This window comes from Bos taurus, chromosome 4, assembly GCF_002263795.3.
Source record: "Bos taurus isolate L1 Dominette 01449 registration number 42190680 breed Hereford chromosome 4, ARS-UCD2.0, whole genome shotgun sequence".
NCBI lineage: Eukaryota > Metazoa > Chordata > Mammalia > Artiodactyla > Bovidae > Bos > Bos taurus.
In genome coordinates this window covers 106,647,822-106,758,672 of record NC_037331.1, presented here as the reverse complement: position 1 = coordinate 106,758,672, position 110,851 = coordinate 106,647,822, and the positions used below count along the sequence as shown (strand labels likewise).

Here is a 110,851-nt window from a genome sequence, read left to right as displayed (position 1 = left end):
AGGTTCCTTAAAAAACTAAAAATACAGCTACTATATGACCCTACAATCCCACTCCTGGACATGTATCTGAAGAAAAACATGATCCGAAATGACATGTGCACCCCAGTGTTCATTGCAGCACTGTTTCCAATACCCAAGACATGGAAGCAGCCTAAATGTCTATCAACAGAGGAATGGATAAAGACGGGGCACATATATGCATGTGTGTGTGCTCAGTCCCTCCAGTCATGTCTGACTCTTTGCAACCCTGTGGACTGTAGCCCACCAGGCTCCTCCGTCTATGGGATTCTCCAGGCAAGAATACTGGAGTGGGTTGCCACATCCTCCTCCAGGGGATCTTCCTGACCCAGGGATTGAACTTGCGCCTCCTGTGGCTCCTGCATTGCAGGCAGATTCTTTACCACTGAGCCACTGGGAAATCCCTCTGGTACATATATGGAATGGAATATTGGTTGGCCATGAAAAAGAATGAAATAATGCCATTTGCAGCAACATGGACAGACCTAGAAAATGTCATCAGAGAAAAGAAATATCACATGATATCCTTTATATGTGGAATCTAAAAGAAATGATACGAATGAATACAAATTACTTATAAAACAATAGAGACTCATAGTCTTAGTGAGAACCACAAACTTACAGTTGCCAGGGAGAAGGGATAGTTAGTGGCTTTGGGAAGGTCATGTACACACTGCTATAGGTAAAATGGATAGCCAACAGGATATATTGTATAGCACATGGAACTCTGCGGAATGTTATGTGGCAACCTGGATAGGACAGGGGCGTTGAGAGAGAAAGGATACATGTATATGCATGGCTGAGTCCACTTGCTGTTCACCTGAAAGTTCCACAACATTGTGAATCAGTCATACCCCAATATAAAATCAAAAGCTTAAGGTTTTTAAAAAAATAAAAAAAGTCATATCGGGGGAAAAAAGTTCATTTATCCAACTGAATTGAATCCAGTCTTAGGTAATCCTGATATGCATAACTCTTTTCAGTATATATATGTATATTCTTTACCCAGTGTCTCACTGGGTATATATATTCTTCATATCTTCTTTTACTGAAAACACATATCTTAGGTTCCTTAAAGCTTTTTCCACATTGAATTACTTTTTTGTTGACAAATTTGTAACAGAATGAGGTCTTATTTGACCTCTTGTAAACTTACGTACAACAGAAATATCATACTTAGTATGGATAACTCTAGACATGTCTATATTATCAAACCAACACCCTTAAGCCACCTTCAATAGCAGATATCAATTCAGTACTGAATATTTCCCATATGATGGGTCCTAAAATTTATCTTGGCCAATTTTCTATATATTTAGATTTAATTTGTAAGCATGTACTTTCAAGTCCATTAAATCTCAACCAATTTTCCACCACAGGCAGAGCCTGAGGCAATAAGGAAGCATTCTCTGGTGTCACATGTGAGCTCTGTCCTGTTAGTTACCAAAGACATCTCCACTGTCAGTGTGAGTACCGACACATATACATCAACAAACATTAATACCAAGTGTCAATTTGATACTGAATATTTCCCAGTTCACATGAACCTGAAATCCAAATTTAGCTTAATTTCTCTTGCACTTAGAATTATTTGCTTTTAAGCGTCGACTTTTCTTTAAGCCAGTTAAATATAACTCATTTACGAATTAACCTCAGTAACAATATCCAAAATACAGACACATACTGAGACATGTTGTTCAGTCACCAAGTCACATCCAACTCTTCAAGACCCCATGGACTGTAGCACACTGGCTTCTCTGACCCTCACCATTTCCCAGAGTTTGCCCAAGTTCATGTCCAGTGAATTGGTGATGCCATCCAACTATCTCATCCTCTGTTGCCCTCTTCTCCTTCTGCCTTCAAATTTTCCCAGCATCAGGATCTTTTCCAACAAGTCAGCTATTCACATCAGGTGGCCAAAGTATTGAATCTTCAGCTTCAATATCAGTTTTTCCAGTGAATATTCAGAGTTGATTTCCTTTAAGATTGGTTTGATCTCCTTGCTTTCCAAGGGACTCTCAAGAGACTTCTCCAGCATCTCAGTTCAAAAGCATCAGTTCTTTGGCATTCTGCCTTCTTTACTGTCCAGCTCTCTTACATGACTACTGGAAAGACCAGAGTCTCAACTATACAGACGTTTGTCGGCAAAGTGACGTCTTTGCTTTTTAATACACTGTCTAGGTTTGTCATTGGCTTCTAATTTCATGGCTGCAGTCACCATCCACAGTGATTTTAGAGCCCAAGGAGAGGAAATGTATCACTGCTTCCACCTTAATTCCTTCTATTTGTCATGAAGTGATAGGACCAGATACCATGATCGTAGTTTTTTTAATATTGAGTTTTAAGCTAGCTTTTTCACTCTCCTCCTTCACCCTCATCAAGAGGTTTTTTAGTTCCTCTGCGTTTTCTGCCATTAGAGTGGTATCAAAAGCATATCTGAGGTTGTTGATATTTCTCCCACCATACATATATCCAAACAGAAACAACAAGAGATCTCATAGCTTTGTTTTCTAAACTTAGCCATGAATTAGATATCACAATACAAAGCTCACTAGTTTACAACAGTTGGAATAAGACAAATTTTTAAAGACTTCTTTTCCTTCTTTTTTCCCCTTCAGATTCAGGAATTAGAGATGGTCTAGATAAGTGTCCCTGAAAGTCAAGGTCTCAAGGCACAGGGAGAGAAAACCATCTTCTCCTAGTAGGACAACATCAAAAAAGTTTTAATCAACTTTCTCTGGAGCCTAAAGAATATTGTGACCACACTGTAAAAATTATCTTTATTTTTCTGTGGTCATAGTTTCATAGCCAAAATTTTAGACCAGATAGTGCTCAATAGGCCCTGATAACAAAGGCAGAGTGGTTCCAGCAGGGACTGTCCCTCTGGGGAGGTAGGAGTGTTAGTTTGATTAGCCCCAGACTTTTGATTACAGGAGAAGAGTCCTGGATATAAGGGAACTTCAGTCTATTTTCCCATACTGTGGCAATAGAGATCTAATATTTTCAAGCTATTTTTCTTTATCATTGGATCATAGCTATAGGTTGACCAGTCATTTAGAATTTTTCCCAAGAGGCTTCCAGGTGGGGTGTAGAATTTTAGAGGAAGCGCTTCCCATTTTTCATATAGTTTGGACCAGATGTCTGTGTGCGCAAACCAATCTGTGTGCTCAAATCAAAGTAACCAAACCAAACCAACCAAGCCAGATCCTTACCAGCTGGAAGTCTCACTCCAAATAAAACAAATGGCAAAGAGATGCCCAGAAATCAAAAGCCAAATGGCAAAAATCCCCCAAACACGACTTCCCAGTAAGTCCTCCTAGACCTGTGACCTGGCAGAGTCAGTGCTAGTGGCCATTTTTAGTTCTGATATATTTTCAAGCAACTTCTTGTTGGTTTCCTGCAAAGAAGTTACTCTATCATTTTCTCCTTTAGGATCTTCTAGATATCAAAGTAAGCATTCCGTTCAGTTGATCTTACCACCGGCTTTTTGTAACTGCATGCAAAAATATCCATTTTGGAATATCAAAAGGACCCCAAATTTGGATCCTTTAGGTTGCGATCTCCTTTAGTATAATTTCCTCAATGAAATAGGTACTTGCAAGTACTAATTTTGTACATACATAGCCCTGGCTGGAGTTAGTGGCTGCTTGCTAATGCCTCTTGCTTCTGTGTTTGCGGGCCGAACTGAGGAAAAGCATCCAATCAGCCTCTTACCTAACTACTCAGCACAGCCCACTCAGTCTCCTGCAACTGAGCACCGTGATATCTTTCAACCAAGCCCCACTCAGTATCTAGATCATGAGTAGGTATGCCCCAGTATCTTTCAACTGGAAGGTGGCACGTAACCTGCCCCACTGCCAAGTAAAACTCAGAATCATCAACCAAAACAGGAGATCTGAGAACCGGGAGACACTTATCCAAATTCATCTGGTCTCCCTCCCCGAGCAGGCAGATGGATGCAAGGGGCTGCTGCTCTGGGTCACTTCATCAGTCACCATAACTCTTGACCAAAAAAAGATACACAATGTGAGAGTTCTGAGTTAAGTTTTATCTAGGGCAAAATGAGGACTGCAGTCTGGGAGATAGCACCTCAAATAGTTCTAAGAAACTGTTTCAAAGAGGTACTGGGGGAAGGTCAATATATGTGATTTTGGGGAAGGGGGAGTTGACACAATCAAGCACATATGTTACAAAAGGTTTTCTACTAGTCACAAGAAGCTGATGTCACCATGAATGGATTTAGTGTTTTTCTAGATATAAGGAGATGTGAAGATTGGGATTATGAAATCAGTTCCTAAAATATCTAACTATCCAAAGACCTGTTCCACCAGTTTCCCTAGAGCACAGAGTGCTTCTTTCTCCACCCTGAACTCCCTTCAGGGCTGCAGCAGCATAGGACTCAGTCTCCACAGAGGCAGACAGCAAATGTCCTTGGCAAGCACCAGTTTGTAGTTGACAATCTCTTCAAGAAAACTGGAGACACCAAGGGAACATTTCATGCAAAGGCAGGCACAATAAAGAGCAGAAATAGCAAGGACGTAACAGAAGTAGAAGAGATTAAGAAGAGGTGGGAAGAATACACAGAAGAACAATACAAAGATGATCTTAATGACCTGGATAACTGTGATGTGTGGTCGCCCACCTACAGCCAGACATCCTGGAGTATGATGTCAAGTGGGCTTTAGGAAGCATTACTACAAACAGAGCTAGTGGAGGTATTGGAATTCCAGCTGAGTTATTTAAAATCCTAAAAGGTGATGCTGTGAAAGTGCTGCACTCAATATGCCAGCAAATTTGGAAAACTCAGCCATAGCCACAGGACTGGAAAAAAATCAGTTTTCATTCCATCTCAAAGAAAGGCAGTGCCAAAAAATGTTCAGATTATGGTACAATTGTGCTCATCTCACATGCTAGCAAAGTAATCCTCAAAATCCTTCAAGCTAGGCTTCTACAGTATATGAACCAAGAACTTCTATATGTGCAAGCTGGATTTAGAAAAGGCAGAGGATCCAGAGATCAAATTGACAACATTCGTTGGATCACAGAAAAAGCAAGGAAATTCCAGAAAAACATATACTTCTGCTTCATTAACTAAGCTAAAGCCTTTGATTGTGTGGATCACAACAAACTATGGAAAATTCTTAAAGAGATGGGAATACTAGACCACCTTGCCTATCTCCTGAGAAACCTGTATGCAGGTTAAGAAGCAACAGTTAAAACCGGAAATGGAACAACAAACTGGTTCAAAATTGGGAAAGGAGTGAGTCAAGGCTGTATACTGTCACCCTGCTTATTTAACTTATATGCAGAGTACATCATGCAAAATGCTGGGCTGGATGAATCACAAGCTGGAATCAAGATTGCCAGGAGAAACATCAACAACCTCAGTTATGCAGATGATACCACTCTAATGGCAGAAAGTGAAGAGAAAGCAAAAAGCCTCTTAATAGAGGTGAAAGAAGAGAGTGAAAAAGCTGGCTTAAAACTCAACATGCAAAAAACTAAGATCATGGCATCTGGTCCCATCACTTCAAGGCAAATAGATAGGGAAAGAGTAGAAGCAGGGACAGATTTTATTTTCTTGAATGCCAAAATCACTGCAGAAGGTGACTGCAGCCACAGAATTAAAAGATGCTTGCTTCTTGGAAGAAAAACTATGACAAACCTAGATACAGTATTAAAAAGCAGAGGTATCACTTTGCTAACATTTAGTCAAAGGTCTCTAAAGTCAAAGCTATGATTTTTCCAGTAGTCATATATGGATGTGAGAGTTAGACCATAAAGAAGGCTGAGCACTGATGAACTGATGCTTTTAAATTATGGTGGTAGAAAAGACCCTTAAGAGTCCCTTGGACTGCAAGGAGATCAAACCAGTCAATCCTAAAGGAAATCAACCTTGAATATTCATTGGAAGGACTGATGCTGAAGCTGAAGCTCCAATACTTTGGCCACCTTTGGCCAGCTGACTCATTGGAATAGACTCTGATGCTGGGAAAGATTGAAGGCAGGAGGAGAGGGGGGCAACAGAGGATTGAGATGGTTGGATGGCATTACCAATGCCATCCAATGGACATGAGTTTGAGCAAACTCCAGGAGACAGTGAAGGATGGGGAAGGTTGGTGTGCTGCAGTCCATGGGGTCACAAAAAAGTCAGACAGGACACAGCGACTGTGCCACAACATAGACACATCTGCACTTTTCACGGCTGATACAGACACAGTGCAGCACTTCTAATACTACCACGATTTGCTGCCTACAACCCTAACAAGCACAGAGAATTTCTATGACAAGTTAGTAAACATAACACCTTTTTTTCCCATCCAAGGTTATGGACTGTGGATTCTGCCCATGGATCCTGGGGCGAGAGTCCCCATTTTCAGCAGTACTGTCTCTAAAATTGGTTTGTTCCTTCCGTCCAAGTTCTGTCCACAAGAGATTAGGAGCACAAAGCAGCAACCACAGTGAAGACAGAAACATAACTTCACCTTGGGGTTGTGCCCCAAAGGGAACCAATAAGGACGTGCCAGCGCCTTACTGGGGCATTCTGCCAAAGTCCTATATTTTTAGACTTTGGAAATGGACTGATTAATATTGTAATTTCATTGAGAGTCAAACTGTAACTGATGAGTGGAATCGGACATTTGTAAAACATAGGCTTTCTTCAAGGAATCCCATAAATTATTCGGGATGGAAATCCTGACAAAAGGCAGGAGAAGAATCTGTGTGTGTATGTGTATGTGTGTGTGTGTGTGTGTGATTTTCAAACAAAAGTTGATATCCTGTCATTATTATAGCCTGCTTTTTTATAACATCACAATAGATCATGAGGAATTTTCAACAAATACAGTTATAAGATAGTATTAATGGCTGCATAATATTCTATTATAGGCATATAGCATGATTTATTTAATTCATCCCTACATTTCAACATGTGTGCTGTGTACAGTGTTTATAATTATTATGAAATTGTGCTCTGATGGGTGCTGTAAATCTTTGTCCACATTCTATTTTTATTTTCTTAGACTATTTCTATAAATGAAATTGCTGTGTCACAATTTAGTAAGAATAGTAATGCATATTTTAAAGATTTTTTTGATCTGCACTGTCAAATTGTCCTCCAGAAAGGTTGTTCCTGTTCATAACAGAACTAGAGTCTTTGACCTTGGCTCAGAAGATGGCAAAGAGACCGGGAAAATGTCTTTAAATGGTAAGAAGTAAGATGATTCAGTACAAGAAGAAGGAAGGAAGCGTATTAGTGTTGTGCCTCTGATAGATTCCTTTTCTCTGACGCTGGAAACACCTTTAAGACAGAATATAGGATGGGACTAAATCATCAAGACTTAGAGTTGACTTGATTTAAATAATCAACCCTGAATATTCATCGGAAGGACTGATGCTCAAGCTGAAGCTCCAGTACTTTGGCCACCTGCTGCAAAGAGCCAACTCATTGGAAAAGACCTTGATGCTGGGAAACATTGAAGGCAAAAAGAGAAGGGAGTGGCAGAGGACAAGATGGTTAGATAGCATCACCAACTCAATGTGCATGAGTTTGAGCAAACTCCAGGAGATAGTGAAGGACAGGGAAACCTGGCATGCTGCAGTCCATGAGGTTGGGAAGGGTCAAACACGACTTAGTGACTGAACAACAGCAACCTTATGCAATTGTGCTAAGGGCACCCAGGCTTGTATCCATGTTTGGACCAGAGGACTGATGAGAATAGTAGAATCAGAAAGCACTCAAAGGGAAGGACAGCTTCAGGTGAGAAGGCGAAAGCAGAGCTGGCCACCTGGTTCATGACTTCTGACCTGGAGAGTCAGTGCTTTCTTTGCTCAAACAACAGGGGTTTGCGAGCATTACTACAGTAATGGAGGCTGTTTCTTCATCTTTTTTTTTTTTTTAACCATCTTTCTATTTTCTTTCCTTTGCAGCTAGACATTATTCTTCAGGAGGGCAAAATCCACTTTGTCCTTCTTGTGTATAACCAACAAAAGCTGACCGGGGGGAAATACTTTCTAATTCCCTCCACTGTCAAACTAAGATAGCAAATCTTGCCACAAAACACACAAGGCGATTAAAATCTAAGCCTACTGACCACTGTTCTGTCTTCTCTTTTGTGGTTCTAGAGATGTAGATCTGGTTTATTTCTTCATGCACAGAGACCAAAGATCAGTTCCGTCTCCATCATCCTATTTCCCAGATCTGCAGTTATTAGTATCTTTCCCCCTCTCTCTCATCTGGGATTCCACAGAACGTAGTGGTTATCACACTAACGGTTCGCTTCTGATTCACAGTTAAAGCTTAAAAGGTTGTCCCCATGAGCCTTGGTCTCTCTCCCTGTCCCGTGCCCACACCAGAGTCCCCTGGTCCACTGCCCTGCTCCCTGTTCAACCTCAGGAGGCACATGAAAGCCGAGCCTGGGTTAGCATTTGCTTCTGACATTTGTGCTCGCCGAGCTGGGCTTACATAAACGGGTCTCTCCTTCCTTTCTCCTGTGACTTTTCTGGACTCCACTTCTTCCCTGCTGTAACTATAGTGCCCACTGACCCTTGTCACCCAGGAAGCCCTAAGTACCTACTTCACCCGACCCCACCAGCCAGACCTCAATCCTCCGGGCTCTTGACCGCCTCTGACACGGTTGTGCTCATCTGTCAGAGAAGACCATGGCTCAGAAAAGTTACATTGGATATAAAACTGTCTTCTAGCTAGCCTCGAGTCCTGACATTTTTATTTCCCTAGAGATGGGACTGAAGGATCTTCTATTTCCCCCTCCCCAATCAGACCTGGAGTTAGGTCATCTGCACAGTCCCCGCATGCCCGACTTTTCCCGCGAGCGCCGAGCCCTGGGAAGTCTAACACGCGATCCGCTTGCAAAGATTTCGCGATCTGTTCGGGCGCATAAAGCAGCGAACAGGAAGCTCCAACCGCGTCCAACCACGCTCCCATTTGTCCCCGAGGCCACCCCGGGAAGAAAACAAGTGTTTGCGGAATTTGGTGGCCAAGGCCCAATAAATCCAGGCTTTATTCTCATTCCACTTTCTCTCTAGGCATCCCCAAGCTCGACCCTCAAAATCAATCTCCCAGATCCGAAGGGTGGGCCCGGGGCTCTCCACCCGGCTCGTGAGACCCCGGGCGGGCATCCTCCGGGTTTCCACCAGCCTCCCCTCTCCACCCCGCCCCGAGCCCAGCGGGAACCCGGCGAGCAGTCCCTCGCGCGGGGCTGGAGAAGGGCGAGGGAGGGAAGCGGCGGCGAGGCTCCCCCAGGGAGCGCGGCGGGGAGTGCAGCGGCGGGGTCGGGGGAAGGGCCGGGAGGCGCCGGCGCAGCCAATCCCCGGGCCGCCCCCTCCCCGCCGCCGCGAGCCGAGCCGGGGCGGGGGAGCCAGGCGGCGGCGGCGGCGGCGGCGGCGGCGACGGAGGCTGCCGCGGGGAGGGATGGAGAGGGGAGGGGGGAGCGGAGCCGAGCGGAGACGGCCGCGGCGCTGCAGAGCGGCTGGGGCGGCGGCGCGGCTCCCGGTGCTCCCCCCGGCGCCCGCCCCGCGTCGGTGAGGGCCCGGCCTGGAGGCCCGGAGCCATGGGCTGCATCGGCTCCCGGACCGTGGGTGGGTACCGCGGCGGCGCGGGCGCGGGCGGAGGCAGGTCTCGGCCCGGCCCGGTCCTCCGGCCCCCTCCCCCACCGCGCCCCGCGCCCGTCCCCGGGATCCCTCTCTCCGCACCCGCCCGGTCCGGCCTCGCTTCCTCACTTTCCCTCCGAGCCCTCGCGGTCCTTGCCTTCATCTCTCCTCGCTCTCCTCGCGCGCGCCTCCTGGGCTTGCATCCCTCAGGGCTCTTTGCATCCGTCTCCCTCTAGCTTCCTTCCGTCGCCCTCCTCCAGGCGCGGTCCCTCTCCATCATACCCCCACCGGCATCCTCTCCGTGACTCTCCCCTACTCTCCCGTCCCCGCACCCTCCACCTCCAGGCCCTGCCTTCCCCAGCGCCTCCTCGCCCCACTCCGTGTCCGGAGCAGCCCCCCCTTGGAAGGACCCCCCAGCCTCAGTCTCAGCCCCGAGTCTCCTTCGCACTCGCCCCCCAACCCATCCACCCACCGCACCCCGCCTCCATCCGGCTTGGATGTTTTGCCCCCATCTCTTTCCTTCTCCGTTGCCTTTTTCTGTCGTCCCTGCCTCCCCCGATTTGCTTTGTTCACGTGCATTTTCCCTCCGGGGCGGGGGCGGGATGAGCCTGGTGCCTCCGGGAGGGCGACGGGTTCCACGCCCGGAGGGAATGGGGCCGCGCTGGGCTGGGGTAGAGGGGACGAGCCGGGGACATCGGAGGAGGCGGGGGGCTGTTAGAGGGCCGGAGAAGGGTCGGAAGCCGGCTCCCCGGAGGGTGGGGCCGGCGGCGGAGGGAACCGGGGACCCGACTGCACCTGTCGGCGGGGCTGGCGGGGCGGGGCCGGCTCTTTATTTACCTTTGGCTTGAGGAAGGAAGCGAGGCGCCTCCTAAGACTTCTCCCCTCTGCCTTGCTACCACCCCTTCTCCCCTACCCCGTGCACCCACTCCGCTCTCACAGCTCAACAGATTGATCCAACCCTGTCCCCAACCCCCTAATTTTTGCAACTCCCAATTTCTCCCGCCTGCATGCCCCAGTGATCTTAGGCTGAGAGAATAATTCGTATTATTATTGCAAACGAACTCACTCTCCAAAAGCCTGATTTCTCTGAGACCGGATATATTCCCATGGATTACCACCACCCCCCCGCCCCCCGCCCCGCTCTGCTTTCACCTCTGCTCGGGGTTCTTTCCCTCCCCCTCCCTGCCCCCCGCGGCTCTGACTCAGCTCTCCCTCTCTTGCAAAGGCCACCTCCCCCCACCCCTCTCTCCCACTCTGTCCTCCCCATCTCCCTTCCCCTCAGAGGTGGTTCCCTGCCTGCCCCATTCCCGCTCTGTTCGCCCAGACGTCCGTCTTTCCCGTTCCCTCCCAGCCACCTCCTGTGCTCTGACCCGTGGCACCATTCGCCTGTAGCCCCAGGGAGAAAATGCCCGCTTTGTAGGGGTCCTTCCTCTCTCAGACCTGTCAACCACAGTGCTTCGGCTTGCAGCATCTATGTCATCCTTACACGCCCAGTACCTCCTGCTGCCGCCCAAGATCACACTCAATTCCCCTCTTCTCAAGAGTGGACCCCTAATCCTAAACTCCGAATCAGAAAACTTTATGCTTGAATGCCCAGCATCTACCACCCCAGTGATTCTTCCCCAAGCCTTCCGGGCAGCACACCCTGCCCTCACACCAGCAGCCTCCCTGTACTAAGAGTCCTCAAACCCCATCCACTCCCTCCCATTGTCTTTTGTCTTCACTCGGACCTGAATTCCCGTTCCCTTAGTTTCTGTTTTTCAAAGTCCCCTGCTCTCTCTCCTCTTTCATTAGCCTGTGTCTCCCACAGTCAGGTAGAATGATCCCATCTCTTTGCTTCTCTGCTCTCATTGCTTCTAGGTGAACACACCCAGCTCTCACCTCTATCCCCACCAAATCTCCTTCCTCTCATACAAATCCACCAGCTCCCATTGAGGGTCCACCAGGAAAGATGCAGTCCTTCCACCTCACATGTAATAAAGCCAACACGGAGGGAAGCTTGGCCTCGGAAAAGTTCTGCCATTGTTTGTAGAGACCTAATAGAGGAAAAGTACAGAACCCAGGCACTCCCATAAAGAAACCCTCAGAGATCCCTTGGGACAGAATGGAGGACTGTTTTCCGGCTAAAACCTAGCCACTGGCCCTTCCATTTAAACAAGAGCAACAAATAAGCTCATGGGACACTTTTCCTAAGTGTGCTGTTCTTGACTGAGCTCAGCGTTGTTATCTCTCGTGCCAAAAACTGGGGGTGAGGGGAGATGTAGAGGGGACTAGGCAATCGGAAGAGAGAGTGGTTGTGGGAGGGGAGGAGGGGCTGGCCCCCCACTTGTGGCATCAGAATTCTGCAGGAAGAAAATAATGAGGGGCCATAGGGGTGGGCACAGGGGGTAAAAGGGACGCAAGTCACCATCTGGCCATCGCAGGAAATGAGGTGATTGCCGTGGATTGGAAGGGCCTGAAGGATGTGGACCAAATCAACATGGACAGCACCAGCTCGCTGCATGGTAGCAGCCTTCACCGGCCATCCACCGAGGTGAGCCTCCCCCAACTCCCGTGCTCAGCTGCCTTCCCGAAAGAGCTCACAAAGACCCCGGAACCACCACGCATAAACCCGGTCCTTCAGCCATCTTCCTGAATTCCAGGATAACATCCCAGACCCGCTCCCAGACTGACCCTTTCACAGAATGTTCCTCCTCTGTTCCTCAAGTACAAGCCCAATGCTCCATACTGAGACCCCAAGTTCCCGGTGTGACTCTCAGAAAAGCCCTGCCTACTTCACACACTTTCGGAAGGCCCTCTGAGGAAGTGCCCTGGGTACCCACCCCCTCTCCTCTTCTCCTTGCAGCAAACCCGGACAGACTTCTCCTGGGATGGCATCAATGTGAGTGCAGCTCCCTCCACCCCCGACCTCCTCCTCCCCCATAACTCCTCTCCCATAGGCCTGCCATAGAACACAGAGCTCCCTGGTTCCAATGGGCCCTGGAAGCCCTCACGTTCTTTACGAACCCCCAAACTTCCAAGAGCAGTTCGGAGGTGGGCTTCCTGGGTATCAGGGTTTCCTATCACCCGTCCTAGCTCAGATCCTTCCTCCTGAACATACAAGCATCCCATACTTTCTTATCCCTCTGCCCCATCTCCCACGTCCCCCTCCCAGCTCTCCATGGAGGACACCACTTCCATCCTTCCGAAGCTTAAGCGAAACTCGAACGCCTATGGCATTGGGGCCCTGGCCAAGTCATCGTTCTCAGGTGAGACTCCCCACCTGGGGATGCTTTCAGACAGAACACTACCTGTGGGCTCCTGGCCTCAGACTCCCTGCCGCTTCAGGCCTGGAAAACACACCCTTATCCCCATATTCCGGGCCTGTTTGCCTTTTCTGTCAAGCCCCTCCAACCCTCCAGACCCCCCCTCATATACGGTGTCCTAGGGCATAACCTCGGAGAAGGCAATGGCACTCCACTCCAGTACTCTTGCCTGGAAAATCCCATGGATGGAGGAGCCTGATAGGCGGCAGTCCATGGGGTCGCACAGAGTCGGACACGACTGAGCAACTTCACTTTCACTTTTCACTTTCATGCATTGGAGAAGGAAATGGCAACCCACTCCAGTGTTCTTGCCTGGAGACTCCCAGGGACGGGGAAGCCTGGTGGGCTGCTGTCTATGGGGTCGCACAGAGTCAGACACGACTGAAGTGACTTAGCAGTAGCAGGGCATAACCTGAGAAGGCAATGGCAACCCACTCCAATACTCTTGCCTGGAAAATCCCATGGATGGAGGAGCCTGGTAGGCTGCAGTCCATGGGGTCATGAAGAGTCGAACATGACTGAGTGACTTCACTTTCACTTTTCACTTTCATGCATTGGAGAAGGAAATGGCAACCCACTCCAGTGTTCTTGCCTGGAGAATCCCAGGGACGGGGGAGCCTGGTGGGCTGCCGTCTATGGGGTCACACAGAGTCGGACACGACTGAAGTGACTTAGCAGCAGTAGCAGCAGGGCATCACCTGCCCTTTTCATGAGACAGCATCCCATGGGGCTAGGGTGGGGATAACGGGGTTCGGAGGGAACCTGGTATGGCTATTGTGTGATGTTCTGGAGGACGTGGGGAATGTCTGGCCCCTCAGGGATTTCGAGAAGCATGAAGGACCACGTGACAAAGCCCACAGCCATGGGGCAGGGCCGGGTGGCCCACATGATTGAGTGGCAAGGCTGGGGGAAGACACCAGCCATTCAGCCGCAGCACAGCCACGAGGCCGTCCGCAGGGACACAGATGCCTACTCCGACCTCAGTGACGGCGAGAAGGAGGCCCGTTTCCTCGCAGGTACTTATTCTCCAGCCCCTCGAGAGACACATTTTCAGGATGGCCAAGACCCACTCTTCAACCTGGTCCCCTGTGGTAGGACTGACTCTGTCCATATGATGACCATCAGACTTCATTTCCCAGCTAGCTCGAATTTCAAGGACTCTGACTTGTTCATTCTGATAAGGGCTCTCAAACTTTTTCTTTAATATTTGTTTATTTATTTGGCTGCACTGGGTCTTAGGTTGTGGCATGTGGGATTTTAGTTCCCAGAGATTGAACCCCAGACCCTTGCATTGGGAGTGCGGAGTCTTAGCCACTGGACTACCAGGGAAGTCCCTCAAACTTATTTTTTATTATCATCTCAGAAGTTGAGGAAAATTAACATGAGATTGTGGGTCCACCTGATGCCATCTCTCCCACATGGTAGGACTATCCAATGTCTGGATTCCCTCTTACAGGGGAAAAATAAAGCAGGGGCCTTAGACTTCAATAGTCTCTGTGTCTACTTATGTTTTATGATGAAAAAGAAAGAAAAGCCTTGGGGTTCTCTTCTAGCCTTTGCCCATCAGCACTTTGCTGTCATGGATTCACTTACAGACAACTTACTTGTTCAACAACCAGAAGATCAAGGGACCTAGGTGAGGAGAGGGTGTGTACAGAAGAGCTTTTATTCAGGAGAGGTAGGAGGCAGGCATATGATGTACTTACAACACTCAGCAGGGGCATCCCTGGTGGCTCAGAGGTAAAGAATCCTGCCTTTTCAGGAGACATGGGTTCGATCGCTAGATGGGGAAGAGCCCCCCTAGAGGAGGAAATGGCAATCCACTCCAGTGTTTTTACCTGGGAAATCCCATGGACAGAGGAGCCTGGTGGGCTATAGTCCATGGGATCGCAAAAGAGTTGGACACAACTTAGCAACTAAATAACATCAATATTGGCCAAGCCTTGGTGGCAGATCTCAATGAGATACTTCAGGAAAAGCTCTGGTGGTGTGCATGGCAGATGAAATACCAGTGGGGAGGGGACATGAACAGGTAGAGGGTAATGCAGGGCAGCTAGCAAAGTAAGCTTCAACTTACTCATGGCTTTGACTAGCATGGGAACCCCAAGTCTATGCACCTTCATTACTCTGTTCCCGCTCCCTTGCCGTCCCAGACCTTAAACTTTCAGCCTGATACCACTGTAGACCTACAATCCCTCCCATTTAGATTCCTCTGGCCTTGACTACCTAGCACTAGCTACCATTCCTAAAAAATTCTGAGGATAAACTTCTGGAAATCCTCAATTTTAATCCCTTATGATACCTCACCAGAAGACCCCCCAACTCTTTCCCCTAGGAATTCTAAGTCTGACCTGGGAAGTCACCCATGATTTTGCCTTGTTTTAGGGCATATACAAAAACTGTGCTGTCCGATACAGTAGCTGCTGGCCATGTGTGGCTGAGAATTGAAATGCGGCTAGTCCAAACGGAGACGTGCCATAAGTGCAGAATATCGACTGGACTTCAAAGACTTTGTGTGAATAAAAGAACGTAAAATATCTCAATAATTTGTATACGGATTATACATTGAAATGACAGTTTTATATAGATTAGGTTAAAGATGTATTATTAAAATTCATTTTACCTGTTTCTCTTTCATTTTAACATGACTACTAGACAGTTTTAAGGGAGAAGGCAATGGCAACCCACTCCAGTACTCTTGCCTGGAAAATCCCTGGACAGAGGAGCCTGGTAGGCTTCAGTCCATGGGGTCACTAAGAGTTGGACACGACTGAGCATCTTTACTTTCACTTTTTACTTTCATGCATTGGAGAAGGAAATGGCAACCCACTCCAGTGTTCTTGCCTGGAGACTCCCAGGGACGGGGGAGCCTGGTGGGCTGCCGTCTATGGGGTCACACAGAGACGGACACAACTGAAGCGACTTAGCAGCAGCAGCAATTTTAAATTGCACAAATGACTCGTGTTAAATTCCTGTTGAACAGCACCGCACTGATGCTCCCTCCCCAGGCATGTGTCTAAGCTTCCTGGAGGTGTCTTGTGCTAACTACCTTTCTTCTCCCAGGTGTCATGGAACAGTTTGCTATCTCCGAGGCCACTCTCATGGCCTGGTCTTCCATGGATGGTGAGGACATGAGTGTCAACTCCACCCAGGAAACACTGGGCTGCAACTACAGTGACAACTACCAGGAGCTGATGGAGAGTCAGGGTGAGGACTGGTTCCAGAATCCAACCCCAGAAGCCACCTCCATTCATCTCTAAGGCTTTGTGTTCACATCAGCTTTCCTATTGCCTGCCACATCCCACCCCCATCTCAATTCTCTGTGCTGCTGTTGCTGCCTTTGATGATGTTCTGGGACCCCACCAACCTTCCTGATTCTCTTTCCAGATGCCCTCGCTCAAGCCCCGATGGATGGCTGGCCTCATTCCTATGTGTCCCAGGGCATGTACTGTCTGGGGTCATCGGATGCCTGGGAAGCCAGCGACCAGTCCCTCATTGCCTCTCCGGCCACAGGATCCTATCTCGGGCCTGCATTTGGTGACTCACAGCCTAGCCTGCATGAAATGGGACCTTCCCAACCTGCTTCGGGATACTCTGCTCAGGAGCCGTCGTCTTTGCTGGGGGGAGACACTGACTGGGCTCCAGGGGTGGGCGGGGTGGACCTGGCCGGGGGCCCCGCCGAGGAGGAGAAGAGGCCGCTGGCCCCTGAAGAGGAAGAAGATGCGGGGTGCCGGGACCTGGAGTCCCTCTCCCCACGCGAGGACCCCGAGATGTCCACCGCTCTCAGCCGGAAGGTGTCTGACGTCACATCCTCAGGCGTGCAGTCCTTTGATGAGGAGGAAGGCGAGGCCAACAACTAGCTTCCTCCCACTTCTCACCCAGCCGTCCACTCCCGCCTGAGGGGTCTGGCTGCAACCACACCTTCCTCCTTCCCCCAGCAGCGCGCCTGAAACCTGGGCAAGAAGACCCTGATGAGCCCAGGCGTCCTCGCCAGCAAAACGGAGGGCCGGGGTGGAATTTTATCCGGGCTTATGCTGTAGAGACCACAGGTCCAGGAATTGAGGCCCGGGCAACCGAGATGGCCCGGAACTTCGCTTGCCTGCGGGCTTCTGGGTCTGCGGCAGCGGAGCCCCCGTGTGCATCCCGAGCACAGGAGCACCGTGCCCTGGATTGCCGTTCTCTGCTCCCTGATCTCGTCTTCCAGAAGCCTCCACTGTGGCTGTCTGAAGGCCTCCTTTCTCCACGTCACTCTCGCTCTTCACGACTCTTTTCTCTGGCTGTGGCCCAGGCTCAGCCCTCCTATGAGGCACGGACCTGCGGGGCTGTTGGATGTGGTTCGATGGACCCGGGGCGGGGCGGGGGGGAAGCAACGTACAGACCACGTCTCCTTGGAGAGTGGAGAGTCTACCCTCAGAGGTAACTTGGCTTCAGAGATGAGGGGTCGCAGAGGCGGTGGACATGGCAGCTGGGACGCACAGGGGCCCGATGGTCATTGGTAAGACCAGGGACAAACACGGGCCACGTGCTTTGAGATCTTGAGTATATCCAGTAGGTGAACAGAGGACCCCACGGACCTGGGAAAGGACCCCCACCAGGGCTGGCTGCTCCAGCTCTTTTTCCCTTTTTCTGCCTTCTTCCATCCCCTGCTCTGGGAGCCCCGGCCCGCCCCCCACCCAAGGGGAGACGCGGAATGCTGGTGTCCTGGCCAGACAGGAAGCATGAAGCTGCCTCCCTCCATCCAGCCCTAATTCTCTGGAGCTGTTTACACTTTTCTCTTTGCCTTTTCTACATTTTTATAACTTCTTGGGGACTCAGGGTTGAGTGCGGGTGGAGGGAGGGGTCTGGTGCTGTCAGGCACCCCCCTGATTGGGGCGGGGGAGGGGGGTTGGTGTTAGCTGAGGAGCAGTGAGGGTGCTTGGCTCCCTTTGCCCCCCCTCACCTCCTCCCAGGACTCCCAGGAGGACCTCACAGGTGTCCCCCCTCCCTCCCCAGACCTGCGGAAGAAGAGAGGAGGACCAGGTATTCTTCCTTCCAGTATGGTTTACAATGAGGCATAAGCCCCTGAAACTGCTTGCCCTCCCACACTGACTCGCCATTCTGGGGTGGGGGTGGGGGTTGGGGGGGAACTTCTGGGCAGCCGGTGAAGCCCCAGGACTAATGTCACAGAGCCTGATGACAGGGGTTGGGTTGAAGGGTAGAGTGGAGAGTCCACCCCCGCCCCGGCTGCAGAGTGAGGCAGCTGAGCGCTGGGGTGGCTCCGTCCATGTATGACCCTGCCCCCCATCAAGCCCCTACTGTCATACACACGTGCCCCTGAAATGCAACCGAGGCCACGTCCCACGTCTTCTGGGGGAGGGGAGGATGGCCACCCTCCGAGGGCGTGGTTCCTGGAGGAAACGGGTGAGCAGGGTGAGCCCAGGTAGGTGATCACACCTCATCCAAAGCGGTTACGGGTTGTGTGTGATCATGTGACCGGACATTGCTGGCCCCACCCTGCACCCACTGTTGCAGGTCCTTGGGGTTTTGAGGGTCACGGTTTCCTCCTCTCAAGGGGTCCCTGTTTGCTCACCTTGTGCACCCTGCCCTCTCTCTAAGGCATCATCCTTTTCTCTTTACTCTGACCCGCTTCGTGCCCCATCTTCCACCCCCAGACCGCAGGGGACATCCAGTCCAGGGAGCGGGTTCATTCATCAACAGTTCCTTTTCCGCTCAGGGCCCTGTGGAGTCAGGAAAGGTCATCTAAAGCAGCGTTCTCTCCTTCCTCCTTCCCCGAGGAAGCCCAGCGGTCCCTGCCAGTCTTGCCAAAAGATGGCTAAAACTCTGAAGGACTCTAGTAGAGTTCAGATGTGAGCTCGAGCGGGGGTGGGGCTCAGCCTCTGCGGGGCGTTGGCAACACTGCAGACCAGAGGTCTCGTGGGGCGGGGTCTGCATTTGCAAGCAGCTCCCCCTCTGCTCTGAAGAGGGAGAAAACCCGAGGAGCCAGCCTGGGACCCTCTTAAGATTCTTCCAAGGGAGGGACTGCCTCTCTGGTGCTGGGGGCCAGGGTGCATGGGGTTTGCTTGTAGCCTATTTTAGGGGGAGGGGAGGGGCATGTGCCGGAAGAGGCTGCTGGGGGTGGGGGAGGGTTGCTTTTTCTTTGGGGTTAAAGGCTGTGCAGCACGTTTTAGAACAGCCCCCAGAATGGGGCTGTCTATATCATTGTGAATGAAACTGCTCTTGCTAAATTATTTTCTTCTGGTGGGGAGGGTGCACCTTCATTTTCAATTCACTTTATTAAAGGAAAATCGCAATCTTCCATTCCTCCCCTCCCCCCATCGCCCCCCACCCCACCCCCACACCTTCCTCTTAAGGAGGGAATCTTGGTGAATGAGTTATTACCTCTCCTCGCACCCCCACCTGTACATCCCATACTCCGTCTTCCAGGTCTGGGAAATATCCATTTTTATGGCCAGTCTTAGCATGTTTTCTTAATGTGACATTTTCACCCCAGGCCCAAGAGAGATTCTATGACATATATGACAGAGAGAATTATATATAAATATATATATAAATACTATAGATTATACACACAGGAGCAGGGGCTCCAGGGCCCACGGCTAGGCCCCTCCCCAGCTGCAGCCTCTCTCTCTCGGCCCTGGGGAGGCGGAAGGGGTGTCCTGCTGGAGATGGTTCCAGGCTGTGTTCAATGGCACTAAACACTGTGGTGGCATCTTCGGCTATGAGTGTCTTATTTGGGGGGTGGTGGAGGCTGGGCATGGGGCGGGAAGGAGGAGGATGCCAGGGATGGGCACAACTAAAGAATTAAAGGAGGCATAACAGTAGGCTCCGGGAGTTGGTGATGGACAGGGAAGCCTGGCATGCTGCATGCAGTCCATGGGGTCGCAGAGTCTGACACGACTGAGCAGCTGAACTGAACTGAAAAGAAGGGAGCAACGAAAGCCTTGGGCGGTGGATTCAAGAGCACCTGGGACCACTTGCAGAGAAGGCAGGGTAATGGCAGGCTCCCTGTCACTGGCTTGGGGAGGATAAGGGTCTCTGACTTCCCAAGTGCCGGAGGCATCAAAGAGCTGGGCCATTTCAACACTGAACCTCTAGGAGAGGAATACAAAGGACCAGCCCCGAAGAAGCGTGGGGGTGAACCAGTGGCCCAGCTGCCCTGAGCCTTGGCTCTGGGCAGGAGAAGCCCCGGCTAGATCAGCTCAAGAACAGAGCTGACCCTCGGGCAGGACAGATCAAGGACGACAGTGGGAGAGGGAGTGACCTGGAAACCGGAGGGTGAGGAAGCTGTAATTCGAGATGCCAGAGGGAGTAAAATAAATCCATCAGGGCCGCGTGACTGTTGAGCCATAAGGTACCGCCCCTTCCACACAGAGCCTTCCCGTGACCGTCCCTCTTCTAGGCTATTCCCCCAATAGGCTCTGTATGCATGTCTCACTGCCTAAATGGAGGACGGAGAGGGAAGTAGGAATGGCCTTTTCCCGCCCGAGAAATTGAGGCCAGACCCTGGGAGCTCAGATGGTAAAGCATCTGCCTGCAGTGTGGGAGACCCAGGTTCGATCCCTGGGTTGGGAAGATCCCCTGGAGAAGGAAATGGCAACCCACTCCAGTACTCTTACCTGGAAAATTCCATGGACAGAGGAGCCTGGTAGGGCTACAGTCCATGGGGTTACAAAGAGTCAGACACAACTGAGCAACGTCACTTTCTAGTAGGAGCCGGAATAGAGTCTGGAGGCAAATTTCAGGGAGTGGCTTCGGGCAAGTGGAGGACAGGGTGGAGGGCTCTGAGAGAAGGCGCTGTGGATGGTTTGCGAGTACATTCAAGGGCCATCAGTCCACGAGGCCATGAGGTGGTCCCATCTCCTCCTCCAGCATGCCACAGGCAGGACCACAGTCATCCTGGGTCTCCCTTAACCCACCCCCTGGGGAACTGATGGGAGGATGGGCAAGGCCGGGAAGGCACTGGGACAAGAACACTGGGGGCGGGGGAGGGTGTGTTGTGGGGGATGCACGGGAGAGGCAGGTATTCCCCACCCACACACGGGCAAACTCAGGAAGCCCATGGAATATCAGGGGCCCTTCACACAGATCCACTGCCTATCTGGGGTTGGGAGGGCAAGGCCCAAATGACTGACCAAGGCTACCCCCTGCCCAAATTCCAGTTCTTCCTCCAAGGATCACATTTTTAAAAACTCCCAGGAGAGGCCATGTATTGATGTGATGCCCACCAGCTTTAGGAAGCACACTTTCCCACACGTGCACCCTGTGTGCACTGTCCTGGGTTCCTGGACAGTCTTCGTGAGGAAATGCAGGTCAAAGAATCAGTTCGTCCCCATCCTCCTCGTCCGTGGAGCGCAGACTGGGGCCCTGCAGGATGTCGGCCAGCTCCTCCTCGGGCCCTGGCCCCTCCACCAGCTCCAGCTCCTCCAGCTCGCTCTCTGCCTTGGCCGGAGCCCCGGAGAGGGGGCGCTCCGGGAAGGGGGATGGCACGGGGGTCTCTGGGGAGGCAGGGGTCACGTCCCCTGCCCCAGTGGCCCCAGCTCCATCCTCAGGCAGGCTCCAGCCCTCTGCAGGAGGGAGCGGGACCCCAGTGTTCTTCCGAGTGGAAGTTGTACTCCGGAAGCTGGCAAGAGGGGGGCGGAGCTGCACCCCAGACTTGGTGTGTCCCTCAATGGCCTTCTGCAGCTGGGGAGCACAGGGAAGGGGAGAGAGGGTAGGACACGGGGAAGGAAAGAAGACAAGACAGGAGCAGTGGAGAAATGGACAATCAAAGGAAAAGCAATGGGAAAGGTATAGCGAGGCAGGGGTGAATCGAAGGGAGAAGACAGAAAAAGGAAAACGGGGGCATAATGGACAAAGAGCCTCACCTGCAGAGCAGTGAAATCTCAAGAGCCCTGACCCAGGATCTCTTTCGCCCGGTCCCCAACCCCCAGGCCGCCTTCAGCCACGTCCCATCTGCCCGCTCTTTCACGCCCCTCCCCAGCGGCACACCCATGAGACCGTGACTCAGGCCCTGTGCCCCCATTCCAAGCCCATGCCATCCTGAGAATATAGGGGGGCTGCCACCCCCTACCCCCTCCAGTCTCTGCGTGAGAAACAGGTGGGAAATCCGGACCACCTCCTGGATGTTAGAACCAGCCCCTCCCCACCTCACCCCTTCCTCCCACTGCTACTCCAACGGGGAGACACATCGCTCTTACCTCCTCCAGGGCCAGCACACCCCTCAGCTTCCCCATGCTGGTCACGTAAGCAAGGTGGAGGCCCAGGAGGGAGAAGAGGGTGTGGGTCTACGAGGACAGAGTGCTAGGTAAGGTCAGCATGGTGGCCCCACCCCTTCCCGTCCTCCCGGAAGCCCTGCTGGGTGGGCGTTGGGCAAGGACTTGCCTTGTGCAGAGTTGTCTGCTCCACCAGCTGGAAGGGGGACTGGTCAATACAGCAAGAGTCAAAACAGACAGGCTGGCCCAGCTGCTCCTGCTCCCAGGCCTCAATCTGCCAGAGAGGAGAGCCGTCACCCAATATTGGAGCCCCCTTAAACCCCAGATCCTTGATCCCAAACTGCCCTCCAATCCCTGGCCCAGAATCCTGAAATAGGCTGTGAAACTATCAATCACAGCTCCTCCAGGTCGCTGGCCCACCTCCCTTTGCCCCAATAAATTCTCCTCCCTCCTCCAGCCCCAAATCAACCTTCAGCTTCAGGTGCTCAAAACACGCCCCCTTCTTCCTGGTGCCCCAAACGCTTGTTATTCCCCATCCATCTTTCCAGTCTTGTTTTCTACTACTCCTGTAATTTTCTTGGGCTCCAAAATCACTGAGGACGGTGGCTGCAGCCATGACATTAAAAGACACTTACTCCTTACAAGAAAAAGTATGACAAACCTAAACAGCGTATCAAAAAGCAGAGACATCCCTTTGTCAACAAAGTCCATCTAGTCAAAGCTATGGTTTTTCCAGTAGTCACCTACGGCTGTGAGAGCTGGACCATAGAGAAGGCTGAGCACCAAAGAACTGATGCTTTTGAACTGTGGTGCTGGAGAAGGCTCTTGAGAGTCCACTGCACTACAAGGAGATCAAACCAGTCAGTCTTAAAGGAAATCAACCCTGAATATTCACTGAAAGGACTGATGCTGAAGCTCCAATGTTTTGGCTACCTGATGCAAAGAGCCAACTCCTTGGAAAAGACTCTGATGCTGGGAAAGATAGAAGGCAGGAGGAGAAGGGGGCAACAGAGGATGAGATGGTTGGATGGCATCACTGACTCAATGGACATGAGCCTGAGCAAACTCTGAGAGAACCAGCAAGGGTCTTGCTCCATCTTAGACTTGCCTTAGCTCTGGACTGAACTCCTCCAGAGTGCTGTGAAGCATCCATCGTTGTGTGTCATGAATAAACCTGCAGGCTGACCTTTTACAAATCAGATCTTGGCGAAACTTTATTGGATTTAAAGAGCTGTTCTGGGTCACATGGCACTTTGTTGACTCAAACAAGCTGCTTTTGTGTGTGTGTTTGGTTGGTTTGTTCTACATTGTATTGCTTTGTCTGTGACCAAAGCAATAAGGCAAAAGTCCAACTGTGCTTTGGATTTTAGATTTGCATGCCCAAATCCCCAAGGTTCCAAATAATCCAGTATCACTGTGGGTCTCATAAACAAATTTTAAATTTTCTGTAACCTCTCTGTCCCCTCCTAATGTGCTAGAGAAAACTTTCAGGAGTCCCTTGGACAGAAAAGAGATCAAACCAGTCAATCCTAAAAGAAATCAACCCTGAATATTCCCTGGAAGGACTGATGCTGAAGCTGAAGCTCCAATACTTTGGCCACTGGATGCAAAGAACTGACTCATTGGAAAAGACCCTTAGCAGGTATGTTGCAGACAAGGTTTACTTATATGATAGGGAGCGAGACCCTTGCCGATACTGGTTTGGTTGGTGCTGCCGTCCTGCAGTGTGCTCTGATCATTCCTGGCCTCCCTGGTTCCATTTTCCCTGTCCTCAGGGAACAATAGTAGCAGAACCATTTCCTGTGCACACGCACCAAGCACTTCTCTGCGCCAAGCATTATGCTAATTGCTTCACTCCTTGAGTCCTCTGCCCTATGGTTATCTCTATTTTACAGATGAGGAAAAACAGAGGAACAGAGTGCCTAAGTGTTTGTCCTTAAATGCTTAAGATTACACAGAGGTGGGCATCTGACCTTGACTGCCCATCATGTCCCAGGAACCCCAGTTTTCATCTGCTCTAGGTTTGATGTGATTCCACGACTTTAAAAAGCTCAGCATCAGTTACAAACCAGGGCTCTAATGGGTGTGTATTCCTAACAGAGCGGTGGAATTAGACAAGTCATAGCAAAGACTTCTGGTGACCTAGAATTGAATTCTTTGACTATTCCCAAAGGTGTCATCTTGATATTGTCAAGGGTGTCATCTGTATCCAGCCTGAAAATACATTCAAAATATCCTGAAGTTTGACTCCTATTGTATCTTATCCTTCGAAAGAGTCATGGTGGGTCCCATGGGAGTTGAGAGCTGCTTAAAGTCTTCCCTGAGACAGATATCAGCTAAAAATGTATCATCAATCTTCTTTTTATCCCTAGTTGCACTTTATTTCCTGTGGTTATTAAATAACCTCACTGATCGACTAGGTGGCTTTCTTTGGTGCATTAAAAAAAAAAAAAAAAAGTATTATTGGTTTCAGCAGCCTAGTAAAGTACTCCTTCATTGTAGTTAAGACCCATCTGATTCCTGCTTGTGGGTAGAAGGAATAGTTCGATTTTTTTCATCTGTGATTATCCATTTGATTTTTCAGGTCATTTATCCAGATATGTTGTGTGTCTTGAGGGGTACAAAGGGGAGAAAGGGAAGACCTGCCTTTCTTTCCTGTCACTAACCACCCTCTCCTCCAATCTTGAGTACTTTTAATTTTTAGCACATATATATTCTGGATGGGATTTTCCAGGTGGTTCAGTGGTAAAGAATGCAGGAGATTCAGGAGAGTCAGGTTGATCCCTGGGTCGGGAAGATCCCCTGGAGGAAGAAATGGCAATCCACTCCGGCATTCTTCCCTTGAAAATCCCATGGAGAGAGGAGCCTGGTGGGCTACAGTCCATAGAGTTCCAAAGAGTTAGACACACGCATGGATGCATATATTCTGGACATCCAGTAGATATTTCTTTGAAGATAATATACATTATGGTATTTTATCAGCTACATACTTTTTGTTGTTTGCTCATTTTGCATATCTAATTTTATATTTTAATTTTGAGATAAATTTCCCATGAAAATTACCATTTGAACCATTTTAAGTGTACAATTAAGTGGCTTTTAGTACATTCGAAATGTTCAACCATTGGCAACGTCAAATTTCAGAGAGAGAGAGGGGTGGATGGTTGAATAGGAATTAGGGAACTGGTTTATATAGTTGTGAATGCTAAAAACTCTGGTATTTCAGCCACATACTTTTAAAGCTCTACCTTTCAGCCTTTGCAGCAAGCTTGCCTTCTCTTTTACTAAATGGAATGGTTGCTAATGGATTTTATTGGTGTCTCTCCACACCCCAGGGTAGTTCTGATCTGCACAGCTCAGCCATGTGTTCCCAATCTGTTCCGTGTGCCATGTTCTGGTCACTCAGCACAACCTGCTCCACCCAAGTGCTTGATTTTCTCTCTCATGGACTCAACAGCCACCTCTTTGCGGAAATAGGCATTTGTCCCAAGGAGGCACCACTGTCGGAATTTGCCCTCAGTCTGTGGTTCTTCCCAGTCTCGCTTCCTGGAATCTTCCCATTGTCCACTGTCTCAGGGCCCAGATCAACCTAGCATAGTAACTTCACCAGGCACTGATTTCCCCATTTTAGTTTGGATGCTGTTCTTCCACCTCCATTTGTATAAGAGTTGGCTGCCCCGTGCCATTTTCCTGCAGGTAAGTGTCATCCTTCCCACATAGCGTCTGCCTGGTCCAGAGCACCCCTAACGTCTCAAAGCCCTAGGGCTCATCCTATCACCATTGGCCCATCTAAACACAGAGGTCAAAACTTCCTTCTCCTGAAATGACACTGGTCCCCATGAGGACACTGCCATGTTTCCCCACCTCCAAGCAATGTGCCCAGCACCACTCCATAGTCAGACCTCACTAACAACCTCTCAAAGTGTTCTTCTGCCTAGCTTCACATCTTATTCTTACAACAACACAATGAAAAAAAAAAGAGCAATATCTTCACTTAACAAGACAGGGAATTCCCTGGTGATCCAGTGGTTAAGACCCCACGCTTCCAATGCAGGTGGCATGAGTTCTATCCCTGGTGAAGGAACCAAGATTTCTGCATGACACACAGCATAGCCAGCAAAACCAAACAAAACAGAAAAATGATTCACCCCAGCTTCCTGTTTCCTTTACTTACCTCTTCAGGAGACATGTTATCCACTAAATCCGTTGAATCCTAGAGAAGAAAGACATAAGTCCAAGTTCCTTCCCTTTCCTTCCTCGTAGAACCATAACCGCCTCTCCCTGGCCAAGCCACAGATGCCTCTTTCCATCCCATCACCCCTTCCATATGATGAAGCTTCTCCTCCCTGGCGGGACCTCTTCCCTCCCACCTAAGGATCATGGGTTTCTCACTCCTCAAAGACAAGTTCCCTTTCCCAAACTCCCCCTTGCTGACTCCAACACATCTTCTCTCACCTGGGTCATTTTCTTCTTTTTGGGGCGAGCTCTGCCTAGCAAGCAGCGAAGCAGGGACTGAAAGATGGAGGGTCTTGGACCTGAGAGGAGTGGTGAGTGGATGGAAATGGAGACCAAGCAATATCATCCTGGGAGGAAAGGCTTAGGGGCCCCAAGCGGTCCTGATACTTTGTCACAACAGGTCTGCATTTCTAGGTGCCTCACCTCCATAGGACCTCCCCTTTCCCACTCTCCTAATCCAGCCCTTGCCCCCCCCCCCCACTTTGGGACAGTAACATTGGACTCAAAGAACAGAAATCCCCTCCCACCATCCCCTGGCCTAATCCCTCCTCATAATAGCAGCCCTTAGGTTGAGGAGCACGCAGAGACAACCCACAAGGTGTGAGGCAAGGGTGAGGTGCATGATGGGAGAATCTTTACCTGTAGACTCCAGTGCTTCTAGCTGCTGTTTGTGGCTGGGCAGGGGCCCATTGGGCTCTTCAGGGGGCAGTGGATCAGTAGGAAGGGGGTGAGAAGGATGAAGAGGAGGCATCTGGAGAGAAAAGTAAAAATTCTCAGTCCTAGAGAAGAGGCTGCCTCGTCCTGTCTGTACCAGCTGGTGTCCTGGGAAACCTATCTAACACCCTTGTTCTTTCCAGTTCAGAAGTCCTCAAAGCTCTCTGGGTTCTCGTGGCTCCAAAATTTGCAACCTCATCTTCAGTCCCTGGACACAGGGGCACTGATGTCTTAGACTTTGTCAATGATCATCATCAATCCTCTCTCTTCCTGTTTTCCCTTTGCCCCATCTGTCCCGCTCCCCTGACCCTTCCCAGCCTTCTTACCTCGGGCTTCCCATAGAGATCCTCATCTGCATCTTCATCCACAAAGGCAAAGGACTCGGGTCGACCCTGGGGCCAGACACCAGAGCGCCCCCTCGCCGGCCGCACCTTCCCGTCGAAGGGCAGCTCGGACAGCTTCCTCGCCATTTCCTGGGCCAACCGCAGCCTTCGCTCGGGACACAGGTGACGCTGCAGGAGGGACTGAAGTTCTGACCGCTCCACGGAGCCCAGCAGGATCATTGAATCTAGGGGAGACCCAGGCTTGGCCTGAGGGTAGCTCGATCACCCCCTTGGCCCCTCTCTCCACAGGATGGAGTCAGGGACTCAGTCCAGCTCCCGACTCTTTTCAGCTCTTACCCTCTCTTCCTAAAAACTCATTTTCAAAGTCTTTCAGGATTGACCTCACTCAGTCCTTTTTATTTCACCCATTTAGCACTTAGGGACCCAATTGAGAGTACATTATTACTGTTTAGTCACTTAGTCGTGTCCGACTCTTTGGGACCCCATGGACTATAGCCCACCAGGCTCCCCTGTCCGTGGGATTTCCCAGGCAAGAATAATGGAGTGGGTTGCTATTTCCTTCTCCATGAGAGTATATTAACTGGTGCTAATTTGTACTTATTTTGATGCAGCCCTTACATAGACAGTTTGCAAACAGGTGAACTAGGTATTAAAATAGGCTCATCAACCCTGTCTCCAAAAGAAGACATGTTAAAAGCCATTCACACTGAGATGGGACTATATTGGGCTGGTTAAAAAGTTTGTTTGGGTTTTCTGTATCATCTTATGTGCTGTGTGCTATGCTTAGTCGCTCAGTTGTGTCCGACTCTTTGTGACCTCATGGACTGTAGCCTGCCAGGCTCCTCTGTCCATGGGAGTCTCCAGGCAAGAATACTGGAGTGGGATGCCAGGCCCTCCTCCAGGAGATCTTCTCAATCTAGGGACTGAACCCAGGCCTCCAGAATTGCAGGCAGATTCTTACCATCTGCGTCACTAGGGAAGCCCGTATCATCTTATGGAAAAATCCAAATGAACTTTTTGGCCAACCCAATACTTTGAAAAAAGGCCACAAGGATATCTGATGTTTAGTCACTAAAATACTCTGGGTCCTTCTAGGCATAGACATAATGCCTCCTTTTCCAGGAAAAGTTCTTTTATATTTATTAGAATTCCATTACTATCATTAACATTTTCACTGCATTCTAAGGCCATAAGATTGTATGCATGCTAAGTCACTTCAGACTCTTTGCAACCCTGTGAACTGTAGCCTGCCAAGATCCTCTGTCCATGGGATTTCCGGGGCAAGAATACTGGAGTGGGTTGCCATGCGCTCTCCTCCAGGGCATCTTCCTGACCCAGGGATCAAACCCACATCTTTTGGATAGACCCCCATGTCTCTTACATCTCCTGAAATGGCAGGCAGGTTCTTTACCACGAGCACTGCCTGAGAAGCCCAAGATTAAGGCAGTGTTATTGAGATAAATCTTTCTGTTAGTCTCATGCTGTGTGCTGTGCTGAGTCGCTTCAGTCCTGTCTGACTGTAAGATCCTAAGGACTGTAGCCCGCCAGGCTCTTCTGTCCATGGAATTCTCCAGACAAGAATAATAGAGTGGGTTGCTGTGCCCTCCTCCAGGGGTTCTTCCTGACCCAGGGATAGAACCTGCATCTCTTATGTCTTCTGCATTGGCAGGCAGGTTCTTTACCACTGTTAAGAATTAGTCATTACTATTAAAACCCTGCAACCCACCAGCCGTATCCCTGTTCCAATGAGGAGCCACTGCTTTAGAGGCCACTGAAAGGCATTTGGGGTTTGGGAAAATATTAAAACTAAGGTAATTTGGATATTCTAATCATCTAAAATTAGAACTGACAATTTAAATGGCTTCAAATGGCCCTATGATTCCATTACACTAATTCAAACATTAGACAACTATTTATTTAATATCTGGTAAATACCTACAAGGAAGAAGTCTGAGGGAGACAGATGTTATAGTCTCAGTCCTCAAAGGATACCGAATCTAGTGAAGAAGATAAGACATGGATATAGAAACCACAGTAAGAAGTAATACGAAGCAAGATTAAGTGTCAGAGGTGGGCAGAAAGGATGGTGAAGGAGGTGAAATCACTACTTATCAAAGATGTTTACTCCTTCGCATGGAACAGTCTCATCTGCTCCTTAAATTGGGTATTAAAGAACAGCTGTCATTTAGCTATGGGGCAAAGACAGCCACCTCAGGGGGTGTAAGATTTACAGCTGAGCCTCATTATTCACAGATTTCCTATTTGTGAAGGCTTCCCTGATGGCTCAGTCAGTAAAGCATCCACCTACAATGCAGGAGACCCAGGTTCAATCCCTGGGTCAGGAAGATTCCCTGGAGAAGGAAATGGCAACCCATTCCAGTATTCTTGCCTGGAGAATCCCAGGGACAGAGGAGTCTGGTGAGCTACAGCCTATGAGGTTGCAAGAGCCAGACACGATTTAGCAACTAAACCACTACCATTACCTATTTGTGAATTCACCCACTGGCTCAAGTATATTTGTAACCCAAAATCAATATGCTGTGCTTTCCCCATCATTCACAGCACATGTAAAGCAGCAAAAGATCTGAGCTGCCCCACACACATGTTTCCAGTTGAGTCTGAACAGAGTGAAACGCTGCCTTTTTTTTTTTTCTCTAGCTTCACAAGTGTTCCTTTCATGATCCATTGAATGCCATGATTTTTATATTCTTGTGTTTCATGATGGTGATTTTGTTGTTTACAATTGACCCCAAGCAAGAAGGCTTTGATGTGCCTTATGGAGAAAATACATGTGTTAGATAAGCTTTATTTAGCCATGAGCTATCGTGCTGTTGGTCGTGGTGAGTTCCAAGTTAATGAATTAACAACAGATATGAAATAAGTTGTCTTTAAGGAGAAACACAGGGCTTCCCAGGTGGCACTAGTAAAGAACTCGCCTGCCAATGAAGGAGACGTAAGAGACATGGGTTCAATCCCTGGGTCAGGAAGATCCCCTGGAGGAGGGCATGGCAACCCACTCCAGTATTCTTGCCTGGAGAATCCCATGGACAGAGGAGCCTGGCAGGCTACAGTCCACAGGGTCACAAAGAGTCAGACATGACTGAAGCAACTTAGCACACACGCAAGGAGAAACCCATTTAAGACAAGTGTATGCTGCTTTGGCTGCTGCTGCTGCTAAGTCGCTTCAGTCGTATCTGACTCTGTGTGACCTCATAGACGGCAGCCCACCAGGCTCCCCCATCCTAGGATTCCCCAGGCAAGAACACTGGAGTGGGTTGCCATTTCCTTCTCCAATGCATGAAAGTGAAAAGTGAAAGTGAGGTCGCTCAGTCGTGTCCGACTCTTCTCGACTCCATGGACTGCAGCCCACCAGGCTCCTCCGTCCATGGGATTTTCCAGGCAAGAGTACTGAAGTGGGGTGCCATTGCCTTCGCCAGCTGCTTTGACTACTTGAAGAAAATGTGACCAGAGGCTTGCAGGAACTTCACCTTGAATTTCCTTTGGGAGCAATGGTTCAGTGAAGTGAAAGTCGCTCAGTTGTGTCCGACTGTTTACGACCCCATGGATTACACAGTCCATGGAATTCTCCAGGCCAGAGTACTGGAGTGGGTAGCCTTTCCCTTCTCCAGGGGATCTTCCCAAGCCAGGGATCGAACGCAGGTCTCCCGCATTGAGGGCAGATTCTTTGCCAGCTGAACTACAAGGTTCGTAAGTACAGTATCCCTAATTCAGTGTTCATGGCAAGTTTTTAGAACATAACTACAAGGAATAATGAGAATCAACTGTATTTCTTTCACTGGATTTTTAACTGTCTTCCTGCATTGTGGTCTGTGCTTTTCCTTCCTTGAAGATGATGGATCATGTTCGCTAAGGAGCAGGGGCCAGGTGGCCTGTAGCAGACTGGGTGGCCCCTACAGACAAGCGCTCACCCCAGTACTGCCTGCACTTCTGTGGCGCCTTTGTTCAGGTCACTAGCCCAGGAATCTGCTTCCTTCCCTCCCACTGACCTTTCGATTCAACCAGTGGTAAAGTCTTGACTGTGGTGGTCTGGAGCAGGTTTCGCAACTCCCCGTATGTGCAGGAAGCTGAAACAAACTTCACATCCCGTACCATGATGTCCTCAACAAAGATTGTAAATTTGCTATGGAGGGAGAAAGCACCGGGGAGGTTAGCCCCACCATATGTGCCTGTCCTTGGTTGTCCCTTCACTCCTCCCATGAGATTTTCACCATGCATTTGATCACTCTTAAAATTATTAAGTACACGGGAATATAAAAATAAGTAAAAAAAGCAGTGCATCCAGACATCAACCCTAACCTCATTCTCAATCTCAGAACCTCCCACCCCCACCCCATCAGATCTGAACTAATTCCAGCTGGTGCCCCTGACCTGAGCTGGTTCCAACCAAGGTCAGGCAAGTAGGGTAGCTTCTTGACCTGGATGATGCTGTCATAAAGGGAGGGCTGCAGGCTCTGAGCCACCATGTTGGCCAAGATAACAGCCACCATCATGGGTAGGATGTGTGCAATCTGACCCGTTAGTTCGAAGCAAATCACGGCCGTGGAGACTGTGTGGGACACCGCGCCAGTCAGTGCTGCTGCTCCTGGAATCAGACACAGATGTGCACCCTGCGTTAGGGCTGCCTTTCCTGGCATGGTGGCTACGTAGAGGGGGCGGTGATGGGTGTGACACAGGGTGAGGGGATGTGACCCCGGGCAGTGCCAGCACTCCTGAGATGACCCTGTGTCAAGTAGGGGCTAGAATGCTGAGCTGTTAGAAAATCATTTTGATCTCATTCTACGACCTTTGGCAACTTAAAAAATTTTGTGTGTCCAAATTTTCATTTATGAAATATAGTGATGTGCTATCTGTTCCTTGCTTTTAAACAATTGGATCACTCTTAACTGAGCATTTTTAAAAACCCATTTACAACATTTATTTTGGGCCTCAGGTTCTGATGCCAACAATTTATGAGCAGATTCAAAACCCAAGAATCGTGCTGTGGGCTTGGAGCAATGAGATCCTGATTCTATCTCTCAATGGTATGAGAAAAACTTAATCCATCTGGAACCCCATTCTCTCATCTCTAAGGCGAAAGGGGTCATTAGATAAGTTCTAAGGCCCTTGCAGATCTAAAACATTATGATTCCATAAGCTCTTTGAAGATAGAATCTGTTTTACTTGTTTTTGGTTATGATTTCCCATCAGCCAAAGAGTCCCTAGTACATGAACTTTATTTCTTATTTAAACATGGGAAGATATGCTATGAGAAAAGATACTGGGGAAGCCATACATGAAAATAGAGTAAGAAAAAGTCACAAAAGATAAAGATCAGGAGGAATGGTTTTACTGGATAGTGCATGCAATATACTATAGAACATTAACACAGCCAGAGGATGACATGGCTGGATGGCATCACTGACTCGATGGACTTGAGTCTGAGTGAACTCCGGGAGTTTGTGATGGACAGGGAGGCCTGGCGTGCTGCGATTCATGGGGTCGCAAAGAGTCGGACACGATTGAGCAACTGAACTGAACTGAACTGATGTATATATCCAATATAGAAGCCCATATATATATATATATATATATATATATATATATGGGCTTCCCAGGTAGCTCAGTGGTAAAGAATTCGCCTGCCAATGCAGGAACCACAGAATACATAGGTTTGATCCCTGGGTCAGAAAGACCCCCTAGAGGAGGGCATGGCAACCCACTCCAGTATTCTTGCCTGGTGAATCCTATGGACACAGGAGCCTGGTGGGCTACTCATAGGATCACAAAGAGTCGGACGTGGCTGAAGTGACATAGCATGCATGCATGCTAAGGGAAATGTCTACCAGAGAGGTTGAAGGGATATGAGAGGCGTGAAGATAGGGAATAATAGCAGATGCAAGAAGTCTTTGTACAAAACTGTGATGGGGGACTAAGGTCACCGGATGTTCTATAAAGCTGATTAATTCTTCTATATCAAAGGGAAGTGTGGCCTTAGATGCCATGGGAGTTTAATAAAGAGGAGAGTGAAGGAGGAAGCATAATAATTCTAGGGAATATCCTAGTCATTTTGTTAGACATGGTTTTTGGGTGGAAGGGACCATACATGTAATGGAAAAAGATAATCTCAGACTCTCAAAATGTTAGACATCTCAGAAGTCATTTTAGAATAAAGAAACTAAAGTGCAGAAAGGCAGGTAATCTGCCCCATGGTCATCTAGTGACAAGAGGTGGGGATGAGACCAGAGCCCACATTTCTTAGCTCTTAGTCATAGGCTCCTAAGTCTCGTCAATGTGAGCACACCAGCAGGTAGGAGTATTCGAGCCAGTCACAAACACTGTTCTTTCCACGATTCTTTGGAGAAAAAGAAAAAGCCCTTACCAAACACTCAGAGGCAATCCTGGGTGTTCTCATCCTTATTATCTCATTTAATCCCTGAAATCCCTATTCTGTGTGAAGAAGTACGGAGGCTCAGAGATGTTTAATGAGAGCTAATTAGAGTCAGAGCCAAGGGCTGATTATTTAAATAAAAGTTGAATTAAATAGCATTAAATGAAGACTGTTATTGTATAGCCTGGAATGCAGATGTCATGGGAGAGTCTGAGTGTGGGTGTCCAGGATTACAGGAGGGTGGAATGTGGCTTACCAATAACTGCATAGCCCCCAGGTAGGATCTTGTAGATGATGTCATCAAATAAGATACCATCTGGGAAAAGCATGGCCATGATCTCTCCTACTAGCCTTCCGAATGCAGCTCCTAGGGAGAGACCAAAGGAAGGAAGGTGTTGAGAGATCCAAGTTCTTTATCCTCCATTTTTTAAGAGCCAATGCCTCCTTGGGTGCTAACACTGAACACAAGCCCCCAGCATTCCAGGCCTTTCCTTATTTTCACAGTACCCTAGCTTGAACCACCAGTAAGGTCCCAGGCTTCTCATCAGAACTTACCGAGCACAAACACAGGCATGAATCCTCCGCAGGGTATGGGCATGGTGGTGGCCACGATGGACATCCAGAACTGGGGTAAAAAGAGGCGTCAGCGCACCCTCCAGACTGTGCCCAACACACACACACACTCACAACCCCCTTCTTTCCTGCTTCTTGTTCCAAGAGGTACAGAAATCCTGGGAGAGCTAATCCTTCTGGAAGTCATCTTGTCTGTCACCTTCCCCCAGAACCAAAAAAAGCATGGAGCACTCAGGCTAAGATATCACCAAAGACAACATTATAAGAAGGTTCCTCCAGGCAGTTAACACAAATCGCTCCTACTTGGAGTGAGAATATTTGCCTTTAGATAATCAAAACAAGGATTGGGGCCCCAGGGGACTCCTCTGTCACTGCCCCCAAAGGGTCCTAGCCCACTGTATCCTCTTAACCCCAAAAGGTCACCTCAGCAGAGCAGCCTGAAGCTCTTGAACCTGCAGGATATCTTTTCCTGGCCAGACTATGTTTCCGAAAAAGAGCCTCATTTCCAAGCGACAGACACCTTCAAGTCACAGTGATTTACTGTGTGACTGACTTAGCTTCAGGAGGGTCATTTACAAAGCCATCTACATTGTAAACCTCACAAGGGAGCCTGGAGTGAAGATGGCCCTGCCTGAGCCATTTGCTTTAACATTTTCCTTTAACATCAAATCACCTTCAACAAAGATGAGAAAATCAGATCTGTCCAGACCAACCTGCAAGAGTACATTGCGAGAGCCAGCTAAGCCAGCCAGTGTCATAGAAAAGAACTCCAAGGCCAAGGTATTATTCCAAAAGGAACTGGGATGATTTTAGCGGAAGTAATATGTGTAATTGCTTTACGACGTTGTGCTGGTTTCTGCCGTACATTTGTTATTGTCTTTTGAGGTCAGCCCTGGCTCAAGGGAATCTCTCTAAGGTTCAGAAAATGAGACACTTTATTTCTCATTAGTTTACAATAAAGTTGGTGCAGTTTTCAGTTGTACATATTTTTATCCTGGTAATTTGTTTTGACCCTTAGCTGCTGTCATCTTTTACCAAATTCATTTCAGACCTTTTTCTAAGATTGGTTTACTTATTTTGGAAGTCATATGTAAACCTGTTGCTTAATTTTTATATTATGTCACATATTTTTGTTTCTTTTACAGATATTTCAAAAGTTCAATCACTGGTCTTTTCCCCATTCTATTTCTCAGTTCTTTTGCCTATTCTGCCGCGAATATGGGCTTCCCTTGTGGCTCAGCTGGTAAAGAATCCGCCTGCAATGTGGGAGACCTGGGTTCGATCCCTGAGTTGGGAAGATCCCCTGGAGAAGGAAAAGGCCACCCACTCCAGTATTCTGGCCTAGAGAATTTCATGGACTGTATAGCCCATGGGATCACAAAGATGAAAAACTGCACCAACTTTATTGTAAACTAATGAGAAATAAATTTTCTCAGTTTCTGAACCTTAGAGAGATTCCCTTGAGCCAGGGCTGACCTCAGAAGACAATGATAAACGTACAGCGGAAATCAACACAACATCGTAAAGCAATTTGCCCATAATTAAAAATAAACTTAAAAAAAGACAATGATAAAGGCTCTGAGAAGCCTTTGTCCCAGAAGCTCTGAGATCAGGCAAAATACATATTTGTCAGAATGCACGTGTGCATGCTAAGTCGCTTCAGTCGTGTCCGACTCTTTGCCACCCTATAGACTATTGCCCTTTGCCCATGGGGTTCTCCAGGCAGGAATACCTGAATGAGTTGTCATTTCCTTCTACAATTGTCAGAACAGAACTGTTTAAAATAGCAAAGTTGAGAACAGCAGAGTTAGATGTACAAATGAAGAGGGTTGCAGATTGCAAATTCCTTGCGTGTGTAACAAGAGTTCGCCTGTCTTTGCCTTCTCTCAGTCCCAGCACAGTGCTCAGTACATGCAGGTAGGATGTAGGTAGGTGGGTAGGTAGGTAGGAGGTAGAAAGGTAAGTTAAGTAGACAGGAAGGAAGGAAAGAAAGAAGAGTTAGGTCAAACAGTATTCATACAAAGCAGAAAAGCTTCTCAGAGCTAATATTTGCTTAAAACACCCAACAGTAATGCTTGCAGGGGAACTTGTTTGAACCGTGATGAGCAGACATCACCGAAGACTACCCCACTGGACTGTCTGGAGACGGAGTTCTAGCTGCCGATAGTTTAAGCTTCTTAAGGGATCCCGACTCATAACATTTGGAGACCTCTTGAACTATTCTGTACTATCTCTTTGGAATAAGTACATGAAAGCCATAAGGGATTTTGCAGGCTCAGGTTAATCTGAAAGCTCCAGTAATACAGATAATAGGCGGTCAATGGGTCTGATTTCAGAGGATGAACTTTAGATTATCCTCCAAGATACGCGTAAGAAGAGGCTCAGCATCACAGGACGCTGAAAGTTATCAACTCCTGCAGCACAGAGGTGGACGCTTGAGACTAGCAAACTTTTTGAGTTGTTAGCACACAAAAGGGAAAATCCAAAAGCAGGGCAAATGATCTGGAACACAAATTACTCCCAAGATTTTAAGCCCCCAGTTCTAGAGAAGTGGGAAACTAGAGACCCCTTCTCACAGATTGTGTTTTCTTTAGATGCTTCACAAGGAGGAAGCATAGGAAGATTAGGCAAGAATTCTCCAGAGCCTCGGGCTGTACTGAGAACTCAATGATACTAGCTAATAACGTTAGACTCATTAAAAAGGAAATGGAGATGTTGTAATCATATTCATGCTCATTAGAGACACACCAGACTCACAACAAGACGATAACTTTCCATGTCTTAAAATTGGGAAGATGGAAGTTCCCTTCATCAGTGTTACGAAAGAGCTGAACTGAGAATCCTATCTGTGAACACGGATACTGCCAGAAGACCGCATAGGCTAAATTTCAAATTAGACTGGAAAAATAGTTCTAGTCAATTTTATGTTTTAATGTAGCTAGGTACCTTTACTGTCCACATTTTGGAAATAAAAAGGGTATGGTTATATGTCCAGTGATAGGAGAGTAAAGATACTGGAAGCAGTGATAACTAGGTAATATAGATTTATAGCAGCGGGTGGTTTTATATTTAAAATATTATAGAATAGTACAGGCCTGCTGAAAACTATTGGGCTTGAAATATAGCCCAAGAAATGTGAGTTTCTTTTCTTTAAAAAAAATTATTTATTTATTGGCTGTGCTGGGTCTTCGTTGCTACTCGGGTTTTTCACTAGTGTGGCAAGCGAGGGCTTCTCTCTAGTTGTGGTGTATGCGCTTCTCATCTCTCACTGTGGAGTACAGGTTCCTGGGCACTTGGACTTCAGTAGTTATAGCTCCTGGGCTCTAGAGCACAGGCTCAATAGTTGTAGTACACAGGCCTATTTGCTCCGTGGCATGTGGGATCTTTCCAGAGCAGGGATCAAACTTGTGTCTCCAGCATTGGCAGGCAGATTCTTTATCACCGAGTTGCCAGGGAAGCCCCAAGTTTCTTTTCTTGATTCTCTTATATGTAGACATTAATGAGGATGTAATTAAGTAAGAAATTAGTGAGTGACATACAGCTTAGTTCTTCTATATAATCCAAGTAGGTTTCTCAGAATAAACTTCACTCTGCAAAGTGGGATCCAGAGATATGCTTGGGAATCTGGGGAAATGAGGCGAGGCGTGAAGGAGATGTTGAAAATATATACAGAATTTTGTTTCTCCCAAAATTTTCAAACGCTTAATGTTTCAAAAATATATATGATCCCAAAGAAGCAGTTCAGTCTAGAGGAGTGTCACAAAAACAGAATTATTATCATCAAACAAAAAATTCTGAGATGCCATCAAAATTTGGACTTGGTTACTGCAGATGGGTGTGTACGCTCAACAGCTAATTACAAGGAGCTGGGGTTTATAAATGAGAGAAGATAAACTCTATAATGAAAAATCATATCCCTAGCAAGACACTGAGAACTTTTATGATTAAAAAAAAAATCAAATCTATTGAAGGAAGAAATGAAAATGATCTAATTAATAAAGTGGGTGTGCAAAATATGGATGGCATAGGCCCAATTAGCCCATGTGGAATGGAATAAGAAACAGAATACATAAATACAGCTCCCAGAAGCCCACAGCAAATCCTGAAAACAAGTGACAGAGTTGGAACCTGGTATGTCAAGCGCTTGGTATCTCTAATCATAAGACCATTGACAAGCACATTAAATGAACAGCAAAAAACCAAGAAGAAAATTTTAAATAACTTTTCCCAACCCCAAGCATTGGATACGCCAAAGATCAATAATCAAGTATCACATATTTGGCCCACAGTAGGTGCATTAGAACACTTATTGAATAAATGGATGAAAGAGCCCTCTATGGCTATTACCATGTAACTTAGTGACGCATATCCTATGGAAATAGAGTTTCACAGTAAGTATCGAGAATAAGTTGCATACCGCAACCAGACAGTAGCCTCCACTCGCTGCAACTAGAGAAACCCCACGTGCAGCAACAAAGACCCAGCGCAGTCAAAAATAGCTAATTTTTAAAAAAAGGTTCTCTTTAAAAAAGAATAACTTAATAAACATGAAAGTTCAATGTGGACAGAACTCTCTATAATTTGGCAAATTACATGGGAATGAAGAACCGAAGAACTGCCTTTTGCGGGTGAATTCTTAATAGGCAAGGTATTCAGTGATAACACCAACCAGAACACTCCTTATGCACGATTCTGAACATCTAGATGCCTCTTGCTTTATTGTGTATATTCTATTTTAAACATATCAACTTTTGTGGATTCATCTAAAGTCTGCCCCAAAGTACTGTCAAACCTACTAAAATGTATGTAAAAAATTGTGCTATAGACTAAAATAGAATTGTTACTTGGATTTGTTAAAAAAAAAAAATCAAATGAAAACCCTAATATATAGAGGAAAATCATGGGCTACTCAGACAAGGTTTAGTCGCTAAGTCGTGTCTGACTCTTGTGATCCCATGGGCTGGAACCCACCAGGCTCCTCTGTCCATGGGACTCTCCAGGTGAGAATACTGGAGTGGATTGCCATTTTCTCCTCCAAATATATACAGGAAAATCATGGGCTATTCAGACAAGACATACTATTAATAATGAGGCAATCATCAAAAAGACAGAAAAAGACAAACAGCAATTATAACAGATGTCACAACCAGGGGTGGGAATAAAAATAACCTTGTACAAGGCAGTAACTGAAAATTCTATAACCATGTGATCCTTGACGGGAAGATATGAGAAAGAACCAATGTAAGTAAAAGAGATCAGCTTTTGTTTCCTAGCTGAAGTTAGAAGAAAATGGTTTAAGAATGGCAAAATCCTCACAGTCTCGCTACCTCAATGCTAATGCTACTGCTAAGTCACTTCAGTCGTGTCCGACTCTGTGTGACCCCATAGACGGCAGCCCACCAGGCTCCCCCGTCCCTGGGATTCTCCAGGCAAGAACACTGGAGTGGGTTGCCATTTCCTTCTCCAATGCATGAAAGTGAAAAGTGAAAGCGAAGTCGCTCAGTCGTGTCTGACTCTTCTCGACCCCATGGACTGCAGCCCACCAGGCTCCTCCATCCATGGGATTTTCCAGGCAAGAGTACTGGAGTGGGGTGCCATTGCCTTCTCTGTGCTACCTCAATAGAGAATAATAATATTGTAAAAATTATTTATAGTCACTAATAAAATGGATTTAAATATTTTATCTCTTTTGTAATCCTAGAGAAGAGATTATCTACCAGACTGGGAGAAAAATGGATATGCAAATCATCTGAAAATGGATAATCAGATGCTGGAGATGAAGTACCTAATTATCTAATATGTGGAGAGATTTGGTTAATTTTTCTGAGGTCTTCACACAGTTATTGTATTGCTTAAGCTCTGTCTTGTCCCTATTTACTCAGCGGCTGCAATGTCTCAGTAATTTAGCAAGTGAAACCTTTAGAAGGATTATAATAATTATGACATCATGAAGTTGACATAAATGGAACATTAACCCAGATATTGGTTCAGTTTTCTAGATGAGCAACTTATTAATACTTAGGCTCTGATTTCCAAGTTGTTTCTTTTTAGGCTGGACAAAGACCAGGCCAAGTTGTACCCTTCCCTACCTTATGCAAAGGGGCTTCCCTAGTGGCTCAGATGGTAAAGGGCTTCCCAGGTGGCACTAGTGGTAAAGAATCTGCCTACCAATGCAGGAGACTACAGATGCGGAGAAGGAAGTGGCAGCTGGAAATCCCATGGACAGAGGAGCCTGGTGGGCTACAGTCCTTGGGGTCGCAAAGAGTCAGATACGAAGGAGTACACACACACACACACACACACACACACACACACACACACACACCCACACACCCACACACCCGTTATGCAAACCCTGGTTCGTAGGTTGAAAACAGAAGCTCAGGGAGTCAGGGGTGTAGGGAGAGGTACCTTCATGATGAAGAAGAGGAGAAGGACAATAACAACACTGGCTTTGGGGTGGATCCACACAGCTGACCGGCCCAGGCTCTCAGGGTCCCCGATATGTTTTACCCACGTATTGTTGTCAAACAGGGTACTGATGGCTTCCCGAGGCATCAGCTATGAGAGGAGGAAGCAAAAGGGAGCAGTTCTGCAGGGATGTTCGGTGCTTCCATTTTTTTTAAAGAGAACCGATTCCCCGGTCTCATTTTTCATGGGTCCCTTTCCTCTTTTTTCTCAGGGAGAGATGGCATCCGTGGGCAAAAGCACGTATGCTCGAAGCCTGAGGGTCACCTCCGCTGTTTCCTCTTTTCCACGTGGCCCCATCCTGGTTTAGTCTCAGTCATGTGCTCAGTGATCTGACCCCCCACCCTCAAAGGTCACCCTTGGAGCTGACCTCTCCGGCCATGAACTGCCCTATTCCTGGTGGAAAGGTGAAGGAAGCGATGACAAAGGTGACGATTCCAGGATAGAGCAGGCGGCTGGAAAAGAAACAGGATTAATTACTTAGAATTAATCCTCATCCTAATTGGGCCAACCCACAGTGGTTGCCACACCCTGGAAATCTGAAGTTTCCTGGCGTTCCCCCGTGGTCTCAGGCCATTAGACGGAGCACTCTCTCCACCAATAAGCAATCTTTAAAGGGGAAACCACACTGCTCGTCCCTAGTAGGGTATCCGGGCTTCTATATTTTATCACAAGCCACTGAAAGGCATTTAACGCCTTCGGCCAAGATTAAAAGGGAGGAACTCTTGGAGAAACCAGAGAGTAAACAGGTAGGGCGGTGACTCACTGCTTAGCCAGAAACTGGCTGAGGACCTTGTGCTTTCGGACACCGAGCATGACTTGGCGATGCAGATACACAAACACAGCTCCCAGGAACCCACAGCAAATCCTGAGGGTGTAAGCCATACAGAAATGAAACCCTCATCCCTCGGCCCTGGCCACTGCAAGGAAGCAAATACCAGGCCTCCACCTGCCCTTTCTACCCACCTCCCCCCCAACAATTTCCACCTTACCCATGCCCACGCCACCTTCCCAGCTTGGGTCCTTTCCAATCCAAAGCTTTGCCCCAGCCCTGCCCCGCCCCCCCCAACCCCACTCCCAGAGCAGCCACTGACCCGATAATCGCAAAGGCTGGGAGTTCCTGCAGGTCAAAGGGGAAGTCCATTCGGAAGTTGGTTCTGAAGAGGGCTGTGATGGTGACTACAGGATGGAAAGGCCAAGGTCATGGTGGGAGTGTCACAGAAGCCATCGAGGAGGACCCAAGGTCATCAGCCTTAAGGATTAAAGTTTCCTCCAAACCTACTGTCCCCTCTTCTATTTCTTTTTTCTAACACTACTGGCAGAAATGGGCTTCCTTGGCGGCTCAGCAGTAAAGAATCCGCCTGCCAAGGCAGGAGATGCAGATTCGATGCCTAGATCAGGAAGATCCCCTGGAGAAGGAAATGGCAGCCCACTCCAGTATTCTTGCCTGGAAAATTCCACGGACAGAAGAGCCTGGTGGGCTACAGTCCATGGGGTCGCAGAAGAGTCAGACACGACTTGGCAACTAAACAACAACCCTACTCCACGACCTGTACCTTTGCCCTCTATACCCTTGGGCCTTGTCCCACTCCCCAGATGATGCTTCCCATGTTACCAGCATCCTTGTTCCACACGGCCAGCACTCGGAAAACAAAGGCGCTGAACGTGGCTGCAAAGAATCCTCGCCAGTAGTTCCTCACAGCGAAGTAGGTAGAAGTGACCTCAATGCTAAACAGCACTCCTACGGGGCAAGGAAGTCAGGTCAGGTGCAGGCCAGGGGTGAGGCTCTCCCCCATACCCCCACCCCGGGGACCCCAGGAGCTTTGGCTCCTTGAGCCACGAGGGGGGAGCAGTAGTGGGAACGGATGGTCTCTTGGAGTGTGCCATGCTCTAAACCATATACCTGCCCATGCTAGCAGTTTTTGCAGACTAGAGAGATGGTTCAACAAGACACAGAGAAATGGGCAACCAGGGGGGTGTAACCCACAACACATGATGGTTGTGCCTGCTCCACCCCTTTGAAATCAAGGCTGGGTGGAATTCATGGTCGTCTGATATCCACAGGGATCTGAAAATTTTCTGCAGAAAAGTTACAAGAGGGAAAGCTTCTAGAATGAGTGCTCATCAGAGTACCAAGCAGAGCTCAAGATTTACCCCATAACGCCCCCACCCCTGCAATCTCTCCTCCCTTCTCCCATGTGTCATGTACCCTGCAACTTTTAGGGAAGAAATAAGAAAAACAAAAAGGAAGGGACTTTGTAAGAGCTGACAGTACTCAGTATTCCAAGAGAGGGTTCATTAATATTTTTTTCTAATTAAAATGTAAAAAACCTGACTTAAAAGGACCAGATCCAGGGGGGAGGATACCAAGAAGCTCAAAGAAGTTACAAACCATTATGCTCAAGAAAGGAGGGTGAGGTAGAAGGCAAGCTAATTCAGAATCCTAAGTTGCCCTGTTTCTGAGAGTAGATGCTGGAGCAGAAATGAGAAGGTAAATAAACAGAAAAACAGCAAGAGCTGGTGGAAACAAAGGAAGGAAGCTAACAAGGGCATAAAGGACTCAAGAGATGCAAAGAAAATAATCTTTACACATACCATGAGTCGGGGAGAAGACTGTGATTAGATGCAAACTGGAAACTGACAACAGAATTACCTAACACTTGGCTAAGCCTCATCTTTACCAGAGCTGAAGACGGAAAACAAGAAATGCAGCCTATAACTGCCTGAGTGGAAAGAGCCCTGGCCCCAGGAAAGCTTGTGAACTAGGTCAGGTTCCTGTCCCTTGCTCTCTGTGGCTACTGGTCGGCCAAGAACGCCCCCTCCACCCCCGCAACCATGCCACCTGCTTCCCATTTCTGGTGGCCTCTCACATCCGAGCCATTTCCTTCCCCCGTTCTAGGTTCCAAAAGTCACGTCTCTTGATTTCTCAGGATTCCAGCCCTTTCTGCTGCAGGTGACAGTCAGTGGCAATAGGAAGTCATTTATGCCACAGCGAGGGTGGCCTAGTGGTTGCTGCCAGGTGCAACAGCTGCTGCACTTGGGCAGAGGATACCTTGTGGTTCCCCTTCTCTGGGAACCAGTCCCCCCTCTCTGGGATCCCCAGTCCCCCTCTGCAGGTAAAAACAGTCCCTCCCTTTCCTTGTTTTCTGGGAATTTGGGCCATCACAGCACGTGTTAGCACTTTCAGAGGTAGTTCTCTATTTACATCTCTGCGGTCCCCCTGGGACTGAAGGTTCTTTGGATTCCCAACACCTAACACCTATGTGCCTGGTACATCATCAGGGTTCAAAGCCTTGTCCTATGGATGAGAGGAGAAGAGAGAGGAGGGGAGGGGAAGGAGGGGAGATGGGGGACAGGGGAAGGAAGAAAAAGAGCAAGGGATCATTGATGGGTGGAATTTCAGAAAACAGGGAATCTGAGGGACAGCCCTTTGCCAACCACCCCTGGCCCCCACCCCGCTCCCCAAATCTCATCAGGTTTGGCAGCTGCTCTCTTGGCCTAGAAGGAGGATTTGGGGAGTCGGAGGTCGGGGGCATCAGGCAGAACAAACTGCTCCTTTTCTTCACCAGTAACAAAGAGTCAGAGACAACTGAGCAACTGAACTGAACTGAACAAAACCAAAGTTGGCTCGAAATGTAAACTATCCAACTTACGAATATTTGACGACCAGCTTTTGAAATCCTAGGCTAGATTTCCCTTCCCGAGTTCTGGGACACGTTCTGTAACAGTCTGTCACTGTGTACTTCGGAGCGAGAGTGAATTTTCATATTTGCCTGAGCCAAACAGAAAATGTGCCGCTAAAAGGAAACAAAGCATTAAAAAACACAAACAGCATTTGGAAACTCTCTGGTCTCCTAGGTTCTATAACGTTGCTCTCTTTCCCACCCTGGAGGCTCCTCTCTGTCTCCTCCTCTGGCACCACGGGCCTTGGTCTCTGACTCTTGCGACTCGTAGATCCACTTTTTCAACTTCATTTATGCCAACGGCTTTAATTACCACCCCCATGCTAACCGACGGGTTGACAAAGCCATGCTTTCAGCTCAGCATGAAGCTGAGCTTTCCTGGACTCCAGACTCAGCAAGCCAGCTGCCTATTTAACATCACTTGGAGATGTTGCAGGAACTTCAAACTCAATGTATTCAAAGCGAAATTTATCAACTCTCTTAGACCTGTTTCACTTCCTATATTCCCTATCTTGCTTGCAATACCACTCTCCACCGCATGTTCCTCCTTATAAAACTGAGAGTTAGCCTAGATTCCTCCTCCTTTCTTATCTTTCATAACCTCACATAAATCAGCCACCAGGTCCCATTCATTTTCTTTTCTCTCACCCTTATATGTCATCCTGTTCTCTATCCCCTCTGCCTCTGCCCAGTTCAGTCTCTCACCATCTAGCATCATCAGGACTATGACAATAGTCTTCTTGTTAATCCTGGATAAATCCTGTTAATCCACAGGCCAGTTCTGTCTGGCCAAAGCTGGCCGTGTCACTATCTTGTTTGAAACTCTTCCCCGACTCCCCTTCACCCACGACAGCATTTCCCAAAGTCGGGTCCATGAGATACTACGAGTTCCCTAAAGAGGGTTCTTGCAAAAAGGATTCTGTGGGAAATACTGTCTTTGAGCCACACATGGGATATTCACAGGGCATGTCAGCGTATTGAACGTTCTGAGAACTCTTCCTGCTTAAAAAACTATCTATTCAACACAGTACTTTCCAACGTATCTGATCTTGGAACACTGTTTATATGTTATGTCTACTAACACCATGAACTGTGTTCTGTACAACATATTCAGGCAAACTCTAGCCTAGAGAATGAATGAAACTGACATTATTGAGCCTTTCCTATGATGACCTTCATGAATCACCCCCCAGGTACCTGTCCAGACTCATTTCCTGTCATTTCTTCCCCTGTGTCCTCTAGCAATGCTCATGTATTGACATTCTATTCCTGAATGTCTTGACTGTGCAATGCTGTTTCTTCTCTCCAGAATATTCTTTGCACTTTGCCCAGGCTGCCACTTGGATGCTTCTCTGAGTGGGCTGTGATGGTCTGCTGGCCTTCCTGTCTACCCTTTCTGCTGTGGGTACCTGCAAGCATAGTAACCAGCATAGCACCCAGAGGTGCTGCCTCTGCTCACGGCAGAGGGCATATATGGAGTCGTTTCAGCCAAATGTTGAAGTAGATTTCATCAGTGTAAGGCATTAAGAGTTGACTACAGAGTGAATAAATTACTCTAAGACTAATTTTTTTTTCTTTTAGAATTAATCCATATTTGTAAAATATAGCTATCAAATAAGGTTATCTGCAAGTTCATTTAATATTTGCCACTTACTACTAATATCCTAAAAACAAAACATTTTAACTTTTCAATGCTTAACATTTTCTTATGTCAACTTATGTCAAGAGCCATGCTTTATATGTAACTTAACTATTTGCCTCTCCCAGTGTCTAGACAGGATCATGAAGAACCTTCCTCATTCATCCCAGAAGTTCTAGTATTATGCAAAAAAAAAAAAAAAAAATCATATTCTCTTCACTTTAAAAGAATCTGGATTAAAAACAAAACAACAAAAAATGCTACCTTCTAAAAGTGTTCTTCAGACCTTCTGGATTTATAAGGCAAAAGACTCAATAAAGGTGAGAGTGGGTATAAATGTAGTGTGAACACGTGAACTTGTGCAGAAATTCCAACAGGCTAGCCTTCACTGCCGGGGACACTGACTTTAATGACAAGAGCTGACCACAGTAGTGCAAGCAGGATGCCAGCTAGCTCGTTTGCCAGCCCATGTCCCTGATGCTGTGTGCGTTGCTTTAGCATCAGTTCAAGTGAGCATGGTACATTTTCATTAACTGTTAATGTTTATACATGTATCATTCCTGAGCCAAGTCATCTTGGTTTCCCGAAGACTCTTCTATGAAAGGACTGACTACATTTTCATAATTGAAAGATACCTCTAACAGCTGGTGCATTTATGAAGCAGATGCTTTTCCTGCAATTCTGCTTTTCCAATTGTTAACATGGTATCTTTTTTTATCACCAATGAATCCAACCAGTGATCTATATAATCCTTGCTCTGTTAATCTGGTTACAACTGTTACCAATGAGTAAATAAACAGATACAGCAGCTGTCTCTGACCATGCACACTTGTTAGTCATCCAGGACAAGGAAAAGTCTGAAAAGTTGCCCTTTGTTTAACGGTAGGAAAGTGCTAAACTCAACTTACATTGCAGTCAAGGAAAAATGAGCCTTTAATTCTCATCTGTAGTCCTCATCTAAAGCTGACCATTGGCACTTGCTTGGTGGTTCAGTGGTTCAGATTCTGCACTGCCAATGAGGGGGCCGGGTTCAATCCCTGGTCTGAGAACTAAGATCCTGCATGCTGTGCAGCATGCCCAAAATAAAAAGAAAGCTGACTATTCATCTAAATGTATTTCCAGGTGGCGCTAGTGGTAAAGAAACTGCCTGCCAATGCAAGAAATGCAGGAGATATAGGTTCCATCCCTGGGTCAGGAAGATCCCCTGGAGGAGGAAATGGCAACCCATTCCAGTATTCTTGCTGGAAAATCCTGTGGACAAAAGAGCCTGGCAGGCCACAGTCCATGAGGTTGCAAAGAGCTGGACACGACTGAGCACACACATACATTAACCTAAATAAGGTCCACTTAAACTCCCAAGAAAGGCAATGCCAAAGAATGCTCAAACTTCAAAGAAAGGCAATGCCAAAGAATGCTCAAACTGCCGCACAATTGCACTCATTTCACATGCTAGCAAAGTGATGCTCAAAATTCTCCAAGCCAGGCTTCAGCAGATCGTGAACTTCCAGATGTTCAGGCTGGATTTAGGAAAGGCAGAGGAACCAGAGATCAAACTGCCAACATCCATTAGATCATAGAAAAAGCAAGAGAGTTCCAGAAAAACATTTACTTCTGCTTTATTGACTATGCCAAAGCCTTTGACGGTGTGGATCACAACAAACTGTGGAAAATTCTTCAAGAGATGGGGATACCAGACCACCTGACCTGCCTCCTGAGAAATCTGTATGCAGGTCAAGATGCAACAGTTAGAACTGGACATGGAACAACAGATTGGTTCCAAATCAGGAAAGGAGTATGTCAACTCAAGGCTGTATATTGTCACCCTGCTTATTTAACTTATATGCAGAGTACATCATGAGAAATGCTGGACTGGATGATGCACAAGCTGGAATCAAGATTGCCAGGAGAAATATCAATAACCTCAGATATGCAGATAATGCCACCCTTATGGCAGAAAGTGAAGAAGAACTAAAGAATCTCTTGATGAAACTGAATGAGGAAAGTGAAAACGTTGTTTTAAAACTCAACATTCAGAAAACGAAGATCATGGCATCTGGTCCCATCACTTCATGGCAAATAGATGGGGAAACAGTGGAAACAGTGTCAGACTTTATTTTTGGGGGCTCCAAAATCACTGCAGATGGTGACTGCAGCCATGAAATGAAAACACACTTGCTCCTTGGAAGAAAAGCTATGACCAACCTAGACAGCATATTAAAAAGCAGAGACATTACTTTGCCAACAAAGCTTCGTCTACTCAAAGTTATAGTTTTTCCAGTAGTCATGTATGAATGTAAGAGTTGGACTATAAAGAAAGCTGAGCGCCAAAGAATTGATGCTTTTGAACTGTGGTGTTGGAGAAGACTTTTGAGAGTCCCTTGGACAGCAAGGAGATCCAACCATTCTATCCTAAAGGAAACCAGTCCTGAATATTCATTGGAAAGACTGATGCTGAAGCTGAAATTCCAATACTTTGGCCAACTGATGTGAAGAACAGACTCATTTGAAAAGACACTGATGCTGGTAAAGATTGAAGGTGGGAGGAGAAGGGGACGACAGAGGATGAGATGGTTGGATGGCATCACCAACTCTACGGACATGAGTTTGAGTAAGCTCCAGGAATTGGTGATGGACAGGGAGGCCTGGAGTGCTGCCGTCCATGGGGTGACAAAGAGTCGGACACAACTGAGCGACTGAATTGAACTGAAACTCCCATGCCCTTAACAAGATACAAGCAAAGGTAAGTCTTCTTTTGGAGAAGAAAATACATACAGATGTCAACTAGATAGAGATGTCAATTACACTTCAATTTAAAAAATGACAACCAAAAAAATGAATGATTAAAGAGCAAAAAAGAAAAAAAATGTACACAGAATTCCCCTGTTAGAAGTGTAATAAGTGAAGGGCAAAAATATCCAACAATACAAAAGGCCGTCTAGCTTCCCGAGTGGCACAGTGGTAAAGAATCCGCCTGCCCATGCTGGAGACACAGAGACGTGAGTGGATTCAGTCCCTGGGTCCAGAAGAGCCCCTGGAGGAGGAAATGGCAATGGAAACCCATGCCAGTTTTCCTGCCTGGGAAATCCCATGGACAGAAGAGCCTGGAGGGCTACAGTCCATGGGGTCGCAAAGAGTCGGACACAACTGAGCACTCACAAACACAATGTAAGTAGGGGTCCCACAGAGGCCACCTCGGTTTTCCTTCCTTGTTCTCCCACTTACTAACAGCAAGTCACTTACTCTCTCTCTTTAATATCAACCTCATACAGCTCTGGGCAGGAAGGGATGTAAAGTCTTTAGAACACTGCCGGCACATAGTAAATGCTCACTAAAAGCTATCTGGCTTTACCCTTGTTTAAACTGGTAATACTCAAACTTGGGGATGCTGGCAGTAACCATTTTGGGAGCAAGAACAGGCAAGTGCACTGATGCAGGAGCGGGTACATCACTTGCCTCCAAGAGGTGTCCCAAAACAGCAGCCGACTCCCACGGCACAGCCCACCGTCAGCATGTCAGTGTAATAGTATGGCTGCTACTAGGGGACAGATAGAGGCGGAGAGACAGACAGAGGTCGAGAGGCAGGGAGAGGAAGGTGGGCAGGAGAGGAAGGAGAACAGGCAAGGAGGGGGGACAGAGAAGGAGAGACTTGAGTCACAGGGAACCCATCACAGGGACCTCATCTCCCCAGTGCCATCCCAGGCCAAGAGAAACTCAGTTAGTTTGGCAAACAGGAATTGATCTCATAGCGCAAAGCCAGACATAGAAAATGAACCGGTTAGGTAAATTTACAGAAGGCAGGTAAGCCTAAATGGTCACCAGAGAGGGGGGCTGGGGACAATCGGGGCCAGAAGTATTAACAGGAAAGGGCTTTGGCAAATGGCAAGAGCGAGCCAGCTGCTTCTAAAAGAACACACAGCTCTCTGGTTTAAGAAAGTGAGTGATTCGGGATGTGATTCAGGGTCACTCCCTGAAAGGCCCACCTCCATCCCCCTTCCGCGAGCAGTCCCTCACCCCCAGCCCACCCCAAAGCTTATGAGAGCACCCCCCTCCACAACCCCTCAGGCCAACTGGGATAGGGAGGAAGTGAAACTTGCCTCCGACAGGGGCTGCGAAGCAGCAGCCCACGCCCACAGCGCAGGCCGACACCAGGAGGTCAAGCTGCCCAGGCACGGTCTGCAACAGAGGAGCGCGGGGACGAGGCAGTGGAGGGCTAGGGCGCGGCTGGAGCGCACGAGACGCGGGGTGGAGGACCAGGAACTACAAAGGGACGGGGCGGCCCCCGAGGGAATCGCGGAGGGTAACTGACATGGTGGCCAGCGGCGGAGCAGACCATGTGCGACCTCCCCCAACCCTGAGGCAGGGGCCGGATAGGGGAGGGAGGGTGTCAAGGGACCAGCAAGGGCTTAAACAGCGGCATCCTGTGGCTGGAAGAGGCGGGCCGGGGGCACGTGGATGCAGGCTGCGGGAGCGGGGATTAGCGCAGTGCCCGGCTCAGCATCGCGGCCAAGGCAGCCCAGCCCCGGGCCTCCAGCGCGCACAGCCCCACCTCCTTTGCCCTTCTCAGCCTTACCTCATACACCCCACAGAACACCGACATGAATTTGCTGAGGATGGCCGCGCAGATGCTGGCAATGTGAACAAAAGGGCCCTGGGAGAGAGGAGGGGGACGAGGGGTCAGGGCCAGGGGTCGGGTGGGGGGGCTTGGTGGCATTCTTGGACAGACATCGGTTGCTCCGGACACCACCAGGGGCTAGAAATACAGCTAAGATAGAAGCTGTGCCTTCGCAGAGGATCAACCCAGGGAGGAAGGGAGGTGATGCCCAGCACATTATCATTTCAGAAAATTCTAGAGGCTGTGAAGAAACTGACTAGTCAAAACTATGGTTTTTCCTGTGGTCATGTATGGATGTGAGAGTTGGGCATAAAGAAGGCTGAGTGCTGAAGAACTGATGCTTTTGAACTGGTGTTGGAGAAGACTCTTGAGAGTCCTCTGCACTACAAGGAGATCCAACCAGTCTATCCTAAGGGAAATCAGTCCTGAATATTCACTGGAAGGACTGAGGCTGAAGCTGAAGCTCCAATATGTTGGCCACCTGATGCGAAGAACTGACTCATTGGAAAAGACCCTGATGCTGGGAAAGATTGAAGGCAGGAGGAGAAGGGGACGACAGAGGATGAGGTAGTTGGATGGCATCACCGACTCAATGGACATGAGTTTGAGCAAACTCTGGGAGATAGGGAAGGACAGGAAAGCCTGGCGTGCTGCAGTCCATGGGGTCTCAAAGAGTCAGACACGACTGAGTGGCTGAACACCAGAAGAGAGAGGAAAGACAAGGGTGGGGTGGGGAAGGTCACAGCTGAGTAGGGCCTTGATGGACCTGAAGGCAGAAGCCACGGGGTTCTCAGTAGAAGAATGCTCTAGGCTGAGGGCACAGCAAGTACAAGAACCTGGAGGGGGGCAGACTTGGTGGCTGAGCGGCAGAAACTGCCTTGTCATTCCAGCACCGGAAGGAGGAGTAGCCTTGGAGGACAGAGAGGAGCCTAATCACCACAGGCTCTGGGAAATAAGTTTGGACTTCATTTTGAAAGGAATGGAGGGACTTCTCGGGGTGGTCCAGTGGTTTTAAGACCCTGTACTTCCACCACAGGGGGTGTAGGATTGATTGGTGGTCGGGGAACTAAGATCCCATATGTTGAATGGCCAAAAGAAAAAAAAAAAGAAGTGAAAAGTTATTTGAAGTTCCTAACCAGAGGGCAGTTATTTCTGATACCATTTCTAAAAGATTACTCTGGTTGCAGCAGGGCAAGAAGTTACATGTAACTTCTTACAAGGTTACAAGTAACCTTGAAAAAAAAGCACAGCCTCTTTTAGGTCTCAGTTTTCACAGGGTTTGTCTGGATTGTCTCTAAGGCAGTGGTTCTCAGCTGGGGGAGATTCTGCCCCCAGGGGACATCTGGCGATGTCTGGAGACTTTCCGATTGTCATAACGCGTGGCTGCAGCTGGCTTGTAGGAGGGACAGGCTGGGGAGGTTGCTAATCATCCTACAAATGCACAGGACGGCCCCCTAGAACCAAGAATTACTCAGATGCCAGTAGTGATTGCCCCAAAGGTGACTCTGCTCTAAGCTACTCCCAGCTCTGATGTTTTTTTGTCGTTGTGCCCCAGGGTGAGGACCTTCCCTGATACCCTAGGAATCCCTATGGTCCCAACCTCCCCACCCCCACCAGCTCCCTCTAGACTCTGTGGCGCCCTCTGCTGGAGGGCCTGCCCAGCTCACCCCGCAGAAACGAGTCTTACCTCTTTCCCTACAGGAATGCCACTGCCCAGTCCTGCGGTCAGGGCCACTACCTTGGCCACGAAGGCCTTAAGGGTGAGATACTCCTTCAGGACCACCCCGCGAAGAATTGTCTTCATTTCAGGGATTCCAGAGCCTAAAAGCGTGTTGTTGTTTTGTTGTTGTTGTTGTTTTAAGTGATTATGTGCAAGTTTAAGCTGGAGGTTAAAGGTAGATGGACATCCAGACAGTGGACATGGGGATGGAGCGAGAGGTCTTGTGGTGGCGGGGATGGGAGCTGGGGGTTGGTGAGCGGGGAGAGCGGGACAGTGGCAAAGCGGAAAACAGGCTTGGGAGGGAGGGGAGGAGGGGCGTGCGAGGTCTACAGACCCCTGAGATGCTGTGGGTTATGGTGATAGCGTGCCGAGGTGGGATCTGGGAAATTCTCACCGACAGCCTGGGGAGAGATGATCTGGCAGAAGAGGGCGCTGAAGAGGATGAGGATTAGGGGGAAGCCGACCCAGACCAGGAACTGCAGAGGCAGGCTGGGCTGCATCTGGTAGTAGGACCACTTGTAGGCTGCGGAAACAGGCGTCCGGGCTCAGTATTACGAGGATGGACCGCGTGTCGGAGCGCCCCGACGCCCGCAGCGGGGAGAGCCGTGCTAAGAGCATGCTCGAGTGGCCAGTGTCCCCACTGGACCTCAGAAGTGGCTCTATTCTCACTGGACTCGTGGGGGGATCTGAGCCGGGGGAGGTGACATGACCCATTCGAGTTCCCACCACCTGTGGGCAGTCGAGTGGACCACAGTGCAGCAAACCACAGTGAGGGCACCTCCTTAGAGACTGTGGGCACCCAGCCACTTGTTACCCTGGCACGAGGGGCTCCTGGGACTCCACATGTTTCCAGTTGCCCGAACTGCAAAGCCCTCGGAAAACTAGCACAAGCTGGTCACCCTACGAGAGAGGTGCCCACAGCCTGGCTGATAGAAAGGGACAGGGAAAATGGATCTGGGTCTGGTGTCCCTGGACTAGCGTCACACCTGTTCTTCTCTGAGCACCATCCCGAAGCTCCCCCAGCTTACCCTAGGTGGAAACTCTAGAACAACCGCAGTGTGGGGAGGGCTAGGGGGGCAAAGGGCCACGTTACACCTACCCTGAAGCGTTTTGGCACTGACATAATCCATGCACCAGCTAACCAGAGCCATTAGGAGCCCCAGAAGCACCAGAAAGATCCAGTCTTCCCCTAACTTTCTTCTCACCACAAGTCCCAGGCGGTGCATACAATCTAGGAAAAGAAAGAACAGAGGAGCAGGTAACCAGTCGCTGCTCTGGGTGTGCGGCTTAGGGCTGGGAGCTGAGGGCCTCTAGGGCTCTGGTCTGTACATCTCATTCCCTGAGTTCCTTCTCACCTCTCTGCCCTTCAGAAGGCACCAGAGTCCAATTCCTCTCTGGCTACTTGATTCCCTTCTAAACTCTGGTTTCTTGGGGCTGTGTGGGAGGGATGGTGGGAAGGTAGTGTGAGAAGGACATGGGAGCCGTGTCTTTTCCTTGGAGGAGGGCTTTGGTGTGCAGATGGGGACCGTGAGTCAGAAATACACAACAAGTCTTCAGAGTTACTACCCTAATCCCTGTACCTCTTTCCTCTCCAGACACCTCCATTCCCCTGTCCCCGTCACCTTGACATTTAGAATAGTGATCCTCGTCCTTGCTGTCCATGGAAGCGCTGGAGCCCATCGTCTTGGGCATCTCGTTGTCCTGCTCCTTGCCTGAGAACTGCCCTTTGTGATGGCCATAGATCTGGATAGAGGGAGATGGGAAAGGTCTGTCTCGTTGAAAAGTCAAAAGAAATAGGAGGAAGTATATAGAAGGAAATGGCAACCTACTCCAGTACTCTTGCCTGGAAAATCCCATGAACGGAGGAGCCTGGTAGGCTACAGTCCATGGGGTCGCAAAGAGTCGGACACGACTGAGCGACTTCACTTCACTTCATATAGACCCACAGATAAATCGAACAAACAGCTTTTTAAAATCCTGGGTGTTTGGTGCCCTGTGACAACCTAGAGGGGTGGGATGGGGTGGGAAGTGGAAGGGAGGTTCAAGACAGAGGGGACCTATGTACACCTATGGCTGATTCATGTTGATGTACAGTAGAAGCCAGCACAACATTGTAAAGCAGTGATCCTCCAATCAAAAATATATAGATTTTTAAAAATCCTGTGTGTTGATGGCCTCATGCAGGGTCACTTGGGTCATCAATGCCCTCTACTCCCCACCATCCATCCACACAGTTCCCACTCCTCACCCTTGTCCATCCATCCACACTCCTGCCCATCTGTACTCATCTCTCTCAACAGCAGCCTTCAGCAAGGGAACCAATTCCTACTCTGAAGCAGGGATACGAGAACTGTGCTAAGACTGGGCATCTGCGTCAATGACATGTTTTGTGTGTCACTGCTTCCTGCTTCTTGGCCCCTCTGTCGCTTCCCTGGACCCCCCTCACACTGACATGGACGGGGTGAGGACAGGCTAGCAGGTAACTCCTGGTGGCTCTTGGCCTTGGGTATCTAGCTTTAATGAGGCTCCTCGGACGCCCTACCAGGCTTAGAGAAGACCCATCCACGTCCCCTCCCCGTGCTTGTAGGCACAAACTGGACCCAGCCCCCAAAAGGCAGGTCAGTCTACTTCTTCCCGAAGTAGAGCGTGTGTGTTTGGGGTGTTGTATGTGTGCAAGGTATCCTAACTCCTTTTAGCCTGCCCCACCTCCACTACACTAACTCTGTCCTCTGGGGCCAGGGTCAGGCCAGGCCACGTTGCTGGTTCTCGGAGAGCCTGAGTGGAGGAGATCTGATTTCACAATACGAGCAGTAGAGTTTATGCCTGAATCCTGAGCAGGAGGCATTAATACCCTGCGCTGAGATGAGGTTAGTGACTGAAGGGAGCCGTGTTTTCCTCTATGCCCTCCCCAGACCCAAGAGAAGACACTTCCTTTGGGGGCCAGCACATGGACTACCTCAACCCACCTCAGGTCCCAGGCTGGAGGAGATGAGAAGCGGGTGCTACACACCAAACCTGGGCTGGGAAACACTAAAAGAGTCCAATCTGGGGACTTCCCTGGTGGTCCAGTGGTGAAGAAGCCACCTTGCAATGCAGGGGACTCGGGTTCAACCCCTGGTCAGGGAACCAAGATCCCACAAGCTAAGCCACAGCTACTGAGCCTGAAGACCATCTGGAGCCCAAGCCACAGCTAGAGAGTCCATGTGCCACAACGGAAGATCCGTGTGCCGTAGCTAAGACCCAAAGAGGTCAAATAAATAAATAAATTTATAAAATAAAAATAAAAGAGCCAAATCTGTGCTGGGTGGACTAGGACTCACCATCTGAGTAGGGCTGGGAGGGGGAAGAGAAGTCAAGGCTGAAAGGGACATATTGTCTGGATTCATGAGTGTAGGGCCGGGGATGGGAGGTTGGATGCAAAGATGCTGACAATTGATAATTAATCACTGGGCAAGGGGTACTTGGGGATTCATTACACCACTCTTTCTATTTTTGTATAAGTGTGAAATTTCCATAATAAGATTTAAGCAGAGAAAACGGAAGTCCGAGCTCCCCCTCTTTGCACCTGCCCAGCCTGACTTCCTGAGTCCCTTCAGCTTCGTGCTGGTGTGCTCACTTTGCTCGCCATCACCAGAAGGCGCCGTAGCTGCATCTTTACTAAGTTGACATCCCACTCAGACCGCGTACCTGAGGACAGAGAGCCCAGGACCATAAGTGGGGGGTCTTCCTGTCCAACCCCGCACTGTGTTCCGGGCTACCTTCTCCAGGAAGTCTGCTCTGACTCACCACTGGAGCCTCCCCTGGCTTTTGTGCCCTCGCCCCCCAGCTGATTCTCCAGGAACTGCCCCCACCCACCATCCTCAGGCCAGGTCAGGATTGAGATGTGGATTCTCTGGACCCCCAGCACGGAGATCCCCAGCCTAGCCCTCAGCTCCCCTGCCCTGCCCACAGTCTACCCCTCATCAGCTAAAACATTTTTAAATCCTGATTTCCTGGTCTCCGCCCCTGACAGGTTCCTTCCTGTCCCTCTACAGGCACGTTCATGCTGAACTTAACCTGGGTATTTATCTGCAACAAGTTTCCAATCTGTCCTTCAGGGATGCCCCCACCATCACTGCCCTTTCCTCAATGTCTACACCTGAAGGATATTTACCCTGGACTCATTGGAAAAGACCCTGATGCTGGGAAAGATTGAAGGCAGCAAGAGAAAAGAGCAACAGAGGATGAGATGGTTGGATGGCATCATCGACTCAATGAACACGAGTCTGAGCAAACTCCAGGAGGCAGCGAAGGACCGGGAAGCCTGGCGGGCTGCCGTCCATGGGGTCACACAGAGTCGGACACGACTGAGAGACTGAACAACAACAAACCCCTAGTTAGTTCACCAACACCCCCCCCACCCCCACCTCACCGAGATCAGAGCTCTGTATCTCTCCAGGTGCTACCACCTCATGGGACCTCACTTGATGAATCCTCCCACCTGCAAGTTTGATTACATTTCCTCTGCTCATTTGACACTGGTCTGTCTTGGATCACTGACCACGCTCTTCTGTCCATTTTCTCCCCTTATCCCCACCTCTCTGCCTCTGCAGAAGTGTGCATGTGTGTGTTCTGCCGAGGGTGGGAAGGGAGAATCTGGTGGTGCCTGTGTGCAGGGTGAGGGCGTGAGGATGGCCCGGGCACACAGAGGCGTGGGCTCCTCTGCCAGTCCCCTCGTGTAGCTTATGTAAGCACGGGCTCGGCACCCACGTGTGGCTCTGCCTTCTCCCCCACCCCAGATTCGGGGGGTTCAGTTAGTAAAGCTTGTGTTCAGGTGCACGTGTATCTCTATAGAAGGTGCCCACTGGGCTGAACCCAGACCTTTAAAGAATGTTCATATTTGGAACACATGACCATGTACTTTAAGTTAGAAAGATCACGCTGCCCCCTCTCGCCACCTGCCTCTCCATTTCCCCGATCCGTGGCTCCTCTGGCTCCTGGACCCCACCGCCCCCTCCTCTGAGGACTTTACCTGTGTGGGGTGGGCGCTGGCGCGGGGGCCCGCGTCCCTCCGGAGCCTGCGCTGCAGACCCCCGTCCTCGGAGGGCAGTCCGTAGCTGGTGCAGTGCTCAAAGGGCATGTACTGGTATTGGGGGGCGCTGCCCCACCAGCTGGGCTCGCCCCCACGCTGCTGGGCCCCCGACGGCTCCATGCCCCCGCCCCCGGCCAGGCCTCAGCCTGCTGGCCCCCACACTCCCCCCAGAACAGCTCCTTAAGCCTCTCCTCCTGCCTGTCCCCAAGGCGTCTGGGGCAGAGTGCCCACCCCCGGCTATTTATAGCCATCTCTCCGTCACATGACCCCCCCACTGCCACATCTGATCTGCTTGGGGTCGAAGCAGGTGTGAGAGCCGTGCGGGGGAGGGGTGGGGACAAGAACCTGGGGAGCAGCCCCACAGGGAATTCCCCCAGCAGGACAGGCACCGGCCCCCTCCTGAGTCAGGAAGAGGATTCCAGCCCCAGGCCACTGGTCTGGCTATAAATACCGTCCAGATCAGGGTGGAAGACTGCTTTGAGGCTTTCGGACCTGCGTGCTCCCCGAGTCTGCACCCTCTAAGCAGTCTCCCTCTTTTCTTCCGTCAGTCCATCCTTCCGTGGGGAGGTAGCGGTTGGGAGCTGGGTGGAGTGATTCTAGAGTCCAGAAACACTGGGGAGTGGCTCACCTGGGCGATTAAACGGTGCCTCTCTGCCATCTTCCCCTGTGGGCTTGTCTCCAGCTCTGGGTGCCCCCCAGGTTTAGTCCTCATCTGTCGGACCAGCTCTCCCAACCCAACTGATGTTCAGCTTTCTCCTCCAGCTCTGCCTTTTCTTGTCTGCCAGAGGCCACTAGTGATGCTTTGGGGTCATACCCTTGACCCCACCTTTATCACCACTGGGTGTGGGGCACAGGGGTAATAGCCTTGGGTTCTGGCATTTCTCCTACTTCCCAGACTGGCACATGACAGCCACACCAGCAGCCTGGATGTTCAGGGAGGGACTGAGCTTCCATTTAGAGCACAGAGCATCCCTGGGAGGGCTGTCAGGGCAGGTGAGATAACAGGGGGAGAAGCGGAAGTGGGGCAAGGGATAGGGGGAGCCCAAGGAGAGACGGGAGTGGGCGTTTCTCATGATGAGCCCGACAGACATAAGAGATGACAGGGAAGTACCCTGCTATTCTTCCCTTTTCAGGTCAATAAATAATTTTTGGCCAAGGCCAAACTACTCTGTCTGGCATTATGCTTTTTTTTTTAGACCAATTTTCCTAGTACAGTTCTTCCCTTGTGAACTATTCGCTATTGAAGGAAAGCTATAAACATGAGCCAATGTGTGGTTTGGGATCCATCACCAAGCAAGGTCTGTCCCAGGGACTGCAGGGTAGGGACACTGAACGTCTGGTCTACAATTGAAATTTGTCCCAGGCTAAATGGGACTGTCCAAAGCAGGTGGAAAGATGAATACCATTAAGAGCACCTTTTCTAACATAAATCTGAAGACCTGTAATCTACCCACAAAGATGATAAATGTGTGATTTGAGGCCCTGAACGTTCTGTAACATCTCCCTTCTCCCCAGGCAGAAAATGAAAGAGATCTAATGGGTTGGTGTGAGATGAAAGAAACACTTTTTTTAAATTTTTTAAAAAATATTTGTCTGTTTATTTGGCAGTGTCAAATGTTGGTTCCAGCATGTGGGATCTTCATGGAGACATGCAGGATCTTCCGTTGTGGCACACAGCTTCTCCAGTTTTGAGGCACACGGGCTCAGTTGTGGTGAATGGGCTCGACTGCCCTGTGGCATGTGGAATCTTAGTTCCCTGACCAGGGATCAAACCCATGTCCCCAGCATTGAAAGGCGATTCTTAATCACTGGACCATTAGGACAGTCCCCAAAGAAAAACTTTAATAGGAAAATAGATCGCTAAGAAGAAAGAAAATAGATTGCCAAAGTGAAATTATTTTCTTGCAGGGAGGGGACTTCAGAAACAAGAGATTTCCACCCCTTTGTGGAGGTGGCTCCCCTGAAAGTAGTCAGTTTTTGCAGGAACTTGATAATTCCAAGAAACAGGTATCTAACACAATTGTTTATTTCTCCAGTGTTCCTGAGAAAATCAGGTCCTGGGTGTGGATCCCAGAATTTGAAGGCAAGATCATGGGCATTAAGAAAACCCTCCCAGTCCCCAGGCCGCCTGGAAGCACCAGCTGCAATTCTAAAAACCAGACTCTGAAATCAGGAGGGTCAAGGAGCTCTCCAGCTGCTAGCTCTGAAGGGTAAGCATTTGAGAGTAAGGATCTTCAGTCTTAGCTCAAAGATTAAAATCTCCTGGGTTATCATCCTGCAAGAGAACAATAAAATATAAACTGTGCCCATCCCACCCCCAACACCCCATGGGCTCAGTGCTTTTATTTGGAAGGCCAGTGATGGGTTTCTGGTGAGTCCTTTGAAAAGCTCCTAAATTTGGAAACAAATTCACAACCATGCATTTACCTATGATATGTATACTGAATAAGATATGTATTCTTTGGGGTTTTAATAGATTTTCTTGAGGTCCAAGCTTAAAACCTATAAACCTATAGGCTTATGGAATTGCTATTTGAAGGAAGGTTGCTGAAATGACCGTCCGGGACACAGGTGTGTGGGAGTGTGTTGAGGTATAGAAGGTTGTGAACGACCCAGCTCCTTGGGATCCCCGAATCAATTTAAGCAGGAACTTTCTCCCTGGGTGACACCCTTGTTTTCAGATTCCCACCTCTTGAAGTCTGGGCTTTCCAACTGCTGGACAATACACCATGATATTCTTCTTAAGAGGCTTTTAGTCATGGCTTGCCCATTCCACATCAAGCCTAGCATGGGACCCATGACCACCAACTTTCTGAAATTTCCCCCAGGCAACTGTAACTTCCTCTGAACACCCTTCTTTGTAGTTGTCCTCACTGGTAGTCATTTCCTCTATGCTCACTGAACCTTGCCTCCCAGATCTTTCAAAGGCCTGGTCCCTTCCCTCCCCTGCATATGACGCCTTTCCAACACTGGACAGGACTCTTTCTCCCTCTTCTGGATTTTTGAACATGGTACACTTTTCCCCCTGTTCTCTACCCAACACGGGCTAAGATGGAATAGTCTTTCTTTTGGTCTCAGGCTCCTCACAACTCAGTGGGGAAAATCTATAGTCCCAAAAAGTAAGGAGGGAGGAAAAAAAACACAAACCTTTTGCTAAGAAAAAAAGTCACAGAAGCAAAATTGTTGAACTCAAGCTGACAGATTGTTACCCATCCTGGCCTCTGTTTCCTTAGACGTTAAAAGTCAGTGTCTGCCCCAAAGTGAGCAGGCAATGGCACCCCACTCCAGTACTCTTGCCTGGAAAATCCCATGGATGGAGGAGCCTGGTAGGCTGCAGTCCATGGGGTCGCTAAGAGTCGGACATGACTGAGCGACTTCACTTTCACTTTTCACTTTCATGCATTGGAGAAGGAAATGGCAACCCACTCCATTGTTCTTGCCTGGAGAATCCTAGGGATAGGGGAGCCTGGTGGGCTGCCATCTATGGGGTCACACAGAGTCGGACACGACTGAAGCGACTTAGCAGCAGCAGTAGCAGCAGCAGCCCCAAAGTGAGCGCCAAATGTTAACTTGTGTCATTAAACTGAAGTTGACGCTCAGAGATGGTAACAGCATCTGTAATGAGTTAACCCTAAGTGATCCACCACGCATCCTCCCGCTTCATCCTCAGAAGGTAGCATCCTTCCTTCTTTTAAGGCAGCAACGATTTACCCGTGTTTAAGTAAGGGTGAGGTTAGGCACCTTAGCCAAGGTCTCTGATACCTTAAAAGGACAAGCCAGTATTCAAAATCTATTTAATTCTGGAGTCTGTGTCCTTAAAGCTACAGCTTTTTCTTCTGTATAAATTGAAGTTTCTGAGCCTCATTTTCCTCTTCTGAAGAACCAGGGTGATTACACCCTCCTGACTTGTGGGAGGATGGTGTAAAGCTGCAAGCATAGGGCCTGGGAGACGCACTGTGTTCAGGCAGCTGGAGCTGTTATTAACATCTTTGCCTCAGACCACTTTCTCCTTCTACCGGAATATCCCACTTGCTCCATTTCTTCCTGTTATTCTCTTCGTTATCACGGGAGATGGGATGGGGGGAGGGCAGCAAAGAACCGCCCCCAGTTCTAGAACGGGGATAATTTTAGAAGAGAATCCCCTGGCAGAGGACACGGAGCTGTGAAATTCAACCTGACGCCCTTATCCAAGGGCGGGGCGGGGAGGACAGGGAGCCCAGCTCAGCAGATGCTGCTCTGTAAGCCCTGAACACACCCAGCTCCCACAGGCTGTCCTCCCACTCACTGCTCCAGGGCCTCCCTCCAGAGGTACCCGGGGCCAGCCTGCTCCTACAGCCTTTGCCCTCAGTTCTTCAGCCAGTTCCTCTTTCCACCCGGTGATGCTTCAGCTCAACTTCATCCCTCTTTGCTCTTCCTCCTCTAGGTTCATAGACAAGCTTCCCTCCCCCAGGGTCCTCATCAGCTATCCCACCACAAAGCTCCTACAGAACTTCCCCTCTCTAACCCTCTGTAGCCCACTTGCACATGTACACCTGCCTCTCCAGGTGCAGACATATCGCACCCGAGGATTCCCCAGGTTACACAGTCCACTGCCCGAGGATTCTCTTACCATCTACACCCAGCCAGGAAAACCTTCAATCCAAATTGGACCATGCGAGATGGGGAACTCTACGATCCTTGGCATCTCCTCCCATTCCAACTCAATGTGTTTCTCTAGCCTCCCTCTTGTCATCTAAATAATCCAGGACCGACGCTACTTGACTCTTCCATCTCTTGTGACCATGAGGAACCCCAGTGCGGGTAGCTGTGTTTGGGGCCGCTGCCTGTGGCCACAATGGAGGTGGGCCCGTCCCAAATGCGGACCTGGTGGCATTAAAAAGACCTTGCGGCCAAACAAGATGTGTCCCACTCTGGGTGTGCCCTGTGAGGCGGTGGGAAAAAGCAGCTCTAAGAAGTCAAGGAAATAAGTGGGCTTCCCAACACGATTTCTCTACAGACATCAGGCACACATCGGTAATAAATATGAGCATTTATTTGGCACCAGATGGCAATACAAAATCCTGGCAGTGGGAACTGGAAAGGTTCTATCACCTAAGTACTTCCAGATGACACTGAGCCAAGGGCAGGACTTGGCAACAAGTCTCCAAGCCCCCGGCTCACAGAACGAGTGTTTACTGAGCACCTGAACTACCAGAGCCTGGGCACTGCGCCCGGCACCACGGGAGACACAGAGGAAGTCGCCCTGCACGTGACTTCCGCCCTCAGGAGCTAATAATACCAGTGGATGAAACAAAACACGTGTGAGGACACAGAGTACACACACTAAACTGGGCATTTTTACCAAAAGGGAGATTTCGTCAAAGGGTAGGATTCTGGCTAGGGTTGCTTCCTTTCTTCAGCAAACATTTACTGAAGACCTATGACGTGCCAGGCACTGGGTCCGTATTAGTGAACGAGAGAGACAGGGTTTCCACCCTCATGGAGTTTAAAGGGGAGATGCGAATGAACACGTGAAGCACGCACGCATATAATGAATGATTATACAGTGTGATAAGTGCAATGAGGAGATTAAACAGAAGACAGAAATAAAGTTAAAAACAACACTCTATTTTTAATAGAATGGCTTGGGAAGGCCTCCACAAAAAGGTGGCCTTTGAGCTCTGATTTGAAGGATAAAGAAGCCACCAGGGCCAAGAGTGGCGAGGGGTAGGACTCAGCGGACCCAGGAACAGTACCTGATGGTCTAGGCCAGGAAAGACCTCAGAATGTTTGAGAAACCCAGGACACCATTGAGCTGTCGCTCACAGGGAAATCAGCACTTATGAGGCCCTACAGGCCAATGGAAGGAGTCTGGATTTGATTAGAGGTGTGACAGGAAACCAAAGGGTTCCAAGCAGGGGAGCGAGAGGATCAGATTTATACTTAAAAACAAATCTGTCATACAGAGATTAGATTGTCGTACGGCAAAAAAGGCCTTTAAGAATAGAAGGCTTCATGTAAGTGCATATAAAGGTGGCTTCTATGGTAAATAAATAACATATATAGAGCACTGACCTCCCTGAAATGGACAGTCACAATGGGAAGGGGAAATAACACATAAAATCCAGAGAGGATTTAATACAGAAGAAGAAAGCCGGAACAAAGTACTATACTACATCCTCAAGCAGCCAAACGATCCAATTAAGCTGTATTTTAGACGATTTCGTGGCTGCCGTAAACAGAATGAGACAAAGGTAAAGAGGGGAGAAACAGGAAGCAGAAAGATAACAGCCAGGAAGCTTTTCTAGGAGGGGCACTTCACGGGAAGGAACACGAGGATAAGGTGGCAGACTGCCAAGCATGGGCAAGCACAGCACCCTTATCTCCTCTGCTGACACTCCCTGCAAGGCTCACTTCAGGAACAAAGCTCAGGGCACCCACAACCCATGAAAAGATCTTGGAAGCTTCCATGGGCAAAGATCAACAAGTTAACAGACACAAGGCATCCAAATTCTGACCTCTGCTGAAAGGCGGAATTCCCAGAGCCCCAAGGAGCCAAGAGCTGAGCTGAGAAGACAGTCCTTCCCGGGGGAGACCCTCTGGAATCGAAGGGGACAAACGCACAGGTCCGGGCCCGCCCACAGTAGCAGAGGGTGCTTGGCCTTTTGAAATCAAATGAAAACTGTCTGCATTGAACTGAAACTCCCACTTTGGGACAAATGGGGCCGGGACATGAAAGGAGAGACGGGAGGTGTGACCTCTGGGACATCTCAGCTCCTGGAACAAAAGCAATTACCAGGGTGCTTCCTCCAAGAGTGCTGGGGGCAGGAGCTGAACACAATCATCGAGGAAACCCACAAGATACTGCGTGCACAGTGTCATTCGCCAGGTCCCTCAACGGAGGCCACACGCTCCTGGCAACGAGTCCAGCCAGAGCCGGCTCTCCAGGAGAGGTGTGCACAGGAGGAGCTGGTGGTCCCAGGTCACCAGTGGAGACGGTGGGCGTGAGAAAGGAGCCTGGGGGAGTCCCAATCCCTGAGGGGAGGCACAGAAGCTGCGCATCCTGGAGAGAGAGGCTCTACCTCGCCTCCTGAGGCCCAGCGGCCTCCACGTGGCCCGGTGACGAGGTGGGATGCAGGGGGTGGGGGGCTGGCATCACGTGGGGGGGTGGCCCGGGAAGAGGTAGAGGTGGCGGCACAGGGTGCTACAGTACTCGGACATCTCCTTGCAGCGGTGGAACTCCGTGCCTGGGGCGTAGCCTTCTCGCTCCTTGATGAGCGCGTTCACCTGCCAAGGCAGAAACCCAGGGGCCAGGGTCTGAGAATTGGGTGTTTTCAGAATCCCAGCACAAGTGGAAGGGTGGTGGAAGACTGAAAACCAGTGCAAGGGGGCAGGAGGGTGGAACAATGCGCGGCCGGGCAGAGCCCGCTCACCTTCACCAGCATGTCGGCCACGTGCATGTCACAGGCCCTCTCGGAGAACACCTGGGTGAGGGCCTCCACGTACCAGGAGCCCCGCTTGGTGTTGCGCATGGCAGCGGTCCCTGCAACCAGAGCAGCAGCGGGCGCCGACTGAAGGCCATGGGCACCCTCCCCAGCGGACGGACCTCCCCAACACCCGCCCTGGTCAGAGCCCTGAGTGACAGAGCCTGCCACCTCTGGAATCACTCCTCGGGACACACAATACCTCTGAGGCAGGCGTAGCCACAAATCATGTCTGAGCGGGTGGGCAGCCGCATCTTCAGCAGCTCCTCTCTGCTGGCATCGCTCTCCTCGCATTTGGGGGATCGGTCATGGTTCTTCCCGTCTTGCAGGTCGACCCCACGATCTGTTTCATCTGTAGAAAAGCAAATAAGAGTGGACAAAGACGTTATTTCCTCCCACCTCTCTTGGGCTTGTCACAGGCAAGCCCAAGTTCCCTGCAACTGGGACGGGAAGAGCCATTTCCAGCTGTTGCCTCCAACCTGTGGCTGATGAATTAATTAAAAAAAAGGAAAACAAACACCATTACTCCCGCTCCTCTGCCAGTGTGCACCGATCAGGCAGAGATACGTGCCCACGCACACGCACGTATATGTGGTCTGAGCTTTGTCCACTCTGTGTAAGACAGGCAAAGTGCTCAATCAAACACTCCTTGTAAACAGAACGAAAAGCCATCTGCGTCCACGATTCACTCGTCCGATTATCAGTATACCTGGAAGTCAAAGTGCTCCTTACTGTAATACACGATAAAATACTGATACAGTTATACTACATAAAAAAGAGAAACCAGTTAATAAACCAAAAATATAATTACTACAAGTATGCTGTATGAAAACCACAACCACAATGTCTATGTTTTTGATAAACACATTATAAAACTAAGCATGATCAGCTGTTTCCATGGTGTTTTTGATATTTTTAAACCACTTATTATTTATTAATTTCATAAGCCAAATTGTAGCTGGCACGCAAAATTTAAGAGACACTTAAAATCTGGATAATCAACTGTTTTAACAATGTAAAAAGGACACTATTATATTATTAAATTATTAGCAGTAGATCCTCAACATCCCCTGAGCACACACCCAGCCTTCTGACCCGGGCCTTATCTAGCCCCAGACATGTTCCTTCTGACGCTGTTGCTTGGGAGTGGTAGGACAGCTTGTCAAGCCAGAGGTAACAGTGTGTAAGCTTTCTTTTTCTTCACATCTCCTGCTCCAAGTAACACCTGAGAGAGCCTTAAAGGGGAGCGAAACTTGAAGGTCTGTGCAGAAAATGACCAAGATTCACTGATCTGACAAAAATTTACTGTGCAACTGCCATGTGCCAGGCACTGTTTTTGTTTTAAGCCCAAGGGATACAGTGAAGAGAAAGTCCCCATCGTCATGGAGCTTACACTCCAGTTTAGGAGCCAGTCAACCAGTGCAGGGTCCTTTTTCGAGGCATCAGTTATGTTAACTGAGTACAGCAGAAGACAGGTGAGCTCAGACTTTTAAAGGAACAGCCGGCTTACTGGTCATCCCTTGGAGGATTTGATTTTAGAGAAAAGATTCAGCTTAGCCCAGGAGGGCGCTATTTCCCTACCCAGGTCTGGTATTTGTATATAATCTCTGAACTCAGGAGAAAATGATTGTGAACATGTTACTTCACTTTGCCAGTGATGCCTCCTACAGGAAACAGGCCAAGCTGCATGCGTCCCTCAAGAGAAAGGAGACGCCTCTCCCGCCTTTGTGTCTCAAATCTATTGATCAACAAATGGCTCTTTTCTCACATCCCTGTATCTGTTTTCTGTATTACTGCTCCACTTTTTAGGCAGGCTAATTTCCATCCTAGACAGCATATTACAAAGCAGAGACGTTACTTTGCCAACAAAGGTCCATCTACTCAAGGCTATGGTTTTTCCAGTGGTCATGTATGGATGTGAGAGTTGGACTATAAAGAAAGCTGAGTGCTGAAGAATTGATGCTTTTGAACTGTGGTGTTGAAGAAGATTCTTGAGAGTCCCTTGGACTACAAGAAGATCCAACCAGTCCATCCTAAAGGAGATCAGTCCTGGATGTTCATTGGAGGGACTGATGCTGAAGTTGAAACTCCAATACTTTGGCCACCTAATGCAAAGAGCTGACTCATCTGAAAAGACCCTGATGCTGGGAGAGATTGAGGGCAGGAAGAGAAGGGGATAACAGAGGATGAGATGGTTCGATGGCATCACCAACTTGATGGACTTGAGTTTGAGCAAGCTCTAGGAGTTGGTGATGGACAGGGAGGCCTGGCGTGCTGCAGTCCATGGGGCCGCAGAGAGTCAGACACGACTGAGTAACTGAACTGAACTGAATTTCTATCTATTGAAGCCAATATTTATGATGTGCTACTAAGTGTCAGGCAGTGCCCTGGGCCTGTGGATACAGCAGGGACATAAAAGGAGGAAGTTCCTGCTCACACATACTCTTTTTCTCAGCACTGCTCCCTGTAATTATCCTAAAAAAAAAATTATCCAATTGTTTCTTATTTGTGCTCCCAATAGCTCTGTACTATTATCTTCTGTGAAAGCCCAAAATCTCAGCTGTGACTACAGGTTTATGATCACTAGGATCTGTCTCATGTGGTCAGCCACATCTCACTACACGTGACTGACGCAGATGGAGAACCAGGCATACCTGTGGCTCAGCCCACTGTGGGGCAGGGGAAGGGGTGTCCTTTTGATCTTGGTGTGCTTGTCACACTGCACTCCTCCTCTTTCCCTGAAAGGCCCTAACTGCTGTTCCACTGCTGCTCTCTGCTATGCGTGCGTGCTAGGTCACTTCAGTTGTGTCTGATTCTTTGTGATCCTATGGTCTGTACCCACCAGGCTCCTCTGTCCATGGGATTCTCCTGGCAAGAATACTGGAATGAGTTGCTATGCCCTCCTCCAGGGGATCTTCCCCACCCAGGGACCGAACTTGTGTCTCCTGTGGCTCCTGCATTGCAGATGGATTATTTACCTCTCTCTACTATGTGTTAGTTGCTGAGTCATGTCCGACTCTTTGCAACCCCATGGACTGTAGCCTTCCAGGCTCCTCTGTCCATGGGATTCTCCAGGCAAGGATACTGGAGTGGGTTGCCATTTCCTTCTCCATGATTCTCTGCTATACCCATATAAAAAAATATATTATTTGAATCTTTGGACAAAAGGACCTTTAAATCAAACTGTAAGTCTCTTAAGGGAACAGACCATGTTATAACAGTCAGAGCTGGTATTCTGTGGATTTACCATGAGCCAGGCACTGACCTAATACGAACCACTTTCATGTGAACCACTTCACTTAACCATCACAACAACACGACCTTAGGACGTGTGATTACCTACATTTTATACGGAGGAAACTAAGGTGAAGGGACATGGAGTAACCGCTCTATAACTTCACATGACTAGTCAGTAGCAGAGGCAGAATCTGACTCCACATTTAGAGCTTTCAATCACCACTCTTTTCCTCTGAAATGAGACGCACACCCGCATGTCTTCTGAGCATAATCAGGGAGTCCTGGCTTGTCAAGGGATGAAAAGAGAGTGCATGCAAGAGGGATGGAGGAGCTCGCGAAGAGCAGGAGCCAAAGGTGACGCGGGGCCTCCACACTGCTCTCCCGCACGACACAGGAGGGGCCCGGAGAGGAGAGGAGGCGAGAATGGGGTGTGGGGGAGAAGAGGAGGAGGAGAAAGGGGGAGGAGAGGTGGAGAAAGAAAAAGAGGAAGAGGACCAAGTGAGAGGGTGAGGAAGCAGAGGCAGCTGGCAGACCCTGAACCAGAAAGAGCGATGAGAAAAGTGCACCAGGGTTAATAAGCACAGGAAAAAAGGAAGCGTCCTCAGCAAAGAAGGCGAAGGCACTGGCCGAGAGCGTCCTGGGGGCGGACGCGGTGGCACGCAGAGAGCTGACCACCTGAGAGCCAGGGGCGGCCCGAGTCCCAGCACACCCCATGCGTCGGGAGACACTTACAGAGCAAGAGAGGCGGTGGCAGCAGTGAACAGAAGGAGGTGCCCAAGGGATCCGCTAGCACCTGAGAGGAGCAAACAGGAAAGTGAGAGCGGGTGGAGGCTGCCCGGGGGCCATACCCAGGGGCCGGTCCGCCGGGGCACTCACCTCCACGGCAGGCCTGGATGAAGAACATTTTCGGTTTGTTCTGTAGGCTTGGGCAGTTGGCATTGTCAAAGAGCCGAAAAACCTCTTGTAGCTGTTGGAGAGAAATAAGGGAGAAGAGGAGGTTGGTGGTCAGTGGGACCCGAGTCCTGTAGACATAAACAGCGGCCGTCCCTGGAGAGACGGGCAGCAGGAGGTGGCGTGGCCCAGGCTCAGCAGCCGCGGCCACAGACCGGCACGCACCTGGAGCAGTTTGCCGTCCACGCCGTAGACGCCGCCCTCCACGCCGTGGGAGAGGAGCGCCACTATGCAGGAGTCAGTGACTCGGTGAACCGGGAGCTGGGCAAAATTCTGCAGTTTCTCTTGCATTTCCTAGGAGAAAGATGCCTTTCAGGGTTGCTCACTAGAGTCAGCACCTATACAAGCTTCCTTTTGGTGTCTGAAGCCCTAGGCTATTAGAAAATCAAACGCGTTCTCTACCAAGTCAGAAGCTAAGTAAACACAAGAAAACTACATGACTTTAGCTCAGTTGGTAAAGAATCTGCCTGCAGTGCAGGAGACCCGGGTTCAATCCCTGGGTCGGGAAGATCCGCTGGAAAAGGAAATGGCAACCCACTCCAGTATCCAGAGTAGCCTTGTAGGCTGCAGTCATGGCTGCAGTCCATTGGGTTGCAAAGAGTTGGGCACGACTGAGCAACTAACACTCACTTACTTAGACAAAACACTGAATATAATGATTCACAGGCTCATTATAAGCTCATGTGAAGAACTCCTGGAGTGAAGCCAAGTTATTAATGAAGCTAATCATGCAGATGCTAGTTAACTTTACCCACTCTTCAGGCATCAACCAGCTCTTGCTTCAGCGCATGTGCCCTTGTATGTTAATGGCACAAAGGGGACTGCCAGGTAAACTGTGAATGAGTAAGTAACACACTTACAAGACAGTAACAGCCGTTAAGAACTGTTCTGTGATCACGGGCTCACAGGATCATGACAGCAGAGAACAGCAGTACTTCCATGCTGTTTTCTGTCTCAGAAATGAAGTTCCCAGAGATGATGATGATGTCTGTACAAAAATGCTTTTGCTCACAGAAGAACACACTCTATGGAGGACTCTGGACAGGGTCCTGACTACCTACATGAGCCAGTGGATCAGAGAGACCTAGGTTTAACCCCTGGGTTCATAAATTAGAACAGGTTCTAATATCCACTTTGTAAGAAGACAATTAAGAGTAAATTTTCTCCGAGTTTGTAAAGATTAAATGAAACACTGCATTGCTGCTGTTGTTTAGTGGCTAAGTCACGTCCAACTCTTCTGTGATCCCAAGGACTGTAACCCACCACGCTCCTCAGTCCATGGCATTTCTCAGGCAAGAACACTAGAATGGGTTGGCATTTCCTTCTCCAGGGGATCCTCCCAACCTAGGGATGGAACCCACGTTTCCTGCATTGGCAGGTGAGTTCTTTACCACTGAGCCACCAGGGAAGCCCTGAAATATTGCATAGAAAGGGCTTATCACTACGCCTGGCACATACTGCAAAGATCTGCCTTCATACTGTGCCATATTATTTTTCCAAAGAAACGCTGTAGTCCAGCTTAAGAATCTTTTTGATCTTGCACTAGACTGCCATATATGAGTAACACTCCACCTTAAGCATTTGCTCTATACAATGTAAAGTTATAATACATCTAATAGCATAATTATACCAATGTGATACAAATCGTTAAAATTATGTCTCCCTCTACAACTCAAAATGTCTAGATTGTCTCTGAGGTGAGCAGGGAGAAAATGAGTTCATTTTGCCATGAATTTGACCAAAATATAATGAAGAATGCGCTATAAAGCAGAGCAGTTTCAGAACACGTGTATCGAACAGCACCATACCCAGGTCCTACTTGTATTAACAGACTGCAGGGGCTCTCCAAGTGTGACCTCTCAAAGAGCAGCATCAGCCTCACCCGGGAATCTGCAGGAAATACAGTCTTTGCTCCCGGCAAGCTGAGCCTCCACAAGCCCTCCATGTGAGTCTGATGTACTAACGTGAGAACTTATCTGCTGTTTGGAACATATCTGTTTGCAGATAACTGAGATTTCATAAAAGACTTGAAAGTCTACAGTTTCACTGGAAATGGAGAAACTGGCTGTGTTGAAAGAGCATGTATACTTTCTGAGCAAACAGAACCCAACCATAATTCTGGAGATCTTAAGGTAATAAAAGATATCCAAAATTCATTCAATAATATATAATCTCCAGAGAACACATGTAAGTTATGACTGCTCCTCTGGAGTTGACTATAACAGAATTTAACACCTAACAGTGGAAGCTAATTTTGCTCCAAGGGAATAGAAGTATAGGTTTGGCACTCAGGAGCATTTCGAACTTAACTGAGGTTATTTTATCAGTAAACAGAAGACAACAAAGTCCAAAGTAAGAATAGACAGGCTCTGTAACTGAATTTAAAAAGACTAAACCACTGAATAAATGGGGGTTAGTCATTTGGGGGAATTTTTCTGAAAGCAGCATAGCTTAAAATAGGATCTTGAGATCTATTTTTGATAAAATTACAGTGCTTCTATAAATAGCAGGGTTCTTCACACTTGTATGTGTTTTTGGCTGGGGGACACAGAAGAAGGGAATAAATAACCTGTGAACTCCCTGAAACTACACACAAAATTCTATGGGCAGCTGCATTTTCCAGAGATGACCCATAGCGCTTGTCACTACACTCTCGAAGCCATCTGTGACCAAATGCAAGCTATAAACCAATACCTGGCGAAAAGAAATCTGCCACTTTAAAGGGTATCTCATTGCCTAACATACAATAAACTATAATTCTAGAACTAGTAACCTCATGAGGTGGAAGCAACGAGAACAGACTCTGATGAAGAACGGAAGCACTGAACACCTCCATGGGCAGGGAAGATACCAGCATGCTTGTCAGCACCATCAGCATAAGACAATTTAAGATTACACCATCTCAGATTTTTAAGTGACATTATCTCTAAAGCAAAAAAAAGGATAATACGGGGAGAAAAAGAGGATCTAAATTTTCTTGGTTCTGTCTCTGGCCTGCTGAGGACATTCGATCAGGAAGAGGTCACACCCACTGCCATCATCTGGTTTCAACCGTGCCTGCAAGCCTGCCTGGCCACTGTCAGAAACTGGCCCTGCAACTGTCCCGTTCTGCACCTCCAGAGCTGCTGAGGCCCAGATACGTGGGGAGGGCGATACCCTCAAGGTTCAATCCTAGCCCTTTGGCTCCTTCTCGAAGATCATAGGCTCTCATTACTTAAGTCTTTTTCCTACACAAGTAGCTCCCAAATTCACGTCTTTGGTCCTGACGTCCTCAGAGGCTCTCAACTCCTTCCGTTTTCCTCCTCCTTCAGTCACAAGGCACTGGCGGCACAACCATGCCATTACACTGTTTTTCACGTGTGTTCCTTTCCTTTTGGTCCGCTATCCTGTTCAGAACCCCTGCCATCTCATCACAGCATGTGGGGTCTCAGCTCCCCAGCCAGGGATCGAACCTGCACCCCGTGCGTTGGAAGCATGAAGTCTTAACCACTGGACTGCCAGGGAAGCCCTCTACCTCATTCTTTACAATGGTGTCATATTAATCTTTCTGAATCATCACTGTGAATGCATCACCTTTCTATTCAAAAACTACTAATGACGTTGGAGTGTCAGCACAAGGAAGTCCAGTTCCTTTGGGAAGACGTTCAAGGCCCTGGGCATTCTGGTCCCTTGATCTCCAATCTTGTTTTTGGCACTCCTGGGCCCCAGACACTTGGTTCACCACCAGGTCCTGAACATCACACACAGCTCTAACCAGTATGCTGTGCCCCCTGTGTAGGACCCCTTCACCCCTCCTCTCTCCTCAGCAGCTTCCACCCTCCAAGGACAGCTGAAATCTCACAACCTCCTGACCACATCTACCCAGGTGGTAGTTTCTTCCTCTTCACTACTGCAGAAGACACTGTCTCTAATCTTTTCTTGTCTCAGGAACATTAGGGGACGTGCTTTTTTTTTTTTTTTTTTTAACTGAAATCAAGACTCTCATCTAACTGAGGTGCCTTGAATTCAAGGTTCACATTTTAAAAAATCTCTGAGAGCTCACATAGTTCCCCATTATAAGGGTCTCAAAATTTAGGGTGAAAGTCGCTCAGTCGTGTCCAGCTCTTTGGACCCCATGGGCTATATATATATAGTCCATGGAATTCTCCAGGCCAGAATACTGGAGTGGGTAGCCTTTCCCTTCTCCAGGGGATCTTTCTAACCCAGGGATCAAACCCAGGTCACCCGCATTGCAGGCGGATTCTTTATCAGCTAAGCCACAGGGAAGCCCGAGAATACTGGAGTGGGTAGCCTATCCCTTCTCCAGGGGATCTTCCTGACCCAGGAATTGAACCAAGGTCCTACACTAAAGGCAGATTCTTCACCTACTGAGCTATCAGGGAATCTCTGGCAGTTCACATAGTTCCCCATTATAAGGGGCTCAAAATTGAACTCTGCTGCAATTCAAGTCATGGAACATTGTAATCAGAGAATCAGAACCCAACAGGTCCTTGAATCTGTATCAGGGAATGAGATCTGTGAAGTGGGCTCATAGGCCCATCATGTCACCAAGAAGCAGGAGCCCACAGCTGACATGGTGATTAGGGATGTATCTTTTAACTATCAGGCACATAAAATCCTTTATCAGCTGCATAAAATTTGGAAAACAAAGAGTAAATCCCTAGTAAAAGGAATGATTAGACCAAAGCCACTGAAGAAATGTAAACAGCATTCATTTTGTTAAATGACCTTCTGATAGGACTCCCTCTGAAAGAATTCCTGTTGTCCCACCCTTACTCCAAGCCCAGGAGACTCTCAGGAAAGTACCTGATGATCAAAGAACCTGTTCTAGCCATGGCTTTGAAGCAAGGGTGAGTTTACTCCTTTGCAGGAGCTGCTATCACTGAGAAGCTGGCAACAGCATGTAAAGGACAACATTCAGCTATAAACCACTGAAATTGGCCTCACCCGAAGTTCAGCAGATACATAATCTATTTCATAGAAGTAAGACAACTGAGAAACAGAAATGAAATCCACAGACAACGCTGAAGACAGACAGGGACTACCCTACCTCAACAGATCAAAGACAATCTCCTAGCAACCTTAATTTTACCATGGATATTCCCAAGTTTAGGAGAGTACTGTTTTCCTGGAATCAAATGGAAGAATTAGTATCGATTTACCAGTGGACTATTTTCAGTTTCAAAACAGAACTCCCTAAAGGTAAAAAAGTCAGTGGTACAGCCAATAATTGAGGCTAACGGAGACTAACTGATCACAAAAATGCTGATGACCTGCAGGAATCTAGTTCAAAAGTTATCTACCCGAAGATCTGTCTTGTGGTCACACAACTTATAACAGGTCATGTTAATTCATGAAAGAGCAACAAAACAGTATTTTACAAGCACAATTCTAGCAAACTTTTACCGGCCAACGTCATCGTGAGAACAATAGCTGGAACCCTAAGCAGCAGTATCAATCAAGAAGTCACTGTCCTGTGTACTCCTGACTTATATGTACCTTTCCTTGGTTGGCTGGGTGCATATTGGTGTCTCCTCACCTCCTGAGTGCTTGGGAAACAAGTTGCTTAGCTGGGAGAACCCGATCCTGGACCATTCTTACTCCGGGAGCACAGCCACCCTGGGAGGTCAACACTGCAGCAGCCGGCTGGCCCCAGATCTTTCTCTCTCTCCTTTTAAAACTTCAGGTATTTATTTTGGCTGTGCTGGGTCTTCCTGGGAGGGCTTTTCTCTAATTTAGGAGAGCGGGGGGCTACTCTTTTGTTGTGAAACACAGGCTCCAGGGCCCTCGGGCTCAGTGGCTGTGGCTCCCAGGCTCTAGAGCACAGGCTCTGAAGTTGTGGTGCGTGGGCTTAGTTGCTCTGAGACACATGGGATCTTCCCAGATGAGGGATCGGACTCATGTCTCCTGCATTGGCAGGCGGACTCTTTACCACTGGGCCACCAGGGAAGTCCCTGTTTTCTTTTTTTAAAAACTAGACTGCAAGGTAGGAGACACAATACAATAAGTAAAAAGTAGGGAGAGAGAATAACTCTAGTAAAGCCCAGCCCGCCTGGCATAGAAGCACGGACATGTCTGGCCCCGACGTGTCACCAGCTCTCTGATGCACAGCATGCCCTACACCTCAGGTACCTACCTGAGCGGTCTGGTCAAGAAGAACGTGAACTTTGTAGCCCAAGAGCTTGAAGAGGGTGACAAGAGTGCTGTGGTCCACATCCCCTCCAGAGCGGAACTCCAGGTCTTTCTCTCCAGTGAAGTGTACGTTGCTCAGCACCAGTGCCAGGCCGCGGGGCCGAGACTGCAACCGGTAGGCCTGGGGAGGGGCACCCGATGAGACCGTCAGCCTCGTGAGGACAGAAACTATGCCTCCCCTTCCAAAATGAGACATTTCAAGAAAATTAAGACGTCACATTCTTCTTCATAGTCCCACCAGGTCAAAATATAGAAATGCCCACAAAAGACAGTCAACAGGCAATGCTTTTAGGACTAACAAGGCAAGAAGGAAATGATGTACACACAAGCTAGCTACGTTCAGATGAGGAAGGGGATCTCATTTCCCAGTGCCTTTCCTCTTGCCATTTCCAAGACTCACCAGGTGGTGGTGTGTTTGATAAAACTCAGGCGTGCAGGGCTTCACCTGAAGGCAGGGAGGACCATCTCCGTGGTCTAGGGAGTGCTCCACTGCATCTGTGGCACACAAACCAGAAAAACTAGCTTATAGTCTACTTGGCAATCTTAGTATCTTCATATAACTTCAGGTACCCTTTGGTCTCGCTCACTCCCCTGGTTCGTAAGCACTACAGAGACAGAGATCCTGTTTGCTTTTGCTCATTACAGGATCCTCTGCACTTGACCTGCCTATAGTAGTAGGTGCTCAACCCAAAGAATGACTGAATGGGGTATGGGGTATCTGATAAAAGTCTTATTCTAATCAGTACGCTATCACTGTGAAGTAACTCAGCTGTATACAAACACACACCAATCACGTGAAGGAATCTTTGGCCCTTGTTGCTCCAAGGGCCAATCACCATTAAAAAAATCATCTGTGATGGAAGGAAAACAGGTCCAACCTACACCCCACCTAAACTGTCCTGCTGGTTCCTAACAAATGCACTGAGGAAAGTGTGCCAGTTATAAACAAAAATAGGTATCACACTGGGCAAAGTCAGATACCAGTCAAGGAAACAGAAGTCAATCTGCAACAGGGGACTGGTTGGGGCGGAGATGGGGTTGTGCTATTTTACATCATCAGTTCTTACCTGGAGACAGGTGGAGCCGCTTGTGGCGGGTACAGGACTCACACACCGGGAAAGGGAGACTCAGGTCATAGTCACAGCTCAACTGTAAGAAAGCAGGACCCACCAAGCCAGGCTCAGGGGAGCTGGTTCAGATCAAGTAACACAGAACCCTAGTCCCCCACCCCAACCCATCCCCACTGTCTGAAAGATGCCCTTCCCACCAAACTAGCCTTTCTCAACACACACAGCCTAGGGCTCCATACCGGCGGGACTACAGGCTGAAGACCAGACAGGGTTCTGAGCAGCAGCTCCTCCAGGTGACTCTGCTTGGTCTCCCTCAGGGCCACACAGAAGGCATCAAAGGCCTGGGGGCCTCTCTTGGGCAGCAAGTTGAGGAGTTCCACGTTCTGGCCGAAACTGCCAGTCTTGGCCTACAAGGATAAAACATGACGTCACCTTTACTCACCCAACTGTAATCCTATTTCTCCAGGCGAGCTTCCCACTAACATCATCATCCGTCTCAAGAACTCCTTTTCACAGAAAGAAATGGATGTGTGAACTCCTTTCCGTTACTCGTGGATTCTGTCTGCTCTGTCAAATGCTTGAGGGCAGAAATGCACTTTCGCTGCCTTAGGGAAGCATGACATGCTTCCATGCTGTGCCATGCTCTGTTCTTGCTCTGACCACCCATGTATTTCCTTGGCTTTCCTCTTTTCCCTCAATACCTGAATGTGCTCTCTCATTTCCAAGGTGATAATGTCCTTCTCTAGGAGGTGTTCCAACAGTTCACTCAGCAGCAGCTCTTTGGCCAACACCACTCGGTTCTTTTTGAGAGCTTCCTGATGGTCAGGATGCATGCCACACCCTCTCAACATCCTGCAGATAAAAGGCGGACAGAAAAGCCGTCAATACAAGACGTGGCACAGAGGAGTGGGGTGCAAGAGGCGTTGGTAGGAAAAACATAAAGAACAGGGCTTCCAATAACTAAGACATACTTTACTCAATCTGCTTAAAATCACAGAAGTATTGTTATTAGGCAGTAACACATTGATTATAAGCAAATGATATACAATCCTTTACAGAGAACGTTCAGCTGAGATCATCTTCTGTGTTCTAACTAGAATAACAAATGTCTATCGTGACAAAAATCACACACACACAAGTACACATCTTCACAATAAGGAATACTCCTGACAGACCAGTTTTAATTAAGGGGTACTTCAGAAAACATTTCACATTACTTATCTAAGTTGCTGACAGTGACTGACTTTAAAATAATGCTCTGTGAGAAATAAAATAATTTAATACAATGGCAAAAACTCAACAGACAACTTTAACAACAAATAAATCACACACACACACCCCTTCTCAAGCCTGTATTGCCCTGTGTGCTGTGCTTATCTGCTTCAGTCGTGTCCGACTCTTTGTAACCCTAAGGACTGTACCCCGCCAAGCTCCTCTGTCCACGGGAGTCTCTACGCAATAACACTGCAGTGGGTTGCCGTGCCCTCCTCCAGGGGATCTTCCCGACCCAGGGATTGAACCCATGTCTCTTACATCTCCTGCATTGGCAGGCAGGTTCTTTACCACGAGCGCCACCTAGGAAGCCCACTTCTACCAACTAAAACTATGGTTTTTTAAAACTGTTAGCTCCTGTGACAAAATGACACCAGAAATGACCAGAATCCTGTAAGAACTGCATTAAGTAGAAAGTCTGACAGTGACAGCAGATAAATGTCAACGACAGCAACAATCAACGTAACCTGAAATCACTTATAGGGTTAATCCCTGTAAAGGCTAAATTATTTTGGTAATTTAGTTTATGAGGGATGCCTTCACTTAAAGGACTCCTTCATTTTGCTATGCATTTGGAAAGAGATCTGCTTCTGTTGATGAACTAAAAGAATCATATTTCCAATATATACCATCTGTATGCCTGCTGCTGCTAAGTCACTTCAGTTGTGTCCAACTCTGTGTGACCCCATAGACGGCAGCCCACCAGGCTCCCCCATCCCTGGGATTCTCCAGGCAAGAACACTGGAGTGGGATGCCATTTCCCTCTCCAATGCATGAAAGTGAAAAGTGAAAGTGAAGTCGCTCAGTAGTGTCTGACTCTTAGCGAACCCATGCACTTGCCAGCCTGCTCAGTTTCCAAATACATAACAACACTGAGGATCTGATGGCAGTAAGAAAGGTAACAGCTTCAGTTTGCAACGTAAAAATCTATTTTAAAATGCATCCTGATTTCAAAGATGTTAAAATGTGTTTGTGTGGGGGTTGAGGGTGAGTGAAGTGAAGTCTCTCAGTCGTGTCCAACTCTTTGGGACCCATGGACTGTAGCCTACCAGGCTCCTCCATCCATCCATGGGATTTTCCAGGCAAGAGTACTGGAGTGAGGGGGACATACATTTCACAATCAGTGAAATACCATGCATTTGTAGAATGTCCATGGTTTAATTCTAGAATGGAGGAGGGAAAAGCAGCTTTGGAAGAGCTTCTGAGGCACAAGAAATCCAAAGGCAGAGGAACCAGCCAGTAAAACACTCCCAGAGTTGTGTTGTTTAGTCATTGTGTCCAACTCTTTTGTGACCCATCGACTGTAGCTGCTGGGCTCCTCTGTCCATGGGATTTCCCAGGCAAGAATACTGGAGTGGGCTGCCATTTCCTTCTCCAGGGCCCAGGGTTACAGCTAGCCAACTTTCATTGATTTTGGGGTTTGAGGCAGTGATGTTTGAAACTCCGCTTTAACTTCTTGTTTCTATCGTAATACTCCTATTACCCCATATATTCATTAAAAACCTGCTACAACAATACAATCTAGAGAGAAATCAGAATCATTAAGAATCACCTTGGCACCTGCCAATGCAGGAAACACGGTTCGATTCCTGGTCCTGGTAGATTCCATGTGCAGCAGGGCTACTAAGCCTGTATACCAAAACTACTTCGCATGTGCTTTAGAGCCCAGGAGCCACAACTACTGAAGTCAGCGCACCCTAAAGCCCGTGCTCCTCAACAAGAGAGAGTACTACAATGACAAGTCCAGCAACTAGAGAAAGCCCCAAGGCAGCAACGAATCAGCATGGCCATAAGTATATAAATACTTAAAAAAAAAAAAAAAGAATCACCTTGGAACACACACCAAAGCAGACATGCATGAACTCAGATAAAAATAAATGTTAATAGGTCAGTCGCAAGATAACATCGCAGCTGGATACTGGGTATTTCCTCAGGATACATACCAATGGTGGGGCAGTTTACTCAACTTTTTTCTCTTAATTTACTAGTATTTTCTCCTTGAAACTTTATCCTCCCTCGGTTTCCATGCCACCATTCTCTCCAGTTTCCCTCTCTCCCTACTAGGTCCCTATTTTCCTTCACAGGATCTTTGGTCTGCCCTTAAACGTTGACAATCCCTCTCAAAGTCTCTCCCCATTCCCTCTCATTCACACAATTCACTAATCGACACTCGGTTCTTAACTCCAAAGTTCTGGACTTTAATTTTCCATCAGTAACTCATTAGGGTTTAATTTGAAGCACCATCCATTCTCCACACACCTGCTCCTTCCAGTCTTTCCATATCTTGGGCAGTTTCAAACATGGACTTTTCAGAAGTAACCACAACCACTTAGAACTTTAAGACACATCTGGAAAGAGAGGAGGCAGTGGAGAAAACGGACGCAAAGCCGAGTCTTAAAAGTCCTGATTCTGTGTCCTTCTGCAGGTCTGGTTCGAAAGCCCTCAGTTAATCTTCTGGGTCTGCCATGAAAGGATTTACCTAGGGCAGAGACCGAGGCACACTCACCTCCTTGTCTCAAAGTACTCAAATCCCAACACCTCTGTGGAATGCTTTGAAAATCTGGTCATTACACCCAATGCAATACAGATCATGATTTATTTGACCTAAAACAAATGCACACCAGGCAGAGGTCTGCAGGTCTCACAGGTGTTTAAGAGAGCAGTTTAGTTCCTAAAAAGGGAGCCAAGAAACAGAAAAGATAAAGAATCATTTAAGAGAAGCCGAGATTTGGCGAGGCTGAAAAGAGCTCCTCTGGTTCAGAGCCCCGTGCGTTGGAAGTAATGGAGGCTGGGGAGTCTGTGCACGAGGCGGACAAGGCCCAGAAGAGATTCACCCGCCTGCGCTCCCCTCGGTCATTGCTTCCCTGGCTGGAAGCGCGGATATAGCTGCTTCCAGGGGCTCCGAGGTGACGAGGCGCCAGGACCACACGCCAGAAATCTGCGTTCCTCCCCTCGGACCCACTAAGGACCCCCGGACTCTCCCCACTCACCTGCGCCCCCTATCAGCGGCCATCTGCTCCTTTGGCTGGAGGGGGTACTGGAAGCCCGCGCTCGGCGCCGCCATTTCCCACTTTTCCCGGGCTGTGCGCGCACCCCCAACAGCCCAAACAAACCCCGAGCCGGGTCCCCAGCATCCCTCCCCCGTCCTTCTGCGCGCAACGCGCCTGCGCACTGCCTCCTCTAGCTCCGCCCCCCGCCCCCCCACGCGAGGCCAGCCCCGCAGGAGCGGCCGCCGCAGCGCGCGCAGGCGCAGAACCCGCACGGTGGGCGCGCTGACCAATAGGGCGAGCGAGCGCGCTAGGCGGAAGGGGAAGCGAGGGGGCCGCCCCACCCTACATGGCCATCCGATTGGTCGACGGTTCCCGCGGAAATCACAGCTCCCTCCCCCGCACCGCCCACTTCTCCTCACCCGCCTATTGCGAGAACTCTGTGGAGATGGGTGTGGACGGACATCTCAATTTATTGAACTGTCGGGACCATGGTAGGGAGGACAGCGAAAGCACTACAAGGTGCTGGACATATTCCCTGCGCAAAGACTGAGAAGAGTGGGTCAGCGATGGTGGAGCAGCTCCCTCGGGCTCAAACCTGTGTTACATGCTTAGACCGTGATTACGGAGAAGCTGGCGTTCTGTTTGGATCTGAGGAAGCCGGTCAGGGAGCCTGGGGTAAAGCCCAGCGTCACAGCGCAGGGGTGAGGCTGACGCAATCGGAGACAGCGTTCAAGTGGCTCCAGTGCCTCATTTAATAGATGATTTATGGAGGATCCTTAGATAATCGAATTCCTTGGTGGCCCAGACGGTAAAAGCGTCTGCCTACAATGCGGGAGACCTGGGTTCAATCCCTGGGTCAGGAAGATCCTCTGGAGAAGGAAATGGCAACCCACTCCAGTACTCTTGCCTGGAAAATCCTATGGGCGGAGAAGCCTGGTAGGCTACAGTCCATGGGGTCACAAAGAGTCGGACACGATTGAGTGACGTAACTTTCACTTTCTTTCTTAGATATTCCACCAACTCTCTCCAAGAACGTGGGGTGGATCATCATATCCAGACATCCTGAAAATCACAAGTGCCACCCCCTGGGGCAGTTTAACTCGCTGCTTCCCCATCAGATGGGGACTCTGCATTGGGAACTGCTCTCCAGCCGCCCCCCGCCCCCCACCCCATAGCTCAGTTGTTAAAGAATCCGCCTGCAATGCAGGAGACCGGGGTTTGATTCCTGGGTCAGGAAGATCCACTGGAGAAGGGATAGGATACTCACTCCAGTATTCTTGGGCTTCTCTTGTGGCTCAGCTGGTAAACAATCTGCTACAGTGTGGAAGACCTGGGTTCAGTCCCTTGGTTGGAAAGATCCCCTGGAGAAGGGAAAGGCTACCCACTCCAGTATTCTGGCCTGGAGAATTCCATGGACTGTATGGTCCATGGGGTCGCAGACTCTCACCGACTGAGCAACTTTAACTTTCACTCCAGCCCCCCAGTCCCACCGCGCAGGAACTGCTCCCTTTCTAGAACAGGGACCGTCCCAGTTGCAATTCCCTCTGCTCCTCTACTACTGGTACACTCGGCCCGCCCTGTCTGCAGACACAAGTGGTCCCCCGTTCTGTATACAGGAAGTCCTCCACCCCCTCACCATCCATTGACCAAGCAGGGAACTGAGATGCTTGGGGGAACTGGCTTCTGTTGCCTTGTACTGAAAATACAAACTGAGGTAGATGAACCTAGAGCCTGTTACACAGAGTGAAGTAAATCAGAAAGAGAAAAACAAATACTGTATATTAATGCACGTTTGTGTACGTAAGTAGTTTCAGTTGTGTCTGACTCTGCAACTCTGTGGACTGTAGCCTGCCAGGATCCCGTCCATGGGATTCTCCAGCCAAGAATACCGCAGTGGCTTGTTATGCCTTCCTCCAGGGGAATCTTCCCGACCCAGAGATTGAACCTGCATCTCTTGTGTCTTCCTTCATTGGCAGGCAGGTTCTTTATCACTAGTGCCACCTGGGAAGCCCATACTAATGTACGTATATACACATAATCTAGAAAAATGGTACTAATGGACGTATTTGTAGGGCAGGAACAGAGACAGATGTAGAGAATGAATTTGTGAGCAGCACAGCAGGGGAAGGAGAGGATGGGATGAACTGAGAAAGTAGCACTGAAATACATACATTATCTTGTGTAAAGTAAACAGCTAGTGGGAAGTTGCTATGTGGTGCTCTGTGACAACCTAGAGGGGTGGGATGGAGGCTCAAGACAGAAGGGATATATCTATGCTTGAATGGCAGCCCACTCCAGTGTTCTTGCCTGAAGAATCCCAGGGACAGGGGAGCCTGGTGGGCTGCGGTCTCTGGGGTCACACAGAGTCGGACACGACTGAAGTGACGCAGCAGCAGCAGCAGGACTAATTCACGTTGTATGGCGGAAACCAACACAACATTGTTAAGCAATTATCTTCAAACTTTTTTTTTTTAAATCATATATATACTGACCTTCTCCCCCTACCTCTTTGGAGCAGTTTCTCAGAACTATTTGAAATGCTATCTCCGGGGCTATACGCCTCATTTTGTCTCAAATAAAACAACTCAAAAAAGAGAAAGAAAAAAGAAAAGAGGCAATGAAATCTGAAGAGCAAAGTTCAAGACTTTGTGTCATTTACTAGCAGAGAGCTCCTGTGCAAATTACCAATATTTTTTCTTCTGACCATTAGGGTCCTCATTTCACAAATGAGGGCAATAACACCTCATTTTTGTGATCTAATAGAGCCAAAGCACCTGGAATGTCAGAGCATCAGAATGTTACTCAGATATTGTTTCTTTTCTTTTTTCCCTAGATTCTCTGGATCACCTCCTCATGTCGCTCTCAGTCTAACTCTGGATATGGGGTAGGTTGCTAAATATTGCCTCAAGACTCAAATTTTACCGCCTGCATCTTTGGGATGGGCCACCTCAAAACCGGGCAGGGCTCACCACAGCCCGACTCCACTCTAGGTCAAAGTTTGCATTTGTGATGTCCAGGTGGGGACACAGTTCCTGACACAAGACAGGCACTGGGAAGCGATGGTCCAACGAATGAGTGGGTCTGGTGCCGAAAGATCATATATCCTCGGAAAGTCCTTTAGGGGGGTGTCCAGTTGTTTCCATAGAAAACATCATCATCAGAGTGATCACAGCTGACTTCATAGGCAGGGGGTGGAGTCAGAGGTTCCAATCTGGGGGGCGTCCACAAGGTCTGCAAATCAGGAACAGTGGACGCAGCCCGTGACCACCGAAGCCGAAGGCTGACTGGAGGTCTTCTAAGACTTCCTGAGGTCACAGACCCCTCTGAGCCCACTCGCCTGTCCAGTCTGGCTCTCCTGGGCTCCTCTGGATGGTTAGGCTGTCCCTCCTCAAGTCCTGAGGGGATTACAATGCTGCTGTAAGAGGGTGGTTGGTCCAACTCTTGGGGGTGGGGCTGTGGGTCCATCACTGTGGCTTCGACATAGGTTGGCACCTCAAAGGCTTCATTGTCCCTGAGTGGGGTGGGGTGGGGGAGGAAATAAGGAAATTAGTGGCTTCCTAAAAGGAGCCTTTTTCCCCTTTTCTGTCTTCTACCAGCAAAAGACCCCTCCACTCCCTGCTACCAGTGACCAGGGAAAGCAGAATCTGTATGCCTGGAGGCCAGAAGTACAAAGGAAGAATGGGTCCACGTGTACTCTTGCAGTCCTGCCCACCCCTCAACTCACCGTGCATTGCTGGAGGCCTCTGGGCTCTCGGTCTGCACTGATCGAGACCCCCATTCCAAAAAACAGGCCAGGAGGCAGCCCAACAAAAAGAAGCCACCCAAGCTGAGAAAGAAATAAGCCACAGGGGTGATGTCCGGCCGTATCCCCAGCAAAGCCAGCCCCAGGAGGAAGGAGGTGCAGCACAGGAAGAGAAGCGGCTTCTCCAGTTTCCCCCACAGCTGGCCTGGCACCATGGCCCCTCCCCAGGCTCCTGCAAAAAGACACACAGCTGTTGTGTCCAGACTAGCAGTTGGCATCACGGCTGGGTCAGATTTCAAAGTAAGCCTATCAGACACCTCTGTCTGGCTTTGTTCTTTCCATCTCAAATCAAAATAAATGGCCCAAAGAAATGATCTGCAGGGTCCCCCCACCCCCAGCTCTGGAGTTTTCTCTAGGATCACCTAGGAGTATGATCCTGGGGTATCAATATATGTGGAACAGCCAGGAATCCAGCCCAGGAGTTCTGACTCCCAGCCCCTGTGTAAGTGTATTTGCTGTGCCATGACCTCTAGTTCCTTCCTTTTTCTTTCTTCCCTGTGACCTCTCTTCCAGCTCCACATTTCTATGCCTTCCAGGTCCCAGTAGTGCACAGGCCCTGCCTGGGGCCTCTCCGTGCTCCGGCATCTCAGGAATCCAGGTGATGGGCAGGCCACACCCCTTACTTTTGCTGGCTCTAAATCTCCCCCACTCCCCACCTCCCCAGTCCCAAGCCCTCCGTCTGACCTCAGCCTTACCTTATTTGACACCGCCCCCCCCCCCCACGCGCCCCACCCCGCCATCTTCCCATTTCCTCCAGTCAGCCCATGCTCCAGTCGGAGGGAGAAAAGTGTACACAGACACAGGACACAACTGCCTGAGAGTCTTACAGACCAGGGTCTTGAGCAAGGGACTTCGGCCCGCTAATTCTTGACCTCTCCCTCTCCCACGTCTGTCAGGGTCCACCACCCTCTATGGGCCCTAACTCGGTAAACTCAGACTTCAAGTGTCCTGCCTGAAGTTATTACCGAAGGGGCTCCGAGGCTGGTGAGAAGAAGCCTTTTCTTTGCTCTGCAACACAGCAGCAACCCCCAGGCAGCCTGTCAGGAGTCCCCTGAACTCTGCACAGGAAGGAGTCACAGGTTCTAGAAAGGAGCCAGATGCCCTCCTTACACCCCAGCCCCAAAGGCACGACCCTCCCACCCTCTTACCTGCCTAGGACCTCCACACCTGTCTCAGCGCACTTGGCAGTAAGTAGGTTGGGACAGGGGGAGGAGGAGGGAGGAGGAGACAGGGCGGAGCCCACTGGTTCCACCCACTTTTGTGCCCAGATCCCTACATTCCTGCGCAGGCTTCCTCCTTCCTTTCTGCTCAAGGCTGAACTCCTACTTTTGCCCCACCTGGAATTTTTCTGACTCTTAGTTACTCTATCCCCAACCCCCACAGAGCCCTAGAGAGAGTACTCCCCAACCTCACCCCCAGTGATCTTTGTACTTTGGATCAGAGTTAAATTCATCTTTCTTTCTCCCTTCTTCTCTTGGCACTTGGTATTCCCAGCAGTTTGCATTATATTTAGCTAATAATGTTTTGTGCCTGGGAGCAAGATGTTAAGCTGGGCCCTGCGGGGCTTCTGGGCACAGAGGTCTTTTTGTTCCTTATTTCTTAGAGTCAAAACTCCAGCCTCCATGACCTTCTCTAGTTCCAAAGAGCAGAACAGTTGCTAATCGAGGAAGGAACAGTCAGGAAACCACCTGAGGTAATATTAAAGGGACCAGAGAGGCTCAAGGTTAGGAGCCCCAACCACCTAAGACCCTGAATACAACCTCACCCTTTTGAAACTTTGCAGAAGAAAGAATGCAAGACTTACTGCCTAGACCCTTATCACACACCCTTGCCCAACTATATAACCTCTCCCTACTTACCCCTGAGTGGGGCACATTTCCTGAGACCCCACTGTTTCTTTATGGCCAGCCATTCTTTCTTTCTTCTCCATAACTGTCTCCGTATTTATGTTTGGCATTGGTGCACAGAGAGCCAAGATTTTGGCAACAAGCAGAGCAGAGACCGTGGTTTATTTAATCTCCGTGTATCACATAGTGCTTTGCACACTGATGTGTCCTGCTTCCCCTACCAAAGTATCATTTCTATAAATTCCTTGTTTTCTGCAGACCTGTAAGATGTGTTCATATGTATGCTGCTTTGCTCAGTTAACTTGTTTTTTGTTTTAAATTTTAATACTATAAATTTTATTGAGGATGATGGGATAGTACTTTATGTGCTGTGTAAGTATGTGCATGCTCAGTCGTGTCTGACTCTGCGGCCCCATGGACTGTAGCCCCCCAAGTTCCTCCGTCCATGGGTATTCTCCAGGCAAGAATACTGGAGTGGATTGCCACTTCCTCCCCCAGGGATTTTCCCAACCCAGGGAGCTGACTGGTGTGTCCTTCATTGCAGGCAGATTCTTTACCCCTGAGCTGTTGAGGAAGCCCCTACTTTGTTACCAAGTCCAAGCTCACTCTGTGCATTGCACAACAGACCAATGAATCCGGAAGACAAGATGTTGAGGTAAGGAATATGACTTTATTTGGAAAGCTGGCTTACCGAGACAATGGCAGACTACCTTCCCTAAGTTTCAAAGGGCAGTTTCAAAGAGTTTCTAATTAGGGAAGTAAAGGAATATAGAAACAAAGGAAGAGCAGTCAAGAAACAATAGTTCCATGATTAAGCAGAGTCCTGGTTCCTCCTCAAGGGATGTAGTAACAATATATCTGAGACTTTTTATTGAAACTAAGGCCCCCACCTAGGTGGAGGATGGTTACTTTAAACCAAGCACAAGTTTGGCCACCTAATGCGAAGAGTCAACTCATTGGAAAAGACCCTGATGCTGGGAAAGATTGAGGGCAGGAGGAAAAGGGGATCGCAGAGGATGAGGTGGTTGGGTGGCATCACTGACTCAATGAACATGAGTTTGAGCAAGCTCTGGGAGACAGTGAAGGATAGGGAAGCCTGGCGTGCTGCAGTCCATGGGGTCGCAAAGAGTTCGACACTACTGAGCGACTGAACAACAACAAAGATTGAAGACAAAAGGTGAAGGGGGCTGAAGAGGATGAGACAGTTAGATGAGCATCACTGACTCAGTGGACGTGAATTTAAGGAAACTCAGGGAGATAGTGCAGAAGACCCTGGCTTGCTGCAGTCTGAGAGGGTAACAGATAGAAAGGCCAGACATCCCCAAGCAGCAGGAGGAAATAAACTGAAAGTGGCAGACGTTTTTTTTCCTTCTCTACACAAAATTAGAAGAGGCTTCTTTTAATTGTGTTGCTAACAACTGGTTCTGCCTTGAGCTAACCAATGTGTTTTTCTTATGGAAATGTTTTTCTTAAGCTATGGTAATGAAATTATGTATTTGCTTTGGAATCTACTTTTCTTCAGAATGGTTCCGCCTAAGACTAACCTTCACTTCGTGGGAAATAGATGGGGAAACGGGAAACAGTGTCAGACTTTATTTTTTTGGGCTCCAAAATCACTGCAGGTGGTGATTGCAGCCACGAAATTAAAAGATGCTTACTCCTTGGAAGAAAAGTTATGACCAACCTAGATAGCATATTCAAAAGCAGAGACATTACTTTGCCAACAAAGGTCCGTATAGTCAAGGCTATGGTTTTTCCAGTGGTCATGTATGGATGTGAGAGTTGGACTGTGAAGACAGCTGAGCACCGAAGAATTGATGCTTTTGAACTGTGGTGTTGGAGAAGACTCTGGAGAGTCCCTTGGACTGCAAGGAGATCCAACCAGTCCATTCTAAAGGAGATCAGCTCTGGCTGTTCTTTGGAAGGAATGATGCTAAAGCTGAAACTCCAGTACTTTGGCCACCTCAAGCGAAGAACTGACTCATTTGAAAAGACCCTGATGCTGGGAAAGGTTGAAGGCGGGAGGAGACGGGGACGACAGAGGATGAGATGGTTGGATGACATCACTGACTCGAAAAACATGAGTTTGAGTGAACTTCAAGAGTTTGTGATGGACAGGGAAGCGTGGCGTGCTGCAGTCATGGGGTCGCCAAGAGTCGGACACGACTGAGCAGCTGAACTGAACTGAAGACTAACCTTGTTTTCTTTTCTCAAACCGTGGGCTGATAATGGCTCAACAAACCAGTATTCATGTCAATTGTTTTATGGCCAGGATGACACACCTTGTGCCATTCTATCTCAAAAATGCATATTGTAGGAGACAGGACTGGTGAAACTCCTGCAGCCTTGAAGTGTCTCTCTTATCTGATTAAGAGCTTGCTAACAGACAGAAAACACCTTGCTAAAAACTAGCAAGGGGGCATTCTTTCTGCTCCCTTCTGATGTCTATGTTAGAAATTTTCTCTATCTCTCTTATACTTTAATAAAATTCTGTTACACAAAAAGCTCCCGTGGTCAAGCCTGGTCTTTGGCCCTGGACAAATCCTCTCCTCTGGAGGTCACAAATCCCAGCATAGCACACGGCTCGCAGCAGCAACCTTAAAGTCCATGGGGTTGCAAAGAGTTGAACATGACTTAGGGACTGAACAACAAAAATGAAATCAAAAGATTAGACAATTGTAATTGTAGGTTTGCAGAAGAGAAATAGCTAAAAGATTGGTAAATAGCTCTAGGGTTTTTCTGGTGGCTCAGTGGTAAAGAATCTGCGTATCAATGCAGGAGACACGGGTTCGATCCCTGAAAGGAGAAGATATCCTGGAGAAGGAAGTGGCAACCCATTCCAGTATTCTTGCCTGGAAAATCTCGTGGATAGAGGAGCCTGGAATGCTACAGTCCATGGGGTCTCAGACAGTCTAAAACATGTACAGTACAGACTTGTGTACTGATCAACAATGACAACAAAATTCCTGGAGCACCGCCCTGTTACCTCACCACCAACCAATTAGAAGGAAGTCACACACCCTACAAAATTCACCGCTTTTTTTGCCTTTAAAAACTCTTTCCCCAAACCATCAAAAGACCATTGGGTCTTTTGACTATGGGCCGCCCACTCTCTTTGCATGGCCCTTGTACTAAACCTTTCTCTGTCCCAGTTTCCCACGTTGCAGTTTGTCTGGCCTCACTGTGGGTCAGGCAAATGAACCAGTGTTGGGCAACACTTCCACCGCGAGTGTCTCAAGGTGAGTGATCAGTTTCAACCATCTCTGAATCTCTGAATCTAACACAGTTCCTGACACACGGTAGGTGCTCACTGAGCACAGTTGAACGTTCTTATTAGAAGGCTACCGATCCAGCTGGCCTTGCCACAGCCTGGAGATCTGGGATCCATTCTTTTCTGTTTGGGATCTGGTGGTAAGTCTGGGTGGGGCAGGTACTGGGAGGCGCAGAGTGGCTGGAGGACTACTTTGCTCTGGAGGCAAGGTTGGACTCTGAGCCTTCAGAGTATTGATTGTGGACCAACCAGAGGAGTAGCAGTCCTGGGGCACGGCCAGGGCTACCACAGCAGAGGATGTGTGGAGTGTGTGGGCGGGAGGCGGGGAGAAAAGGAGAACAAGAATGAGATTATGGATAAAGAGTGAGTGTGTCTGGGGTTGTGTGTGTATGTGTGTGTACTGGTGGGGTGTCAGTGTTGGTTCTCTGTTCCTGGTTGAAAGAGAAGAGAGGGAGGTGATCGATGTAACAGGAAGGCTGTGGTAGTCTAAATGAGCTGTCTCTCTAGGAAGTGGGAATATAGGGTGGGAAGAGACCTGCTTGTTAAAATTGGCTCTCTGTGTCCTTAGGTTCTGTGTTCACTCAGATCCATCCCAACTAAAGTAGAAAGTATTCAGAAAAGAAATGTAGAAGGTTCCAACAAGCGAAACTTGAATTTGTTGAGTACTGGCAACTATTTATATAGCATTTATTGGGTATTATAAGTAATATAGAGATGATTTAAAGTATATAGGAGGATTACCAAGTTATATGCACATTACTATATCATTTTATATAAGAGACTTGAGCATCCTCCGACTCAGTGTTTATAGGGTTTCACACCAGTGTGTACTCTATGATATCTAATGAGATGTAAGCTTTCTTTTTTTTTTTTTAAATCTTTTAAAGATTTTATTTATTTATTACTTTTGGCTGTGCCGAGTCTTTGCTGCCGCATGGGCTTTTCTCTAGTTGTGCTGAGCAACTACTCTTTAGTTGCAGTTCATGGACTTCGCTTGTTGCAGACCATGGGCCCTAGGGAGCTTCAGTATGTGTGGCTCTCGGGCTCTAGAGCAAAGGCTCAGTAGTTGTGGCTCAAGGGCTTAGTTGCTCTGTGGCATGTAGGATCTTCCCAGATCAAGGATCAAACCTGTGTCTCCTGCATTGGCAGGCAGATTCTTTACCACTGAGTTTCCAGGAAGGTCCCGAGATACGTTTGAAATGAAGGCTTTTCCACAGTCATAGCATCTGGGGGTGATTAACCAATCCCCTACCAATACTGTTGTTGCTGTTGTTGTCCAGTCACTAAGTTGGTTCTGACTCTTTGCAGCTTCATGGACTGCAGCACTCCAGGCCTCCCTGTCCTTCACCATCTCCCAGAGTTTGCTGAGAGATGTCTATTTTGTTTCCGCTGATTTTCTTACTGTTCAGCTCCTAAGGAGAATGTACAGTGGTTGGGATCAGAAGGACTTGGATCCACAGAAAATATGTTAATAGCAGGAAATTGGCCGAGTCATTGGGATGTGTGATAAGTAAGAGGACTGAGTTAAGGACTGAGTTCTGGATTGGAGGGTACAGGAAGGGTTGGCTGACAGGCATAAGGGCCAAAGGGTGAAGGCCTGAATATCTGCAGTGTGAAAGGTCAGACAGTGCCGGTGAGGTGGGACTTCTGTGGCCTAGGGCTCTTAGTTGCTAGTGGGGACGTATGCTAGCAAGATTTGTTAGGTAAGAACTGGATCCAGTTCATGGGGCTGGCCTGCTGTCTGGCTGTACCCTACAGTATGTTATCAATTCCAATTGTTTTAAATAGATTTTCTAAAAATTCCATTTGTTAAAAAATATAAGATGTCAGAGAATATTTAAAGACTGAAGAAAAAGTATCCACAATCTAAGTATCCTTACATGGTCACTTAAATTTATGCACATTTCTACCAATCTGTTCACACACAAACCAGAATATACTCTAGTTGAGATCAGAGAATGTTCACCATTTTGTTATCTTAAAAAAAAATTTTTTTTAAATGTTGTAAAAGAGAGTTTGCCTTTTGATATAATCTTTATTGTAATGATTTCTAATAGCTATATAATATTTTACTGAATGGATATATCATAATTTAACATACCTTTATATTATTCAATAACATCAAGTATATTTTATTCAATTTTTCTTTTGGCCATCAAAAATAATGCTTTAAGAGACAAAAAAAAGTAGATTAATGGTTGCTAGGGTCTGGAGAGAGGGAGGATTTATTTTGGGGAGTTAATTAAAATGTCTTCAAATTAGGTAGTAGTGACGCTTGTACAACTCTGTGAATATATATATTTAAAAAACCCCACTAAATTATACGCTTTAAAAAGGTGATTTATATGTCTATAAAGCTGTTTAAAAAAATAATGCTATCTTCTTAGGTATAGTTTTTATTTCTTTTTGGATTATTTCCTCCAGTTGAATTAAAGGAACAACATTATTGAGACTAGCCAGGTGAAAATTTTTATTGCCCTGAACGCATGAAGCCAAACTCCTTTCCAGAGGTTTTACTTTCCTTTTTTCTTTATCAACTTAGTTTATCAGCTGAGTTTATCATTTAATTCAGTTGTCTTTCCACTTTCTACTTGCCTACTTTCCGCAAACCACCTTTTGCTGGAGGTTGGAGCACCCTTCTTGGTTGGCCCACTTTGTGGCCTTGTTTTGGAGGGTGTGGGTGCAGGAAGTGGGCGATCAGGGGAAAAGGGAGAAGGGGAGAAAATGCACAGACTCCTGGGAAGGGTCATGGGTGTCTGCCGCTGTGTGCTTCTGCGTCCCCAGGTTTCTGTGGTCTTGTATTTCTGAACCTGGGTCTGCTTGGTGCTTATGGCCAACCCGTGTGGAGTGCTTTGTACCTACTGCTCTCTGTACTTTTGCACACATGCTGTCTTTTGTACATACAAAATTAGGTAATTTAAAATATAATGGAATAAGGGGGAGTTACTGTCATTATATCATTTTGTAGGTGAGGTGGGAGCAAGATTTGAACCCGCCATCCCAGTCCAGAACCCTGGCTCTTAACTGCTATGTCATCCAACTCTAAACACTTTTTTTTTCTGGCTGCTTGATAATGATAATTTAACAAAACTCCTATGACTTTCTAAGGTCATTACCCTGGTCCTCCCTGGAGGAGTAGGTAGAGGCTGTTTTCCCCATTGTTTGATGTCTTGGGAAAAGACTGATTTTTCAGATACCAAAGGCAGCAAAAGAGAATATCAGGAGATAAATAAGGTTATCGAGCTGTAAAGCAAGATTGGGAAGTTAAGATTGTAGGCACTATCGGGATGCTCATCTTTTATGAGCTAATTAAGCCCGATTATAAAAAGTAACACTTTAACTGAAGAGCTGTTAGAAGCCTCATGTGCAGGTGACTTCTTAAAAGGTGTTGATGGTAGAAACCACAAATATTGTGGAAACAAATCGCAATGTCATTTGATCCTTAGTAACAATTGTGGAATAGATCTGATTATCATTTTCATGTTACAGAGGAGGAAACCAGCTCAGAGAAAGTCCATGATTTCTTTAGTTAGAATCAAACTCAGAATCCTTTTTTAAAAAAATAATTGTATTTATTTATTTACGGCTGAGCTGGGTCTTCGTTGCTGTGAGGACTTTTCTCTAGCTGCGGCGAGCAGGGGCTCATCTCATTGAGGAGCACAGGCTCTAGGGCACATGGGCTTCAGTAGTGGTGGCAGGTGGGCTTGGTAGTTTCGGCTCCTGGGCTTTAGAGCACAGGCTCAACAGTTTTGGCACATGGGCTTAGTTGCTCTGCGGCATGTGGGATTCCCCCCAGATCAGGAATCGAACCCATGAATCCTGAGCCTCCTGCATTGTCAGGTGGATTCTTTACTACTGAGCCACCACGGAAGCCCCGGTTAAATGATATAACAGGAAGTAAATCAGAAACGTTGATATTTGGGGGGGCGGAAATGCTTTCAAAGAAGCCTCAAGTATGTCAGGATAAATATTATGCTCACCAGCTAATTGTCACGTAGTACCAAACTCGCTGGCAATGAACTGAGCGAACAGTGGGATTCAGTGCTGTCGCGTGTTCAGACCGAGCCACAAAAAGTGATACTGGCATTTGAGAAACTGAGTGTGGTGGTTGCCGAGTGACACAAGAAAGCACTGTGTTGATTAGAAGTGTCTACAGGTAGTGGCAACAGTGTCCCATGTGATATGTCTCCACACATGAGAAAACAGGGACAGCTGCTGCTGCTAAGTCGCCTCAGTCGTGTCCAGTTCTTTGCAACCCTGTGGGCCGTAGCCCACCAGGCTCCTCTGTCCATGGGATCCTGCAAGGCAAGTATATTGGAGTGGGGCACATTGTAGTTGATCACGTGTTTTTTGGAGATAGCCAAACCAGCTTCCAGATCTCAGTTCTGCCATTTACTGTGTGATCTTGGGTAAGTACTTTACCTTTCGGGGCTTCAGTTTCTAATTTGTAAAGGTGAAAATAAGCCCAAGCTTATCACTCCTTTCCTATCCTGCTCCTCCAGCCTGGCTTTGACCCAGGGACCCACCTCAGGGCCACCATCCTGTCGCAGGGCCTGGATTTCTTTCACTGTGGAGCATCTGTTTGTAACTTAGATTGTACATCACCCTCTGCTAATCTCTAAAGTTATCTAAAGTAATATCTAAAGTAATCTCTAAAGTTATTACCCAGGAAATGTAACACTTAAAACATTTATTTGTTATCTTTGGTTGCACTGGATCTTTGTTGCTGCTCACGTGCTTTCTCCAGTTGCAGCAAACAAGGGCTCCTCTTTGTTGTGGTATATGGGCTTCTCATCACGGTGACCTCTCTTGTAGGCCTCTCTTGTGTTCTAGGGCACATGGGCTTCAGTAATTTCAGTTCTCGGGCTCAGCAGTTGCGATTCCCAGGCTCTAGAGCGCAGGCTCAGTAGTTGTGGCACAAGGGCTTCGTTGCTCTGAGGCATGTGGGATCTTCCCAAATCGAGGATTGAACTCATGTCCCCTGTATTGGCAGGTGGATTGTTATCCACTGTGCCACCAGAGAAGTCCCGATATATCTTATTTTTTTATTCATTTCAAAGTAGGCTGCAGAGCCATCAGCACATTTCCACCTAGCTACTTCAGCATGCATAAAAGTACCTAAAGTCAAATATTACTTTACAGTTAACCATTTTTTTAAAGTAAAATTTGCATGCAATGAATTGCACAGATTTTAAGTGGACCATTCCACAAGTCTGGCTGAAACTTATATTGGTATAACCCACCTCCAATCAAAATAAGAAACATTATTAACACCCAGAAAGTTCCATCATTCCCCTTCCTGGTCAACCCTGCAAGCAAAAAGATACTTCACATTATTAGCCCTTGTGTGTGTGTGTGTGTGTGTGTGTGTTAGTCGCTCAGTTGTGTCCAACTCTTTGCCACCCGGTGGACCAAAGCCCACCAGGATCCTCTGTCCATGGGATTTTCCAGGCAAGAACACTGGAGTGGGTGCCATTCGCTCCCCTAGGGGAATCTTCCTGACCCAGGTTTAGAACCTGGGTCTCCTGCATTGCAGGCAGATTCTTTACCATCTGAGTTACTAGGGAAGCCCCTATTAGTTCTTAGAGAAATGCAAGTTAGAATCACAATGACTTACCACTACACACCAATCAGAAAAGGTAAAATAAGAAATTGTAGTAACACCAAATGCCGGTGAAGATGTGGAGAAACTGTACTGCTCATGAATTGCTGGTGTGAAGGTAAAATGGTAAGGCCACTCTGGAAAAATATAGCAGTTTCTTTCCAGAACTAAACATTCACGTATCACATCACTCAGCGATTGTACTCCTGGGCATTTACCCTGGAGAAATGAAAACGTGCACATAAAAACCTGTATGTACATATTCATAGCAACTTTACTTGTAGTAACCCCTGTGATATTGTGATTGATAATATATATATAGGGCTTCCCAGGTGTCTCAGTGGTAAAGAATCTGCCTACCAGTGCAGGAGACACAGGAAATGTGGGTTTGATCCCTGGGTTGTGAAGATTCCCTGGAGGAGGAAATGCTGACCCACTCCATTATTCTTGCCTGGAAAATTCCATGGACAGAGGAGCTTGGGAGGCTACAGTCTCTGGGGTCTCAAAATGTCAGATAGGACTGAGCCCAGTACATATATATATATATATGGACATTCAAATGACCAAAATATGTTTCTCATATATATGTGGCTTTCGTCCATAGTCCCTGGGTCACAGCTTCCAAAAGCCTTGAAACTGTGTAATCATTGCTAGTGATAAACATGTCTTTTGTGAATGAAGTGACTTTTAGAAGCACCTGAAGGTGGGGGTTTTCAACCTCAGGCTCCTCTCTCCTCCCCAGAAATCAGGGGGTAGAACTGAGAATTACAACTCACTGATCACTCGGTTGGTTCTTCTGGCAACCAGACCCACCACCTTTAGGTGCTTATAAAAGTCACTTCATTCACAAAAAGACACCTTTATCATTCTCAATGCTTAGACAAAGTAATGTCTCTGCTTAGACAGCATATTAAAAAACAGAGATATTACTTTGCTGACAAAGGTCCATATAGTCAAAGCTATGATTTTTCCAGTTGTCATATACGGATGTGAGAGTTGGGCCATATAGCAGTCTGAACATCAAAGAATTGATGCTTTCGAATTGCGGTAGTATAGAAGACTCTTGAGAGTCCCTTGGACAGTAAGGAGATCAAACCAGTGAATCCTAAAGGAAATCAACCCTGAATATTCATTGGAAGGACTGATGCTGAAGCTAAAGCTCAAATACTTTGGCCACCTGATGAGAAGATCTGACTCATTGGAAAAGACCTTGATGCTGGGAAAGACTGAGGGCAGGATGAGAAGGGGACACCAGAGGATGAGATGGTTGGATGGCATCACCGACTCAATGGACATGAGTTTGAGGAATCTCCAGGAGCTGGTGAAGGACTGGGAAGCCTGGTGTGCTGCAGTTCATGGGATGACAAAAAGTCGGACATGATTGAGTGCCTGACCAACAGAGATTTGGTCGATCATGACTATGTAATGAAGTCTCCATAAAAACCCCATTTTCCGAGAGCTTCTACATTGGGCTTCCTTGATAGCTCAGTTGGTAAAGAATCTGCCTCCAATGCAAGAGACCCTGGTTTGATTCCTGGGTCAGGAAGATCTACTGGAGAATGGATAGGCTACCCCCTTCCAGTTTTCTTGGGCTTCCCTTATGGCTCAGCTGGTAAAGAATCTGCCTGCAATGTGGGAGACCTAGGTTTGATCCCTGGGTTGGGAAGATCCCCTGGAGAAAGGAAAGGCTACCCCCTCCAGTATTCTGGCCTGGAGAATTCCATGGACTTTATAGTTCATGGGGTTGCAAAGAGTTGGACACAACTGAGGGACTTGCACTTCATTCTACATCGGGAAGCTGGGAGGCTTCCACCTGCCTCTGGGCTGGTTCCCAAGCTCTATGAGGACAAAAGCTTGTTCAGGACTTTGTCCTATGTATCTCTTCATCTGGTTTTTGAATCATATCCTCTAATATACTTTTATAACAAATTGGCAATCTAGTAAGTAAACAGGTTTTATTGAGTTCTGTGAGCTGTTCTAGCAAATTAATCAAACCCAAAGAGGGGGTCATGGGTTATATAACCAGTCTGTCAGAAGAACCAGTGACAACCTGGACTTGCAGCTAGTGTCTGAAGTGGAGGGTGGTCTTACATATGGAATGTGATGCTATTTCTGGGTAGTGTTAGAATTGAGTTGAATTCTTGGACACCTTGCTGGCATCTGAAAATTGCCGGTTGGTGTAGGAAGCTTACACACACACACACACACAGTGGAATTTGGTCCATAAACTGATTTTCAGCCCCAAACTACAAACAACCAAAATGTCCTTCAATGGGTTAAACAAACTGGCACATCCATACCAAGGAACATGATGACTTGGCAGTAAAAAGAACAAACTACAAACTACAGATACATAAAATGCCATGGGTGGATCTCAGGGAGTTAGGCTAAGTGAAAACAAGCCATTCTGATTCCATTCATACAGCTGTTGTAAAATAAGAACTATATGAGATTAGTGGTTGCCAGGGGTTAGGGAAGTGGGGAGAAAAAGAGAGAGGTAGCTGTAGCTATGAAAAGCGCATTGAGGGATCCTTAAGTTTGGAAGCATTCAGTATCTAGACTAGACTGTGGCTGTGGTCACATACATCTGCGTGCGTGCTAAGTCGCTTCAGTCGTATATGACTCTGCGACCCCATGGACTGTAGCCCACCAGGCTGCTCTGTCCATAGGATTCTCCAGGCAAGAATACTGGAGAGGGTTGCCAGGTTCTTCTCCAGCACATGTGCCTACAGGTGATAAAATTATATGGAACTAAACACAGACACAGAAATGAGTGCATGCAAAACTGGTGGAATCTGAATGAGGTTGATGGACGCTAACAATGCTAGTGTTCTGGTTGTATTATTGTACCGGATATGCCAGATGTTGCCATTGGGGAAACTGGATGAAGGGTATATGGAATCTCTGTATTATGCCTGACATTTGGCTTAAAAGACATGGGCATTTTTTACAAAAACTTTTTATTTTGTATTGGAGTATAGCTGATTAACAAACAATATTGTGATAGCATCAGCTGAACAGGGAAGGGACTCTGCCATACATGTACCTGTATCCATTCTCCCCCAACTCCCCTCCCAGACATAGACATTTCTGGAAGCATATACAGAAAAGTGGAAAGTAGGATAGGGATGACTTCACTTTTCACAGTCAATAGTTTTCTGAGTGTTTTTGTTTTACCACATGCATGCCATACTTTGTTGTTTTTAATTACCACTTGTATTTTGGTTCTATAAACAAAGTATCCCTTCTAAGAACTTTACCTAAAAACATTGCATTCTGGAAGCATACCACTATTTAGTAAGCTTGGAATTTGAATTACAACACAAGGAAATGGTTCAGGATTTAACTCTGAGCACTGACCTAATTGCAAATTTTGTATGTCAGCCGTTGCTCAGAAGATGTGGAAAGGAAGTAACTAGGTATGAAAGTACTTCACTTAGAAGTGCTCCTTTATAGGGAAAAATAGGTGCATTTGGAGGCTTTTCCTTCTCTCCCTGTGACAGTTATTTCACTTGTTAACTGTGGTAACAGATTGCCGTGAGTTGACTCATTGGAAAAGACCCTGATGCTGGGAGGGATTGGGGGCAGGAGAAGGGGACGACAGAGGATGAGATGGCTGGATGGCATCATCGACTCAATGCACATGAGTTTGGGTGAACTCTGGGAGTTGGTGATGGATGGGGAGGCGTGGTGTGCTGTGATTCATGGGGTCGCAGAGTTGGACACGACTGAGCGACTGAACTGAACTGAACAGATCGCCAACTCAACGGACATGACTTTGAGGAAACTCTGAGTGACAGTGAAGGGCAGGGAAGCCTGGCGTGCTGTAGTCCACTGGGTGGCAAAGATTCAGACACAATTTAGCGACTGAACAACAACAGATGCCAGAGAGCTGATAAAACATAATTTCTGGATGTGCCTGTGAGAGTGTTTCCAGAAGAGATTAGTTCGATCAATGCTGGCTCACATGATTATGGGAACTGAGAAATCCCATAGTCTGCCATCCGCAAACTGGAGGCCCAGGAAAGGTGGTGGGGTCAGTTCCAGTCTAAGTTCAAAGGCCTGAGAGTCCAAGTTCAATATCCTATTGATCCTGTTTTTATTCGCTGACAACCTTCACTAATACAATCAATTTTTATTCTATTTGCTATAAATTCAGACATTGTAATCTAGATCACATGTGAAAGGATTAGTCTAGAAATTGTCTCATTCCTTCAGAGAAGATTAAATTCAGCTATTGGATTAGAAAAATAGGATTCTAGACCCTTTGAAGGAGGAGTGGCCAGGGCTGCAAAATCTGCCTCTAAAGTAAGAGATTATCCTACATAACACTGAGATAAGATTTAGGATTAAGTTAAGCAATTGATGCTTCCCAGGTGGCTCAGTGGGAAAGAATCTGCTTGCAATACAGAAGCTACAAGAGATGTGGGTTTGATCCCTGGGTCAGGAAGATCCCCTGGAGGAGGATATGGCAATCCACTCCAGTATTTTTACCAGAGTAGTCAATGGACATAATCTCATGGACAGAGGAGCCTGATGGGCTACAGTCCATGGGGTCACAGTCGGACTCGACTGAGCATTCAGCATTAAACAACTGATACAAATTTAGAAAACAATGAGAAGGGTACACAAGGCCTGATGGGCTACAGTCCATGGGGTCACAGTCGGACTCGACTGAGCATTCAGCATTAAACAACTGATACAAATTTAGAAAACAATGAGAAGGGTACACAATTGTATACAAATGTGAATCTATAAATTCTTGAAGTTTTTTTTTTTTTACTGGAATAAACAATCTTTTAAAAAACTACAAATGAGGGGGCTTCCCTGATGGTTTCAGTTCAGTTCAGTCGCTCAGTCCTGTCTGACTCTTGGCAACCCCATGGACTGCAGCATGCCAGGCCTCCCTGTCCATCACCAATTCCCAGAGCTTACTCAAACTCATGTCCATTGAGTTGGTGATGCCATCCAACCATCTCATCCTCTGTCATCCCCTTCTCTGCCTTCAATCTTCCCCAGCATCAGGGTCTTTTCAAATGAGTTAGTCCTTCGCATCAGGTGGCCAAAGTATTGGAGTTTCAGCTTCAGCATCAGTCCTTCCAATGAATACTCAGGACTGAGCTCCTTTAGGATGGACTGGTTGGATCTCCTTGCGGTCCAAGGGACTCCCAAGAGTCTTCTCCAACACCACAGTTCAAAAGCATCAATTCTTCAGTGCTCAGCTTTCTTTATAGTCCAACTCTCACATCCATACAGGACTACTGGAAAAACCATAGCCTTGACTAGACGGACCTTTGTTGGCAAAGTGATGTCTCTGCTTTTTAATATGCTGTCTAGGTTGGTCATAACTTTCCTTCCAAGGAGTAAGGGTCTTAATTTCATGGCTGCTGTCACCATCCCTGGTGGTTTAGTGGTTAGGAGTCTACCTGCCGATGCAGGGGACACGAGTTCAATCCCTGGCCGGGGAAGATCACAAATGCTGTGGAGCAACTGAGCCTGTGTGCCACAGCTGCTAGCCAGAGCTCTAGAGCCTGTGAGCCCCAGCTGCTGAATCCCACGCATCTAGAGCCCATACTCTGCAATAAGAGAAGCCATGGCAATGAGAATCCTGCACATCCCTACAAAGAGTGGCCTCCTATTGCATCAACGAAGGCCCAGCTCAGGCAAAAATAAATAAATAAATCTTCTAAAAATGTATACAAATAAAATGGAAACATTTTTATATATTTTATTGCAGATTAATAGTTCAGACTTATTCCAGATTAATGTCCTCTGTAATATATCTTTATGCAAGACATAATTGACATACTATGCAGTTTCATCATTTTCTCCAATCAATATTATAAACTAAGAATTTCCAAAGTTCTGGTAAGTTGCTAAAATTCTTCACAAATATAATTTTTGATGGCTATGAAACATTACATCCTGAATGTACCATAATTTGTTCAAAAATCCTCCTGGTGGACATTTATTTGATACCACAAGCAATGGTGAGACAAGCATCTTTATTCACAAAGCTTTGTCTCTACTCACCCTCAACATGTATGAGAACTTCAATATAGTTGTTTATATTCAACTTCAATATATGGAAAGTTCCATTTAAAAAAAATTTTAAGTTTTACTCTTTGGCCACGCCATTTGGCATGTTGCATTTTAGTTCCCCAACCAGGGACTGAACCTGCGCCTCCTGCATTGGAAGTTCAGAGTCTTAACCACTGGACTTCCAGGGAAGCCCCTCTTTTTTGTTTTAATTTGCTCTTATGGCTCTCATATTTTTATTTTGCATTAGTTGCACATTGTCACAGGTCTCCTTTGGAGAACCAGAGTGCTTATTTGGGGATATACTTGTGACATTACATTACAGGTATGCATGGTCAGGATGAGATGAAGTCCTGGAGTGTGCTGGAATAATGGAAAAAACGGAGAGAGGAGGAAGACTGAAAGTGATGGGAGAAAAGAGGGGAACATGGGATACGAGATGAGGAAACCAGAAATATGAGATGAGAAGACAGCAAAGGGAAGAGGCATCTAAACTCCGAAAGCCCTCTGAGCCATCGAAGTCACCACACAGGCATCCAAGTGTGGTTTCAGCATCTGAAGAGAGTCTTCTCAAAGAAGTCCAGACCCTACTGAAACACAAGGCATTCTGATGATTTCACAGTGTGCATACAAAGAGTAGGGGCTCTCAGTGATTAACTGGGGGGAGTGGGAAAACTATAGGTTTGTTGGGGAGGGAACAGGGTCATAGTGGGCCAGGGAGAGAGGCCTGGCCTTTCCTTGGGATCTGCTTTGTGGGCGAGGGGAAGGCACCCCGAGGGGATGAGCAACTTCTTCAGGCCCTGGCAGCTCTGGCCAGTCTCCCGGCACGGCCTCTCCCGGCCCCTGCTGGTCAGAGTAGCCGGACCCCATTTAAACATCTGGATGCAAGCTCAGTCATGCTGGGTTTCTCTCCAGCCTCCACTTCCCCTGGGCTTCTGGCCCCAGCCTGTGTCTCAGGCACCATGGCTGGTCAGAAGACAGTGCCCAACCGGTTAGTTGCAGAATCCATCTGGCTTAGCTTTCTGTCTCTGACAGACTTAAGAAGCTTCTGTAGAAGAGAAAGAGGGACTATTTCCTGCTCCCTTCACATAAGCTGCCCCAAAGTGAGGCAGAGGGCTGCGGGCACACAAAGAACTGTTCTTCTCAAACACCTAGAGTGGCCAGGATGTGACTGTAGGAACAAGAACAGATAAACACCAGAGAGGACACAGACCGAGAAATATGGCGCCTAATGGCATTAGGTTTATTCTGTGGAAAGCAGAGTTGGAGATTCTCAGAGGCACTTGGTGACACTAACGGCAGATGGTGTATTATCCTGCCCGCCGCCCCCCGCCCCCAGCACACCCCAGAGCCGGACAAGAACCTCTATCAGATAGGAAACCAGAATCCCAGGGCCCCACAGTGGAGGAGAGCTAAGCAGATGGTCTGCTTTTTAATACCAATCGTCTTGCTTCCTCTGGGCTTTGGGCTTAAAGTTTGGCGTTTACAGCTGGAGGCACAGGGCCCATCCACTTTTCTCCTGAATAGAAAAGATCACGAGTCAGAGGGTCCACAAGCCCTCAGGGATTCTCTCCAGGAAGAGCTCCTGGGTGCTGGGTCTGGAAGGCTTCCTTCTCTCCTGCAGAAGAAGGTGGCCCCTCCCCACTCCACCTCAAGCACACCTACCTCTGTATGAGGTTCCATTATCGGAAGTGCCTAGAACATTTTTTTTTTTTTATTCTTGAATCCATCCTTCTGGGCAACTGATATAATGCAGGGGTGGGCTCAAGGGCAGGTCAGTACGAATGTGTAACTTACCCAGCAGGTGTGCCAGCAACTCCAGCCGGTCGGAGCCAAAGAGCATGTGGGTTTCATCTTGCAGGTGGGCCACAGTGACGGGCAGCCCAAAAGCCTGGAGAAGTAACAGGGCAGGAGGGCGATGGAGCAGGTGGTGGTTTCAGGGCTGCGGTTGAAGGCTGCAAGTTAGTACTGGTCTGAGAGGTATTCGATGAGAGGTTGCAGGGTTCTAAGGAGAGTTTTCTGTCTCCTCTCTCACTATCAGCACTCTCCCTCCTTTCTTTGGGCCCAGGGAAAGGAAGGAAGAGGGTGAGGGTGATCTTGGAGATTTCGGAGGACTCACAGTTGGGGAGTAACTTTTGCTCAGGAGCTTGGGGACCTGGTCAAGATTCTCTGTCTCAGCACAGGGGTGGGGACAGAATTGCTCACCCCATATTTGCAGGCTGCCTCAGTGGTCTCCTTGAGCTGGTTCTTCACTTGTGGTGTTGAGACCCATTCTAGAAGTTCCTGGGCTTGTTCCATGGACATGCCAGCCTTCTCTGCAGCCTGAAGGGATGTGGAGGGGAAAACAAGTGTGTCTGCGTTAGTGCAGGTGGGAATCTCAGGAGAAAACTGTGGTCATTTTATTTTCTGCCCCCACATCATCCACAGCACTTTTACTTACCCACGAGTGGAGGTCTATCTTTGCCAAGAGGGGCTATGTTTTTTGCCTTCAAAATCATGAGATTGGTAGAAAGAGCAGGTGGCAAAGAGGCATAAATGTAGAAATTTAACGCCAGAGGAATTGATGCTTTTGAACTGTGGTGTTGGAGAAGACTCTTGAGTCCCTTGGAGTGCAAGGAGATCCAACCAGTCCATTCTAAAGATCAGCCCTGGGTGTTCTTTGGAAGGAATGATGCTAAAGCTGAAACTCCAGTACTTTGGCCACCTCATGTGAAGAGTTGACTCAGTGGAAAAGACTCTGATGCTGGGAGGGATTGGGGGCAGGAGGAGAAGGGGACACCAGAGGATGAGATGGCTGAATGGCATCACCAACTCGATGGACATGAGTTTGCGTGAACTCCGGGAGATGGTGATGGACAGGGAGGCCTGGCGTGCTGCGATTCATGGGGTCGCAAAGAGTTGGACACAACTGAGTGACTGAACTGAACTGAACTGAGCGCCAGAGGGCATCTTGAGAGGCCAGCTTCCAAACCACTTCATTAACAGGTCAGGAAAGACTCCCTGGTGGTCCAGTGGTTGAAGACTCTGTGCTCCCAGTGCAGGGGGCCTGGGTTCAATCTCTGGTCAGGGAACCAGAATGCACATGCTGCAACTAAGAGTTCACGTGTCACAACTAAGACCTGGTGCAGCCAAATAAATAAACATTTAAAAAAGCCAAAACAAAACAGGCAAGGAGCCTCCAGTTCAGAAACGGTACGTATTTTGGTCAGTGTTGAAGAGCTTGTTAGTAGCAGAGCCAATGCTAGAATCCAAGTCCCTTGACATTAAGCTGGGGGTTCATGCCTTCCTACTCCTCAGAATTCCTGAACCCAAGGGCTGGGCTCTAATTCGCATAGAATTTCCTGAGGACTCTGGACAGGGCACATGGCTGCAGCCACCAGTGTCTGGCTTCAAGAGAATGTTAAAGGTTTCACTTTGGGGTTTGCTGGGATCAGTGATTCTCAACTTTGGCTGCACATAATAGAATATCCTGGGGGAGCTTTTTTGAAAATCTCAGTTTGGATGTCATCCTCGAAAACAAATTACATGGAATTTCTGGGTGGTAGTGTCCAGGTGCTGCAAGTGATTTTAATACACATCTGGGGTTGACAAGTGTTGCAACCTGACCCCCTTGACCTGGAGTGGGAAATACGGAGTCAGGCATGACTTCTTGGCTTTGACCCAGTTACATCAGAGAAGTGTATTTTGGCCAAGTGCTTAACAACAGGGAACTGGTTCAGTAAACAAGTACACCCACTGAATGGAATGCTATGTGGAACCTAACAATTATTCTCTCCAACAGTTTTAAATGACATGGGAAATGATGATTAAATATTAAGTGAAAAAGCAAGCCAATGCATAGACTTTGCAGGAATGAAAACTGAGGAGGATATACTGGCCATGCTTTACACATTTAACTTTTTTTGTGACTTGTCATTTTATATATTACATTTGAATATGCCTCAGCTATCTTTTGTAAACTTAAAGTGAAAGCGAAAGTCACTCCGTCGTGTCCGTGTCCGACACTTTGTGACTCCATGGACTAGTCTATGGAATTCTCTAGGCCAGAATACTGGAGTGGGTAGCCTTTCCCTTCTCCAGGAGATCTTCCCAACCCAGGAATTGAACCCAGGTCTCCTGCATTGCAGGCGGTTTCTTTACCAGCTGAGCCACAAGGGAAACCCTTGTGGCTTAAGGGGGGAAAAAACTTAAGGGGAAAAAATGTGGTGTTGAATTTTCTGATTTAATCCTGAAGAAAAACTTTTTTATATCTAAATATGGCTGGCACACGTTTTGACATTTGGAGCTATTTCCACTTTTCTCACTCGGACTTTCTGAATACTTCTGGCTTGAGTCAGTTATCTCTCTTTGTCTTTTCAAAGCCTGTTTTTTATGTCTCTTAGATGTGACAGTGAGGTTTGTGTTGCAGTTTTTAGGGCCAAGACTTGCCACTACTTCAAGTCTCCCCATCTGCAGGTACCCACATGTACCACCTCTCTCCTACTGACTTCTTTCATCAAATACATGTTTCCTTTTTCACCCATGATACATTCTTTCGACAATCTTAGTTCCAACCGTTTAGTAATTTGGCCTCTCAAACATCCTTTCTCCCCCGGTAACTATGACCTTTTCCACCCAATAATAAACAATGTCCTCTCTGCCCCCAGAGGTCAACTGTCCTCAGATTCCCCAGGAGAGCAGTGGGAACACTCACAGCCAGGATGCTCGGGGGCTCCGTGATGTCTTCATCCTGGGAAGAGGACAGTCAGTACGAGAGGTTGGCATGGTGAGGGGTGAGATGGAGGCCAGTGAACCAGGTCAGTGAACAAGGAGGAGGGCAGGACCTGGGACTCTAGGCCTAGGGGAGGGTCACCAAGTCATCCTGGGTCTCCCTGAAAGTTGGTGCCCAGAGCCCAACCCTCACCCGTGACCAGACACGCATCCACAGTTCTCTGGACACTTTCTCCAGCAGCTCCGGGTGCTCCATCTTCACCGCAGTGAGGAAGCGCATGGCTGTCAAACTTCCTGTGGGGCAGAGGCACTCAGAGGGGGGCCTCCTCTAGCTTGTTTCCCATGAAGACCAGGTTTTTCCTCCTCATCTCCCCCAGCCCCCCACCCGCCAGTGCTCCATCGCCCTCAGCCTTCCATTTGCATTTCTGATCACTGATCCATCCTGCTCTCCCTCCCCTTCTGTCTCTACAACCTTCTGCATGATCAGCTCTGATGCTGAGCTTTCCCAAAGTTTCCTTCACTTAACAAAATCAACGGAACCCCTCCTTTCTGGCCCTGCAATCTCCAAATCCACTGCTGAAACCTTATGCTCCATCCATATCCCACTCTCTTCACCTTTCTTAAGGATCACAGAGAAGAAATCCTTGGGGAAGTGGATGGGAACCTGGTGATGCTGGCTCAGGAGCCTAAGGTCACTTCTCAAGTATACGGCTTTGTGGGGAAGCATAGCTGGCGGCTGGTTTCCTGCAAGGGGAAAGTTGGGTTTACTGATGAGAGATCACTTGAGGGTCCCAGACCGGGGATGCACCTACCTGGGTTTCAGGCAGCAGGCATATTACTAGCTGCTGCCGCCAATAAGGAGACCCAGTGGAAGGGCCGCTCCCCTGGACGTTTGAAATGAGCCTTCCCTCAAATCCCCGACAAAAACGCCACTGCCTTCCTACCGCTCTCTCTTAAGATCCCTCCAATTAACGTCGGCTGCAGCTGCAGGCTGATGTTCCAGATATTCTTATATCGGCACAGGACCTGTAGGGAGGGGCGGAGACGGAGAGTGAAGAGGGCTGAGGGAGAGAAGGGTGTTTCATGGCACTGATCAGCCAGGCTATAGGCTCGGAGAAAGGGTTAGGAGGACACCCTAAATCTGGTTTGAAAGGGCAAAACTCTCTCAATTCCTAGTTATCGATTCCAGGATCTCTGCTCCTGTGGACAGTTTTTATCTGTTCTGCACCCCATCCCCCAAAACTGACATCGGAGGGCTTATATTCTGGATTCTTTGGAGCTGCTCATCTTCCAAGCCAGTATGGGAAACCCCAGCCTTAAGACATAAAGGTTCCACCTGGAGCCAGCGATCATACCCCGTTCATCAACAAAGTGACCTTCAGTCCTGGCTCTCTACCTGCTTGCCCGAAACCGCGTAGGGCACTGCCAGGAAATTCACGAGACCGAGGTCCCCGCGCTCTTTCCTGACCCCTCCCTCTGCTTCTGTCTCCCCAAGCCCCGGGCGAAGCTGCTTCCCCGGCGTCACCTCGAAGGCCAGCCAGGAGTAGGGGGACAGGACATCGTAGAACAGCTCGAGCGTTCGGGGAACGGGCCCCATGCTGCAGACGCGCGATCGCGAAGCGAACTCAGCCCCCGGAAGCCCGCGGCGCCAGCGTACTTCCTGCAGAGCGCAGCAGCCCCGCCCCCGCTTTCGGCCTCCGGGGAGGACCGCCCGCGACGCATCCGGGCGGCGCCTCCTCCCGGGGGAACCCGCCCCCGGGACAGAGTCCGGTGGGCCGTTGGTGTGTGCGTGGGTTCCCTGAGGGCACCCGCGGGGGGCGAGGGTGGGGGGGGGTCCCCTGGGGAGCTCGCAGGTGTGTTCACCCGCTCTGCTCCGGGGGATGGGGGGCGTGGCTACCCTGCTCTGGGGAGGAGTGTGGGGCAAAGGGGCGAGGTTTGAAATGCTTGCCTCTACTCTTAGCTGTGCACCTCTGGCAAGCCTGTTGACTTCTCTGAACCAGAGAAGGCTTGTTACTGACCGGAGTTCTTGGCCTCCTTCGAACTTCTGCGTGGGAGCGTGCGATTCTTTGTGACCCCATGGACTGTTAGCCTATCAGGCTTCAATGTCCGCGGGATTTCGCAGGCAGGAATACTGGAGTGGGTTGCCATTTCCTACTCCAGGGGATCTTCCCCGCCCAGGGATGGAGCCGCCTCTTTGGTCTCCTGAAGTGGCAGGCGGTTCTTGACCACTGGTGCTTCTTATGCAATAGAAATGAATCAGAGGCCTGATAAAAAATCCAGGGAAGGCGTTATTGGGTCTCCTGCTGGCGGGGTGGGGGGAGGGGGTGTTCCAGAACAAAACATAGGTTCCCTTGCTCACTTCCCAAGTATGCCCCCCCCGCGGCACCCCCCACCCCCACCCCCCCACCCCCACCCCCCCCGCCCCCCCGCCACAACACACACACACCAAGCTGGCTCCTTATATGGGGTGAAGTAGGGATGTGAAGAAAGCTGAGCGCCGAAGAATTGATGCTTTTGAACTGTGGTGTTGGAGAAGACTCTTGAGAGTCCCTTGGACTGCAAGGAGATCCAACCAGTCCATTCTGAAGATCAGCCCTGGGATTTCTTTGGAAGGAATGATGCTGAAGCTGAAACTCCAGTACTTTGGCCACCTCATGCGAAGAGTTGACTCATTGGAAAAGACTCTGATGCTGGGAGGGATTGGGGGCAGGAGAAGGGGATGAGAAGGCTGGATGGCATCAGTGACTCGATGGACGTGAGTCTGAGTGAACTCCGGGAGTTGGTGATGGACAGGGAGGCCTGGCATGCTGCGATTCATGGCGTCGCAAAGAGTCGGACACAACTGACCGACTGAACTGAACTGAGGGATGTATCCAGGGATCAGGGCGGAGGGGTAGCATAGGTGGTTTGTCCACCCTTTAGGTGGTGTTGTGTGCAGGGGGCATGCTCAGACTCAGCTCTTGGTTCCAAACTCCAGCTTTTGCTCCAGGCCCTTTAGAAGTGGCAGTTGGGTTTTTTTGGTCTCTTTGTATCCTTTGTCCAGAATTTGACCTGTGCATACATGCACTTATGTTTAGTCCCATGTAGTTTCTTTGTATTTTTTGCTCCAGGAGAGGTGTATCTAAGTGCAAGCATTGCAGCACTTCAGTAAACGATTCCAGGTCCCAGCCTGTCTCATCCTCGTCTCTGGTAAAAACAAAACACTTAATACAATTACATAAAATTAAAAAAAAATCTGGCAAAATCCAGCCAGTCAAAAAAATGACTGGGAAAAATATTTGGGTTCGTTTTGCAGTCAAAAAGCTAGTTATCCTAGTGTATAAAGAGTTGAAAAAAATCAACAAAGTAAAAGAAGTTCATGGGAAAGCAGGCAAATCATATGAACAGAGCTTTCACAGAAATGGACAAATAGATGGCTCTCAAACACAAACCTGCATGTCTACATGAAAATTGCAAGTTAAAATTACACTATGCTATGTTTTCATCTATCAAGTTGGCAGTGATCAAAAAGGTTTATGACTCAGGGTGTTGGCAGGGATCTGTGGAAAACCATTGTCTTATGTAAGTGGTGGGAGTGTAAGTCAGTTTAGCAGTACCTTTCTGTTTTAAACATGCACACACCCTTTGACCTAGTAATTCCCTTTTTAAGAATTTATACTATAAACATGTTTACTTACATGCAATGTAATGAGCTGTGAGGTTATTTGTTACAGCATTGTTTATAGTAACAAAGATTGGAAAACTACCTAAATGTTCATCCATACGGGGCTAATTCATTAAACCAATATTTATAATATTTTCAACTATAAAAGAATTTGGAAATTCTTTGCATGTTAATATTGGAAGATATACTATATATTAAAAAGGGAAAAACTAGGTGTAAAACAAGCAAATAATTTATCTTTTTTTGAAGGGTTTAAATAATCTCTAGGTCTGTGAATATACCATACACACATATATGTTCATTGATACTGACAAAAAACCCTGATAAAACCAGTTGCTTTTGAGGAGGGAAGCTAGGTGCCTGGGAGCAGGGCAAGGAGAGAGTTTTTGTTGTATCTGATGTAGTTTTTGTTGTAGCTAGTGTTTAACACTTTTTGATTTTTGATCCATGTGAGTATATTATCTACCCACAAAGGAAGACAATCAGAAAAGAAGGACAGAGCGATGGAGTGAGGAAGAAAAATTTTAAAAAGGAAGGAATTTGCCTTTAGGAACTTGTACTGGCAGAAGAGGGGAGATTTATTTATATGATTTGTGAGCATTTGTATATTTTATTTTGATTTAAGGAAAATGTCAATTATGAAGGCCATTGTATTTGCCAAGATACAACAGAGTATTTACATCACTGGTTCTCAGTGCCCGACATTTTCCTAAAGATTTGCCAAGGATGATGTGAAATTCTGTGTGCTACCTTCCACACATAAGAAACCACATCCAAATGCAAGAGACTCAAGTTGACATTATTGTGGTTCTAATCTTGGCTATGCTGTACTATATTAAAAGAAGTAGATCTTGGCAAACTGGGTATTTTCAACATGATTTAATAACAAATTTAGTTGGAACATCTTGCAGGTCATCAGGACAAACCAGTGTGACAACATCGTAGCTGAGAACAGCTAATATATACTGTCATTATCACTTTTAAGTAAAATCCCTGGAGGAGGAAATGGCAACCCACTCCAGTATTCTTGCCTGGAGAATCCCATGGACAGAGGAGCCTGCTGCTGCTGCTGCTAAGTCACTTCAGTCTTGTCCGACTCTGTGCGACCCCATAGATGGCAGCCCACCAGGCTCTGCCGTCCCTGGGATT

The 110,851-nt window shown here is 48.0% G+C and overlaps 5 protein-coding genes across 9 annotated transcripts; 1 reads left to right on the top strand and 4 right to left on the bottom strand.

Annotated features, from left to right (window-relative positions):
- The first annotated feature begins 9,479 nt into the window (after positions 1–9,479).
- On the top strand, positions 9,480–19,641 carry FAM131B (family with sequence similarity 131 member B). 2 transcript variants are annotated; one of them, NM_001078072.3, is made up of 7 exons: positions 9,480–9,615; positions 12,051–12,160; positions 12,473–12,508; positions 12,782–12,875; positions 13,751–13,948; positions 15,996–16,139; positions 16,320–19,641. In NM_001078072.3, the coding sequence occupies exons 1-7, from the start codon at positions 9,588–9,590 to the stop codon at positions 16,790–16,792; spliced, it is 1,083 nt and encodes a 360-aa protein (NP_001071540.3). In that variant the 5' UTR covers positions 9,480–9,587; the 3' UTR covers positions 16,793–19,641. The 2 variants fall into 2 exon arrangements, with proteins under 2 accessions (NP_001071540.3, NP_001421729.1); NM_001434800.1 differs by lacking the exon at positions 13,751–13,948.
- A 556-nt stretch (positions 19,642–20,197) lies between these two features.
- On the bottom strand, positions 20,198–57,807 carry CLCN1 (chloride voltage-gated channel 1). 2 transcript variants are annotated; one of them, NM_001143871.1, is made up of 23 exons: positions 57,533–57,712; positions 54,144–54,264; positions 53,621–53,752; positions 52,916–53,044; positions 52,489–52,622; positions 50,760–50,837; positions 49,643–49,721; positions 42,483–42,608; positions 41,962–42,046; positions 41,634–41,735; positions 41,238–41,322; positions 40,811–40,960; positions 34,382–34,451; positions 34,083–34,193; positions 31,828–32,041; positions 31,446–31,579; positions 27,421–27,662; positions 27,020–27,131; positions 26,600–26,679; positions 26,319–26,357; positions 22,314–22,418; positions 22,130–22,216; positions 21,086–21,614 (listed from the first exon to the last, which is right to left on the bottom strand). In NM_001143871.1, exons 1-23 carry the CDS (start codon positions 57,710–57,712, stop codon positions 21,243–21,245), a joined length of 2,967 nt encoding a protein of 988 aa, NP_001137343.1. In that variant the 3' UTR covers positions 21,086–21,242. The 2 variants fall into 2 exon arrangements, with proteins under 2 accessions (XP_059741534.1, NP_001137343.1); XM_059885551.1 differs by lacking the exons at positions 31,446–31,579; positions 31,828–32,041 and having other exon boundaries at positions 20,198–21,614; positions 57,533–57,807.
- Positions 57,808–64,175: 6,368 nt separating this feature from the next.
- On the bottom strand, positions 64,176–80,936 carry CASP2 (caspase 2). Of its 2 annotated transcripts, NM_001144104.1 has the most exons (11): positions 80,768–80,936; positions 77,207–77,357; positions 76,745–76,912; positions 76,503–76,584; positions 75,836–75,930; positions 75,380–75,556; positions 69,409–69,537; positions 69,169–69,259; positions 65,258–65,407; positions 65,005–65,114; positions 64,176–64,858 (listed from the first exon to the last, which is right to left on the bottom strand). In NM_001144104.1, the coding sequence occupies exons 1-11, from the start codon at positions 80,839–80,841 to the stop codon at positions 64,727–64,729; spliced, it is 1,359 nt and encodes a 452-aa protein (NP_001137576.1). In that variant the 5' UTR covers positions 80,842–80,936; the 3' UTR covers positions 64,176–64,726. The 2 variants fall into 2 exon arrangements, with proteins under 2 accessions (NP_001137576.1, XP_005205920.1); XM_005205863.4 differs by lacking the exons at positions 64,176–64,858; positions 65,005–65,114; positions 65,258–65,407 and adding an exon at positions 69,021–69,085 and having other exon boundaries at positions 80,768–80,928.
- Positions 80,937–83,220: 2,284 nt separating this feature from the next.
- TMEM139 (transmembrane protein 139) lies at positions 83,221–85,910 on the bottom strand. Of its 2 annotated transcripts, NM_001143872.1 has the most exons (3): positions 85,718–85,910; positions 84,492–84,741; positions 83,221–84,278 (listed from the first exon to the last, which is right to left on the bottom strand). In NM_001143872.1, exons 2-3 carry the CDS (start codon positions 84,722–84,724, stop codon positions 83,885–83,887), a joined length of 627 nt encoding a protein of 208 aa, NP_001137344.1. In that variant the 5' UTR covers positions 84,725–84,741; positions 85,718–85,910; the 3' UTR covers positions 83,221–83,884. The 2 variants fall into 2 exon arrangements, with proteins under 2 accessions (NP_001137344.1, XP_010802864.1); XM_010804562.4 differs by lacking the exon at positions 85,718–85,910 and having other exon boundaries at positions 83,405–84,278; positions 84,492–84,787.
- Positions 85,911–102,550: 16,640 nt separating this feature from the next.
- GSTK1 (glutathione S-transferase kappa 1) lies at positions 102,551–107,659 on the bottom strand. Its single transcript, NM_001079616.2, is given in 8 exon segments — positions 102,551–102,847; positions 103,126–103,219; positions 103,534–103,650; positions 106,022–106,057; positions 106,232–106,332; positions 106,654–106,782; positions 106,983–107,064; positions 107,564–107,659. Coding segments are annotated over 8 exon segments (681 nt in total). The 5' UTR covers positions 107,636–107,659; the 3' UTR covers positions 102,551–102,797.
- Between the last annotated feature and the right edge of the window lie 3,192 nt (positions 107,660–110,851).

Bases quoted from the DNA above. Each gene is read 5' to 3' on its own strand.
- FAM131B (NM_001078072.3), top strand. From the start codon at position 9,588: ATGGGCTGCATCGGCTCCCGGACCGTGG. The intron at 9,616-12,050 runs GTGGGTACCGCG...TGGCCATCGCAG, and splicing joins CATCGGCTCCCGGACCGTGG to GAAATGAGGTGATTGCCGTG. The intron at 12,876-13,750 runs GTGAGACTCCCC...CTGGCCCCTCAG, and splicing joins GGCCAAGTCATCGTTCTCAG to GGATTTCGAGAAGCATGAAG.
- CLCN1 (NM_001143871.1), bottom strand. From the start codon at position 57,712: ATGGAGCCGTCGGGGGCCCAGCAGCGTGGGGGCGAGCCCAGCTGGTGG. The intron at 26,680-27,019 runs GTAAAGATTCTC...CACTCCTCTCAG, and splicing joins AGAAGCACTGGAGTCTACAG to GTCCAAGACCCTCCATCTTT. The intron at 22,217-22,313 runs GCAAGTCCTTGC...CTGTCCTCGTAG, and splicing joins AGCAGACAACTCTGCACAAG to ACCCACACCCTCTTCTCCCT.
- CASP2 (NM_001144104.1), bottom strand. From the start codon at position 80,841: ATGGCGGCGCCGAGCGCGGGCTTCCAGTACCCCCTCCAGCCAAAGGAG. The intron at 69,538-75,379 runs GTAGGTACCTGA...TCTTTCTCCTAG, and splicing joins TTCTTGACCAGACCGCTCAG to GAAATGCAAGAGAAACTGCA. The intron at 65,115-65,257 runs GTATTGTGTGTC...CTCTGGTTGCAG, and splicing joins TGGCTACGCCTGCCTCAGAG to GGACCGCTGCCATGCGCAAC.
- TMEM139 (XM_010804562.4), bottom strand. From the start codon at position 84,787: ATGCCAACTGCTAGTCTGGACACAACAGCTGTGTGTCTTTTTGCAGGA. The intron at 84,279-84,491 runs GTGAGTTGAGGG...CACCCCACTCAG, and splicing joins GAGGCCTCCAGCAATGCACG to GGACAATGAAGCCTTTGAGG.